Source organism: Chlamydotis macqueenii, chromosome 8 (genome assembly GCF_036417535.1).
Source record: "Chlamydotis macqueenii isolate bChlMac1 chromosome 8, bChlMac1.mat, whole genome shotgun sequence".
NCBI lineage: Eukaryota > Metazoa > Chordata > Aves > Otidiformes > Otididae > Chlamydotis > Chlamydotis macqueenii.
Window position 1 is genome coordinate 9,803,495 of NC_141563.1, and position 143,091 is coordinate 9,946,585.

The following is a 143,091-nucleotide window of genomic DNA, read 5'->3' on the forward strand; positions in this document are numbered from 1 at the left end:
AAAATTCATCAGGCAGGCTTGGATCTGCATCACTTTATGACGTCCAGTATTATATCCGGACCTATGAATAACTGCCCACCTCCTCTGTGTGTCTGTCCCAGTCACTTCAGTTTTGGTTTTTTTCTTTTTTCGCCCCCTGGTTTTATAATAATTTACTGTCTTCCTGTTATAATCACAGCCCGTCTACACAGACCTCCCACCCAGACCCTGCACGCGGGGAACCAGCACAAGCAGTTCGACATTCCCGTGGTATATTCTCCGGACACGTGCCAAAAAGATGCCCTTGATAAACTGCAAAACCTCCACAACTTTATCACAGGCAATCAGGGTTTCACTGCTGCCCATGACACTCAATTTTAAACAAACTTTGGAGGAGCCGGCCATTGGAGAGAAATCTGAGAAGGAGCTTAAGGAGACCCGCAAGCACTGCGCTACTCTCACTGTTAGAAACAGCTTGTTTGGGTTTTCTTCAAAACAGGCTAATAGGAGAGCGCTGCAAAAGACCTTTTTTGGGGTTTCAGTGACATTGCTTAGCTGGTGACTTAGCATACAGCCCATGTGGCTGTCTACCATAATACCCATACATACTCCAGTTCTCAGAGACACTGTCCAAAGCAAAGGGAGCCAGGCAGCCCAGAGACAGCTGCTTCAGTTACAAACTCTTTGGACCAGGAACTGGGACATCCTGTATTCAGACGTCCACTGACTTACTGCCTGCAGCTAGCTGTCATCTTAACAATTGTCCATGTGGTAAATCAATTCCTACATGAGATTATCTGCATTGCCTGGACTCTGTTAGGGAAAAATTTTCTATCTGCTTTTACAGCCTTCACTGAACCACCCATGGAGCTCTGGTTAATCCCTGGGAAGGAAAACAAACACATGCAAGCTGTCTGCATTTGACTGCCGAAAGCTTTTGAGCAAAGGGGTGACTGACGGGTCAGTTTACTTGATTCAGTTTTGAACCTGACCCTTTTCTCCATCAAATTATTTAATCATGTCACACATTTTTGCAATATATTTCTGTAATGCATCCTTTACACCTAGTCCATGGCAAATGCAGTGGGACTCTCAAGTTTGTAACATCGTTGATGATATTGTTGATCAGGTTTGAAACCATCTAAGAAACCTGAACGTACACAAGTCTACGGGATCTGACAAGATGCATGCCAGGGTCCTGAGGGAACTGGCAGATGTAGTCGCTAAGCCACTCTCCATCATATTCAAAAATGATGTCACGGTAACTGCTTCTTAGTAACTTCCACCTAAGTATTTTCAGTGGATCAGTAAAACTTGTAATTTTGTTTCCTGAACAGGAGTCCTGGAAAACGTCCTCTGTGATTTGAAATAGCAGTCAGGGGAAGTCTCCAGTGACTGGAAAAAGAGAAACATCACGCCCATTTTAAAAAAGGGTAAGAAAGAGGACTCTGGGAACTACAGAAGACTAAGCCTTACCTCTGTGCCTGGTAAGATCATGGAACAGATCCTCCCGGAAGCTATGTCAAGGCATAAGGAAAGCAGGGAGATGGTTAGAGACAGCAAGTATGGCTTCATCAAGGGCATATTGTGCCTGACTAATCTGGTGGCCTTTTACAGTGACTCCATTGCGGGATAAGGGAAGAACTACTCATCTATCTTGACTTCTCTAAGGCCTTTGACACAGGCCCACACAACATCTTGGCCTCTAAATTGTAGAGATATGGATTTGATGGATGGACTATTTGATGGATTAGGAAGTGGTTGGATGACTGCATCCAAAGAGTTGCGGCCAATGGCTCAATATCCAAGTAGAAACCAGTAACAAGTGGTGTCACTCAAGGGCCCATACTGGGACAACTACTATTTAATATTTTCATCAACAACATAGACAGTGAGATTGAGCGCACCCTTAGCAAGTTTGCGGATGACGTGAAGATACTTTCAATACTTAAAGGGGGTTGATAAGAAAGATGGAGATATTTGGACCTGTTGTGACAGGACAAGGAGTAATGTCTTTAAACTGGAAGAAGGCAGTTTTAGACTAGACATAAGGAAGAAATTCACTGTTATGAGCATGGTCAGACATTTGAACGGGCTGCCCAGAGAAGTTGTGGATATCCCATTTCCAGAAGTGTTCAAGGTCAGGTTGTACAGGGCTTTGAGCAGCCTAATCTAGTGAAAGATGTCCCTGTCCGTGGCAGGAAGGGTGGAACTACATGATCTTTAAGGTCCTTTCCAAATCAAACCGCTCTATGATCATATTGAGGAGTGGCAATATGAGGGACCTACCTTACTATTTTGGAAAAAAAAAAAAAATATATGGGAAATCCCTATGAGAAGACAATAGCAGAATTGCTTCACCTTACTCTGAGTTGCCTTTCAATTTTAGCAAGTAAAGGCCACCAGTAATGAGAAAGTCACAAAGGTTTTATTACGCGGCAACAAATTAGTATAGAGACTGCAAATGCGTAGTTGAACAGTTCCCAGCCTCACCCTTTACCCATTGTTCTGGTGAAAGAATTTCCTGCCTACATATACACCAAGCCAGCAGAAACTAAGGGGTGAGGGGAGCATTACTGTGCCTTGTGTAAGAGTGCTCCCTTCTGGCTACAGGCCTGCAAGAAGAACATCTGAAAAGAAGTGATCTCCATTTGCCAAACCGGTCTCTGTTTGCCTAGGTGTAAATTGAGAAAGTCATGCATCATATTGCCCTATGCACTTAACTGGAAAGAGAAAAAAAAAGTTATGACATACACACCTGGGTGCAAACAGTATTTCAACACCATCCAAGCCCCTCACCCCACTGCCAAGACACTTAAGGAGGGAAATCACTTTCATTAATCAATTTCATTAATAACCTATCATTCACAAGGAATGGAATACTAAGTACTATCAAATTAAATGAATTTTTTGTAGAAAAATGGTCACTTTTCAAAGAGGGCTTTGTCCAACTTAGAGGAACACACAGAACTAGCAATGGAAGCCTTTTATCAACAGGTGTGAAACGCAAGAATTCAGACTATTTTGCAGCCGGTCATACTGCTCAGGATCATTTCCAATCGGCACACCCAATGAAGCTAAGGAATGCTTAATTTAGTAAACAAAGTTTCCGTGTCTTGATATGATAACCTAAGATTTTTAGGCAACCAGTAAATTAAACATTTCTACCTAAAAAGCATTTAGACAGTTAAATAAACTGCAATGCACACAACCTAGGGGTAGTTTACAAATACAGCTGAGGAGATAACTAAGCATGATTCTTACCTCCCTTTCCATGTGAAACCATACAGAACCTAATTCAAAGTAATATGTTTCAAAGATGTTTAGGTAACACTAGCTACAGTTCCGTTAAAGAACATCTGAGAAGACAGTCCTTACAAAGTACAATCTACAGTCATGTTTTTTTTTTTTTTTGAGTGACTGCTTTTGTACCTTCCTCATCCAGCACTCACTCAAAAATACTCTACAGACTTTATTTCCCAAAGTATCTTCCATAATCTCAGGTAACTAGTTCATGGAGTTACTCTCAGACAGCCCCAACTGTTCGTACCATTGACAAATAATGGTATAGAGGTCTCAGGATAAAGACGGAGGGTTTGGTTCTACAAGCCAGCAAAGGACTGCATAAAATATATATAAGATGATAACTACAGATACGGTTCTCACTCTGAATTGTCCTCTATTCTTTTTTTAGATACATAAATAGTTTATGAAAAGTCAAGAGTTAGGGTTTTTTAAATATAATGTTTGATCTTTTAAAATATGTTAAAGGTAGGAAAACCTAACGATGCACCAAAATACACAGTAACATTGTCCTCCTCAGTCGCATGTTTATAACCTCAGAAGAGATCAACATAACATTACTAACCCCGGGAAATTGGTAGAAACGGGTATGAAAGCCAGCTGCGTGTAACGTAATGTAGATTCCAGTGCTTCAGGCACACGGCGCTCTTTTTTGAAGGTAAACACCGACCTCTATGGGCAACTTGTAATGGTGCAAAACAGAGTAAGAAAGAAAGGCCAAACGTGCTTGCAAAAAAACCAAACAAACAAAACAAAAAAAAAAACCCCACACATCTAAAAGCTTTGTGTACCTCTCTGTAAGGCAAAGCCATTACAGTGAAGTAGGATATGGATAAGGAACCTTTCTCTGGATGCAATGATGAACTTTAGAAGTAGTTACATCTCCCGTCAAAACGGCTTTCATCAGTTCTTTGCAGTCCTTCAGCTGAATAGATTTTTTTTTCTGTAATCAGACTTAATTCAACATACAAAGCACTACTAATATCGAGGGAACGACTCACAAAAACACTCCCCCAATGCTTGAACCACTCCAGATCACAACCTTGCGCACTGCAGATGGTCTTGAGCCCCCGGGACAATGAGGAAACACAGGCGTCTCCACTGTATGCCAACATGTGAGATCCTCCTCGTCGAGGCTGTGACAGCGGTCCAACCCTGGCCCCGGGGTCACACGGAGGATGTCATCATGGGGATTAAGGACCAGATGTCAGGGTGCTAGAGGACAGCTAGTTGGGAATATGACTTCTGCTCGTTCCTCTTCAAAGACAAGGTGCTGCCAACAGGTGCAGAACTGGCTTTCTCCATGTGACGCCAACTTGGGCCGTACAACGGGAGAAAAACCAAGACACAACATGGGACATGGGACACAACATGCAAAAATATGAAATGGTGGTCTATGGCTGAGCAGTGGGAAGATGGGACAAGTCTCAGTCCAACAGCGTGAGGACAGACAGATTTGGGCTATCGCCCAGCACTTGCAGTACTACCATCCAGTTATAGGAGGCTGTTCTAACCTCCTCAGTAAAAAAAAAAAAAAAAAAAAAAAAAATACATAAAGAGACCAAAATGTTCAGGTTTGGTATGCCTCAGAGCTGCAACAGGGCAAGACACTGCAGCTCCGTGATGAACAGGACAGAGGAAACACATTGCTCCTCTTCCTGCTCTTTATTTTAATCTTCCTTAAGTTAATGACAAGGATGCAGAGTTTTCCTAATTGGTTTAGGATCAGTTTCCATGTCAAGATTTAATCCACATTTTTTGCAACAAACAGCTTTTTAAGCCAATGATGAATGGCTATAATTTTGTAAATAGACATGCAAGTACAAATTCTTCATCATTAGATGTAAAACTATCAAGAAATAACACTAGTAATCAATTTCTTAAATAGATATTTTTCTGAAATTGTGGCTCATCCAGCTTTCTAGCAGAGAAAATGTAATTTTAATTTAAAGACATTAAGGGCATGTTTTAACTTAAAACTGTAGAACTTATATCTCATCAAAATTAGGGGGGGGAAGAAGAGAAAACCTAAAAATTTAAGGAAACTTACCAATTGCAGAAGACTGTAAATCATTTCAAAATGGCATTTTTAGGCCTCAAAAAGCTTTTTGGCCATGCTAATTTAAAAGGCTACCTCCAACAAGGCATACTGGGATTTTAAAATTATTTTTTTACATTCCTATGACTTGCAGTAGGGAAAAGCTAGAGCGTGATGCAGTTAAGGCATATCCAGGCCTTGCACTAAAATAATGCTGTCACAGGCAAGGAAATCAAGGCTAACAGTCTGAAGTTGTAAAAGTGGATGAAAAAGATAACAGTAGGTTAAACATTTAGTAACAACGATATTTCAATATCATACTCAAAGACAAAGTAGTCTCCGATCTAATGCAACCCTCTGTCTTCATAGAGCTGGAAGCTGACAAGTTTATATTTAGAAATCCCCTGCTTGCCCTCTTTCCTATACACGTCCTGCTCCTGCTGGGCCCTGGAAAAGCTCCATCAGCTACTTCATCGCTAAATTGAGTTCTGCCCACATGATGCTGCCTGAAAACAGCGAGATGATATGTTTTAATAGGGTATGAAATGTCTTGTTTTGCCCTTTGGAACAAAGCTAAGTGAGCTTCCCAATTTAATGGGATCTTCCATTAAAAATTAACAACTGTCTCATAAAAGACATTTAAATATTGCATAAGGAAGTGAAAGAAATGAAGCACCTGAAGTCTCTGACAGCTAGTGCGTGTCAGGTAGGAAACAGCTCGGGGCAGGCTTAGCAAATAGAGACATAACCAAGCAGGAAACAAAAGCAGGCAAACAGACACATGTATGTAAACCCGTACATAAATGCTAGAAGTTGGCAGAAAAATGTCACTGAACTGGAATGTCTAATTTTAAAAGGAAATATTGTCATTTCAGCTACTCAGAGTTGTGATTTATTTTTTTTTTTAATTGAGGCACAATGCTTGAGAGCTGTGCCCCTTACTCCCAGTACTGCTGTTACCAGGATAATATTCCACCAAACCTAGGTCAGGGGTCCCAGCACGAGGACACTTCTTCCTGGGCAACGTTCCTGCATTCTCCACCTGGCAGCTACATCAGCTACAGAGCCACTGTGTTAGCTATCTGCAACTTAAACTTTGAGACACAGAAAAACCTACAATAATGCATAGCTTTGTCTTTCGTGGCAGTAGCGAAGATTTTTGGCGTGTCCCCAACACATTTACAACGTTATTCCTAAGGATGAACCAGCCTTTAATAAGAAATTGAGTTTACTGACACAGAGGAAAACTAATTGATGTTGCTCTTCTCCACAATTTTATTTCTAAGGAAACAGTGACCCCTTTTTTCAATAATTTGCAACAGATTCTTAAACAACTGTTACACTGTTAACAATGTAAATAATTAATCACAGAATAGCTGAGTTTGGAAGCACATCTGGAGATAGTCCAAGTCCAATCCCCTTGCTTAAGTAGGGTCATCTAGAGCAGGGTGCCCAGGACTGACCAGTTGGATCTGAGTATCTCCAAGGATGGAGGCTCCATAATTTCTCCTTTGCCAGTGTTTAATTACCGTCAGTAAAAAAGCATTTTCTTATGTTCATAGGAATTTCCTGTCTTACAGTTTGTGTCCATTGCCTCTTGTCCTGTCACTGGGCACCACTACCCACAGTCTGTCTCTCTCTTCTTTATACTCACCCATCAGATATTCATAAACATTGACAAGATCCCCCTTGACCCTTCTCCTCTCCAAGCTGAGCACGCCCAGCCTTTTTGGCCTCTATTCACACAACAGATGCTCCAATCCTTTAATCGCCTTTGTGGTCCTTCACTGGACTTGCCTCAGTGAGCCTACATCTCTCCTGTACTGAGGAACCCATGACTGGACACAGCACTCCAGATATGCCTCACCAGGGCTGAGACAAGTGACAGTGGCCTCACAATGACACTGACCAGCTCCCTCAGCATTCATGGGTGCACCCATGTCCCATGGACTTGATTACAAGCTCCTGGCATCCTGCAAGTCTGTCACTACATACGCATGGGGTAGTAACCCTCACGTTGCACCTACGTAGCATGTTCTCCCTCTATATATGTTTTTTTAACCGGGTAAATTTTGCTGATTTTGGTCCAACAATAAACCATCTCCATTACTGCTGCATATGCACTTTGAATGAGCTGAAAGCTAACTGCACAGACCATAAAGAATACAGTTGACACTAATTTTTCGGATTAGTTTTATCCCAGCAGACATGAAACTTATAGTGGGATAAACCCACCAGCTAATTCAGGGTCTGAGTAGAGAGGAAGAACCCCAAAACAAACATGCCGTGAGGAAGAGAGAGCAAACAGCTCCAAGCACAGCAGTTCCCACCACGCTGCAAGGCGTCAGCGGCAGCATTTCCCAGTTCTCCTTACTGCACAGCCAGAGACACAAGCTCAAGGCGAGAAGGACTCTCAGTTAAGGTATCGCACTGCATTCTGGCCGTTTCCACACTGCCTCACCAGGAGACACGCAGGCTGGGACACACGGTCCCCATCCTTCCCCACCTCTGTTGGCATTCATTACGCGCTGGTATTTCCAGAGAGCCATCCTTCCGCAAGGTCATCTGAGCAGCACTGTGGGTGAGATGGGACCTTCTTGGTTGCAAAGCAGCCAACTACACATAAGAGCCACAGATGCAGATGTTTAAATACAAGTCTTCCATTTAAAGCTGCTCTAAATTTCACTATTTCTTAAGATCACATAAAACATAATTCAGTTTTCCATAGAATAAAATCCCCTCTCCTCCTTTTTTTCATTTGCACTCTGTAAGTACCTAATTTTTTTAATTAATGAGCAGCTAGGTATGACTGAGTGACTTATTTAAATATTAGCATCATATCTGTGAATAGTTTTATCCTTTTTATAAACAGGAGTCCTAGCACAACTCAGAAATATCTAAAAGGCCATCAGGGTTGCAAGCGTAGCTTTCCTGCATGCAGTAACAGGTTCTTATACTGTGCTTATAAACCACCTGCATATCTTCAGCATTTTAATACACCTTGCTTTGCAATACCAAGGTGCCATCTGTATCTCTTCTGTAGGCTCAGTTGTTTTTCTCCCTTCCCAATTATATCTATGCACCAAATCCTTTAAACCTCTATCCAGTCTGCAACTTCATTGGCTCAAACTAATGAACAGAATTTTCTAATTCCCTTATGATAATCCTATTACCTGTCCAAACCTATTTCTGCAAGGGTCATCACTACAGAGATGTAAATCTGAGACCAGGTCTATCTGTGGTCAGTTGTAATCCAGCTCCTCTCCTGGAAACCACCAAGGACACTTGTCAGCGCTTGGAAAAAGCGGAGCTGAGCGACCGAGCCTCTCAGGTAGAGTGACTGGTATGCCAGTTGTCTTTCAAGTTTTACTTTAGTAGGGGAATAAAATACGGTGTTTCGAAGATGGTCACAGCTGCTAAAATTTATTATCAGTGTATTAAACGTTGTAATAGATAAACTTAACTGATACGGTCTCTCAGTAGAACCTCACCTTTGGCATCAGGCTAAAAAGTAGCTGTTGAGATAAAAACTAATGCTAGATTTCCAGTTATGAATTTGGCAGGTTGTTTTGATTAAGCTGAGAATAACAAGCTACAAGAGCTGTCATATTCGTGCCTTAAATAAGTACAGATTTTGCTTTAGCATGCACAGTAAGTGGTGCTTCACTCCAGATGGAGTCTTTTTGGGGAAGAGGAAGATTAGAAATCTGACCACTGAGCTGCTGGCGGTGTGTGCCCAAGCTATCAGAAGTGACATATATGTCTAATTTAACAGACCTTTTATACTCCTCCCATGGAATCCTATCTCTCTGTATTTGATTTTGTCACTGATTTAATTCAAAATGGGATTTCTGCTCTTTAAATGCTACTCTGTATATAAGAACAGGCAAGAGAATGTAAACGCACCATTTCTTCTGCCTGTACTGGGATGGTCTTCTGTGCTTTGGTGAAGGGTGAGTGAAGGGCTCAAATGCCTGGGATAATCCTCAGAAAATTTTCCTCCAAGAAACTAAATCCTAACGTCAGAATAAATCCTTCTTACTTGGGTATCTGATTTCAGGCTCAGAATTGTTTTCTTGCAAAATAATGTTCTTCTATGTATAAATATTGGTGTGACAGAATAATAAACCAAATGTACTGGACAAGAAATTTCACTCTAGCTGGTGTGACAGGTTGCAAGTATATAACCAAAGGTATAAATAATGTGTTGCATGAAAAGATGAATAAAATGTCCCTATCTTGCTGGTGAGCCCACCTATTTTGTGGTCAGGTCCACAGTTCAGTGGAGATGCAGAAATTGTTTTACTTACTTACCAGTATTTTGCTGTTCTCAATGGCAGGTCTTCATCATTTGTACTCAGATTTGGATTTGGCAGTGGGCACAAGAGCAGCCATATTTTATATATATGTGTCAATCCTTAGAAAATAACCATAACAAAGAAAACATAGTACATGTAACAGTCCACTAAACCCCTATTTTTCAATACTGAGAGATTGCTTTCTACAGCTGAGATCCCCAGAAGTTGAGCATGCTGTGAATTGTGCAGGTCTAAGTGGTCAAGAAACCTCAGGGCAAAAATTGCATTTTGGATTCTTGCATCCAGCTTGCTTACACAAAAATATAATCTTCACAAGCAACAGCTTTACAAGTTTTCTCCTAGTACTTGATTTTTTTTTTTTTTGACAAGAGGGAATAGTTGGAACATAAAGTCACTCTTCTGCAGCTGATACATAACAGATTGCTAGAATTATATGTGAATACTTCATCCTATTTCAGAATGGGATGTTAAGCTGATCTCTGTTATAAATATTAATGTCTAATCCTAGCAATTCTAATTACAGCACAGCTCAAGTCATGGGCAAATGCATTAAGGAATTAAAGATAATAATCAAAATAATGCAAGTTGAGAGCAAATCGCACAGCTAAAGATGATTGCTACACACCAGCATATGCAACTACTGGCTTTCAGTGACAGAGGGAATTTATCACTAGCAGCAATGGATGTTGAAGCCATCACAGGGTTCCCTTATTCCTAACACACAAAGTGCAAAAATCCTACAGGTATTTTACATCTTCAAAATACTCACGATGCCATCTGTTCATATCTTCATCTTAACTGCAAAGTTTTTTCCTGGGTGGGTTAGATTAGGAAAGGACATCCCTGTCCCTTTCTAGCCCTCAAAAAAAAAAACCAAACCACCAACCAAAAAAAAACCCAAACCAACCCAAAAAACCAGCAAAGAGAGCATCAATTCAGAAAAAAAGGGCCTGACTGATACAATCAGTAGCTCCATACCTCAGTGGGGAAATAATTTTCCATAGATACTGCACTAGACTGGATTACAGGGATTAGTCAGCTCAGTTGTGCAACTAACTGCAGTTATAGCAGCCTGTGATTCTCACTATAAGCAAAAGTGGTGCAACTTCACAATAGTCTTAAACACAGAAGATGCAAGAACTTATGAAAAATCTATATCACCTTTACATTTCCACCCTATCTTGTAGACTTGTTGTCTTCTTAGACCACTTTTAGATAGTCAGTGGTATAAAAACAGACCAACCAACCCATCTTCCAAAAGCCACCCATGGACAGAAAACCCTCCAGAGACTGTACAGCACTCTGGTTAGACACGGGCAAGCAAGGAGAAGAAAGAAACATCAGGTTGCCTCCACGGTTTGGCATGTTTAATGCAGCTGCGGGGAACTCAGCTGGAGAGTCTGGCAACTAGCTTTCAGTGCTATTCCACCTTAAACTACATAACAGGCTCCATTTTAAGGCATATGGCTAACCACAGTTAGACTGAATTATAACCTTAATTCTCAGTTCCTTGAATGATTTAGCCTGAGTCCCAACAAAGTGAAATGTTTTAAAATTATTTAAATGTAAGCTGGAACGTGCTATAAATCAACACAGAGAACTCCATCACATTGTCACGAGCATATGCCAACCACCGTTTTTGCCTTTAACGTTCAGTGCCTACGGAGTTCAAGCGAAAGCTGTAGAGCAATTTTCACAATCGGTATCCAAGTACAGAGCCGTTCCTGTTCTGCTGGTTACCGGAAGGAAGATATCAAAGAACTATGAGTAAAAAAACAAAATGAAAGAGAAAAATGAGGTCTACACAACACCAGGTACAAGCAGAGTTGGCCAATACTAGGGGAATGACACTTTCTCGGTAAAAGAATAAAAATTGAAACAAAACAAAAAAAATCACATCCAACTATTTTTAAGTGTCACCTCTTGTATTAACTCTTTTTTTTTAAGCTGAAATGCAACATTACAATTTTTGATTGGCATTGTCATTTCGGGCAGGCATGCAAGATGAGGGCAACAAGCAGAGGCAGTATGACAAGCCTGAAAAATAGCTCCATATATTTGCTTGCCAAAAAAAAAAAAAAAACAACAAAAAAACCAAACTGTTTTTGATCACCCAGAACCCTTTCCACTCTAACAGCCACAGGTAACAGAAGCGAAAGAAGGAAAATGCAAGAAGTCACCATGAGCAAATGCCAGACAGTTTTTCCTCGCTGCATTCAACCAGCGCGAGGGACGGCAACGTTGTGGGAATGGTGATTCCCGCAGAGAGAGCTAAGCTGGGCTTTAATAAGGAATCTCAGCTGCTCCGAGCAAAGTACCTGCTGCGTTATGAAACTCCACACAGTCAAAGCCCCTCCAATAAACTTCCAAATTACCACTCTCGTTACCTAAGCCAGCCATCCAAATTCAGCCCTCCAGACTCTAGTCTAAACTCATCCATGCTGAGTGGCAGATTCAGTTCCTGGTCTTTCTCAGCCTCATGGAAAACTGCTGGCTAACAGGTCTTGCACAGAGCCAGGTGAAAATGCTTCATCAAATTCGTTCTTAACAAAAACTATTTCATTGATTTTTTTTTTTTTTAATAGTTTCAGAGTTGATGAGAACTTCCGCAAAAGCAGTATCTTTGCTTTGAAAACATTACAGTAATAAATTCAAATGGCATCTTGAAATCAAATTTGTTTCTGTTTGCATATCCTTGCCATTTCAGTAGTGTAACGGTCATTCATGATATGACATCATAATTGAAATATGCTGAAATTATTCAATTTATGCAATATCTTAAGGAGAGTTGCTTGGCATGGAATTAAATATTTTATCTTAATTTGAGGTGAAAGCATGTTATAATAAAGTCTTGTCGTTTTGACACAAAGTCTCAAATAAAATAATTGTGATGCTGAATCTTGTCCTTCATAATTGCTGGAATCCTATTAAAATAGCTGCCTCCAGCAGTATCCAAAGACAACCACACATTCCCAGTACTTCTAGCAGGGATGTTGTCTAGGCTTAAAGCAGTAAAGATACTAGCTATTCCTTTTCTCAGAGATCCCTTAAGGAAGGCCTTTGAAATTTTTAAATAGAGTAAACTGAGACTGTTTTGAAAGAAATTATGAGATAAAGCCTTGGATCTTGCCTCTCTGAAAGCACACAATGATGACATGCCTTCACTGACAATTTCAGGTTAAATCCAAGTATAGCAACGCTGCTGACCATTAAGTTCAGTGGTGGTGTCCTTTGAACTCTCTGACATGAAAACTGGTCATGGGGAGACCTCAATTCTGTCTTGAGAAGAGATCCCAGAAGGCAGCATTTGGCAACTGCTCACCTTGTTCGCTTACATGTCGGCTGCTGTCCGGGTTTATTTTGTTACACGCTGCATTTGGTCGCAGGCAAGAGGCACACTGGAAGATACAGCCTGGCTAAAAATAATCTTCCTAAGCCTTAAGCCTAGCAGGATGAAGCAAACCCTCAGAAAGAGTCAGAAGTCAGGCTCTATTAGATGAGGAAACACACCAGCCATTGACCATCCGAGGTCTAAATATAGCACCTTTAGACCTTCGGGACTTCCTCAATGCCCACGCTACAGCCACCTCGAGGCGCTCCTTGCTTTTCAGGAGACCATATCTCCCAATGACAGCAATTTTTTTTTTCCCCCCTTATCCATGCTTCCATCTTCTCAAGACTAGTTAAGTTAAGCAGTTTGTCCAAAAAGGGCTTCAGGCCACTGAACCAAATTGTCTTGGAGGTGTCAGTTACACACAACCTATGGTAAACACCAAACTAGAATGCATTTATTCAGATCTTACTTAGATTACTTAATCAATCATACTAGAAAGTGACTATTTAAAATACAACATCAATCATTTTAGGTCTTCAGAATTTTACTATACTCTTCTGTTTAGTATGATGTAACATCCAAGACTCTCCCACAATATTTAAAGTAGAGATTAATACAGACTTGCTGTCATAATGACCAGCCTAGTGTTTATCGACTGTTAAATAGTTAAATGAATTATAATTTGATTTTTTTTTTTGAAGAGAGTTTGTTGGAACACATCAATAAATGAGGCTCTTAGAAACTGATCCACTTTTGAACTGTTCTATTGGGACAGTTAATGCTGCAACAGCCATTTATCATGTAAATCCAAACAACTGACATCACGGTAATCTGAAATAGCATGTTTTTTCTCTGACTTATGATACTCTCTGGTTTTGTATCTGAGTCCAATTCTCCCTAAGGGAGAACGAGTGCTCTCGCATGCACTCACATCTTCTTTAACACTGCAAAATCCACAAACAGAGCACCTTTAAGTGCTGAAGCCACAGCAAAAAGCTTTTAGACACCAAAATCATTAGAAAAAGAATCATAGAAAAATCAGATTTCATTACTTCTAATGCTCACAGAATTCCTTTCCTTTCCTAAATCCAGCTCACTGTATATGGCTGCTACTCCATCCACATCCCATGTCTGCTGCAGCTAATTCCACAGCTGCAGTCAGGTTCCTACAGAGCTCAGGTTTTATCCAAACGTTACACTCTGCTGCATAAACACCATCGGAACACCTTCAGTATCTCTTGATCATCTGGCCAGCTGCTGCAAACAGAAGAGGTCAGGACCCGGCTTATCTTATCACGTCAGCCTCAGCCACGGTAGCAATGAGACGGGGCTGCTCTGACATTTTGCAGAAGGTACCTAAATCCTGCAGCAACTTCCTACAACACAAGGAACATTGTGTTCAGACACTCACCACTCATTCCCCTATTTTAGTCACTAGAAACTCACACTGTTGAGTGTGTTTTCCACTGACGCTTAAGATTAGCACAGAGGAACCAAAGGAATTCAGGCATCTTTGCCCGTACCTAGGGCCGCCCTATCTGTGATACTGCTATTTCCTGGGTTTTACACAAGCATTTTCACATCAGGCAGGTGATGGTAATGCTTCACCAGGGCTTCACTCCAAATTTTGTCCCTAGGAGGTAAATTGGCATTTGACCGCTGTAGTGGTGCGCACAGCGTGCTGGTGTGTGCATACAAAGTGGATGAAATGAATCAGAAGCATTCACAGTAAGAACTTTTCCAATAAGATCATCTTGTTCCCTTCATTTTCCTTCTCCCCATTCCCTTCTTTTCCCCCCACCCTCCCCTAAACAAGCAAGCTTCCTGGTGCCTCCTGCTGCTTGTTACAAGAAGCCCCTTTTCTGCTGATGCTCTTTTCTTGTGCTCAGACAAATGTTAGAAGCCTTCAAGAAAGGATCACTTATAGATGGCTGCAGCTGGGCTGGCTTCTCATGGGATGAACAACTGTCGCCTGACCATGGGGAATTTGGAATGAATTTCAGGATAGAGCCATGGCAGTCCCTGTGAAGCAATCTTAGAAACAACTAACTACAGAGAAAAATTGGCCCAGAATCTGCACTGCAGTTTGTAGATAAACAAAAGCAAAGGAAAGGATTTATGATGCCGTTTCTCTGAACTATGTTTTGGAGCAGGACAGGAAAAGCATGTGTTTTAAGCCATCAGCCTTTTCTCCAAATTGTGACATGTATCTACACATTCAGAGAAACTTGTGTAAATGCCTTAGTTGCTGCTTAACCATACCTCCATTTTGCTTAGTTCTGGTCTGCAAAGAAGTGAAAATATTAATTCTAATTTTATGCAGTTTTCCAAGCCACACATAAAGCTGTTTATAATTTAGCTGGTGAAACTTCACCATTTATAATCAAGACTCAATCACAGGAACTAAAGAAAAACATAAAGCCTCTGGAATGATACCAATGGTATAAAAGATCTGTGCAGGAAAGGGATAAATCAGGAAGCCACGGACCTGACGTACCCACTGCAGGAGTTACAGCTCTGCAGGGCTCTCTGTGGTCACACGATACTGTCTGCTTTGGCCTTCATCTTCCGATTAATAAAGGCAACATGAGGAACACATTCCTACTATTGGTTTTACTTCACGAATTGTAGTTGCCACAGGGATGTCAGGGTCATGCAGCGACTATTTCTGACATTGCACGGACGAGGGCCAGGCAACCCCGCAGCACGCACTGTGAAGTTGCAGCTGGTTGGAACAGGACCTGGATGTCCGTCATTTGATCAATTACTTTATAAACAGCTACTGCATTTTTTGGTAAATGGTCATGTAAAACCAAACCAACAACATTCTGTTGGAACACATCCAGCTGGCAACAGCTTTACAGTGCAACAGAGGACATTTTTTCCTTCTCATGTGGATATACTGACCTGAGTCAAGATTGCCTGCACGCTCCTCAGTGTCTTTGCTGCCTTTTCACAAATACAGATATACCACTTGGACATGTGGATCTTCCCATTTAAGATAAATGCAGAACTTAATCCCTCAAACCAGCAAGTTTCACCTTCTGCTCTATAAAGGGAAAACAATTTTGCATCCAATAGCTGCACATACAGCTATTGTGTTAGTGTGTCAGGAGAGAAGAAAAACATTTAAAAATTCATATTTCTGCAGGTTAGTGGATGGTTGAGAGGAGAGATCACAGAACTGTAGAACCATTCCACCTTTAGGTAGTGGCTCTTTCCATATTAACAGAGTGGCTGAAAGCTACTAATACAAACACCTACCTACTTGATAACGTAACAGTTGGGAGGATGGGAGATTCACACCAGCCTAACCCAATCACCCACCTTACACAGCTTGTCTCTCCAGCTGAAAAAGGCAATGCAGACTCATTTTTTGCAAAGCCACCTGGAGGGCTTACCCCTACACATTCAGTAGATACAGTCAAGAAAAATCAGCTTCCCGTTTTGGGTGCCTTAAGTTAACGCCTCTAACAAGATGATGTGAACAACTGAATCTTAACTCTTCTAAAACACGGCGATGTGCTTGGTGGAGTCTCAGGACACTTTACCAAAAGGGTAAGAAAGTGAAGGGAAGAACAGCAAGCCCTTAGCAGTCACAAGCAAGACTAATATGCTTGGCTCTGCCAGTCCTACAAGAACAGTTCAGGCTGAAGACACCTCCTTCATCCATGTCCCTGTCCTTACCACAGCACAGTCTTACTTGGTCTGCTCTGACTTACTTTACTCTTGAATCGTCACCACAAGACGTATGTAAATCTAATTAAATTGCCAAGAAGTTAATAAGTACTCCCTGTCACGAGCTGCTGTCCTAGCTTGCCCACAGCATTCGATGCTGCACTCTGTCCAGCTGGGGTGAGTAGGTCCAGCTGCAGAGACAGGTACTAACTCGGTGTCAGTGTCAGAATTGTATGATAAAGTAACTTTTCAATTGATGGGAAAGCAGCAAACAAAATCTTCAGACATCTCAGAGGATGCACGGTAATGCTCACAGAAAGCTAGGAAGGAAGAACACGTGAGTTTGAAAGCTGCCATAAACAACTGTTTTTCAAAATTACTTAACTCTCAAATTTGAGAGAAAGACTGTGTAGGTAGACCCTGCATTTATAGGGAGCCTGTTGGCTAGGTCCAGCCTGCCTTTTGCAGATAATAACAAAGCGTAAATATGAGGAAAGCAAAAGCAGTTTACAGTTACAAATACACATTTGAAAAAAGAACTTCAACTAAGCAAAAAAAAAAAAAAACCCACAACAAACCAGCCGACACCAGAATTAAATACTATCATTTCTGACCCAAACCTATTTTGCTAACTGTTTTCTGTGGGCAATTTTTTTGCAATTTTTTTTTTGCATATCCAGAGTCTTAGGAGGTATTCTTGGTCAAGCCATACCCCAAACCAGACAGTGGATGTTCTCCCAACTTCACAAGTTTTGATTCCTCTCAGCCCTCACCTGCAGGCAGTTTTGGTTTTTTTTTTTGATGGCAAGGAGCAGTAAGAGTCTGTTCAAAGTCCCTACAGGGTACTACTACTTCTAGATCTTTAATTTCCCTCACAACAAATTTAAGTTTCTTCCCTTTTCGATAAAATGCTGGCCATCAACCGCTCTAAACACCTGCTTCCAGTCATTGCTAGAGCTACAGCTCTGACATAAGTGATTTTTGAAAAATTATAGGGATTATAGGCACTGCCAAACATCTGTTGAGCCTGGAAAAAAACACATATATAAAATCTCTCCCCTGGGCTTCTGCCATTCATCATGCCCTTGCTAATTACAGCATAAACTCCAACCAAATCTCTGAAGGACATGTCAATTCTAGCAGGCATACAGATGTCTACTTAGAGTTCAGAAACTAAATATGTACTTAAAATCAAGTGAAAATTCTGTCCTGACTTTCAGAGTACCGTGATGAAATGCTCAATTCATCTGACAAATCAGGCCAGGCATTGAGGTTAAACATGGATTTTGGTTCATGCCCTTAAATATCCGCATTTGAAAATGTTGGCTGTTCTGCTTTCACTTCAAATAGCCATTTTTTTAGCATCCAACTATCCTCCTCCTCAACCCTACTTGATATATCCAAGTTATTTTACAAAGAAGATACATGAATAATAGATTTCTTAACAGAATAATAAATAAAAGGATGAATTTATCAAAATAGTAACAACTATATAACTGCTCCAACAAATATGTAACATGGTCCAAACATTCCAATCCTGAATTTCAAAAGACATTCACCATTTAATACACAAAATAAGGCTTTTTCAAGTAAAAAAATCTGGTTAATGATAATTAAAATTTGACATTAGTAATGTAATCTAATATTATTTTTCTGAAATAACAGAAATAGTCTTGTTTTAAAAATCTGCATTCTGCCTTTCCATACAAAACACAGTGGTTCTGTGGCAGAAGTGAAGCTGATTGGTGTTAAAGATGTTTAGCTAATTCTCCATTTCAGAGTGAAATCCAGAAATAAATGTGCAATCCACAAAAGATGAATAATTTCTGGTGCATAACTATAGGCCAAATTTTGAAAGACAGAAAAAAAAAAAAAAGATGAGAAAGAGATCCTATGATTTTTAACGTAACACAATGCTGAAGCCAGGGGTAGTCATGTCGGGAATTTCCTAACTGGCAAAGCCTCCAGGATAAAGGAAACATTGGACTGCATCTATTTAAAATGTTTCCATCTCACAAATAAAGAACAGCGTAACTCTCCTAAAGCGGATAGAGCAAATAATCCAATCCCATAACCCTCTCATCAGTCGCAGTGACCTGCGGCAAAGCTGACAGCTTTCTACGTCAACCCATCCCGGTTTACATTTTCTTCTTATCATACGACCTCTTCTTTATGCAAATAATTTCCTGTTTTAAATTAAGTTTTTTTCCCCAAACACACTGATTTAATCACTACATGATACCCCATGTTTTTCCTTTAGGTAAGCCCAGGAAATTTCTATTTATCCATACAGTAAGTTTGTCTTTGCACATCTGGGTAACACAACAGCAGCGCAAGCAGTCAAAGCAGGCGCCTGTGGCTCTGGAATCCATATTTAGCCACCATAACGCAAGGGATCTGATGGTCTCCGAAGGCAGAGGGAGCTGCAAGTACCCCGTGTTTTCGACTAGCAGCTATCTGGCTTGGTGCCTGACTCTTCTCATCGGGAGCAGATCACTAAAGGTGCTTACGGCTTTCGGCTCCCTCCACAACGCTCTGGCAACTGGTCTGAAATTCTGACCTCCGACCTCAACATCGATCTCGCTTATGTAATGGTGCTAATGCCACTTACAAATCTAAATGCATGATGACCAAGGATGGATCCCTCTCTCTTCCCCACTCCCCTCCTTTTTTGTTTTTAAATATTGATGTGCTCCAACCCCTTGCCCAGAGTCTTATTCAGAAAACACACATTCTGACTAACAGCAAGAACTAAACAACATACAGAAAATGGCATGAAAAATGAACTGTCTGTTGGACGTGTAGCACTTTGTATAGTAGCTACAAAACAGATTACGGCTGGGGCTGAAGCACGCGCATCCCAACCATACAAATCACGGAAATACATGTTCAATCATTTCTGCTCAGGGCTGCAGATCACACCCTGCAGTGCACTGAAGTTACTGAGAAGGTTTTAGTGACATTGATGAGCTCTGGATTAGGCTCCTTGGAAATCTGTCACTTGTTAGCACAGGAGGATTCCCACCCTCCCATAAGTAGATGCACAGCCTCACACACAGAGAGCTCAGGAGCAATGCATCCCAAAAAGAGGAAGTCAGGCAAAAACATCAGACAGCCTGCATAGGTGAAAAGGAGATCCTGGACCAACCAAAAATCCAAAAGGAAGCCTACAGAGGGTGGAAACAAGGACAGGTAGCCTGGGAGGAATACAGAGAGATTATCTGACTGGCCAGGGATAAGGTAAGGAAAGCCCTGATAGAATTGAATCTGGCCAGGGACGTCAAGGGCAACAAGAAAAGCTTCTACAAGTATGTCAGGGATAAAAGGAAAACCAAGGAGAACATGGGCCCTCTCCAAAAGGACATAGGAGACCTGGTTACCCAAGACACGGAAAAGGCTGAGGTTCTCAACAACTTTTTTGCCAGCAAGGGCTCTAGCCACATCGCCCAAGAATGCAAAAGCAGGGAGAATGAAGAAGTGCCCACTATAGGAGAAGAACAGGTTCAAGACCATTAACAATCCCAAGCACAAATACAGGCCGTGTAGAGAATGGATCAAGAGCTGCCCTGAGGAGAAGGACTGGTGGGGGCAGTGGAAATGTCCCAGCATAGCAGAATCAAGCAAGTCACAGAATCATAGAAGGGTTTGGGTTGGAAGCTACCTTTAAAGGTCATCAAGTCCAACCCCCCTGCAAGGAGCAGGGACTTTTTCCACTAGATCAGGTTGCTCAAAGCCTCATCCAATGCTGCCCTGAACACTTCCAGGGATGAGGCGTCCACAACTTCTCTGGGCAACCTGTGCCAGTGCCTCATCAACCTCACAGTAAAGAATTTCTTCCTTATATCCAGTCTAAATCTACCCTCTCTCAGTATAAAGCCATTACCCCTTCTCCTATCACTATAGGCCCTTTTCAAAAGTCCCTCTCCAGTTTTTCTTGTAGGCCCTCTTTAGGTACTGGAAGGCTGCAATAAGGTCTCCCTGGAGCCTACTCTTCTCTCCAGGATGAACAACCCCAACTCTTTCAGCCTGTCTTCAGAGAAGAGGTGCTCCAGCCCTCTTATCTTTGTGACCTCCTCTGTTCTTGCTCCAACAGGTCCATGTCCTTCTTATGTTGGGGGCTCCAGAGCTGGACGCAGTACTGCAGGTGGGGTCTCACCAAAGCAGAGGAGAGGGGGAGAATCACCTCGATCAACCTGCTGGCCACACTTCTTGTGATGCAGCCCAGGATGCGGTTGGCTTTCTGGGCTGCAAGTGCACACTGCCAGCTCACGTTGAGTTTCTTGTCCACCAGCACCCCCAAGTCCTTCTCCTCAGGGCTGCTATAGATCCATTCTCAGCCCAGCCTGTATTTGTGCCTGGGATTGCCCATTTGTGCGACTTGCTCCAGGCTCACAGTCTAACTCAGTCATAGGGCCAGGATTAACTTTTAGGAGTTCCTCACTCACAGGTCCACGGTCAGCTACTCAGCCTGTGTATCGTCACGATTATTGCCTCATGCCATGCTGCAGAATAATGGTGAAATGCAGCCTTCTGTGCTGTTATGATTTACCTAATCTTTTCAGATTTATCAAGTACAATAGATCAGTAACATAAACTTCACAGAGAGCTTTCATTTGTTAAGCAATCAGTACCCATCTCTGATGTTCCAGTAAAAGCATGGTCAGTTTTCTGGTTCAAGCCTGCAACAGACTGCTTGATTCATATCCTGTATTTTTAGTGTCTTTTCAGCCCTAAAAGCTATGAAACAGCAAAGCATATAGAGAACCAAATCCTCTTTCCTCATGGAACCAAGAAAACCCTCAACATCAGCAGATGAGCTTTTTGTAGATGTCCATGTAAGACATGGGAATGACTTGCAAGGCTCTGACCTAGCATATCCACATAGTTGTCCATCCCTGACATGGCAAAGATTTTAGTTTTGCCTATGTGAGAAGAGATTAGCTTCATGTTTCTATTTCAGAATTGATTGAATAGCAATTGATCCAGTAATCTGGCTGTATGTGCTGACAACAATCTGTCTACAGAAAGAATTTAGACTAATAAAGTGTAATTCGTTACCTGCTTTTCTTCCAAACTTATTTGCAATACTTCCCACTCCCTGCTGCCATAAGTACAGGTATGGAATAATTTATTCTCACATTTACTCGTTAGCTTTACTCCCAATACACACAAGAATCTGATTCTTTGTGTCTTGCTCAGTCATTATTCCACTTTATTCCTTGATTCTGTTATGTAAAACTGAAGTTGCATTTCTTCTTGTGCACACATGCTACAACACTGGCATCGCTCTAGTCTAACACATCAGCAGCTTTTAAAGACAGCATTCATCTTACGATAACATCTTCCATTTGCTTCAAGATGGGATTTACTGTGAAGTCAAGTAAAGGTTACTTTAACATCTGAACAACTAAAACTAGTCTAGACTAAATGAGAACACTCAAATTGTCTGCCTTAACACTCCTGTGGACAGTGACACTTCATCACATTAGAATTACAGTTTTCAACTAAAAAGGAAACTTGTGGCTGATGTGCAACATTAGAAAAGACTCAGTACTACGTGGTGGCAGAGCTCATGCAGAGGGCTATGTAGATGTCGATCAGCAGCGTAGTACAAATGTATGCGAAGAACTGGTACTTTTCTCCCCCAGCACATCCTCCTGAAACAGATAATTGGTCGTCTTAAGAAAGCTGCAGGACCTCAAGAACATTTACTGTGACTTTCGGAACCAGCAGAACATCAGCCTGACCTCAAGAGCTCAATGCTCTGGCCAAAACTTGCTGCTCTGTAATGCTCTGGCACCACCCAGCTAGCCTCATCTTGTCCATGGGAATACATGAAGGGAAACCGCTCATCTTCCTTAAAGAATGGTGGTTCCACTTCACTCCTCAAAACCTCTGCCATAAAAGATAAAGAGAGTACTGCTTGAGTACTGGTGTATCGCAGTGCCCTGTGATTGCGGCTTGGCTCACCTTATTTATAGAACGGGTGGGACAAGAAAGTGATTTTGATTATAACCCTTGTAATTTTTTTGTTTTGTAACAAACATGGCCTAACCAGTACAAGCACACGACCTCCAGGATGTTCAAAGGTTTCTTGCCCAACAGGTTCAAATACTTGGCTCTGTCTTCAGTATGAAAAATCAGGCAACTCTTAAATCTAGGTACTTACCCGACTTGGGAAATTAATAGGTTCATTACTCCAAGTGGGATTAAAGAAATTAAATAAAGAAAATACTCACTACACATTCTCATTACAGACATCTTTACAGCCGCTAGTTCACACCATGTTCCCAACATTCTGTGATGAGCGAGAAGGAACAGTATAATGGAGAAATCCTTGCCCAGGCACTTCCAGCAAGAATCTGGCAAGACATCTTTTCAAAGAGAGCGACGTATATTGCGATTGCTTTTTATGAGATGATGAGAAGCTCTAGTTATCATGTGTATTTTGATCTTGACTGATACCTACCAGCTGCAGGAAATTACACACTGCGCTGTACCTGCTGTAAGCTTCTCTCTCTTCTATCCTGTTATTAACCACTCTCCTTTCTGAACTTGCAGCATCTCCTACTTTACTCACTAAAATGGAAGAAAATGTCAACACCAGCTTTGAAGAAGATTTTGAAGGACAGGCGACACACACAGGCAAGGAAACTAACTGTATTTTTTTTTTCCTAAAAATAAACTAAACTGTCCCTGCTCCTTTCAGCAGAGCATAGCATTTAAAAGCTTTGAAAGCATCCTTGCTCAGAACCATGATCCTTTTAATCCAGCACTCAATCACTATGATTTTTTTTGAGTATCAACATTGTGTTCAGCTCTATGGACAGGTATCACTCCATCCCACCCCACCAACAGATAATTATTGCCAACCATTCCCTCCCAAGGGCTTATTTTCCTTTGTGCCATAATAAATTTAGTTCTTGTAATAACTCTTTTTGAGCTTCTTTCCCAATCAGCCTTGCTGCTGTTGGCTAAGATAATTGTTTTATGTATTTATTTATTTTTATTTTATATATATATATATATATTTAGGGATCCAAATGTAGGGCACTACATCGACACCTAGGCTGCAAAACAGTTTTGGAAGTCAAGCTACTGTACTGTTATTGCTATGTCAAGAGCTTCAGGCTAATTCCTGTTTTGGAATCTTGTTTGCAAAAGATCAGGTCACCTTCCCTTTCCACAGAGGGATGTACAGTGCCTTTAGCCACCACTTCAAGATGTTGAAATTTAACCCAAAATAGACTCTTGGCAACTAGCAACACCACATCTCTCACAGAGATGAGAGTTGCTTACCTAGCCTTTTCTGAATTTTCCATAGAAATAAACTTCACCTCTGAAAACACTAAAATATTCATTGTTTTTACTTTATAATCTAAGATGCAAATTAAAATGGTCCACTTTGAAAAACACCACTGGAATTCCAAATTTTTTTTTTTTTTCCCATTTCAAGTTTAACTGCTTTAATCAACCAGCTCCAAAGACTAAGACCTGCATTACAATCAGAATTATCACAGCATTTGCCTTACAGGTTACTCTTTCAGTAGATCAGGTATGGGTTTGTTTCTTTTTTTTTTTAAAAAAAAAAGCCTCACGTGTCCTGTATTCTTAGTTTCACTGTAAGTCCTCACGCATGCTATGTAGTCAAATACATTGTCTACAGAGAAATGCAAATGCACCTCTACAAAACACTAGCTTTGGCCAACACGCCACTTAACAGGTTTCAACATCCTCATCCTTGTTAACTACTCATGCAGTTCACCAAAATCCTTTTACAGGATCCTGATAGGAACTAGATCACCAAAGTGATCCAGTTTAGAAAAAAACCTTGCTTTCTTTCGAAGACTGATGTAACACATCAGTCCCGAAGCTCTCGTTTTCAGCACTCCAGGAGAGCACTCTGGAAGGAAGAGAGGTGGATGAATCAAACTGTGGCACAGAGACAAACCAGCAAAGAGCAGAAATTTCTTAAGATAGCTTCTTGTTACAGCCAGTTTCTCACCTAATGTTATTTCTCTCAGGGCCCAAAGGCGTGATCAATGACTGGAGGAAGTTTAAATTAGAAAGTGAAGACAGAGACTCCTTGTCCCTGAGCAAGAAAGAAATTCTTCGACAAATGTCTTCACCACACAGGTCTTTCAGTAAAGATGATAAAGACACCAGAGAGAGATTCTGCCGTAAGGTAAGAGAAGAAAAGCAAAATAAATTCATTTGTATTCTATACAAAACAGTTATAAGCTAGAAAATCCTGAATTTGCCAGACTCAATTCCTTTGCAATTTAGCAGCGCTCACGCAATATAGATGCGTGTCCAACCATCCATCTAGCTCTCTCTCAAGAAAAGTAACTTCAGTAAAATAAACAGTATACTTCACAACAACATATCACCCAGCACAGAGTTTGAATTTCTTCCTCCTTTCCCTGCCTCAATGACCTATCCTTGGTTAAGGCAATGGAAAATTTTTAACATGTTTAAAAACCTATTAGTCAGGATAGAGCTCTGAGCTTGAACATTACTCATCACCATTTACCAGTTCCGAAATGTAAATTGACCCAAACCCCCCAAAAACACAGGAATGAAACTCTGACCCCACTACAGTCACTGGCAAAATTCCCACCAACTCTGGAAGATCCGGAAGTTTTTGCTAAATATGGCAACTGTCTTTGATATCATCAAGTTGACATGTGAGTGTTGAGACAGGATCTTCACTCGTCTCTTGAAGAGACATTCAAGAGTCACTGTAGGAAGTGACTGCTCTTCCGGCTAAGATTTCAATGCAATGTTCTTTAGAAAACAACTTCGCCTCTTCCTGTTACACTTATAACATTCTCTCAATATTCACAGATGAGCATGCAGGAGTATGAATTAATTCATGATGAGCAAGAAGATGAAAGTTGCCTACAACAATACCGTAAACGCTGCATGCAGGATATGCACCAGAGGCTGAGTTTTGGGCCAAAATACGGTTACGTGTGTGAGCTCCAGAATGGGGAACAGTTTCTGGAAGCCATCGAGAAAGAACGTAAAACCACTACTGTCATCGTCCACATCTACGAAGATGGCATCAAGGGCTGTGATGCTCTCAACAACAGCTTGACCTGCTTGGCAGCTGAGTACGCCACCGTGAAGTTCTGCAAGATCAAGGCCTCTGACACGGGGGCTGGAGATCGCTTCTCAAATGAAGTGCTTCCCACTCTACTTGTCTATAAGGGTGGGGAGCTCCTCAGCAATTTCATTAGCATTTCTGAACAATTCAATGAGGAGTTTTTTGCTGTGGATGTGGAGTCTTTCCTAAATGAGTATGGGCTGCTGCCTGAAAGGGAGCTTCCAGTACTTGGAAATGGCAACACGGATGAGCAAGATATTGAATAATTAGAGAGCCATAGTCCTCCCTGTCTCCCTTTCCTCCTCACTACGTTGTAAATCAATTGCAGTAACACCCATCTCATTTAGAGAAGGCTGTCTTTGCTAACTTGTTTCTAAGATACACATGCATAAACGTCGCTTAACTGTTAGTATGTGAATTTTACTTAACATACATACAACTGGCAGTCCTGTAAATAATTATTTCTACGCTAGCCACAAGTAACAGGTAGAACACGAAACAACACTGGTGATCTCCAAGAAATTAAGAAAAAATAAAGACTGAGGGCCCACGCACGTCTTTACAAAACACAGGAACTTCATTTCAACAGGAACAGGACTGATCCATCCCTCGGCATACACAAAAAGCCATCTCTGTGCTCTGGAATTACGGCGAGTCCTGGCTCCTCAGACTCACTTCTACTGACTTCAGTAGGAAGATCATCTCATCCAGCAGTTCTAACGACAAATAGCCCAAAGTCCTTGCATTCCTAAATGACTTAGGCATCTAGGACATTATTTTATGCTTCTGCATTTAACTTCCAACATTCATGAAAATACAGAAGTTAGCTCAGCGCTTCTATAAGTTTGTCATCCAAACAGCTAACACAGACACATTATCAGCTAATTTCAGTTCATTGTTGCTCCATATTTTGAACAGCAATATTTAAAATGTCTGCAAGTTACTGAAAAAGTATATTGTGCTTATGTAATAACTCTGAATAAAGCTTAACAGCTCTCAAAACCTGCCATCGGAAGTGTGAAATATGTTGGTAGCATATAACCTTAAAAACATGTTAAGTATTAGTAAGTGCTCATTAGACATTTACTAAACTCTAAGTTTTAAATTTTGCTAAAGGGATGCTGCCGAGAACTACAGCAATCATTTTGAGAGGAAGATACAGGGTAAACTCACTAGAAACCTTCCTCTCCCTCTCTCCGTAGGTCTGAAAAGTCCACCTCCTCCAGTTCTGATACAAGACAACAAAACAGTAGGAACATTCAATGACGACTTTTGCACACTGGCAAAGCTGAGGGCTGAATTTTACTCCGAGGCCAGAAATACCTGTACCTCATTCCGAGGACAGAAACATCTATATCTTAGCCACACACAATTTTGCTGTTAACATCTGAGATTATCAAAATGTTAAGGATTATTTTCAGTACTCGTATGACTCACCAGTTTTTATTTCATTTGATAGTTTCACATTTCGATCTCTCTGGAGTGGGAGCTTTCAGTTCTGCTTCGGGTTAGGATTCCACCATGGAAATGTCAACCTGTGAAATTCTGCACACGGATCAGTAAAAATTCAGATCTGAGCAGCCATGACCAAGGAATCATTGTGGCACTGATACAGTGATATAATCCACACATTAAAAACAAGTTCTTACCACTCTTTTAAATACATTTTTTTCTCCACTTTTAATTCACATGGAAAATTCACAGAAGTAGCTGAAAGATACATAATCTGTTTCCAACAGATCTGCACAACAAAATAATCCTACTCAAAAAGACTTGGGAAATACAAACCTGCAAAACTTTACTGAAGAACTCACAACATACCCTTTCAAACAAAATGATTTGAACACAACTTACACCTTGTTTTAAATAATGGCCCAAAAAAAGAAGAGAATCTGTCATTTTCATTTGTCTAATTTTAAGGACTATTAAAATGCTACAGAAATTCTACCTTTAACACTGTTTTGCCATGGATTAATATTTTAACAGAGCACTAGAAACCTCACCTCGTGTACACACTAAGCAATAACATGAAATTCCTTATAATCTTTCAACAATGCGGAATCTTCCTTTAGCCTGTAAAACAATTAATGATTTTATTCCACCAAGAATTCCCAAAATGTTACAATTACTGTGTTGTAAATTTCTGAATGCAAGACACTCATAAGTTTTTCTGATGGAACTCCAGGTGGAATAAAGCTCTTCCCTTAGAGCAGTCCCTTTTAACATTAGTCAAACATAATTTTATCCCTCAGCTAAAATTGCCTTCATCTTAACATTTCATTTGCAGCAGGAGGTTGACTCTTCAGAAAGCTACCATTTGCAGAGAGAAATAACCCGCTACTCAGGTAGCGGAACAATATCTCTCTTGTGTTTTTGATTACATGTTTCAGAGGTGATACGTAAGATTTCTGTCTTCTACACACCAGAAAATCTCCACATAACTGCTGGAAACTTAACATTCTTGAGAACTTTCCCTCTTTGTCAAACTTGGTTCAAAAGTTACTAGGCTGCACATCAGCAGTCTGATCATGTAAGCTTCATTTCTTTGAGAAACCAGGCTAAAAGCAAAAAAAACCCTAACGAACAATAACCACCACAGAAACGACATTTAGAGCTAGTTGTAAGAAATAAGCTGACACTCCAATTTAAGAGACAGATTAAGCATGCTTAAGCAGGATTTCCTTCAACCTGTAATTTAAAAAAAAAACTAAGAAAAAGGACACACACACATGTGACGCCAAGCCTCAAGAGAAGCTCATGACTAATGAAGTTGCAAATAAAGCGCTGATCACAGTAGTCATTCATATTTCTGCTGAAAAAAAAAACCCTTAAAAACAAAAAGTAAGACTTGACTCAAACATTGTACTACTGTACGAAGACTTCTGACTAACGAAAAGTAAATGCTTCAATAAGCACATGGGAGAAGCCTTCCTGCCACCCTCAACTACTCTTTCTTGTGACTCAAAGTCGCAGAGACCCTGAGTGTCCCCAAATGTTCTGATGCAGACAAAAACGGAGGAGAGAGGGGAACTGATCATCAGTGGTGCCGGTGCTGATTGAACTGAGAACAGAAGCTCTAGTAGATGCACGTCTGATATTGGCATGCCACACGCTACCCGTCAGATGCGAGGAATTATAAACGTCATAGTACAAGACCACTGAAGCTTTTTAAAACTACATGGCACAGAAAATAAGGTTTCCGTAAAATGATTCCATAACATCAATTGTAGAACTACACTCAAAAAAGTCAGATTTTCAGCTGTGGAAGTCCCAACCGTTCCTCTAGAATGTACATAAAAAAAAAAAATATATATGGACTCAAGTTAACGAAGTTCAATTTCAGTCACAATGGAGTTTTTGCAAACAAAGCTTCAGAAGGTTATGTAGGTAGCAGGAAAAGGATAAACGTATAGGAAACCTGAGCAAAAATTAAGGAGTAGTTAAGTAAGACTTTTTAAAAGTTGTTTTCCTTTTTTCTTACACACATATTTTTGTTTTTCTTAAAGAACTCATTTTCTTACATTATCAATGGCTAACAGTACAAAAAGGATGGGAAGCATGACAACAATGAAATCCCCTCGTGGTTACTGAAATTCTCAGACAAGCAAGAACCTGCTTTCTTCTACATTCACTATTTCCTCATAGCAGGATGACTGGAAGCCTCAATCTGCAGATACAAGTCAAATTACTCATTTTTTCTTTGACAGGGTTAAACTACGTTCTTATTGCACAGATAGTAGTTAAATGCAATCTCCTGCATTAAAGCAGAAATCTCATCCAAAGCAACTTATTTCTTTGCTTTCTTCCAATCACAAATTGGAAAACTAGACTTCCACAGATCCTTGATACCTAGTGAGTTATAAGCTGCAGGATTAATTTGATGGTCTGTAGTAACACCACAAATAAAACTATCATTTACCAAGCATTGAATAAGCTTGTTGTGGGGGAAGAAAACCAGAGTTTTTTCTCCTTCTTTCTTCTCATTACTCACCTGCTCCTCCTCCTAATAGATTTTAGCAGGCCCATTTTTAAACCAAACATATTTTGGAGTGCGTTACAAAATGCATCTCATTTCTGGATAGCGCTCAGCCTCCCCTGGAATCAACTGCTTCTGCATAACGCCATTTTGCCTACCGAATCCACCTGTTTGCACAGAATAACACGCCATCTATAAAACATGCAGCAGCTGAAGTACTTACCTGAAAACAGTGCCTCCATTACAACATTCACTTTCCTCTGAGAGGCTCTACTCGAGCAACACTGAGCACAAAAGATCAACACTGTGTTCCAAAATACAGTTACAATACTAAAAGCAGATCTTTTTGCAAACATGTGAAAACAGAATACACAGACGAGGCAATAGTATTTAAGATATCTTGCTCATAGTTGCCTTTTATTAACAGCATCCCAGTACATTCTCGATTATGTTTATATTTTTTCTTAGCGTTCTGGTGCCTTTACACAAAGAAGAAATTTGCAGTGGCATTAAAATGCCCTGAAATCTGGAATTATTTTCTATTGTAGTTCAGATCCAAGTGAACGTCACATTTCAAATATGAGTTATCTTTATCAACATTACTAGAATTCTTCTCTCCTTCCACTCTCCTCACAGCAAGCAAACAGTAATGTTACTGCCTAACATGCCCAGAAGAGTATCTCATAATGGAAAGCTATCTGTTTATAATCTAAAAATCCTGATTAGCAACCAGCGCTGACAACTTGCATGTATCTACAAGATAATCCACAATGGCTGGTCTAGATATAAGCTGTGGCTGAAATAGTTAATATTCCAAGAGAACGATGACTAAGTCAGAGCTGGAGAGAGAAATTCTCATCCAGAGTCACTGGGTAAAAGGTGGCATATACACATCTTGATTTCTATGCATTTTATTGCTTTCTGAGTTCTCCAGGTCTTGAGCTAAGGTATTTACATGCTGAACTGGTCTAGTCTTGAAACTACTAGAAACTATTTGTATACTTATGCTAGTTAACTAATATTACCTAAAACAATGCATATGGTGAAATGTTGGCTTCATTAAATCAACTTTTTACCGAATTAACTTCAATGAGATGAGATTTCTCTTAGCAAAGGAACTCTCAAAGTAAGAACTGTTACCTGGTGGTAACTATGCCAGTCTTACCAACAGTCTGAAAAACACCAGTAGTAGCATTTTACATTAAAAGAGCAACTAGGAAGAAAATGAAGGTTCCACATTTGTTTCTTGTAACAAGGTAACCAAACCTATCACTACAATCTATACTGCACATCTAACCGGTGATATCTAGGCAACAATTCTTCATTACTAATATATAAAACCCAGATGTTCCCATCTTGTAACTGGCCAGTACTTCCATGAAGCTCTGGATGCTTGAGTTTAATCACTGAAGTAATTGAAAGAGAAGATCGATGCAAAGACTGCAACAGCAGTTGCTATTACCACACCTACAACAACAAAGGAAATGCATTCAGTGAGTGGCAAGGGCAGCACAGTCATCAGCAGCTAGGGTGTGGAGGGCAGGGTCAAGGTGAATGACAAGCAGGACGAGAAGCAATAAGAGCCACCCCAAAAACTGTCTACCACTGCTAAGCCTAAATCCAAAGCTACGATGTTAGATAATTAAATTATAAGAGCTCCACATGACATTTCTAATCAGAGCAGGATCCTTCCCAAAATCCAGCTGACTACATATTTCTGTAATACCTTAGCCACATCCTGGCCTATAAAATAATGCACTGACTCTGCCCTACTGCTGAATTCTAGGAATCAGACCAGGAAAAATAACTAAAATCATAAGAAACAAAACCTATTGAGCTTTTCTGTGTGGCACTACATCTACTCTGCAAGGCTCTTTGTAGTACAACAGTCATTTTCTGATTAACATGCTCGTTACTGATGCCGTGAAGAAGACAACACACAAACAAAGCAAAACACCTGAGTAATGATTCAAGGGAAAACATTTTTACATCCACAGCAAACACTTATTTACTGCTAGTAATATTGAATCTTTCAGTTATTATGTTCTACTTCTAAGAATGAAAAGAAAACAGAAGTTACTGTTTTGTTGACTAAAATGCAACTATAATTTAATACAAAAAGACAGTCAAAGCTCACAGCAAAGAGAATTGTACTAAGTGCAGACAGGTATGTGAAAGCTGGACGAAGGAGTATCATGGACAAGTTGTATTTGAAAGAAGAGTTCTGTGGCTGGTGTTCGCTGAGTTATTGAGCCTGACAATTAGCACCCAAGCCCATGTGTATTTGTCAGCTTCCGAAGATCAGTGAGTCACTAGCCGACTTATGGATGCCTACTTGACACAGCCATTCAACTGTGGGGTTTGTTTTTGGTTTTTTTTTAAGTACAGAATTATAGAAGTGGTGGCTCTCCAAAAGAGAAATAAAGCTACACGAGCCTTTTGTATTGACTTGTCAGCTGAATGAATGCAAATACTGGTTTTGTTCCAACAGTGGGTTATAGTTCTTTCCTCCCCAGAAACACCCTGCACCTAAACCACTGAAATGGGAACTCAATTTAGAAAAGTACTGCATTAATCTCACCAGCTTATTAACGATGCTGTGGAATCTAGCAGTATTGAAAGGGCCCATTATAGTTTCTGGATTGCCATAGCAAAATCAGAGAAGTAACATACCCATATTTTGTTGAAGTTTCAACAGCAACGTTGCTTTTGTTACTTGTTTCTGTTGTGTGTCATCCATGTTGTCAGTAATTGGACAAATGTCAACTGCATGGAAACCAAGTGAAGAAGTAAATACTAGACAAAAAGCCAACAGTTCTGTTTTACAGTTGAACTAATGCAAATGGCCAAGAACTTGATATGAACTTTATAAAAAGTACATTTATGGCAGAAAAACACCAGAGTATCACAGTAGAAATGGTACAGTAGCAATAGTGTACTATTTAACTATTCTATATGGCTGGAAGAGTAAAAACAAAGAGAAAAATACATTTGGGAAGGAGTTCCAAAACTCATTTTCTACACCCTGCTTTCAGAATAACATATCCAACCCCCTTTACATAATCCGGGGAGAATTTGACTGCTCTGAGAGGGAACCATCAAAAAGAACCATTAAGCACCTTCCAGGATCAAAGTTTTCTCTTTAAAGCCATTTGTCCAGAGTTCAAGTTAGATGCAAAACCCATTGCCACTAACACAGTGAGCCCAGCATTATTCCTCCACCCAACAGACATACATTTTTTTTTTTTTTTTTCAAAGCATGGAAATTCCTCTTTGAAGATCCCTTAAAAACACACTTCCAGAGTAGGCATAGAAGACATGTTCCCCTTCAGAACAATTATTAACCCTTAGACTGCTCAGCCAGGATGTGAGAGAGCCTGACTATTTCCAGACTGGGGGGATTCAAACCCATATCCATTTCCTTTCCAAAGATTTTCCTAAACACTTGGCTTCATGCAGCTTGTCAGAGAGGGGGAAGAGAGAAAGAATGGGATTAATCTTGAGTCCTCTAGCTGAACTTGTTAGCTTCTCCCACACAGAGCAAGCATGCTTTGGAGTACGCAGTTCGCTGATAAGGCCACTTGATGGTGGTGGGCCAAAGGTCTTTGATTTGCTTTCCCATTCCCAGGATAGTTTGCTAAGGCATCACTTGTCAGAAGTTCTGATTACAATTCAGCAGCTACTATTGCAGATATCTTGTGGACAAGTCAACAGTAAGAGAAAGCGTTTGTGCTATTGCAGTGAGATCTGGACATCTTCGGACAGAACATAATGGGCATGCTGAGATAAGAAAAAAGGACTAACAGATTGTTCTTGTTCAGAAGATGAAGAAAACAACCTCACAGCAGTACCAGATATCAAGTTTTAGCACTCTGGAATATTAAACAAATAAAAACAGATCTCCCATTTCCAGAGTGAAGTTGTCAATCACTTACAAATTACAAGTTACATAGTTGAGTAATAAGGCACAACCCTTGTATGATTCACATGAAAATGATTCATGGAAAAGTACTTTCTCTATCATATCATTAGCTATGGGGGAAATGTATAATCTAGATGTGTGATCAGAAAGGTTGTTCCTGTCTTCTAAGATGAGTCATGTGCATGATTGTCTTTAAAGTCTTCTTAAGTCAAGCTTGCACAAGATCTACTGCCACACAAAAGCACCCAAACTAGACATTTAGGATCTGTCTTTAGCCATTTTTAGCCCTGAACTAACTGACCTTGCGTAGGATGTACTACAGCAGAGTAATTAATAACTGTCCGATATGAAACCTAACAGGATAGCAAGATATATAGATATAGACACAACTACATATGCATATATTAAGCATAAACATTGCTTTGAGACCTCTCTGCAAGCTCTACACGCAGGAAAAATAAAGGACAAAAAAATTTCAATGCAAGGGGTGCTTTTTTGAAGGGAAATCATCGCGTATCTCCAAAGTCCACTGCTCCATAATGAGGCCGTAGTTTCATCATTACTTTCTTCTCCACAAAGGAAAACACATCCTTATCTGCCTAAAAATACTCAACTAGAATAAACAAAATAATTGTTGCAAGATAGCTTTTTAAGAAAGTACCTTAACTAGCACAGTAAGAGCACCACATTTTCTCCAAACTACTTAACAGTTTTCAATTCCCTGAAATAACGTATCACTTTTAGAGAAGCTGACCACATTTCTTGAGTGACCTTTGAGGTCTAGATCCTACTAGCTTTAGTTCTACTGCTTTAGTTCTGACGAGCAAGTAGCATAGTTTGTGCCCTCTAACTTTGTTTCTTTGCATCTTTCTAAGAACTGTTGCACTTTTCTGAAGGTAACTTTTGAAGCTGTACATCAAGGCAGCAACGCTTGCTTGCGCAGGGGGGAAAAATTAAAATAAATAAATAAAAAAAGAGGAAAGAAAGAAAAAAAAAAAGAAACACCCTCGAGTTATTTAGTTACCAAAGGCATTTATGCCATTAAGGTACGAAAACTTGCATTTGAAGCAGCTGTAGTATAAAACATACAAAGAGTTTTCAAAAGCAGATGCTTTCTAGTACCAATTACATGAATGCTTCATTCTTTGTTAATTCTTCAACATGCTAACAAAGACGGGGAAGTGATTACCACTGCTGAAGTCTTATTTACATTTACCCACTCAGGGTATTTAACGCACCACTCCCAGCCCCTGCACCAAGCAGAGATTTAGTAAATCAAACCATAAATGCAGAGCTTTCGATTCCTTGTATTAAGGCACTAAATACCTTGAAACAACAGCGTTAGAGCTGTCTCTCAATTACCAACAGGTCAGTTTTTACTTTCTCTTTTCCATGTGACAATTTTAAAGCATGACCTCCCTGGAGAGCTGTACAAGGAATCAAGAGAACAAACCATAGGAGACAGCAGCAGAGGCCATACTAAGTAAGCACATAAAACTGACCTTCTCAAGATATCTTTATTTCATATGTTTTGACTAAAAGCTGCTTTAAAAAAAAAATATATCTTTTGGCTATACTGATTAGATCCTCTTAAGTGCTTATTTTAAAGAGTAACAAAAAAAAATTATTTGTAAAGCCTGTTCATGTTCTTGAATTTTAAAGAACTCTTTTTATCAGCAAACTTTCCCCAGAACTTCACTATGGACAGCATTTCTAGTTAATTCAAGGTTGGTGCCTAAGATGACAAGAATTTTGATACAGACAGAAAGGCCGATGTCAAAATTCACTACAAACCAGTTTTTACACCATTACTGAATACTGATTATTATTAATAAAGAGAGTGCTAAGCTTTGAGAAACACAAACGCTACCCAAATTGAAATGATGCACTGAAAAAGCCTTTACACAGGGGAAACCCCAAACTCTCACTATGTCTCAAAAACATGTTTACAGCAATACTTAGACACTTTATACCCAAGTACTAATAAAAATCAAATTGCATAAATAATGCTTTTTCTTACAACACAGAACACTTGTTCCACAATTAACAGGTCTAATTTCTAAAATGGCCTTCTGGGTGTTAATAAAAGTCTATAAATAGCTTGTGATTTTAATAAACAACAAGTTGATAATGCCGTAACAATAATAACAAGAATTGAACAGCACGGTGCTGATAGCATTATTACTACCATGGCAACTAACAGAACTCGTTCTACAGACAAACTTTATGGTTTTTCACTCAAACAAGGTCACCCTCATTTTTTTTTTCCAATATACTCTTTGTTTTTCCCCTTTCCTCTACTACGCACTTGATTTAATTTATGTTAAAAAAAAAAAAAAAGAAAATACATTGCACACACCTAACTGTATAACTAGCAAGCTGCAAGAACACAGAAATTCATTTTGTGAGCTACCTGGACATCATTTTACACGTAGTAATGGCATCAAATCCATACTAATGGTGCCAAATATTTGGGATGCACTGCTGTTAGTCTAATTGTGCTTTCTTCCGACCTCCAGATCATACCTCCTTACATAAGCAGTAAAGCTAAACTGAATCACCTTGTCTGCCCCACGCCTATCTCCACCACTACAACAACATTAATTTGCTTCCCTAAGATGTATTAATTCCTTAAAGCTCAGTAATAACTAGCTTTAAGATTATTAAAATTACCCTTATAATGCAAGACAGATTTTTATTGGCTTTCCTGTTTTTCTTGATGTTCTTCAGCTGTGTATGTCTTTTATTTCTTGGGATAGTAAGTCAGATTCACTGCTAACAGGGTTAGTTAAAACCTGGGAAAACTGATTAACTTTGAACAACTTAGGAATTTATGGATAGGTCTGAAATTAACAAACCAAAAAAACCCTCCAAGCAAACAAGTAGGTCAAGGAGAAGAACAGTAATCACAGTTCACCATACACAACAACCTCATGGATACATTTTCCATTTTTTGTCCCTGAATACCAATATTAAAAAGTGCCCAAAAGTTCTTATCTGAGAATCAGTGTTTTGTTTTGTTTTTAATTTAAGTTATAAAGCTGTAATCTGTAGCTAATATTCACATTGATGGGGGAAAAAAAGGGAAGAAATTAAATGTTTCTTCCAGTACGTCAAGGGGGCTTACAAGAAAGATGGGGAGAGGCTGTTCAGTAGGGCCTGTTGTGATAGGACGAGGGGTAATGGTTTCAAAATAGAGGGAGGTAGATTTAGATTGGATATTAGGAGAAAATTTTTTACAATGAGAGTTGTAGAACACTGGAACAGGTTGCCCAGAGAGGTGGTGGGTGCCCCATCCCTGGAAGCGTTCAAGGCCAGGCTGGATGAGGCTCTGAGCAACCTGATCTGGTTGGAGATGTCCCTGCTCCTTGCAGGGGGGTTGGACTAGATGACCTTTGAAGGTCCCTTCCAACCCTAACCATTTTATGATTCTATGATTAAATGTATTCCATAAGATCTAACGAAGTATTATTAGATGCATTTCAACTACAGACTTAACTCCTACATTGAAATCAAAGCTGTATGGGAAAAAACAACAAGACACTATATAAGCCAGAAATATTCAGAAAAACAAAGTGAGCAATTAGATTACAGCAAAATTCCTGCAATATTAAGGAATACAACAGTCTCATAATCAGATTATAAACTTAGAAGCATTCAGCAGAAAATGAAAAAGCATGCTCTCTTTCTATTTCAGGTGAATCACAAAAATTCAAAACATTTGATACGTAAATTAAAACACACAAAACAAAGAAAGGTACTTTGTATTTTTGAGAGAGTTGGGTTCTAACACGAGAACTTCCTGAAAGACAAAGTAGACTATATATGTATTTTTTAATATTTAGTGAAAAAACAGTAGATTTGACTAAATCTCTCAACATCTCATTGTACCTTATTCTACGTAGTATCAGAACTACGCACCACTTAAACTAGCAGAGTTGAACTACTAAAATAGTAACCAGAATATAAAGCTTTACACATTTTTCTTACAGTTTATTTGCCAATATAGAATCATCCTTAATTAATGTGCAGAGTAATGTGCGCAAGCCTTGTTCAATCATGTGTTTGTGTATCTACTGTAGATCATGAGCCATGTGTGCCAAGATAATGCAGTGAAAAAGCAAAATATTTGAGAGAAGAGAGTGAGGTCTGTTACAAGTCAAATACAAAAACTGCAAGAACCTTCACCACTTTTCACAAAAGTATTTAAACTATAATTAGATTGATACAAACCCTTACAGCTTGATACGAAGCCAACATATCCATATCTGGATAAAACTGGTCTGTACCATTAGCCAACATTTTCGTAACCTATGATGCAGTCTATCCTGGTTCTCAGATATGGTATTTACCTGTGTTAATGTCCTCTGCTATATGGATATCTTCAGCTTGCACAGATTGATCCAACATTTCAACAAAACGTTCCTGAATTTCTCCAGCGGCCTCATCACCAAACTTATAATCACTGAGCATCACACTGGATCCAGCAAGAGGAACAAACAGCCTTTGAGGTAAGACATGATATTCTCTCTCAAAATCTAAAAGAAGAGGGGGAAAAAAAATGCCATCCAAATAAAAGCCTTGCCAGTTACGATAAGATTACTCATTAATCTCTGACCATAAGATAATGCTATTGCAAAAGAAATGCTCAAGGTTTCTGTACAAAAAACATGTTTTTAGGCACGCCTTACTTAGTTGGTACCATTTCATGAAAGTTTTAGTTGCTACTATACTGATTTATGTTCTTACATTAGTCTCTCCAGAAATACCCGAGAGATCTCCAGAATAGATCATAAAATCTTCAACGGCCTTTTTTTAATGTTTAGAATGACTAGCAAAAGAACTCTGAGAAAGACTGCAGATAAGAGTGTACACAGAACAGCACGTAATTTCAACACCACAAAGGACTGCAAACATTCGGCTGCTTCACGCCACAAAGTACGGCTGCCACCTAAAGAAGAAACCGAAAACTGCACACAATCGAAAATCACGCAGGTTGGATAAATTTGGCTAACATAAAACCAAACCACATTATCCTGAAGCAAACGGTAATTCTGAACATTAATCGTTTTTCCTTACACAGTCAACCTCTTTCAATTTTTCTTTCTTCCAAAATCACTACCAACTATCCTATCTTTTAAAAGGCTTTTCTTTACATAAGATCTTCAATTGGTATATTTCAATTAACTAGTAATATCTGGTTTAAAAAAGACCTAAAGAAAATAACACAACAACATGAAGGTAACTTGATAGCGTTGCACTGACTCAAATAAATTTAAAGAATCACCCAGCATAAGCTAGGAGATGTAGGCTCAGCATATACCCCCTTAGTTTTTAATATAAACACGATAAGAAGTTTTATTTTCATTAGATCAATTTGCTTTGTGTTCTGTCCACTGCACGGTGCTCTGTTAAATCCAAGCTAATGCAATTCAGCAATTATTCAAGGTGCTGAAACAAGAACTACTGCTTTAAAAGACACTAAAGCCTGTCAAATAGTATTTGATGAAGAGAAATAAGTCTGAGAGCAGAGACTACACAAATGATGTATTTGTATAGTTAGTTAAAAGAATAATTAGGATACTTATTTACATTATAATCACCACATACAATGGCGCATTTAATTTAATGCAGATGAACCACTGAACTTTAGAGCTCGTGTCCACTAGCATTCATAACATAGGTGATATAAGAACATGGAAGGCCATGTCCAGCTGGTTCTTTTAATCCTCCCAAGTTTTAGCAACTTCAATATTAATAGGAATATCATACAGTAACTTAAAAATATAATAAGAATTCAAAAATGTGCGCGTTACAGTTAGAACTTCAGTGACAGAAGTTTCAATTACAGAATTTTTTTAAATTACTAAACTTATGATCAGTGACAAAGAAGCGGAAATTGCTTTTTGTGGTCATGAGAACCGAACACAAATTTTGTGTGAAAACTGTGATGCCAGAGAACACATCTGAACTTGACAAAAATACTCACAATTTAAGGAAAAGTCTAGGCTGCCAAACAGAAATTATGCTATTTGCTTTTTATTCTGTTCTAACCAAACTGGAACTTCAGTATCCCAGCAGAATTTTCTATTAGAACTAAAATTCACTGCAAATGTAAGCAATTTTTTAATCTGAATTCTTACTTTTTTTGTGAGGTCCCTTATTTATAATGAGATCTTCAAATAGTATTTCACATCGATCATTCAATGTGTTTATTATGTCTCTTTTCAAAGCCTGCAAGGACAAAGTGAAAAGATCAGTAATGTAAAAGCGATTTGTAAAACTTTTGACTACTAAGAAACAACAAAATAAGTCCCTTATAGGGTTTAACCCATGATGAAAGAATAGTTTTTCCAGAACATAAAAACTCTAAAAGGAATTTTAAGAGCTCCAATAAAGACAAGCCAACATCAAAAGAATTAAATAAAAAAAAAAGAAAAAAAGAAAAAAAACCACAAACCAAAAACTCAAGAGCTGAGGAAAATGTTAGCATTGTTAGAATAAGAACTGACAACTTCTAAACAATGCTATTAAAAACAAACAAAAATAATCACAAGGTATTGAAAGGAGAAGAAAAAAAGATTTTAAAAAACACTGAACAAATACATTTGTATTTTCCCGCATATACAAAACTATATTCTGTAACCTTTTAATTTTAAGAAAATTTGTCACAGCCTAATCACTTGGACAATTTGTGTAAAGATTCATCAGAGAACAGCCTTAACAACAGGAGATACACCTGCTAAAAGTGCAAAAAGACCTGAATCCATCACACATGCAGATGGTTTCTAAAAAAATCTGTATGTTCAAGGGGATGAACATCTTGACACCAGTTTAGACTAGTCTTTTGACAAAGAAAAACCAGTATGACACATTTCATGTATTTCAGAAAAATGTTTCTAATGAATTAACAACCTTTTGAATACCTGAATAGCTTCTTTAACTTTTGGCTTGTTGTTATGTACGTAGGCTCTGCATTTCACAGCACCTTTGAGATTGATGGAACCGCTGCACACCTGGACTGTAGCAGTTGATCTATGACTTGAACCCTGGGACTGAAAAATAAACGTGTTTCAGTTTTATCTTGTTACCTAGGCACTTGCAGCATGAGTAACAAAAAAATAGAACTAGGATACTAACAGCATATCTTACGATATTTACATATAAATTGTTTTCTCTCCTAATTTATAACTCTCTATTGTTTTATTTTTTGCCCTTTTTTTTTAGTTTTGTTAGTTAAGACTGAAAATCTCTCTCCTTTTCCATTATGGAAAATGTATTTACTTTTCCAGATGTTCTATTTCTTGCAATTTAAATATTTGTGCCTATAAGACTTCTAAAACTTTCCAGGCAAGTGGTTTGTGGCCAATATTAGTTTTGTAATCTAAAAAATCTTTTTAAGATTTTTTTTTTGAATGATTAAGTTTATATGTTTACCATATAGTGCGCATAACCTATGGTATCCTGAGAGTCATCCCATCAGTCAGTACTAAATTATAGATGTGGTCACATTTAGAACTGTATCAAACTGTTGCCTGGAAATATTCACCTAATTACCAAAACAATGAGTGTGCTGCATGAAGCACAATAAGACAAAACATGGATGCGTAACTTCCACATGAACTGCATAACTACCTCTGCCAAAATAAAAACCTTTCCTTTCTCTGAGGCAATTAACCATTGGAACAATAAAATAACAAAAGAAGCCAAGATACTCACCAAGTCTTTAAAATGCCATTTTATACATTTCTAAAAGTTTTGCTAAACATAACTTCAGAGAATTCAGGAACTACCTGACAAAATGGGATGGCCTTTGCTGCGCAAGAATCCTACAAAACAATGCCTGGACACATTCGGATTTTAGGACCTAGACTGGGGCACCCAATTCATGGTTCACATCAGCATCAACTCTGGTGGAGAGGAAACTCCTGACACAGATCCAACAGCTCCAAATTATGATTCAGTTCACAGGATCTGCACCTTAATCCAGAACTAGTGACTGAGATTCTGACCAAAGCTTTCAAGTAAACGCCCATAGCTAACCGAGGCAAGTTGAAGCGTAGGGGTCATTCTGAACTCCAGAACAATGCCAAGTCACCTTTAAGTCAAAGTATGCAGGCATGTACAGGTGTCCTACTATCAAATGAATTCATTTGCAGGACTTCATTTCTGTAACTAGTTTTTCAAATTTTCCTTACAGCTATACCGAGCAGTTTTTAGACAATGCGGTTATCACACCACAAGAATTTCTGAAGACACAAAATACGCAGATCTGTCCACAATCAGTTCTACAGTCAACATCCATGAAGGGGAAAAGTAAGCTGGATTGGATTTCTAGACAACAAATCAGAATGTTATTTTATCTTTCATTCTATTTTATATGATAGCAGCAAGTTTATATTTTACAAACCACTAAACACTTACCAGTTGTGTCAGAACCTTGACATCAGAAAACTGAGTGCTGGACTGAGTATTTCCTCTTAACTTTTTCTGAGGGGAAAAGAATTTTTTTTTTCATGAAACAGGAAAAAAAAGAAAAAAAATCTCCCTGACTCAAAGTCTCCTCACTATGGTATAAAATGTGCCCCAGCTTATAGCTTTTAAGAAAGAAAAATAGCACATAGAAAACAGCCATGAGAATATAATTACAAAACTAAAAGAGGAATGCATCAGTGAAACAAGGTGCTCCCACTCTTCGTTAAATATTTAGACATACATAGGTCTTCAAAATCTCATCACCTACATTCACACCTTACTCGTGTTCTTTAACGAGGAAACAGCACATAGAAAAATTTTCATCAGACTTCACATATAATTACTGCATTTACACTGCCAGCGGAAGAAGAGGCAATCTGCAGCAATGAAGTTGGGCACTCAAGCAGTTCAAGGCCACTAGATCAACAAGTATCGTGCAGAAGACTCAGTCAATGCTTTATCACACTGGAGGTTCTAATTACACATCTACTAGAGTTCAGTTCCTCATTTCAGTACTCACCTGTCCTTCCAGTAGTTCTGTGTCATCATCTTTAACTTGCCCATTGATCAGAAAAACACTATCTTCTATCTGTTTTGACCATCGATTTAACCCATTCTTTAAAAAAAGTTAAAACACAAAAATCCCATAAGATGAAAGAGAACTTCACTGCAAGAGTCAGACAGTATCATGCTGAAAATTACAGAAATGCAAATTTTTCATGTTTCAACAGTTACTCAGAGAGTTTCAAAGTCTGTGAAAAATCTGTCTATGTTTTTTCGAAGTTAAACCTTAAAACCAACTTGTTCAGAACATATCCATTAAGAAATAAGCATTTCAAAATACTGAAGTGTTACCCCAGGATTTTGATTTTCATAGAGAGGGATGCAGCCTATTGAAAGTCAATTCATATTAAAAGCATCCCAGACCTCTGTTCTAATTAGATGTAAACTTTCACTAGGTGAAGCAGAAGAGATTTTAGTTGGAATATTCATGACAATTGCTAAATAATTTTCAGCAAAGGAAACTACCAACACTAAGTACAGCAGAAGAAAAGCTATCTACATTTTTTATACTATGAATGCCTCATAGTAACTTCATACTACATTTTAAAGATGATTAACTGCCAAAGATTCTCTGCTCATTAGTCCTACTCCTCTAAAATGTTTCTCTCTAATTCTCAACAGAAAAAGTAGAGAGAAAAAAAAAGTAGCGTAGAGACCAACTACAAACCAACTACAGACCAACTGCAGCCAGTTAGTTACCTTGGTATTCTTCTCCAAGTCATGGTTTGGTGAAGTAGCAAGAAGTGGAATGTGAATATTAACATTTACGGTGCAGTCCAAAGCTAACCAGGAAGCAGAAAGAGCATTCTGATATTTCCAGTCAGCTGGTTTAGCTGAACTCTGAGAAAAGAAAAGAGCAATAAAGCATCTTTATAAAACACAGTATAACTCAAAGAGAGATTTTTTTTTTTTTTCAACATTACTTGTCATGCATTAAAAGCTGTATAGGACACACAGGATGGTTAGCTTACCTTTGGATCTTGTACATCATAGGTTCGGCAAACTACTCTTTGCTACTTAAAGAAAAAGATCTAGTGAAAAGCAAAAAAATGAGTACGAACAATTCACAATTAGCTTTGTCCTTTACTTAATTTATTTGCTGAGCTAACCTATGCTCTGAAGATACTTCTCACCTTTAATTAGTGTAAAAAACTAGAAAAACATTTGACTGTAAACTCAACTACCACACTGATGCTGTCCCACCTCTTATAAATATATTAAGATCAATAGATATTCACAGGGAGAATCATCAATGCACCGATTTGCAATTTGTCCTCATCTCTTTCACCTCCCTGAGGAAAAACCTTCCTTTCTCTCCTTGTATTATCTCACTATCAACAGACTCAGCATTCTTCTGCAGCACTAGTACAGATCCCACAGGCCTGCTAGGTCCCCACTCCCATATAAGTAACACTGGTAACACCAAGCTCAAGCAGCTCTACAGTATTTTAGATGTTTTCTTCAATTCATGCAAATCAAACTGACAGGGTAAGGCATAAGTTGATGCCACCACATAGGCAAACCTAACAATAAGAAAAAAAAAAAAATTAAGTTTTGCAAGGGTAAAAGGGTCAATAGTCTTACTCATGGCTAACCAGACAACTTCATTATTTCAGCTGACTGGTCTACGCATATTTGAACTCAAACAACTTCCTCCTCCCAACATATAATTTACTCAGAAATAACTACAGAAGAGAGGTTGGGGGTAACAGTCTCAATCAATAAAGCCTGCAGCGGAAAATAACAGAAGACTGGTGAGGAGGATTGTTCAAGTCACTTGCAGCTGGGGTCTCAAAAAACCCATACACCATACTAATTGTTGTTTAGTTTTGCATGCTTGACAAGTAGCACCTCTCTGTTTCGATAATAAAGGTCTGTGATAGATTCAGAGGCGCCCTATCGAACACGCTCGAGATTCTTGCCCTGCTTTGAGAAAGATCTAAGCGCAGTGGCAAACTACACCTGCATGAATCCCTGGTACACAGGCAAAACCAGCAGCTTCGGTAACTCTCTCTTGCTCTCAAACTCTCTAGCAAGGACTGAGCTCCACGGTGCCTGCGTGCCCCTGCCCAGGTGTTGCTTCAGAGATCCCCCAGCTCACAAGCTAATGAAAATAAATTTACTCTTTCCATTTCATTCGTGGTTTTGTGTTTGCTCCTGCATCCTGCCTGTGTCAGCTCACAGGCCTTGCTAATAAAGGATACTTTTTTGTAGCAGAACAAATTTGAAGAGCTGCTCTGTCTGAGACCTCCTCCTCAGCAGGTTTCCAGAGCCTTCTTTTAGTCAAGGACTTTTCCACTGAGAAGATTAGCTAAAGATGAAAAAAGTATTACTGATTTTCCCACAAAACTAATGCATTATAATTTCCAGAAAATAGTCTTGTACTAAAGTTCTAAGCCCAAGTGATATCATAATTATGTATAAATGGGAAATACAGCTTACGTGTTATCAAAACACCATGTCAAAAGAAGATTCAACAAAGACTCATAGGCAACTACTCCAAAGAGAAAGTTGCTCATCAAATCTTAATTCAGCTCCTTTACAAATCAAATCAAGCAACAACCACATATTCATCTTGTAGGCTTTTCTCCTTACAAAAATATTACAGCTTTATGTCTATCAGTTGAGGCTCACGAAAGACAGCTGTGCAAAATAACTACTGATTAAAAAAAAAAAAAAAAAAAAACAGATTTTAGTTCAGCAATCACTGATCACCTGGACACAGCTCATCTTTTTTTCTTGGCTACTAGTTTCAGTAGTCACAACTGAGACACAATTGCATTGCACTGCCAAAACTGATCTTGGACCTTAGGCTTCAAAACGTACTCAAGTTTAAATCACTTACCACACTTAACTTACGAAAACAAAAAAAAAAAAATGCATTTTAAGTCTATCAGACAGTAGCACATTCTAAGCAGTTTTTAAATATAACCCCCCCAGCCAAGTCAAATACCACTAGCTCTATACAAGATATTCCTTTCAAAGGAATCAGAGCTATAGATCTTTCACTGCTGTAAACACCTCTAATCTGAACAATTAATTCAGACAAAAATGCTAACATGCTACCATTACTAACAACTGCACCATAAGGACTTAGCCAAAATGTCCGCTTTCAGTAAATACAGTAAGGTTTGCTACTGCAGTAACAGTTATCACAAGAAATAGAAAGTTAGCAAATACAAGCTGTGGCACAGTCCCATAGGACAGCAATTTCTGAGGTTTCAGTCTCAAAACCATCTTTCAAACCAGATTTGTGCGCTTAGATATAAAGCAACAAGCCAACCCGTATCTACCCCAGTCAATGACAGAAAATTACTCAGCTACACACCTAAAGATATTCCTGTCTTTCTACCAGGAAGTCTACTTACCTTGCGCAAAGCATTTTGACTCTCTTTTGACAGTTCTGGTGTTGCAATAATAAATACACCAAGAACTAACAAGCCTCCAGGAAGCATTCTAGAAACCTTAGAAATAAAAATGGACATTTATTAATAGGAATCAGAGATCTATCAACCACGTAACTAAATTTCTAATGAGACAAGCATGCATCAAGAGCAGGAATTAAATAATCAAGACTGTTTTTCACTTACAGGGTCCTCTGAAATATAGGAACACATTCGCAGATTTTCTGACCTCAGTTCTACCAAGTCTCTGTTTCATCATAAACTTAGAAAACACCACAGATATTTTGGTTTAAAATATCTGTGCCTAGTATGGTTAGGAAGGTTCTTCTACCTTGAGAAAAGCACTTGAGATTACAGAAGGGATGAGACTGACAAAAACTATCTTATTTCTTTTCTGTTCTTCCCATCCCCTTTATTAACTCATACTGTGCTACCTGAGTGGCGTGTGTAGTTATCCATTCTTCATCAATGGATGCCAGTTTTGAAGGACTGATGTTGTCTTCCTTCTGCTCTTCCTTTGGCGGCGTTCTAACAGCTCGAATTACGTAGTCTCTTTGGGAAGAACACTTTCAAAAGCATCAATATAAGCAAATATACCATGAAGCTGATATCAAGTCTGAGAATATACTGTGTAACATAGTAACTGTAAGGTCTGCTTTACAGTAGGTATCATCACACTCTGTAGTAATCTGTTACTAAAAATAGTTCCTTCATTAATTTGCCCCTGCCCTAAAGCCTTGTTTATTTTCTGGGGGTCCTACCTCTCACAGAATGATCTGAAAAGACTCGAGTAGCTGGTGGACACTGCGAACCCTTTACAGGAGACCCTTCTAGTCATATTACCGCCCTCCTGCACTATACAAACTCAATGTGACATTAACGGACTTATCCCAGACAATTAAGGCCAAGGGGGTTTTCCCCTGTTAACATGAATGAATGGAACAGGCTTCAGATATTTCACACTTACCTGCCCTATTAACAGGCCAGTGACATACGGCTTTAATTTTGTGCTGAGCTCTGAAAGATACTGCCCGATCGCTTCCTCGACAAAATAAGTTCTCCCCATTGCTGCAGGTTTAAGACTAAGTATTGTAGGTTCAACCTAGAAAATAAGTGATGTATAAAGTCAAAGCACATACATATACTATGCCGGTTACATGAAAATTAGGGTCTCAAAGATCCTGAATACATTATCTGTCAACAAAGGTTAGTTACATAGCTCTACAATCTGCAAGCTTGTTTTTGTAAATGAAAAACATAACTCTCTCATACTAGAGGAAAAAGTATGTGACCGTTACTTGAAAGAAAATTATTTTAAATATCTGCCACTGAAATTCTATGGCAAGCTATGCAAGTAAATGCAATTAAAAACATGTCTTCAAGCAACAATTTCTTGCTGCATCATGTTTCATCAGCGGCCAGAACGTAAAGCATGCATTTCTGCATTCACATTCCTCTTCGAGGGACTTGATGAATTCCACACTTGTACTTAAAACTTGATAAATTCCACACTTAAACGTGCCATGCACAGTTTTCATTCCAATCCCTAAGGCATTAAAGCACAGCGTCTGTGGACTACCCATAAGGGCATCTTTACAGCTCGAGGACTTTCCCAAAAAAAAAAAAAAAAAAAACTATGAAAAAGCTGAAGCCAAAGAGCACACGGTGAGGAAGTACAGCGCATTCTGAGTCCCCGCAGAGGCCTCTGCAGGAGAAAGCCGCACAGGGGCGGCGGCGGAGCTGAACGGGGGCGAAGGGGAAGGCTGTCACCCACTGCACCTCAGCCCGCACACCTCTGCGCCCGCCTGTACCTGCACCGCGGCCCGGCGGCGGCTCCCGCACAGCTCCCCCACCGCCTCGGGGCGCGGGTCACCCCCGCACCAGCCCGACGGGTTCCGCCGCCGCCACCGCCGCCACCAGGCCCCCCGGCTCGGCCGCCGCCGCCACCAGGCCCCCCGGCTCGGCCGCCGCCTCAGCCGAGCCCGCAGGTGACCGGCGCCCACGTCAGCGGCAGGCGCCGCTCACGCCACGGCACGCGGGGATGACGCACGCCGCCGCCGGCTCGCGCGCGGGAAAAGGGCGCGCAGAAGGAGAGCCCCCGCGCCAGCGCCGCCACGCTTTGAGTGGCGGGAGCGGTAACGCCTCTTCCGGCAGCTCCAGGGAGCAAAGATCGCCGTGGAAGAGCGAGCGCTCTCATTGCGAGCTGCGGGACGAAGCCTTCGGGCCCCCTGTCTCGATTTTAGCTGCTTTCACGCATTAACCAGCAACTCTCGCCTCGCTCAACGTGGCGGAAAGAGTCGCCCTACCGGAAACGGAAGTACTCACAGTGGGGACTGGCGTTCCCTGGAAAACTACACTTCCCGTGATCCCGCGGGGCCCGGTCCGCCTGCTCGCACATGCGGTGTTGTCGCATCTGCGCGGTTGGGCGCGTCGCGGCCGGTGGCGGCGAGGCCGGAAAGCGCAACGGCTGCTTCCAAGATGGCGGCCGTGTTGCAGCAGGTCCTAGAGCGGGCTGAGCTCTCCAAGCTGCCCAGGCCGGTGCAGGGGAAGCTGGAGCGCTTCCTGGCCGATCAGCAGAGCGAAATCGACGGGCTCCGAGCCAGGCATGAGCGCTTCAAGGTGGACAGCGGTGAGTGCCGAGAGGGAGAGGGGAAGCTGGGAGGGTGGGAACGGAGGTGAGAGGGCAGCGGGAACGGGGCAGGCCCCGCGGTGCTGCTGCGGAGGGGGCTGCGCTGCCCAGGGACTGAGCCGTATCCACTCCTCCCGGTGCCTGGGCAGGGGCAGCGGGCTAGCAGCTCGGCTGGGGACGGGCTGAGGACGGGCTAGGTGTTGTCTTCGAAACGCTTTCGGGGGTGATCTGGGGCCGGTGAGGGGGGGTGTGCCTTCTCTGGCTCGGAAGGGGCCCCGTCAGTTGAAACATGGTGGGGTTTTATCTCTCACTTTTGCTTGGCAAGAGGAGTCTGATTTTTTTTTTTCTTTTTTTACAAAGGACTACTCAGAGCTAAAACTGCATGCAAAATGGGCTTAAAAAACAGCTTTTCACCAGATTTTGAACAAGCATGGATATGCTACAGGCTGTTTTGATCCTTGTAGCACAAGCGAAGTAATGATTTGTTTACGCAACTGTCAAATAGTCTTAAGCTTATACTTTTTCTGTTAGATTCCATGTTGAAGACCACAACCATAAAAGGCTACTGATAGAATCAACGTTTCTGTATTGATTTAAGGGTTACTTGATCACAGAAAAACAATATCAGTAGAGAACTGGAGTAGAAATCAGAGCAGTGTAGATGATTCTATGAGTGCAAGCACTGGTCAGGGTTGTGAGCATGAGTCGGTTTATTGGGTAGGTGGTATATTTCTGATGTAAACTTTATTTCTACCTTTCTTTCAACCTTTCTGTCTCTTTCACAATAGAAATCTTAGAATCAGTGAATAGTTTGGCTTGGAAGGGACCTTTAAAGCCCATCCAGTCCAACCCCCCTGCCAGGAGCAGGGACATCTCCAACCAGATCAGGTTGCTCAGAGCCCCATCCAACCTGGCCTTGAATATTTCCAGGGATGGGGCTTCCACCACCTCTCTGGGCAACCTGTGCCGGTGTTCTACCACCCTCAGCATAAAAAATTTCTTCCTTATGTCCAGTCTGAATCTACCTCCTTCTATTTTAAAACCATTATTCCTTGTCCGATTGCAACAGGTCCTGCTAAAAATTTTCTCCCGATCTTTCTTATAAGCCCCTTTTAGGTATTGGAAGGCCTCACTAAGTTCTCCCTGGAGCCTTCTCCTCTCCAGGCTGAACAGCCCCAACTCTCTCAGCCTGTCCTCACAGAACAGGTGCTCCAGCCCTCTTACCATCTTCATGGCCCTTCTCTGTTCTCACTCCGACTGGTTCACATCCTTCTTGTGTTGGGGGCTCCAGAGTTGGACGCAGTGCTGCAGGTGGGGTCTCACCAGAGCAGAAAGGGGCAGAATCACCTTGATCAACCTGCTGGCCACGCTTCTTTTGATGCAGCCCAGGATGCGGTTGGCTTTCTGGGCTGCAAGCACACGTTGCCAGCTCGTACTGAGCTTTATATCTACCAACACCTCAAAGTCCTTCTCCTCGGGACTGCTTTTGATCTGTTCTCCGCCCAGCCTGTACTTGTGCTTGGGATTGCCCTGACCCATGTGCAGGACCTCGCACTTGGCCTGGTTGAAGTGCATGAGATTCTCACAGGCCCACCTCTCCAGCCTGTCAAGGTCCCTCTGGATGGCATCCCTTTCCTCCAGTGTGTTGACCACACCACACAGCTTGATAAATTCATAAAGCATCATGAATTCATAGATCTTGCTAACTTAAATTCATGAAGTGTGGTGTAAATTAAGGTAGCACATTTTAGCAGATTAGTCTCTTTCAGGTCCGTTCTTCTTATATAATGCTGTCCCTCCAGCCACATTTGAAATTGTGAGATGGTAGGAACCATGAGATAAATAAAAAATCCCTCAGTACTTCTATTTTACAGTTAAGTTCTATGACACAGTTACTGTTTCAGATAACCAAAATTTAGACCTAGTTGTTTTCCAGTGCTATGGGATATGCAGAATAGAGCACAAGAGTTCATTTTAAGAACTGCTCATTACAGATTTTCTCAATTAAATCTCCTAATACCTAGGGTTATGTGAATTTGATTATATGTGTATAGAAATATACCACAGGTAAAATAAGTTTTAAGTTGATCTGACTGAGTCCACACTGCATAATTGTGCTGATAAAATGTTCTCTAGGTATGTAAAAAATGTTGAAGAGCTATTAATTAAGTTGTTATTTTATGGATAATTTCTGGAAACGTATCGCTTTCTATGCTAACAAAGTATTTTAAACAATGTTAATTCAATGTGGAAGTGCATCTTTTTGCCTTCAGAAAGAATTTTTGCTTCAAATTCTACTGTAGTAGTATTATTTTTAGATAGTTTCTTTGTAAATACCATTACTTAAGATGTCCATTAATAAAAATCCTTGATAAAAATGAGAAAGAAAAAGTAATGCTTATTAAGTGAAGTTAAGATAACGTTATTTTGCAGAACAACAGTACTTTGAAGTAGAAAAGCGTCTGGCTCAAAGTCAGGAGAGACTTGTAAATGAGACTCAAGAATGTCAAAGTCTCCGTGAGGAGCTTAAAAAACTTCGTAAGTATAACTGCACATTCTTAAGATCGCGCAGGATATTCATTCTTCAGTCCAATGCTATGCTGAAATGCTTTAAGTTTTGAGTAGGAGTTGAAAATCCATCCATCAACTACATTTGTTATTTTTGCAAGTAGAGGGATGTTTTGCTTTTGTCTTCAAGTCTGCTTTTTTAAATGGAATTTTTGTTCTAATGGAAAAAAAAAAAACACCTTGCTTTCTGATTTGGTAGTAATAGTAATACAGTGGGTTATGTATTAATCTTCACAATAAATGCCTATGCTTTAAGGGTTGTATTAGTTTGCCACAGTACTGCCTAGTCCATCTATAGTGGAGTCTAGAATTCTTCTCTTTCTCCTTCTTTTTTTAATCTTTTTTTTTTTTCCTTCATGTTGTTAAGGGAAATTTTGGCTTAAGTGCATTTGGAGAGTGAATTCTGTCATTATGTTACAGTGGAGAAACCTCACTACTATTTCTTCTTATCCAACAGATGAACAGTTGAAGTCACTGAATGAGAAAAATAAAGAACTTGAAGCTGCTCAGGAGCGTAATGCAGCCATTCAGGTACTGGAAGAACTTGACGATAAGTTGAAAGACTGTGGTTCACCTGTTCCGTTGCAGCAAAGAATGCAATCAATTTCCAAACTGGGCTGTATCAATATCAGTACAGATATGTTCTGGTGTATATATTTACATGTCCATATGGCCACGTGTACAGGACAATTGTGTGGGTTTTTTAAGGAAAAGATGGTGTTTCAGCAAACTGAATTACAGGTGAACATGTATCAGAGCAGATCCTTTATTTCAGTCTGTTTCAGCTTGTTTCATTCTAGCTGAAACCTGTTCTGAAGTGACTTTAAGCTGAACCTCAAAAATCGAACAAAGGTGTAAAGAGGAGTTCTGGTTTTCCCCCATCCATTACCATACTCTGGCACAGTTTTTCTTGCATTGTGCTCAAAAGTCAGGGGGTTGTGGGATGAGTTACTTGAGCTGACTGATCCAGCGGAACGCTAACTTTGGAACAGGAAGTGAAAACATTATTATTATTATTATTATTATTTATTTATTATTTATTATTATTACTAGGTTGATTTGTCCAGAATGGGAAGACAGGTCTGATTGTTTTCCCAGAGGGGCTTACCTGGGCCTAAGTGTAGTGGTTTGTACTGGCACCTTAGAAGGCAAAGGCAATACTATCACCTATAAATGATCCAAGCTTATTGACTTTTACTTTATTTTGATTTTTTGCATGTGTTCGTTCCTTGGTTACTATGTTATCTCTTTTATTTAACCAAATAAAACTGTTTCATTGAAGTCTTATCTGTCAAAGCTGTCTTTCAAATAATGTTAAAATTGGATGCAGTTTTGAACAGTTACTGTTGCTTGTTTTGGATTACTGTTTGTTAGGCCTTCAGTTTGTTTCACCTATTCTAAGTTCAACAACTTGCATTCTGAACTTCATTTAAATATAGCTAGAACCAGAGGGAGTCCTGTGGCAGTCTGGCCCTTTCTATGCCACTTGAAAAGCAAAGACATGAAAGCTACCTATTCCGTATGCTGTTCTTGAAAGCTGCGTGATACTTCTCTCCTCTTTGCTGTCGAATCTTATAGTGGCATTTTGCATTTAAGCACAAAGGGCCAGCTGGACATTAGTATCAGAGGGATTTGTGGGAAAAAGACCACCACATTAGTTGAAACGTGTTGGCCATTAGGCACTAGAAGAAAGAGATATGTTAACCTGCATTTGTTTCAATTGTATATCCCAATGTGACAGAAAAAATGGAAGCAGCCATGTTTTCATACTATGTAGTTCAAACTGGTTCAGCTGCCCACTGTGAAAGTCTCTTACCCCAGTTTTCAGTCACTGTAGTTGGCTGGAGTAACTCACTGTTGTTTAGCGTGCTTCTCTATGATGTAAAGTGTGAATAGTGACTATAAGCTGTTGCAGAAAGCTGATCACATTTCTTTACTGCTCTTCTACATTTTTTTTCAGAGCCATTTAAGTAGAGAAAAAGAAGAACTGGAGGCCGAAAAGAGAGATTTGGTTCGGACAAGTGAAAGACAATCTCAGGAAGTTGAACATTTGAATGGTATAGCCGAGAACATTAACAAATTAGTTCACATGATTTTGCTAAGTAAAACAATTGAACTGGTATGGAGTATCCAGTTTGTATAGGCAGCACCAAATAATGGATTAGCAGTATACAATTACAACCATTATATCTTGTCTGTTCTCATTCTTTACAGTTTAGTTAAGCTGAGTAATTAAAACTGACGACTGTTCTACAATTAGGTCTTTTTAACACTGGTTTCCCTCCTCCAGAGGATGTTAAACGCTTAAATGAAAAGCTTACAGAAGCAAACACAGAAAAGGTGAAACTTCAGTTAAAGTTGGATGAGCTTCAAACATCAGATGTTTCCTTGAAGGTGGGTAGTACTTCTTATGTATAGCACAAGTTAATGTCCTAATAAGTAGATGTTTACATGTGATGTAATCATAATTCTGTAATTATTGACTTTGAAAGTAGGTCGAGTGTACTGCTGTTATTTATAACATTATTTTATTATAAAATTGGTGGCTGTGACTACAAATGAGACATTTACTTATAGTAGGCAAGGGGGCGTCATGTTGGGCAAGCATATCCAAGCCTTATTGGTGGCAATGGTGGCTGCTACTACCTACTAGGGGAAAGGCTCCAGATCTATGAAGGCAGATAAAAAGGAGAAAAATAATTATTTGTGAACCTGCACCATTTCTCTGTGAGCAGAATAAACTCCAGAAAGAGTCGAAAGAGAGGAGGAAAGGAGAAAAGAGGATGAAAACTTTCAAACCTTTATTTATTTCCTTTAACTAGATGCTAATCTAGTTATAATGTTCCCAGATAACATAAACTTTGAGGAAACTAACTCAAGCTTGAAGAGCTTCTTTGTAGTTTGAGACTGGTAAGTTAGTATCACCGATGTAATAGAGAACACTGCTGTCGTTTGGTGCCATTTACCAAATTACAGTACATTTTTGCTACTCCTACTCTAATAATGTACTATGATTAACTTCTTTATTTTCTGTGGAGCCAGTACAATTACAGTATGCAATTTTCTTTTTAGTACCGTGAGAAAAGGTTGGAGCAAGAAAAAGAACTACTACAGAATCAAAACACGTGGCTGAACACTGAGTTGAAAGCCAAAACAGATGAACTTCTACATGCTGCCAGGGAAAAAGGCAATGAAATCTTGGAGCTTAAGTGTAATCTGGAGAACAAGAAGGAGGAGGTAGCGTAATTACTGAGTGTTTTTCCTGTTTTCTATTGGGTTTGCATGGCAAAGTTTTGTTAGCGGGGAGGCTACAGGGGTAGCTTCTGTGAGAAGCTGCTAGAAACTTCCTGTATGTCCAATAAAGCCAATGCCAGCTGGCTTTAAGACAGACACACTACTGACCAAGGCTGAGCCCATCAGTGACAGTGGTAGCACCTCTGTGATAACATATTTAAGAAGGGGGGGAGAAAAACAGCAGCAAGGAAAGGGGGGCACAGGCCTCGCCCCTGGCCTCCCACATGGGCAGCAGTCTGAGTTGGGCCCAGCGCAGCAGTGGGGAGAGAGGAGTGATGATATGTGAGAAGAACAGCCCTGCAGACACCAAAGTCACTGAAGAAGGAGGAGGAGGAGGAGGTGATCCAGGTGCCGGAGCAGAGATTCCCATGAAGACTGTGGTGAGATAGGCTGTCCCTTGCAGCCCATGGAGGTCCGTAGTGGAGCAGGTGGATGCCTGAAGGAGGCCTTGGCCCCATGGGAAGCCCACACTGGAGCGAGCTCCTGGAGGGACCTGTGGACACATGGAGGACCCACGCTGGAGCAGTCTGTTCCTGAAGGACTGCACCCTATGGAAGAGACACACGCAGGAGCACTTCATAAAGAACTGTAGCCTGTGGGAATGTCTTGTGCTGGAGAGGCGTGTGAGGACTGTCTCCTGTGGGAGGGACCCCATGCTGGAGCAGGGGAAGAGTGTGAGGAGTCCTCCCTCTGAGAAGGAAAGAGCAGTGGAGATCATGTGTGATGAGCTCACCACAACCCCTATTGACCGTCCTCCTGCACTGCTCAGCAGGGAGGAGGTAGAGAATTTGGGAGTAAAGTTAAGCCCAGGAAGAAGGGAGGGGTGAGAGAAGGTGTTCTTAAGAACACACTGAGGCTTGTGGGTTTATTTGGTTATACGTAATTGGACGTATTTTCATTTAGCTGAATTCATGGAAGCAAAGACTGTTAGCAAATGTAACCATTTATGCTCTTTCTGGAACTTTGGGGGTTTTTTTTAAAGTGAAAAACAGTGAGATAGGTATTTCCCAAAATAAAGTGAATTGGAAAGACAAATTTATACATGGTGTTCTCATGTATTCTTGAACAGGTTTCCAGAATGGAGGAACAGGTAAACAGCTTAAAACAGTCAAATGAAAATCTTCAGAAGCATGTGGAAGACCTTTTGAACAAACTGAAGGAGGTAAGACAACTTGAAGTATGTATGTAAAAGCTCTACAGTTGCTTCTACAAATTATAAACCAAAATGTGTGAAATAGGAATAGTGGAATGCTCCCTCACCCTGTCTCTTCTTTAATTTACAAGGCGAAAGAGCAGCAAGCTAGTATGGAGGAAAGATTCCACAATGAACTGAATGCCCACATAAAATTATCCAATTTGTATAAGGTGAGTTTATTGAATCTCTTACGAGTGTATATTAGTATTACTTGGGGCCCAATCTTAGACTTAAATGTGATGCAGGCTAGTTTTTTTTCTGTTTTTTTTTTTTTTTCCCCCACAAAGTGTGGATATGGAGAAGACTGCCTTCCATTGCAAAACATTGTGAAACATCCAAAGCGTTGTTTTGTTTGCTGTTGTCTTGGGCAGGATGTGTAATCTTAAATTGTTTGTATCATTTTGTAGCTTGAGCAAAACTTGGGTTAAAATTGTATTCTTTTGCTCACTGTCTTGGGGCTTCATATTGTATGAATGTGGTTATGTCTTATCTGTTGGGAGGTAAAGGTTTGTACGTGAAATATGAGTATGCAAGAGATTCTTCTGTGTTTGGTTAGCAGTTCATTTCAAATAACACTGCAAGTGTTTGTGATCTGATTAAGACAGCTGATTTAATCCAAATGGAAAAAGAATTGTCCAGTTTAGGTGAATCGTTTATCATTTTACTAAAAAACTACATGTTCATAATTTTGGTCGGTTTGAGCTTTCTTATAAAAATATAATTGCTATTACTGTGTAATAAAAGGTTACATAAAATGTTTTTATTTAGAGTGCTGCTGATGACTCGGAGGCAAAGAGCAACGAACTGACAGGAGCAGTAGAAGAGCTGCACAAGCTCCTGAAGGAAGCAGGTGAAGGTAAGCTGTGAGTGAGAAATGAGAGACGGAACAGAACAGATAGCTCTTTTGTAACTACCTTGATGCATTGCAGTATGAGTATTGAGCATTTATGAAAGGAACTTCCTTAGGCGTTTGGGATAGTCACTTTGTAACAAAAATTGTATGTGGCTAGTTGAATTTACTTGGGGGAGTGTGTGGGGAGGAACTATCTTCAAATATACCTAGAATTTTACTTCAGATTTTGGTAAGAGGATCTAATTTTGCAAGATGTGTATTCTTTTTAGTGTCTCAATTTAGATTCCTTTTCACTGATAAAAGGACACTTGATATTTTAGCCGTTTTCTAAGCAAAGGTCATAGGCAGCAGTTCATACTTTGGTCATTCTAATGAGTTTTCTTATCAGCGTGAGCTTGTGTATATCATATAAAGTAAAATTTTAAGGTACATATGCAATTTTTTTTTTCTTTTTAAAAGAAAAAAAAATAAAAAAAACCCACAACATAACAAACTGCTTGTCTGATTTAATTTTAGCTAATAAAGCAACCCAGGAGCATTTGGCTGAGGTGGAAGAGTCGAAAGCAGTAATGGAAAAAGAACTGAGAGAGAAGATCAGTAAACTGGAAAAGGAGCTGGAGAATGCTAATGATTTACTCTCCGCTACAAAGCGTAAAGGTAGGGGTAACATTGGGAACTAAAATAGATAAAGCTTCAGGCTTTCTATGCGGGTAGTCTTGCATAAAAATACAATGCTGAATTTCTACAGGAATTAAGTGCATTAATCTTAATTCATCTTTGGTCATTTCTAATAATGAATTTTGGAAGCTTTTGCAGTGTATGTATATGAAAATGGTTTTTGTGTATATAAAGTATGGGTTTTTTCCCCACCAGAAAATACATTTCTATCAAAATGTTTTTTGAAATTTTTTGTTAATCTGCCTTACCTTTTCAGAGAAGAGGGAGAGGAAACATTTCCTTAACACTGAATCATCATGCTTTTAATGGTTTTCTGGAGAGGGGAGTGGGGTTGATAAACTATTCTTATTTTTCTCTTTAAAAAGGCGATGGAAAACAAACCTCTGTCATTAAATTTCTATTTAACATTAAATCTTGTTCAATATTCACTGTTCTATCATTTTTTTGTTGAAAAGAAGAGTGTGTTTGCTACATATAGGTAAGTTCTAAAGGGAAGAGAGAGCAGAGCAGGAAAGAACAGAGACATATGAAGTATATTTAGTATCTCCCTGTGTTAATTTAATGAAAGTAAACAAGTGCTTTGCCACTGTAAATATCCTGCAGTTTACTAAGAAATCTGATGTTAACCTTTGCTCCAGCTATTTCAATTGCTTACGTTCAGAAATTATCTAAATTTTAAAGACTCTATTAGCATTTCAAATTAAATTAGTCAGAAACTTTGATAATGTATGACATAGAATAGTCATTCATACCAGTCACCGTCTATAGTATAGATTACAGAAAACTCTTAAGCCAGTAACTTTATGGGCATGAAATAATTATTTAAAATACAGTAGTTATAAAATACAAAGGTGTATGAAGACATTCTTTACATTAATAAAGAATATTTATGATGGGAATTGTTGCAGCTTTTTAATAGTAATTGGTGGGATTGTGTCTTCAGGAGCCATTTTGTCTGAGGAGGAACTGGCAGCTATGTCTCCCACTGCTGCAGCAGTAGCTAAAGTAGTCAAGCCTGGAATGAAGTTAACTGAGGTGAGTGAGAAGAAACTCTTCAGTTTCAAGGCCCTTGATATGCCAGTGGAAATGCATTAGTAACAAAAAGGTGCAGACTGCATTCACTGTTTTGAATTTGGTATAATGCCTGCCTGACATCAGCGAAATCTTTTCATGCACTTGAAGCAGACTTTACTAGCTAAATTGTTGGGATTTTTTTCAACATACCTTACAGTTTCTGTAGTAGATCAAAACATTTGTAGAGTCTTCTGGTTCTTTTTCTGAAATATAGGGAGTTTGTGCACATAAACTTATCTTATTTACATAATTTTTTCATCTGTACTGCTGCACATTCAGCTTTTACTTGCAGAAAAAAAAAATCAACATAATGGTAGGTTGTACATACGCGAGGCTTTTTTTACATTTCTATTCATGCAGTTATTATTTTCATTTTGTTTGCTATTGGTCATTCAGTCCAGCCATTAAATTACTTTCTTAATTTCTGTACGTACTGGTTTCTTTTGTGATACTAGTTTTGATATTTCTGTTGTCTTAAACTTGCTTAAGACATATCTATTTTACATCGTATTGTTTTATTACATACAGTTGCACTACGAAAGTTTGCAATTTTTAAATTAATAGGGATAACTGCTTTGCCATGGTATGAGTCCTAAACCCACGTTTTTTAAAAATCCAACTTGTTTCTCTGAATTAATTAGTTTAGAGTTGTATAAAATTATACTACCTTAAGGTGTGAGTTATGTAATTAGCAGTGGTTCTTTGACACATCTGGACAGCCTTCCAAAAAAAACCAAACCAAAAAATTTTCTTTTGCAGCTGTACAATGCATATGTAGAAACTCAGGATCAGTTGCTTTTGGAAAAGCTGGAGAATAAGAGAATCAATAAATATTTGGATGAAATAGTGCAGGAAGTAGAAGCCAAAGCACCAATTTTAAAACGTCAGCGTGAAGAATTTGAGCGTTCCCAAAAAGCTGTTGCTAGTCTGTCTGCAAAGCTTGAACAAGCTATGAAGGTCAGTATAAAATAAAAGAACATGTAAAATTATGGAAAATATAGATTTTTAGTTCCTTAATCCTGATTCCTGTTAGTAAATGTATAAAGATGGATCTTTTAGTCAACTTCTATTGTGGGAAAATATCTTTCTAGCTTGCCCTTTATTGGACTGTACAAAGTATTTTACAGAAACAACATTTTTCAGAGGTTTTATAGTGAGAGCTTGAATGTGGTCACTTACAACTTATGATTTTCTGAGTGAGTAGAATTGTTTATAAACAAAGATTAGTATTTGTCTGTCCAAAGAAATAAAATTGGACTTCAGTGCCCACTTCCCATTAATTTTAATACATACATTAATACAGCATGAAAGAGCATGGCTTTTGATTCCTGAATATGTGGAGCTTAACCTTTGCAGTGTAACTTTAAAGAAGTAAAGCACAGTTTGATATACAAGGCATGTCTCTCTAGATGACGTTATCTTTCTGGTAACAAGTATGTCTGAGTTTAATTGCTATGTGTTTCTTAATGTTTATATGCTCACAGGAAATCCAGCGATTGCAGGAGGATGCTGATAAGGCCAATAAGCATGCCTCTCTGCTTGAAAGAGAAAACCAGAGACTGGAAATACAAGTAAAAGACCTTTCACAGCAGGTAGAACAAGTGTTGCTATAGTTTAATGTACTATTTGCAATTTATTTATTAATATGGTCTGAAGGTTACTTGGAAGTTGTATTTAGCCATAATCATTTAGACTTTGGTTGTCTTAAGAGCCTTAGTGATGTTAAAATCTTCTCCTTACGCCAACATGATATTTACACTTGTGGTTACAAAATTGGGATAAGTTTAACTGGATAGAAGTCATGCTGCTTTAGGATAATATTGTTAAACTTCTGACATAGAAAACCTATATATATAGCTTCTTTGTTTGATCGGAATATCCTGTGATCTGTTCGCAGAAGTGAACACAGGCTGTCTACTTCTGATCTTGATGTGGTTTCCTCTTGTCACACTGTTTATAATATGATTCTCTGAGAAGGATTTTTTGATTGTAATAGTTTGTATATTGTAGGAAAAAAACAATTTATTTCCAAGTATTTTACTTCTAATACATTGTTTTTCAGAGTGAACTTTTGAATCTGTGGAAGTCTTACACTAGAATGTTCTCTTCCAGATTCGTGTGCTTTTAATGGAACTTGAAGAAGCTAGAGGCAATCATGTAATTCGTGATGAAGAAGTGAGTTCTGCTGACATCAGTAGCTCTTCTGAAGTGATATCTCAACATCTAGTCTCTTACAGAAATATTGAAGAACTCCAGCAGCAGAATCAGCGTCTCTTGGTGGCTCTTCGGGATCTGGGAGAGGCTAGAGAAAAGGAGGAGCAAGAAACAACATCATCCAAGTAAGTTATCTGTTCCTTCTAGTAAACTGTTTAAACTAACAGGGATTTATTCAAATGCTTCTCAGTTTTTGCTTCTGATTGTTACTCATTGTGTGCATATACATAAGTAAGTGTGTATATGCTCATGAGCAGCTACGTAATTCATAAAGGCAAATTGTTATTAAGCAGCATTGTCTTCAGGTTTAGATTAAAATGGCTTTATAGCTATATATCTTGTAAGAGGTCCTTTTATCAAAATCCAAGGGGAAAGTAATTGTTGGTCTTTTAGTGAAAGTGATTTCACGCAACAGAGCCGTCTTTTGGGGAAAAAAAAAAAAGGTAACTTTTCATTCCCATTTGCTGAACAAAAAATTGAATATGTGCATACCTAGTTCAGTAGATATAAAGCGCAGAGATGGTGTAATTCTGTGTTAGTAGTTTGTAACCTGATTCTCTGCTCATGCTGCTGACTGTTGTTTGAAGTTATTCACATTAATAGAATTGCCTCTGTTCTACTTTTCGTGGAAGAGGCCTACTTCCTTTGTCATCTATAAAATGGTAAGCCCAAAGGCCAATCTTTGTATAAGTTTACTCAAAAATCTCAGTTGTGCTCAACTTTCAACGGTGCAGTAAAAGTGCACTGAAGGACTTGTGACGAAATGTAAGGGTTGTGTCATCTTGTTATGCCTCGCTGTGTATGTCACTGAAAACAACTGTTGTTGGTTTCAGAATTTCTGAGCTTCAGAGTCAGCTTGAGGAAGCTCTCAGTGAGCTAGAAAAACTGCGTGAATCACGTCATCATCAGTTGCAGCTTGTTGAGTCTATAGTTCGTCAGCGTGATATGTTTCGCATATTGTTGGCACAGACCACAGGAGCTGTCATTCCTTTGCAAGGTAAGCTTCACATTTCTGCACCATTGAAAAAAAACCTGAAATTGTCATTTGTTGCGATTTTTTAGTAATGGTACTGTAATGGTGTGAGTAACTTCTGTTAATCCGATATTCAACTTTTACACTTATTCACTGGAAAAACCATGAATTTGGGTTTAGACACGCGATTTTCTTTTTACGGATTTTATTTTGCTTGCTATGTGGTGAGTATGTGTGCTCTGGTAGCATATCGTAGGTATAAAGAATGTGTTGCTCGGGAGACCCCAAGACTTACCTAGCAGTACAGTATTGTTTTCAGCCAATTTTAAGTGTGGTTATATGATCTTCTACTTTGGCAAGCATTCATTCAATTGTTGCCTTTTAAAATCCCTTTTGTCTTTTTTTAGCTTCAGGTATATTACCAGAGGAGATTTCTCTTACATCTACTCCAAAGCGCCCAAATTTACCACAAGCCATGTCAACTTCTGCTCCAGTGTCAATGACCGAGTCAGTGGAGACTGTGGAGGCTAAGGCTGCGCTTAAGCAGGTATATTTTTCAGTAAACTCTGTGGAATACTATCATTATTTCGTTTTACTTTTGCAAGCACTTGAATGTCTGTTCTTCGCCATAGTTGCAGGAAGTTTTTGAGAACTATAAAAAAGAAAAAGCAGAGAATGACAAGTTGCTGAATGAACAAAATGAAAAGCTTCAGGAGCAAGTCACAGACTTGAGGTCACAAAATGCAAAAATATCCACACAGCTGGAGTTTGCCTCCAAACGGTAAATCAGCTATTTAATTTCATTGCCTTACGTACGTGTTCTCTGTCAATAGAATCATGTTGACTGCTTGATATCAGTTGATCAGGAAGAGCTGCCACTTATACAATAATGTTGTCTATTCCGTTAAAGAACACAAAGGAAATAGTGATGGTGAGGTTATGAATATACATTCTAGTTGAGTGAGCCACGTATGTGAAAACTGATGCACAAGAACATGGAATATATAGCTGTGTACATAGAACTCTTGCAATTAAACTGAAACAATTTAATGTGGCAAACATATACTTTGTTTTGTTGTTCCATGTGAAGTTATGAAATGCTGCAGGATAATGTTGAAGGCTATCGTCGAGAAATAACATCTCTGCATGAAAGAAACCAGAAACTCACAGCAACAACTCAGAAGCAAGAGCAGATAATTAACACTATGACTCAAGACCTGAGGGGAGCTAATGAAAAACTGGCAGTGGCAGAGGTTAGTAATACAGTGTATAACACTGCTAGATATTCCAAGTTAGTACATTAATTTTTCTTGTGATTATCTTGAAAGCTGTCAGAACTTGAATGTGTGGCTTTTTGAGTGCATCAGCTATTAAATTTATGAAAGCTTGTGTGCGTATACATTTGGTGAGTACACTTGTAACATTCTGCAAAATATCTCAAGTACTGAGTGAAGATGGAACAACATTCTGAAGGTATTTCAGTTTACAGAGAAAACAGAATGTGATTAGTCAGAGACAGTTGTGCTCTCGCTGTTCTTGACTTAATTTGCATAAATTTTAATTCACGTTCTTCTGGTGACAATAAGGTTGGCTTGTCAATAGAATTCTGTGGAATCCTGTGCCAGCAGAGCGCACATCCTTTCCCAAGGCAAGAAGCTCCCTTCACACACAGATAGCAGAAAACGTGTTTACAAGGCAGATGTACTGGATGGACACATCTTTGCAGACAGCACATTCGGGGACTGTCAGGGAAGGTGCTGTGTTAGCACGTGACTCATTTGTCTTCCTATTTGTGGGAAGCATTAAAAGTTCTTTTTAAAGATTATTTTAATGTTATTAACTGATGATAAAAATAATAAAATGAATTGACAGATTTGGGATCAATAACGAAGTTCTTGTTTACTGTCTTAAAGGTGAGAGCAGAAAACTTAAAAAAAGAGAAAGATATCTTGAAGATGTCAGATGTACGTTTGACTCAACAACGTGAGTCTTTATTAGCTGAACAAAGAGGACAGAACCTGCTGCTTACTAATTTGCGAACTATTCAGGTACATAGCATTCTTATGTCCAAGTCTGGTCTGTATTTAAGAGTTTTCAATAGATACCCATCAAAATTGAACAAAATAGTAATGAGATCGGGTCTTCAAGTGGATTTCTTTTTTTTATTACAAATTAACACTGAACATAAAATACTTGAGCAACAAGTTTTTAAGCAAGTTTGTTATTCCTTTCCCAAATTATAATACTCTGTTATTTACCTGGTCAAAGTCCTGAGAATTTTGAGTTGATGAGAGGAATTTTCGCAATAAAATGGAAACAAAACACATAAAACAAAGTGAGAGGAAAAAATCTGTGTTAATTTTTGTGATAGCAAAATTTACCAATGCTGGACTTGGTAGTTTATTTTCTTATTGCTTTAGGATATATTTACTTTTTTACTTTTATATATTCTGTTATAAGGTATATTGACTGTTAGAGTGTAAGTGTTGAAGGTTGCACATTTTATAATGTGACTGAATTATGTTTCTGTGATAGATCTTTTGGGATTTTTTTAATCCCTAGAATTAGACTGCATAGATAATAGTATCGAAAGGGTTTTTTTTTAATAATATTGATATGATAAGTATTATTAGAAGCAAATCTAAGTCATACGTTTTAAGTGCTACTTTTCATAATTTTCTGTATCTACCTATTATTGCTTGCTCCTCGCAAGGAGCGGATGGGGGAAGTGTCGGAACAACTTTGTATGAAGTGCTGCAGTAATCCAGAAGGAAGTTATTAAAGTGTATTGTAAGCATAGTGCATTTTGCTCTTTTATCAGGGAATACTGGAGAGGTCTGAGACAGAAACAAAACAAAGACTCAATAATCAGATAGAAAAGCTAGAGCGTGAGATATCTCAGCTGAAGAAGAAATTAGAAAGTGAGGTGGAACAAAGACATTCCCTTACCAAAAATCAAGAGGTAAGTACAATTATAAATGTGCTGCACTTGTTTTCATGAAAATAACGCCACTGTTGCGTGGCTTCTGCTAGCTTGCAGTGTGTTGTTTTTCATATGTGAAATTTGTAAACATATTTGGTCTTTGTGCTGTTGGTGAATAATTACAAGTTTAAAAACTTTATGTTTTCAGGTTCATATCCTGGATCTTAAGAGGCAACTCGAGACCGAGACAAACCGTCACATGAATACAAAGGAACTTTTAAAGAATGCCCAGAAAGAAACTGTGATGTTGAAACAGCAGCTTAACAGTACAGAGGCTCAGCTAGCATCTCAGTCATCACAGAGGGCTCCAGGGAAAGGTGAGATGTTTTTCTGCATTTAGTTTCTCTTTATGTTAAACATGTCTGCAGAATGGTGACATTCCCAATCCATAATAATTTAGAATTAGGAGGACAGTACAATAAATAACAAATATCTTCATTATTACAATCACATATTCAAACAAATGATAACCAGGATGATTTGTTAAAGTAAAGTTAATGTCCAAACAGTCTTTGACAAAGGGGAAAAATAAACCAAAACTTACTAAAGAATCCCTTTTATTTTTCTTTGGAAGAACTTAAGTCTATGAGATTACTTATTTTTAAATAGCCATTTTTTTTTCTCTGAATCAACAGTGTTTATTGTAAGCCACTAATTTGGTTAGGGCTGCCAATTTTATTTAGCGAAGCTTTGTGAGGGTGATTATTTTTTGCATGTTATTATCCTAAAAATACTTCAGTTTTCAACAGAACAGTTAAAAAAACTGAATTAAACTTCATCAGTTAATGAATGTGTTCTAATATTACAGGTCAGCCTACTACAAATGAAGATGTGGATGACCTTGTAAGTCGACTAAGACAAGCTGACGAACAAGTTAATGACCTGAGAGAAAGACTCAAGACTAGTTCTAGTAATGTGGAACAGTACAGGGCCATGGTTCTTAGTCTAGAGGAATCCCTTAATAAGGAAAAACAAGTAAGTAGTTACCATTGTTTACTGGAGCAAAACTAGAAAGAAAATGAAATTTTTTTTTGTACTACAGTACAGTCTGTAGAATTATGGGAGAAATTACAAAAAAACCTACAGTTAGTTTAGAAAGTATTAGAATATAATGTAGTAAGACCATATTTTAGACAATTTTATTAAAACCACTTTTAATCGTGGAAATAGTAAACTTTTTTTTCAGCGTATTTTGAAAATATTGAATTGTAAATTTGACTCAAAGCTGTATCCTGCCAATGTCTTCCTTCAAAAAAGGGGAATTGACTGTTAAAAACTCTTCCTTATAACCCTGTGATCAATTATTAAAAATATTAATTAGCTCTCAATCAAAAGCGATTAAATTCACACCTTCTGCTTCAGTAAGGTCTTTAGTGATGCAAAAGAGCACTCTGTATGTGGTATTAATGGGAAAAGCTTAAGAACGACCTTCCCATCTGTCATACACTCCACCATGTTAACAGCGAATGAAGCCTGTTCTTCTAGGCTGTTCAGCGTATCAAAATAAGATAGATTGGGGGAAACAGAGTTCTTACTTTCTACTGAAGTTACAGCATCAGTAGGTAATGGAGTGCTGTTTGTCTAGTCTCCAGGTTCTCTGCCTCTCTGTGTTCTTTTACTGTACAGACTTCGTTGGGGCTTGATATGCTTTAACAAAGTTGCAGATTCTAGTGTGTAATAAAAAGACATGCCAGCTACTGTGCACTTGAGTTCAGTCACCTAAAACTTTTCTTACATGTACTTCATGAGGTATTGCAGCTTTGAAGGGAAAAAAAAACCAGAAAAAAAAAGTCAATGCTGTTTGTGATTCTCTGCATTTTTACTGTTGTTCTAAATGAGGTGCTGAGAATACCTATCCTGGTTTTAAATTGTTAATAAAATCCTGGTTTCACATCAGAATACAGTATTTAAAGTTAAAAAAAATTGATCTCTTGTGATGGGTTCTAATGAAGGTGACAGAGGAAGTTCGTGCAACAGTTGAAGCTCGTCTGAAGGAGTCTTCAGAGTATCAAGCACAGCTAGAAAAGAAGCTGATGGAGTCAGAGAAAGAAAAGCAAGAACTGCAAGAGGAGAAGCGTAAAGCTGTGGAGAATATGGAACAACAGGTATGCACTGAATGCCCCGTCCCTTACACTCCCTTGTTGAGAGTCCACAAAATTGTGCTTTTACATAATTCTGTAAACTTCAGCTTGTTTTCACAGTATAGTAGCCTCCAAAACTAAATCTTTTAGCATGTTAAATTTGTGAGAGGTTTCCAAACATGAGTAGTACATTAACCTTATCGCTTTGTTGGGGTGATTGTGTATTTGAAGCTGTCACTATCTTCCTGAACTTTGAGCACACTTTGCAGAAAAACATGAGTAAAAGTCTTTGAGCAAGGTTTCAGAAAACTGTTTTTGGAACATGAGCCAAAACCAAATCTGTAGCATGCACGCCTTTTAAAACCAGAGTGGGCTGTGCCCTTATTTGTCTGAGTTATATCTGAGCTCTTATTGGAGTATAAAGAAACAAGATGACTGCAACTAGAATTACTGCAGTCCCAACTCTGAAAGAGCAGTAATATGTTTTTCCCAGGAGAGAGCTCTGTATATTAATATGTCAAAATCTTGAAAGTATTTCTCTTTAGATTAAAACTATTTTTAAAAAAATTTAAATAACCGTTCTTCAATTCTACATTATTCATGGCTGTCTACATTCAAAGCCTTGTTGTGTTCAGTGCTCTGTAAAATACTTTGCCATTTAGTCTTTGTTTTGTTCTTGTTTTGTTATTTTGTTGTTCCCTCCTCCCCCATCACGGTAGCTATCGGAACTAAAGAAGAGTCTGTCAACCGTGCAATCAGAAGTTCAGGAAGCTCTTCAGAGAGCCAGCACAGCTCTAAGTAATGAACAACAAGCCAGACGTGACTGCCAGGAACAAGTATGTTTGTAGCATTTGCCTATTTTAGACAGCGGTAGTAAACTTACTGTTAATTTTTCATTGTTTTTCAGTTAAACTCTAAACTTTTTTTAAAGATAGTGCTGCTAGTCAGAGACTTGTGGAGGCAAGAAAAGTGCTTTAAGAGCACTTTCTTTGTTTTATGAACAGCTGTTTATTTAATGCGTCATTTTTCTACCTAATCAAACGTTGTGGTCGCATCAACTAAAGTGACTTTGAATATCAAGTTGTGCTGCATGCACAGTTTGTGTCACACTTAAGAAAACAGAAGATGCAATGGATTACTGTTTCTAAAGTCTGTTTCATTTGCTACCTCAATCTCCTGAGGGAGGAGCAAAAAAGAAAACTGAACTCTCAGAACAAGACAATGGGGAAAATATCTTTCTAACCCCAGACGTAATTGTCATCTTTTAAAACTGTGGGGCAATATGATATGTAGCAGCGCCTGCTAAGATTATCTTGTTACGAGCTGTTTTTGAAAGAGAATCTACTTTCCTGCAGGCATGAATTCCAGCAACACTGATCAGTGTAAAGGATGTAAAAAAACTTTCGGCTGTTGTTTAATCCAACCCAAAATTTAGTAGGCAGGCATTTCCTTTTTTTTTTTCAGCTAGTACTGTAACCATAGTCTGTCCTTAGCTTTTTAACCTCATGCATCTTTGCCCATTCACACGTAGAAGTAATTAGGGGATGTTCTTACACTAATATCTGCCTGTTATCCGTGCAGAATTTACAGCAAGAGGTTTGATTCTAGAGTAACCACAAGTTACTAGTGTATCCCCCTGCTAGCCACTTAAAGAAACTTATTTCAAATTCAAATTTTTCTTAATAATTTCTTTAAGGGAACCGTTCTAATCTTATCCTTTTTTTTTTTTTTTTTTTTGTACTTGAGAATGACAGGTTTTTGCCAGTGGTTTTCTTTTTAACTTGTGGTCACTGATTTTGTCTAGAATTTGAGAATCTCTTTGCACATATCAAACATGTAACATTAAAGGTAACAAAATCTATTTTTTATATTTTTCTGCAGGCAAAGATGGCTTCTGAAGCTCAAAATAAGTATGAGCGGGAATTAATGCTTCATGCTGCTGATGTTGAACAATTACAGGCTATTAAAGAGCAAGTTGTCAAGAATACAGCAGTAAGGCAGCAGCTAGAGGAAGCTGCACAGAAAGCTGAGTCTGAATTGTTAGAGTGCAAAGCTTCCTGGGAAGAAAGAGAGAGAATGATCAAGGTATGACTGTTTTTATGGTTTCAGTGGGTTTTTTCAGTTAACAGAAATTCAGCCACAGAATTCACAGCCATTGAACAATTTTATTGTAGGATGAAGCTTCAAAACTTGCATCCCGCTGTGAAGATTTAGAAAAACAAAATCGATTGTTACATGAACAGCTGGAAAGTCTGAGTGATAAGATGGTGACCTCTATGAAGGAAGCTGTGCCAACTGCAGTGAATGTTTCTCTTAATGAAGAAGGCAAATCCCAGGAACAAATCTTAGAAATTCTTAGGTAAGTGTAGCTGTCAGCTCCTTCTCTTGGTGGTTATAAATTCAGTTGCCAAATTACATAGTTCTCTATTACTTTTGTATTTGAAGGATAATGTATAAAATGTACGTGCTTTTTTTGCTAGGTAGGAGGTAGTTGTTCTACATCAGTAACTAATAGAGGAGGTTTTTGTCTGCTCCTAGGAAGAAAAACTGTGAGTCCGTTATGACAGGAAACTGAATCAGGTTTTAGCAAATGTGATTAGCGAGAAAGTTTCATGCAGGCGATTTTTTTCTCATTGTGGGTTTTAGGGGATTTATGTAGATTTTTTTTTTTCAAGGATTTTTATCTAGGATTTTCTTTTTGATCTTTCTGAACCCAGTAAAACTTCAGATACAAGAAGCTTGAACCTGAAATGCTTTGTCTTGCATTTTCATTGACATGTGTTATTCACGTTCGTATCGCAGATTTATACGTAGAGAAAAGGAGATCGCAGAAACTAGATTTGAGGTGGCTCAGGTGGAGAGTTTGCGTTACCGTCAGAGAGTGGAGCACCTGGAAAGGGAACTCCAGGAGCTGCAGGACAGTCTCAATGCTGAGAGAGAGAAGGTGCAGGTATGGTTGATATTACTGGTTATGATTTCAATAAGTTGAGAGGGCTTTTCTCTATGTTCTATTCTTTGTCTTTGCTGCTTGTGCCCCAAAATGAAGAATTTTTGAAGAATTGGGAGCTTTTAAACTGAAGTTGGTACACAGCCAAATGGAGAGTTTTGTTCTGAGTCTTGTGAAGCAGTGTGGCGATTCCAAAATCACGTAAATAGGGAAAAATTAAGAGAATTTCTCTCATATTTTTCCCATCCCTGTCCAGGAAGTACAAGAGCTGAAAGACACTCTTAAGCAATATTTACTTGTTTTGAATGTACATGTGAGATAATTAATGCTATAATAGCTTACCAAGATGGTGTTGTGCCAGATCCAGGTAAGTATATATATACGTGTGCAAGCAAAAGAAATGACTGAGTTAAATCTTTCCAAAGGTAACAGCAAAAACCATTGCACAGCATGAGGAATTAATGAAAAAAACTGAGACCATGAATGTACTGATAGAAACCAACAAGATGCTAAGAGAAGAAAAGGAGAGGCTAGAACAAGAGCTACAACAAATTCAAGCAAAGGTTAGTACTGAGGTTCATGTAAATTTTTCAGATAATCAAGTTGATGGGTTAACATCTGGTTCTACCATTGTGAGTTACAATAAATACATTATTGATTATCCCTTTACCTCATACACAAATGAGGAAATCTTACATTTAGAATTTTAGAAGACATTGATCCACCTAGAATACTGGAAAGTTTAAAGGTCCTTGGCTAGAGGTATGCTAGTAACAAGGATATTGGCAACAGATAAATTAAAAATGGCACAGGATTACATATAAAGCAGATCACAGCTTTATTAAGAGTTTAAAAGGGAGATACATGCCTCGTCCTGTTTCTTCATGCCAGTTATTTTAATGGGATTTGGTGCAGTGTTGCCTGACTTCTAATATGTAATTAATAATCTGTTCCCAGTACCAAAGTACAAAGAGTGAGAATCTAAGATTGTGAAGTCATGCCTATATTTTTTTCCTTCTCTGTAGGACCATCCCCTTCTCCTTGACCTTCTCCCTGCCCCCAGCTGCGCACTGAAAGGCAGAGAGTTGAAAAAGAAGCTATATCATGACTTCTTGAGGGTGTTGGTTTTGCTCTCTCTGTCCCTCTCACCATCAATATTGCATTTCCTTCAGTCTTGTAAGATCCGGAGAGTTTAATCCTCCATTGTGTTTTTCCAGGTACGCAAGCTTGAGGCGGACATTCTGCCTCTACAAGAGTCTAATGCTGAACTGAGTGAGAAAAGTGGAATGTTGCAGGCAGAGAAAAAGCTCTTGGAAGAAGATGTTAAGCGCTGGAAAGCCCGGACTCAGGTGAGGAATGCATGTTTTCAAAGAAGATATTGTGAGCCATAGGGGGAGAAACCTAAAAAAAAGTTTAAATTGTCTTACATTTCTTAGTTTGTTGTTGTTTTTATTTGAATTTTAAAGCATTTTTTATGCAGCTTCAAAATGAGCTATTCTAATTCATAGGCATTCCAAATCAAAATGCAAAAGCAGTATCTCTAAATCAAAGAGATTTTCTGGATAGAACTGTATAATCATCTTATGAAAATGCAAAGTATTTTCTCAACCTTTCAGCATTTATTGAGTCAACAGAAGGACACCGATCTCGAAGAGTATCGGAAGCTGCTTTCGGAGAAGGAGGCAAACACCAAGCGTATACAACAAATGAGTGAAGAAACAGGCAGACTTAAAGCAGAAATAGCCAGGTGAAGTATAAGTTAATTAATAAAAGTTTTGTGCAAAGCAAAATATTTTAAATAGAGCTGTATCTGGAAGTGTAATTTCTTACCTGTCTCTATGAAACTGAAACTTTCGGTATTCTTACTGTAGCTTGATAATACAAAGGTAAAATGAAGTGAGAACTGTTTTCAAAGCTGTCTTTTAGCTAAACTTACTCTAAATTAATGTATTGTAGAATAATTTATATTCTACAAATAACCATTTGTATTGCAAAATCTTAGAAAACATGATTCCCTACAGATAATGCCTGTGATATTACATAAGTGAGCAATATTGAAATGTAGTAATTATTTCAAACGTCTTATTTGCATCTTCTTCCAAACTCTTGCTATTTAGAACTAACGCATCCTTGACTACAAGTCAGAATCTTGTTCAGAGCCTGAAGGATGAAGTAACTAAAATAAGAACGGAAAAGGATACTTTGCAGAAAGAATTAGACGCAAAAGTGACTGACATACAAGAAAAAGTGAAAACTATAACACAGGTCAAGAAAATTGGACGCAGGTACAAGACTCAGTACGAGGAGCTGAAAGCACAGCATGATAAGGTAAGTATGCTTTTTCTTTATTTACAGACAAATTCTATTAAAAAATGTATGTTTTCATCTAGAGTCGTGTATAATCTAGCTAATGATCTTCATGTTCCCGTAATATAGTACTGTATGAATACTTACGTGTGAAGAGAAAAGCAGAAATTACATTTATTTTGCTGTTAGCTCTAACTGCCAGAAAGCATGAGCTGCCTATCAGTTGATACTTTACAGCATTCTTAACAGAACTTCAGAGTTCATTAGAATTCCTCTGTTTTACCTAGAAATTTTAAGCAATCGGTTTGCATTCAGAATCAACTTGTTGAAAGTAATGACATTCTAGTCAGAATTTATTCTGTTACTGCTTGACGTGTTTCAGATGGTTGCCGAAGCATCAACTCAGTCTTTTGTAGAACAACAAGAAGAACAAGTTTCTGTCCAGGAAGTACAAGAGCTGAAAGACACTCTTAGTCAAGCTGAAGTGAAGACAAAGACTTTGGAGACTCAAGTTGAAAGTTTACAAAAGGCAAGTGAACTGTGAACAGTTGGAGTACTGTACTCTACCGCAATCTTAACTGCGTAACTGTGATGAATGTGAGGGTGTTTATCTGTATGTGTGTGCACATGTATGCACAGAAATAGGTGAAGTGACCTGTTTGTGCCTCTGCCTCATTGGGAAAGAGGGACCTTAAACCTGGTTTTAATCCTGTGTCTGGTGTGTCTCATGCTGTTTCTTGGAATAATAGGTGGTAAAGAGAATGCTCTTCTCTCAACTATTGCATTCAGAGAGGACTGGACTCCTCTGTTGTTGATTAGAAGCTTTTTAACTTTAATACAGTGGCCAGCTAATACTAGGTCCTGTGAGCTTGCTAGTTTATATATTTGCCAAAGTTGCTGTTTATGGACAATAGTTGCAATCTCTCTCTCTCTCTAGACTATATCAGAAAAGGAAACTGAAGTTAGAAATCTTCAGGAGCAGATAACGCAGCTACAATCAGAACTTGCTCGTTTTCATCAAGATCTGCAAGAGAAGACTACACAGGAAGAACAACTCAGGCAACAGATTACTGAGAAGGAAGAGAAAACTAGGAAGACATTGCTTGCAGCCAAGCAGAAAATTGCACAGTTAGCTGGTATAATATTTTTTCTGTTTCTAAGGTGTCATCTTCTGTTTGGATTTTTGGTTCTTCGTATGGAAAAGCATTTAGACAGGATGCTTGGGAAAGCAGGGTGTGCATCATGTTTTACTTTAAGGTTTTTCTGGATTAAATGTTACAGGATTGTTCTGAAACTTTAAAAACATTCATTTCTTCAAGACGTGATACAAGTATATAATTGGCAGTACATTGACGGGAAACCAAGTTTTGCTTAGTTTTGGCCAGCCAAGGTGATAACCCCCATTTTTTGATCCTTTTGTTGATTAGAGCAGATTGACCCTAGTAACAACTCTGGTAATTCTTCCCTTTCTTCTTGCCTTCCCTAAATGTACAGGTGCAAAACATCCCGCTTCCTCTGTTTTTAATTGATGTGTTCAATTTCTTTGTTTTTAATTGATGTGTTCAATTAAAACAAAGTCTTGAAAGAACAAGAAAATATCTTGTTCTTTCATGACTACTTTTTAATTTGAGTTTTTATTTATATGTATTACATATTTTTATATTTTTAATTAGGAAAAGCATGGGAAAGTTAGAAATACCTCTGAGAGCTCTGACAATAGCTTAACATTTTTAAAATTTCAGAATACTTCAGTAACCTATTAAGACAGACAGGCATTCAGCAGGCAGACTTTATAGTGGCAGATCTTACACTGGCAAGACTGGATTCTTTCCTTTTCAATTAGGTACAAAAGAACAGCTAACAAAAGAAAATGAAGAGTGGAAGCAAAAGAGCAGTTCATTAGAAGAGCAGAAGACTGAACTGGAGGTGCGGATGAGTGCACTCAAATCACAGTATGAAGGTCGAATCTGCCGTCTGGAAAGAGAGCTTAGAGAGCAGCAAGAGCGACACCATGAGCAGCGAGACGAGCCACCAGAGTCTACAAATAAGGTACGTAATCATTTTAGCTAATTGCGGGAGAGAGAACAAACAGCTTGCATCTCATGACTGAACGAGAACAGCTCTCAGTACAAGCACCATTGTCCACCTTGGTTTATTTTTGTGTGTACAGTAGTTAGGACTACTTTACATGCACATGTTGTTTCTAAACATCCTAAATAGCAGATAGAAATTCTTGTGATAGGATTCCTACATGTAAAAAAAAAAAAAAAAAAGAGCCCAACAATTTGCGCTATTTAAGTTCCATTGTCCCCTGGTTTTGGAAATGTACAAGTTGGCTTTGGTAAGGATTCAGAATTTAATTTAAAACATTTCCTGCCATCATCAGGATTCCCAGTGCCAACAAACATACGGTTATATCATTCACTGTGAACTGGCCAATGAACTGTTTGCACTCTGCTCTCTTTTTTTTCTGTTTTTATCCATGCTTTCAGTGTAATGAGTTCTAGCAACTATTGTCTCTGTAGCTTCAGAACCTATCTGCAAAATTACTGAATTGGTCTACATACTTGGTATGACTGGTATGATTTGTTCTGTAGAACTTGCAGTAATCTTGGAGTCTGACTAGGTATACTAAACGATTGTTAGTGAAGAAATCTGTCTGCTGTGGTGTTTTACCAAATGGCTCACTCTGTTTTGTATGTACACGACGTGATACTTGTGTTTCTTACTTAATAGGTGCCAGAACAGCAGAGGCAAATCTCGCTCAAGTCTACTCCAGCTTCAGGTGAAAGAGGAATGTGAGTTGAAGGGTTTGGGGGTTTTGACGAGTTTCTGTGGTTGATGTTTCTTGATTTTGTCTTTGTCTAGTTGCTCTTCTTTTTAGTAAACCGCTGGCTTTTCACAATTTTTTGTAAGCAACTTTGAAGGTACTGATTGACATATGTTCCTCCTGTTTTCTCAGCTGCATTTAATCAATAAAACTTTTAAGCTGTTAAATTGTCATATTGACCACCAGAAACATGGTATCTGGGAAACATAAAAGATGATTTTTTTTAAAAAAAAGTTTTCAGACTTCGAGATTCTTGAACTTGTACAGTTTTGATTGTTACCTTTAACCTTTTTGGTTTTTGGGGAGGATCTTCTCTGTGCAAGAATCTCAAACATGAGAAATGGACTAAATAGATGGTAACTAACAACAGACAAAATAGTCAAGTGACTACACTCTAAAATGGGAAATTACTGTATTACTAAGTTTAGATAACAAACTCCTTTAATTTTTTTATGACTGCATCCTTTTGAAAGCAAGGCTTTCAAAAATGCCTCTTAAAATTTGGCTGATCCTTGTCTTGTCCAAGAGATGGTGTTGCTCTGTATTGAGTGAATCAGTTAGTTTTAATGTAAGATGTATTACCTGCTAATAAAGAGGCAGCACAGCTAATAATATGAGCTATGCACTGCTCCTTTTGATCTGCTTACCAATTTCTAGTTGATTACCTTTGAAGAAACCTGTCAAACCTCTAAGCTGGACAAAATGCTACTGATGACATAGTGGGTCCATTTTTATGGGGTTTTTTTAACTATAAACAAATTTTGGAAGACAATTTATTATGCCCCTGTCAGACTTTTAAAACTTAAACCTTTGAAAATTCATATTTCTGGCTATGATAATATATTGGTACTTTTAAAATCTGCCTTCTGCACTGCTGTGATGAAACCAATATCCTGTTTTTCAGTGCTAGCACTTCAGATCCACCAACAGCAAATATTAAACCAACTCCTGTTGTGTCAACTCCAAGTAAAGTGACTGCTGCTGCAATAGCAGGGAATAAGTCTACTCCAAGAGCCAGTATCCGTCCAATGGTTACTCCTGCTACAGTCACCAATCCTACCACTACTCCAACAGCCACAGTTATGCCTACAACACAGGTGGAGACTCAGGAAGGTAAGCATTTTAGTATAGTATAAAAATCTACAGTAATAATAAATACTGCCTTTGCCTTGAAATCCTGGTAATTACTGATTTGAAAATACCTCAGATAGTTTTATTGTCCCTGCATCTCTTTCAGTTTTGCACTTTTATGACCACTTCTGTTGCAACAAAGTTTGTGATTCCTCAACTGTAGACAAGTATAAGCAATGTTAACTCAATCTGAAAAACATTGGATCTGCTTATTTGGGGCATTCTGAAATGGAGAAAGTGAACTGTACTAGAAAATATGAAGACAGTTGAATGTGCTACTGTTTGCCTTTCAGCTATGCAATCAGAAGGACCTGTGGAGCATGTTCCAGTCTTTGGAAGCACCAGTGGGTCTGTGCGTTCCACCAGTCCTAATGTTCAGACATCTCTCTCTCAGCCCATCTTGACTGTTCAGCAGCAAACCCAAGCGACTGCTTTTGTCCAGCCCACTCAGCAAAGTCATCCTCAGATTGAGCCTGCTAATCAGGAGCCATCCCCTGCCATCGTAGAAGTTGTACAGAGCTCTCAAATAGAGAGACCCTCCACTTCTACGGCAGTGTTTGGCACAGGTTGGTTTTATTTTATAGGCCTGCCTTTTTGAATAATTCATTTTAAGTAGCTGCATTTGGATCTTTGTCAAATTGGGCCTAAGTTCAGCAAAATAATTTGCTCTTTGGTTGCTCCCTGCCCACCCACCCCTTAGGTTATTGCACGTTTTACAAACCTCTGAGGTTAGGCTCCTTTCTTGAAATAGTACCTCTGAAATGCTCTTGTCACTACATTTCTTAAAGTAAAAAATAAAAATCTCGTGTTTGTTTATTCAGAGCAGCATTGGGGTTTAATACATTAAACCTTGCTGCTTCTGTGTCTATGGTACTGTTGGAGCAAGGTTAATTTTAGGAGTCATGAGTAAGCTATTTAAGCTGGAATATAAAATATAGAGAAGAACTCTAAAGCTGCTAGTATGATTCACTGTTGCGCATGTTTGCCCTACACAGTGTAGATATTGGTGTAAAACATTGATTCCCCAAAATACGCTTTTGTAAACTGCTTTTTTTTGTTTCCCAGCTGATACTCTATTGAACTTCCAGGTGTACTTGTCAGAAGCAAAGATACTGGAAAAAATATTTTAGTTGTACCCTGAAGCTTATAATGGAGTTATAAGCTATGAGTTAGGTTGTGGATATGGGTCCAAGAGCATAAGACTTGTAACAAAAGGGGCTGATGTTTTCATGTCCTAGGAAAAGGCACAAGGTGATTGTATCTGATTCTATTTGTTATCATTCAATGCAGAAAAAGAGGCGATCTTCCAGAGTAAAATACCAGACCTCTTGATTTTCTCTTTTGTACATTTGTTAATCTGAAAATAACTGAGAGATTCTTTTTAAGTTTCAGCTACCCCAAGTTCTTCACTATCTAAACGTCCGCGAGAGGAAGAGGAGGATAACACTGTGGAAAACTCCGACCAAATTTCAGAGGAAACAGTGGATGTTCCGCTTCCGAAGAAACTGAGAAGCATACAGAGAGTTGGACCTGAGGTCTGCAAGAACGTAAAATGCTACTATTTAATCTGTCCCTTTAGAAGATTTTAATGAGAAGAACAAGTATATTATTTTGGTGCAAGTCAGTTAATTCTTAACATGACTTTTGAATCTGTCAGGGAGGAAGCAATTGTGTTTGAGTATTGTAAAAGGCGGAGGTTATACCGGTTGCAATGAATGATGCAGATCTTAGTGAACTGTGGGAGAGAGGGGGCCATATTCTAGCATTGAGGAGGAAGAAATTAAAACATCTTTCAATGTGGTCTGGAAGGTCATTATCAGCAGTTCATCTGGAATGAAATAGAGTGTACCTGAGGAGATGCCAGGGAAACAAAGATGAGTTACATGGAAAACCTTATAGGAGATGCGTATGAAATCTTGATGTGAGGAAATTGGAATGTCCTGCAAAAAAGGAATGAACTTGAGACAGAACCTCACAGCAGGCAACTCATGAACAATGTTAAGGAAGTCCAAGACATTTTATTAACTCCATACAATGAGGATGTTACATAACAGAAAAGGGCAAAATCCTGTAAGGACATTATCATTTAATTAGCTGAGAGGATGGAGGTGGAATAGGAAACCTTGAGGGTTCTTTTTTGGTCTGGAAAAAAATTTATAAACTGAGGTCCAGTGTACTGGAATGGGGAAATTGTATTTCTCCAGAGCAGAGAAATGGGGTGCTAGATAAAAGTAGAGCTGCAGAATAATAGTAAAAGGGGAACAAAATGCTGTGTGTGGTCTTTGTGGGAAAAGATAATTTTTTAAAAAAAGTTTTTAAAATCTCAAACATGTTAAAGAACCAAACTTTAGGGCTAATGATGTGTTTTAAACAAGAAAAATGTATGTTCTTTCAGGAGGAAGTGACAGCAGAAGAGAGCACTGATGGTGAGGTAGAAGCTCAAGCATACAATCAAGATTCGCAAGACTCGATTGGAGAAGTAAGTGTATTTGAAAAGAAAAAAAATATTCATTTCAGCAGAAATAGCTATGTTTTTTTTTCTTAAAACTCTCAATATTTTTCGAAGTGAAATCTTGGATCAGATCTTACAGGTTTCCAGTGGAAACTACTTATAACCTTTTAAAGTTTAGACTTGACGTGTTCAAGGACTCATTTTTTATTGCACTCTACACATACCTATGTAAGTAACATTGAGAATGTTAATGAAGCTTTGCAATTTTGAATTGTAATTTGCTGTGTTGTTTTATAAATCCTAGTATCCTTAACCCTATTTTTTGTAGTGAAACTGAGATGTAGAGGTTAAATGAGGCAATCTTAAAACAGAATTGGAGTTTTCAGTATTTCACTTACTCTTTCGGAGTACTTCTCTTTGCTTTCTGGCTTTTCTTTTACAGAAAGATTTGACAAGTCCTTGAGCAAGCTTACTGTTAGATGGGTCATGATGTGATAAGCAAAAGAAAAAAAATCTTGATTTTGTTCTAATTCTGTAAAATGCCAATTGTAGCTGTGCTAGGAAAGCCAAATATGAGTGAAAACTGTGAATTTAATCTCCTTTTACTTTGGAAATGAGCAGAAGTTATGGTAGTTCTCTAACTTGGCATGTTAAGTTGTGGAATCTATTTTCTTTAAGTGTTGGTAGGTACTGAGTCTTTAGTCAGTCATTTTCTCCCTCATAACCTACACATATTTAAAAGGTATGACAAACATTTATCTCCCCATTAAACCCCAGCTGTGTGCTTTCTATTCCATATCTATCTTTAAATGTTTAACAGTTCTAGTACTCAATGTGATTATTTGAAATCTGCTGCTAGACAAACATTTGCAACATTAAAGTCACATGTTGTTCAGAAAATAGCTGAACTTTTTTTTAGTAAGAGGTTGTGGAGGACTCTGCCTGATGCATTTTTTTTCTGAATACTTTTACTTGTCAGATTTGGTTCAAATGTTTTCAGTATACATATGTGCTGAATGGAAAGAGAACTATCTGCTAGCTCTGTGTCTGGCGGTCATGTGAACTGCATTACTGTTCCTCCAGACTAAAATAGCTCTAAAACAGCAGCTCAGAGTTCATGCTTGGAAGAGAGATGGTTGTTCCTTGTTCCTAGGGAGACTTTTAGTTGTCTGTAGTTGATTGGTGACCATCATCTGTAGCATTCCCTTTTGTCCTCTCCTATCGTGGTTAGTATTAATAAGCAGCGATAACTAGTGTTTCTCTTGTAAGCATCGGAGTCTGTTTCTCTTCTCAGTGTCCCATCACCAGACTCGAGCACTGACAATAACTGCAGTGTTGGTGGAGTGCTCTGGATGTGAAGTAAGGGCAGAGTGCTGCCTCACCTGTCAGCAGTGCTCCATGTATCTGTACTTGCTTATTGTGCAGGGGCTGGTGATGGCTCCTTGGTTATCTGAAATAGATGGGTAAACATTTAGGCAGCAGCTTTTTATGGATGTGCATTCAAATGCATCACAGATGAATATAGTATCCCTAATGATGGCACCCATCCCAAATCAGGTTTGGAAGTGAAGAACAAAATACTTGTGTTGTAGAGCAGGCCTCCATTTGGTCGAGATTGTGAGCTAGGAGTAGAAACAAGAAACTCTTAGAAATACAGTGGACGCTTTCTGAAGAGCATTTTGTTTTGTTTCTTCTTGTAATTTATCTTTCACAGGGTGTTACACAGGGAGAGTACACTCCCATGGAAGACAGTGAAGAAACTTCCCAGTCTATCCCAATAGATCTTGGACCTCTTCAGTCAGATCAACAAAATACTTCTTCATCTCAGGATGGTCAGTCGAAGAGAGATGATGTAATTGTAATTGATAGTGATGATGAAGATGATGATGATGAAGAAAATGAAGGCGAGCAGGAAGTATGTATATCATGGAATTACTGTATGATTTTGTGTTTGATCAGATGTAAAGCTCACCCTGAAGTCTGAACTTCTGGTGGTTAAAAGATACTTGCTAATTTGGCTTCATTTTTTTGAAGTCATAAAATTCCCCAGAGCCTCTGGGTTGTCTGTGACTGTTCAACATACAAGGGTGGCCTCTGTGAGGAGAGGCTGGGAGTTGCCAATTTCTTTGACAGAGTTGAGTCTGTTTTGCCTGCGATGGTAATTGGCAAGTGATCTATCTGCTTTTATCTTGACCCTCAAGCTTTTCCATCTTATTTTCTGTCCTTGTCTTGTTGAGGAGGGAGTGAGGGAATGACTGGGTGTCTGTCAGCCCGCCAAGGTAGCCTACCACAGCAATCAAAAAGGCGTACATCTACTCTGTGGATAGCAAATGCTGAACACCTTTAGAAAGAGATCCGCAGATGGAGGATTTGGAATTATTCCACTACCCTTTCTTCATTTCCTTGAGGCTTTTTTTATGGTCTTATAGGACTATGAGGATGAGGAAGAGGAAGATGAAGATGATGATGAAGACACAGGGATGGGAGATGAAGGTGATGACAGTAATGAAGGAACTGGTAGTGCTGATGGTAATGATGGATATGAAGCAGATGATGCTGAGGTGAGATTTGTACCTTTTTTATAGCCTGTTAAATTTATTGGAATAAATTGGTGCTGTAATGCACCTGCACAGATTTGAATACTTGAAAGAGAAAATCTCAGTATGAACTCCTCCCCAAACACTGAGGCTGCTAGTAGGTTGTAGTAATTTCAGTTGTACCTGGTGTTTTCACACAAAAAGTTAATTTTCCATTTTCATTCAGTCGTCTTAAACATTCAAAGTACAGGAGCAAGCAATAAAGACTGTAGTTGCAAAGACTGCTAAGACTATTTCTTGAAAAGCTGGATATTTCATTGTCTATTATTATTAAATGATGATGGCTATATTGTTCAGATTTGCAAAACTTGTGAAATTTCATAGTTGTATACATTTACCTGACTTTGTAGATACATACCGAAATATTGTAAAGTTTTAAAATATGTTACTTTGTTTACTTTCTGAATACTTCTTTTGTCCTGCTTTTCTGTTCTCTTTACAGCCTATAAGTTGTTTAGTGCTAAGTCGTATTATAGTTATGTGGTTTTTTAGGGTGCTGATGGTACAGATCCTGGAACAGAAACTGAGGAGAGCATGGGAGGAGGTGAAAGCAACCAGAGGGCAGCAGATTCTCAAAACAGTGGTATGGTTATTCTGTGTTTCTTCAAAGTCTATGTCTGTAAGGGAGCAGAAGCTGTTTCGGATATGTTAAAATATATGCTAAAGACCATTTTAACCTGAAATGTAGGTTCTTTTGAAATGTTCTTTTCTGGATGGACACTGCTTTTTGACACTGTGTCCCACAGTATTCTCCTAGAGAAGCTAGTGGCTCATGGCTTAGACAGATGTACTCTTCGTTGGGTAAAAAACTGGCTGGTTGGCCAAGCCCAGAGAGTTGTGATGAACAGAGTTAAATCCAGTTGGCAGCCAGTCACAAGCGGTGTTCCCCAGGGCTTAGTAGTGGGGCCAGTCTTGCTTGATATCTTTATCGATGATCTGGGTGAGGTGGGGTGAGTGCTCCCTCAGTAAGTTTGCAGATGACACCAAGTTGGGAGAGAGTGTCGATCTGCTCAAGGGTAGGAGGGCTCTGCAGGGGATCTGGACAGGCTGGATCGATGGGCAGAGGTCAGTTATATGAGGTTTAGCACGACCAAGTGCCGGGTCCTGCGCGTCGGTCACAACAACCCCATGCAATGCTACAGGCTTGGGGAAGAGTGGCTGGAAAGCTGCCCAGCCGAAAGGGACCTGGGGGTGTTGGTCAACAGCTGACTGAACATGAGCCAGCAGTGTGGCCAAGGTGGCCAACAGCATCGTGGCTTGTACCAGGAACAGTGTGGCCAGCAGGAGTAGGGAAGTGATCGTGCCCCTGTACTCGACACTGATGAGGCCACACCTCAAATACTGCATTCGGTTTTGGGCCTCTCAGTACAAGAAGGACGTTGAGTTGCTGGTGTTGATGTAGCTGGCACAAGATGTCTTTTAGGTGATTTTACATAACAGTACTGAGCTGTCCCCGCTCTTGCAAGGGTAAAAATGTCTCTGTTAACCTGGTAGCAGAATTTGAAGACTTGCCTTCATGTTTTGAACTCAGTTTGGAGGGCATGGGTTTACTCCTCTATACTTCTGTACGTTTTAGGAGAAGGGAGTACAAGTGCTGCAGAGTCCACTTTTCCTCATGAAAGTTCAAGAGAACAGCAGCCATCATCTGCCTCAGAGAGACAGACCCCTCGACCCCCACAGTCACCACGCAGACCGCCACATCCACTGCCCCCACGACTAACTATTCATGCTCCTCCTCAAGAACTGGGTCCCCCAGTACAGGTATAAACTGTTTCTAGTGGTTCAGAAGACTTTTAAAAAATTACTGTATGATTTCTTCAAAGTAAAACCTAAGTACTCTGCCTGTTGTAAAAATAGATGACATCTCTTCAGCATCCTGAAAATGGTACCTGAGCAAACTGACTTAACATGTCTCATCCTGCAAATTATGACTGGACAGGGACCATTAAAAGCAGTAAGACACTTAGAATGGATTTGTGTCTTGAAATTCTAATGCCAGTGTTGTTACAGTCAGTGACGGATGATATTTCCACTACAAAAGTTGTTCTTGAACAGATAGATTGGCAGGCGGCTTTATTAGTCCCTGCCCCAATGCAGGCTGGGCAAAGGAATGTTGCCATTCATTTTCTAAGCTAAACCTTTCGCAGTCGGTGCCTGACACATGATGATGCATTGATCTAGATCTATAGATTTTGTAAATTAATACATCACAACCTGAATTTTGCAAAAATACCCTGACTGAAATTGTCCTTTACCGTTAACTTGTTCTGAGGCTTGGGGCCACAATATTTCTGCGTTCAAGTTTTCTGTCCTCAGTAGAAAGTCGAGTAAAATAGTTGTGTCACTTACCCCAGAGTCTAAACCCACATGATTCTCTTTTGTGCTTAGACCAGGCAGCAGAGACGATGCATGGAGTAGCTGCTGCCATGGCCTATTCTTTAAGAAGATATGATGCTGTACTGAGCAGTGTTGTACACTGACATATAATTGTTACACTTACTCATTTAGCCACTATCCTTGGCTCTGATTGAACAATTGTATGTTAGTAGTGTTCCAGGAAAGTGTTCACACTACTTTCATTTTTCTTTACTATAAAGAGAATCCAGATGACACGAAGACAGTCGGTGGGGCGTGGACTTCAGCTAACTCCTGGTATAGGTGGGATGGTAAGTATATGAAAGTCTACTACTGAAAACCTGCGTTGAGGGAACATTCGTAACTCTTGGGTTTTATTTTGGTTTTTTTTTTTTTAAAAGTCAAGCTACTGACTTCAGGGGTGGGATGTTTTCTGTATCCTTGCAGATAATATCTTAGTCCTATTAATTTCTGTATTAATGGAAGGCAAATACTAGAAAAGTCCCAGGAAGCTAAAGCTCTTCAAAAGAGATTGGATTGGTTTTGCCCAAGGAGGTTTTAATTACTTTGTTTTGGAATCAGTCTTTTAAAGTGAGTATGTTACTAGAAAAAATAGTAAAATGTTTTCAGCCTCATTCTAAAGGAACAAGGCTAATTTATGCTTTCTGTCTGTCTCCTTCAGCTGATTTTGAGCCCTTTATTGAACTTCAGCTGCATTTGACAGAGTGAATGCAAGTCCAGTGAAGGAGGGGAGGGAGACTGGCTGACTAAAAAAAAAAGTATCTATTCTGAGATCAAAGGCATCAGCACAGATTTTTTTATTCTGCTTTGCTTGCATGTATGTGCCATTAAATTTCTCATTGGAACTGGCCTCAGTACCTACTGCTTTTTGCCTCGACAGTAACTGAGCTCATGGGAGGGACCTTAGCGGTACTTCAGAGAGAAAGGTTTGAAAGATACGGGAGAAAGACAGGGAGATTAAGAGAATGCCTCGTGGAGGGTGAGGGAAGAGGGAGCTGAGGTTTCTGGCTTTGCAGGCAGTGCAGGAACAAGGGATACCAATCTGTAGGGAATAGATGGTTTGAGTCACATTATGAAAAATCTTGTATGCTAGGTATATTACAGCAATCCAGATTAAGACAGATGGTTACTATCTGTTAATGAATGTGTCAGCATAAGATTCCTTTGTAGTCAACAGGGAGATATGACACTTTCATGGTAGGATGATCTCATGGAGTAGATATCTAAAAATCCTTTGAAAGATGGCTACCCTGTAAGTGTATGGTTTTTATTTTGGCTTGATTTGGGTTTTTTTTTTTATCATCTGTTAGGGTGATCTGTATAAGGAGCTCAGATTTAGATGTCTCAAATTAGACAATTCTGTTAAAGCTAAATCTACTTCTGTTTTGCTGGAAAACGTGGAAAAGGCAAACCATTCTTTATTTCAGTTTGGTAGAAACCAGAAATACATTGTAGACTCTCATATCTATGTCTTTTTTGCCAGCAGCAACACTTCTTTGATGATGAGGACAGAACAGTTCCAAGCACACCAACTCTTGTAGTTCCACATCGTACAGATGGGTTTGCAGAAGCTATTCAGTAAGTAGATGTAAAGGGGGGGGGCGGAAAGGCACCTATTTCCTTCTCTTTTTCATTGAAATGAAAAGAAATTCAAATGAAATTAACTTGTGATTCGAGGAATGTGCTAAGTAGTTTGATAGATGACTGCATCTATAAACAAGTAATAGTTGTTTGAACTGTGTATTATGAAACCTACCAGCAAACTAAGAGGCAGATCATCTCCAGTGTATTGTAACTTACTGACTTAAGAAGAAATTAAGCAAAAAATTTAGGTTGTTCTATTCCAATTCTCTCCCCACTCCCTCAACTAATATTACCAATGAAAGTAGGAAAAGTTATATCTCTTCTTGGTTGTGGGGTGGTTCTGGACATGTTCAGCAATCCACTTAAAATTGTGAGAATTCATGGGATGAATAAGTGAACAATTCTCTTCAGGATTGTTTCATTGATTTCAGGTGCAGTCCAAATAAGTTTGAGAAACTAATTCCTATTTAATTACCAGTAGTTTAGCTGGTTTTTATGGTCAGTATGAATTCATTTTGTCTCATGCATAATTTGTTCTCTTGTTTTGGTCAAAGTTGTCTTATTTTTTTTTTCCTTTCATTTTTTTTTTCATCCTGAGCATTGGAAAAATTGCAGAATTCCTTAAAACTTTATTTTGATAGTTCCCCCCAGGTAGCTGGAGTTCCTAGATTCAGATTTGGACCCCCTGAAGATATGCCGCAAACAAGCTCAAGTCACTCTGATCTTGGTCAGCTTGCATCACAAGGAGGTAAACCATTCCTATACTTTCTTTTCCATGGTTGTTCGAGTGAAAAAACAAATAATGCAGTCGACAAAATGCTATTGTACTTCAGGTACAGTGTGGAAATCTGCAACTCTTAAATTGTCAGCAGAGAGAGACTAAGGGAAAGTAGACAGGTATTTCCTTCAAACTACTGCATTTTTATTTGTAATATGATCTAAAAAGTAGAATGCTTCTGTGGGTGGGAACAACAGGCTTGAGAACCAGAGAAGCTGAAATTTTATGTAGGACAAATTGCCTGCTGGGCACAAGAAGCTTCATTTAAGGAGAAATGAAATATTGAAGGAATGGCTTTTAACTTTAGTTTTACTGTTGATTGTAGCTTTCCTGGAATAAAATAATATGGGAAAACAGCAAATGCAAAGAAATCTTTGGGATGTATCCTACCTGCTAACAGATGGCCAGGCAATTTGTCTAATGTCTTTGCTGTTGTCCTGAATCAATCCCTTTGTCCCTGCACCCCTGTCAGCATGAAACAGTATGCTGTTCTTTGAAGAAAGCTCACAGCAAAATAATGGCATGGAAGTAAAACAAGTAGTAATATTTTCATCAAGGTTTTACCTTTCAACAAACTGTACTTATCTCTGTAAGTCAAAACAACTTAAAACAAAAAAAAAATCTCCATCTCTAAGTACAAATCACTGGATTTCGTCAAGTGTACAGAGAGAAGACAGTTAATCTGTTTTTTGCTGGAAAGCTGAAACTTTCTGTGTTGCAGGTTTAGGAATGTATGAAACCCCACTATTCCTTGCTCACGAGGAAGAATCAGGTGGTCGTAGCGTTCCAACAACACCATTACAAGTAGCAGCACCAGGTAAGTGACAAGAAATTTGAAGGCTAAAGTAAAAGCTGGGAACCTTGACTTTCCAGAAAAGAATTAGATTATTGTTGTTACAGTGCTTGTTGCTACATCAGGAGTATTCCAGTAACCCTTTCCCCGACATGCCTAAGATTTCCATAGATTTTCTGTACAAAATTTAAACTGACTCAATGTTTATTAAACTACCTTTCCTGTATAGTGACAGTTTTTACTGAAAGTGCATCAGCGGACGCTTCAGAGCATGCTTCTCAGTCTGTGCCAATGGTTACAACATCTACTGGCAATTTGTCCACCACTACAGAGGCTGGAGCGGGTGATGATGGGGATGAAGTTTTTGCAGAGGCAGAATCTGAAGGGTAAACTATGACTTGTTTGGTTCACTAAGACCTGATGTCATGTTAGTTTTAATGATTTGTTTTCATCCAAGTGTGCCTATGATTCATTTTCAATTTAGCGTGTTCTGGTAGGAAGGACAACCAAAGGTTTTCTTGTGATTTTCTCCTTCTGATGTAACATAGCTAATACAAAAGTAAAAAAAAAAAACAAAACAGATGTCTGTATTTTTTAAGAATGCAAAGGGCTCTCCAGTAGCCAAATATTGATGGTAAAGGCCTCAGTTTGAAGGACATGAGTTTGTAGAATAAAAGCTAAAGCATTCTGTTTTGTTCATAGAGAAAATCACTTCTCATTACAAAGCAGGCATATATAATATAATAAAGTCACTCAGTTAAGGCAGGGCAAGTACAAAAGACATAGCATGAGGAAGGAGAATAAGCAGTTCTTAAGAATTTGATAGACAAATTATTTTATTTTCCACTTTGCAAATGCAAATATTTTTTATATTTAAAATATTTATAATAATTGTTATATTTTGTATTATGATGAAATATATTATAAATCTAAAAGGGGATATGCTATTTTTTGTACTATATTTTAGTATTTTTTTATTGGTTGCATAATAATGAAAGATGTGTAGTTCACAATTTACCTAAACTTTTATCTGCTGACTGCGGGAAGTAGGAGGTTTGATCATCAGAAAATGAAATGTTACTGCTGCAAGTTAAATATGTCACGGAGTTTTCTTGATGCAGCACCATCTTGGACTGCAAGTCTGCCTACAAGTAGATAGAGCACAAGATGGGTATTTATTGTTATATAGCTTCTGTGGCCTTTTTAGAAAGACAGTTAATATGTTGGATATGCATCTGGGGTTGGGCTGAATATCAAGGAAATTACATTGTTATTTTTCTAAAAGCCAGATAAATCTCTCATGATTGGGGCAGGAGGTACACAACAAAACAGAATAAAACCTGTGAAAATTTCTGAGGAAAGATCTTTGCATAGAAATCATTCTGCTCCAAGGTGGTGCTTTTTTTCCTGGGCTTTTTGACACTGCGTGAATACACTTACATGTTTTTCCTCCCCCTCCTTCTAGAATTACTTCAGAAGCAGGCCTAGAAATTGATAGCCAGCAAGAGGAAGAATCTGTTCAAGCATCTGATGAGTCAGATCTTCCTTCAACTAGTCAAGATCCTCCTTCTAGTTCATCTGCAGGTACAGGTTAATTGCTGAAAACAGTTGTTTCACACCATTTCATTAAGTGTGGGAACTTTTTGGACCAGCATCATGCACTGCTGATAGCCAAGATATACAAGATAGAACTCTTAGAGCAAGACCACATTTTGATGCGTGTAGTCATAGAATCATAGAATGGTTAGGGTTGGAAGGGACCTTCAAAGGTCACCTAGTCCAACCCCCCTGCAAGGAGCAGGGACATCTCCAACCAGATCAGGTTGCTCAGAGCCTCATCCAGCCTGGCCTTGAAAGTTTCCAGGGATGGGGCCTCCCCCACTTTTCTGGGCAACCTGTTCCAGTGTTCTATAACTCACATTGTAAAAAATTTTTTCCTAATTTCCAATCTAAATCTACCCCCCTCTATTTTAAAACCATTACCCCTCGTCCTATCACAACAGGCCCTACTGAACAGCCTCTCCCCATCTTTCTTGTAGGCCCCCTTGAGGTACTGGAAGACCACTATCAGGTCTCCCCAGAGCCTCCTCTTCTCCAGGCTGAACAGCCCCAACTCTCTCAGCCTGTCCTCATAAGAGAGGTGCTCCAGCCCTTTTATCATCTTCGTGGCCCTCCTCTGGACCTTCTCCAACTGGTCCATGTCCTTCTTGTGTTGGGGGCTCCAGAGCTGGACACAGTACTGCAGGTGGGGTCTCACCAGGGCGGAGTAGAGGGGCAGAATCACCTCCCTCGACCTGCTGGCCACGCTCCTCTTGATGCAGCGCAGGATGCGGTTGGCCTTCTGGGCCGCAAGGGCGCATTGCCGGCTCATGTTAAGCTTCTCATCCACCAGCACTCCCAAGTCCTTCTCCTCAGGGCTGCTCTCAATCCGTTCTCCGCCCAGCCTGGATTGTGCCTGGGATTGCCATGACCCAGGTGCAGTCTGAATGGCAAGCAATTTTTACCTGGACCACAGTAACTGGAGTAGGCCCGATTAAGAATAATGCTTCAAGGAGCAAAAGTTATTGATACTTTGGTGATTCTGTCCACTGTTACGTTTGATGTCAGGTTTAAAAAATACTTTTTCATTCAATTAAATCATCAAAGAACAATAGGTAAATCTCTGTTGAGTTAGCAATTTACCACCTAGCATAGGTGATGAAAGAAGTCCCAAACTTAACTTGTTTTGAGGCTTTTATTTATATCAGAGGTGATGCACTTTCCTAATTTTAAAGCAAATTCAAGAGCATAATGCATATCAAATCATGTAAACATTAACAGTCAGAAACTGTACTAGACACAGACATTCCTTCCTGCATTTCCACTTCTTCACAGACACAAGCAGTAACCAGCCTAAGCCCTTTCGACGTGTCAGACTTCAGCCGCCGACATTAAGAACTGGTGTTCGTGGTCGTCAGTTCAACAGACAGAGGGGTAAGTGTTCGTGGTTGCTCAAATTCTGACTCTTTAAAACATGTTTTTAGTACTTTCTTCCTCTGGGGACTGTATATGAAGTACTGCTTTGTAAGCCTGTGTTTGCTTGTAAGACATTAAATAATACAGCATCCCTGCTCTAGCTTTCCATATCTTGCCCTAAGAGCTCTGTAGTTTCATTCTAGTATGTTAGTCTGAGTGTTTTTTAGACAAGCAAACTTTATTCTCGTGTGGCGCTGGGTTCTTACCAATGGAGAGAAAGTAAAGTGCAGTTGATCTTAAACTTTGCAAATTTTTAAAAGAATATTTGGGACATAAATTTAGAAATCTTTGTTTTTAACATTACATATCAGTTTCCCATTTGGTATGTAGGGATTCCAGTTATTATCTCACTAGGTCTTATACTGATTTAGAAAAACAACAAAAAAGGTTTATGGAAGGATTACAGACTTTTGTAATGCAATATGGAGTTAAACCCTTACAATAAATTATTATTTGCAACTTCTGTATTAAGAAAAATCCTGAGATGAATTGTATTCAGTTTGTCATTGTTTTAACATTGTAGAAGACTTGATGCTAGGATTAAAATACCATATACTTGTATTTCAAAGAGAAGAAAAACAAGTGAAGAGGTAGACCTAGGATAGATGTTCTTTCTAGTTTATCACCATTTCCTCAATAACAAAAGGGAGGGACTAACTGATTTAAAATATGGTAAGACTGCTAAACTTTTTATTTTGGCAGAGGGCCTGAGATAGGATCGTAAGTCAACAACATTCTTTTAAGTGTCAGAAGTATAATGTATCTCTATCACCAGGCTCTAGGGGAGGGAGAGGGAGCTTGAATTTTATCAGAAAGGAAGTGCTCCACTGCCGTAGCAGTTCCTTACAGAAGGATGAAGTACCACACGTACCAATGATTGATTAAAACCGTGGAAAAAAATTTCTATTAATGCATTTGTGTTCTTTCCCAACACAGGTGTAACACACGCAATGGGAGGCAGAGGAGGCCTGAACAGAGGAAATATTAGTTAAATGATCTGTAAAGTAATTACAGCTGTGTATACAAAAGTGCCAGTTTGCCTGTGGTTGCTTTAGTGTAATGAAGCCAGAGCTTAAAGCAGCATTTTATACTTAGGTTTGTGTGCACATGTTTCAATGTCTTTATTAATAAAATCAGACAAAATGTCAACATTCAAATGGCATCTTTTTTAAAAATCCTCTGCTGTGCATCACTTGCTAGGACAGTTGTACCAGTCTTTGGATACAGTCTTCCCTGTGAGAGCAGTAACAGGTCTTGCTATTCTTTTGTCAAGATCCAAACTGTAGTACCGGTCTGAAATGAAGAGATGTCAGAATTAAATTCCAGAAACTACATTTAGTACAAGGAAAGAATCTTGAAGTTAAAGCCTTCATTTTCATTTAGGCATGAATAACAAGTTTTTCTTTCCACATACATATGTGGAGTTGAGAGGCTGTAACAATGATTTTTTGTTCTCAAATTTATTGTTTACATGTCCTCCTTTGTATTTAGCTAAGTTTTACAGTGCTGCTAATAATTAAATCTGTTCCAAGAACAGAGAGTAGGGAAGAATACTCTTATACTGCTACAACACAGAAATAGGCTTAAGAATTTGGAATCAAACAAACTAGAAAGAAAACAATACTGCACTGACTACAAAAGTGGGAACTCTGTGGTCCCTGCATGTGAATTCACCTATGTTAAGGTTAGGAATTAGTTCAGACTGTTGGAGACTTTAGTGTGCTGTATTTGGATACGGCTAGTTCTTAGAGCTTTTTCTTTTTCTGAATAATCCAGAAAATTCTGAGGAATGCTTTTACATGATCCTGGCTAGAAGGAAAGGATCTACCTAATCTAGGATCATAAATATTTTTTTCCTGTGATGCAGAATGGTTCATGTCCTTCCCTTTTTTGTTTTGTCAGAAACATAGTTCCATGAAAGCCAGTGAAAAAAAACTATCAGTGTGTAGTGGGCTGAGGATTTCACTCAATCGTTAGTATAGTATGACAATTTTTTTGTCACTTTATAAGCCTGAACTCTTACAGCAATGCATTCCACAGCTGGCTAGTTTGAATCATTGTACCTCGTTGCTGCTAGTTGTCCTGTAACTATTGATTTTCAATAGAAGCATCTCTCCATTACAGGCAGCATTTTAATTCTCAGGACTTTTTAGTAGTGCTTAGAACTAGTCTTGCAGAATCACAAGCAGTAACCTCACGCTTCCAAAAGCTCAGAGATACATGGGCTTCTTTCTTCCCTGTCCCTTAGTCTTTTGAAATGTATAGTAACTTGCATTAGCTTTAACTTACTGTAAGAGAAGGCGTAGTAATCGTAACCATCTGGCTTATTGTTGTTGGGTAGTGATATAGTTGAATGAATTACTTTTGGGAGCCCTCTCCAGTAGGCAGTCATTTTGATTTCCTTACGCAAAACTCCTACAAGCAAAAGAAAACGTTAGTTAGGAGCTGTCGCACTGTGTCTGCTGTAAGCTGTCATTTGCTTGTATCATCTACAGCAAGTGAGACCTATTGGATTAAAAAAATCTTAAAGGTACTATATTTAAAAAAAAAACGGAACAGAATGTTGTGTTTCAAAAACTACTAAGATTAAAATGGTTGTATAAAAAAAACTTAATAAACATAAGTTACCAGATGGATATGGGTTGATTTTGACAGTCTGAATAATGTTTGGCATTCTTACTGCACGTTGAAAGCGTCTTCTTATTACAAGTCTTGGGACATAAGCTGGGTATCTTACGGTAATCTGGGTTCTTCTTTGACACTTCGTGGCTGGTTCTTGTCTGTACACATACTGTTGCATGTTGCCATCTAAAACAGACATGTTTAATGTCATTTATATCCATTTTAATACATCTGCAATGGTTGCAGCCCTGAGCTTTTTATATCCATTCCTACTTTTTGAGATAAAAGCCTTGCTCTCTAAAATCCAGCGTGTGCTTCTTGATGTAGCAATACCTCCTGCGGGCTCAGTGCAGTCACTGCAGCAAGTACAGTTCCAGGGGAACTGCTTTTGCTGCCACATTGGTTTTCCTGCCATGTTTTTATCAAGGAGAGAGTAAGGCCACTATTTTAGACTGCATGAGAGAGCACGGGTCCAGAAAAGGGCTTGCATTTTGTTAGCCTCTGCTTTTTAAATTGAGATAACAATTCTTACGTTGGCAATAGATCATTCATACAAGATAAGGAAATTACATTAATTTAAAATGTGGAATAAGAAATAGGAAGGGAAATTTCCATACATAGTTATGAACTAGTAGGATTAAAGCCTTCCCTTCTCTAATAAACTTGAGACTTAAAATAGTTCTGCCACCAGATAAAACTTACTGTAATGTTTGTCCACTAAGTTGCTGGATTCTGTCCCTTACGGTGCTGTCCATTTTAAAATGCACTTAAAAGATCTGTAAGAACTAATACACATTTTTAAAGCTTCAGGCTATTTTTTGACCACCTAGCACACTCTGACATCGCTTGTTTCTGGTTTTGAAAGCAAGATGTCTTGCAGTCAAGAGAAATGGTGCTTTTATTCCTGACTAAGGCAATTCAAGCATCTTTCCGTCATCTCTGAACTTCTGAAATACGAGACATACCTTTTTTGATAAAATAAACAGATTCTGGTCTGGTGGTGTATCTTGCCACAGGGAGGGTTGCTACTATTTTCCCACTTAGCCCTGCAAATCCATTCGCAAGAGGTTTGGGATAGCCTTTATCCATTACACCGTTAGTGAAACGCCAGTATAGGGGACCCTAATGATTTAAGGAAGAGATGAGCTTTAGAAGAAATTACTTGGTAGCTGAGCTTCAACACAGACATGAAAAAGAACTGTAACGCTAGCATTTTGATAACCACATGGTAAAAGTGACTGGAACCACTCCTCCTACATCCATTAAAAACAGGAAAAAATATTACAACTTTAAAAAACCCCTTCAGTTTTTTAACACTGCTTTTAAGTAGTGACACAGTTATCTTAGAAATGAACTGTTAACAGTGGCTACTGAACAAAGCGGTTTGCTTTCTGAATTTAAAATTTCACAGATATAAAAAGCTCCTTGAATTCCTGGACTGAATGATTAATTTGGCAAGAACTGTGATGTCTTTAATGAGGTATGTGCATTTCATTATCATCTTCTTTCAAGAAGGGAAATGTATTAGTAACTAATTTAGGCCATCTTGGGGCATATTTTAAAGAGCTGGATTTTTATGAAGTGTGGCTTCTATATAAATATTACTCAGTTATCAGCTACTGTGTCAATGCTTTGTCTCCTAGCTAATTAGACGGGAAAAATCCACCGAATTGAGGTTTTTCCCGAGAAGCACCATCTCGAGGTAGGCCAGGAGGGGCTGGGGCTGAGACCCTTAACTTCACCCACAGACTTCCAAACCCCCCGCGCTGTTTGAAAACGCTGTTTGTTCTACAGAATGAGCAACACAGCCCCTGAGCAACGCCATGGGGCCGCATTTCAAAACCCACGCTTTTTTTTTTTTTTTCGTTTTTTAATCTGCCCCGGCCTGCAGGGCTCCCCACCTTGATGAAGAAGATCTTGCCGTCGCAGTTGCACCTGGAGAAGACGGAATCGATGGGGGACGGGATGCCCCAGCCCTCGCTGATTCGGCGGGGGTTGGTGGTCGGCGGGCTCCTGCCGTTCAGCAGCCAGTAGTAGTGACCTGGGCGGTGAGGGGACAGACAGGTGTGGGGAAAGGCACTGGAAATTGGGATCCCTCCCCGTCCCGCCTTTCCTCGCCCCTGCCCTCGGATGCTGAGGGGGCGAGGCGGGCTCTGCCGGGGCAGGGGCGGGAAAGGGCGGGGCCGGCCTACCTCGGAAGACGGCCAGGGTGCCGTTGGGCAGGGCCACCATGCTGTCTGCTGGCTTCCCGCTGCACAGGTCCTTCTCTGCTGCAAAACACAGGTTTGTTTAACATCTAACAAAAACGGTGACACCCCCCCCAGCCCCGCTGCCAGTAGCACTGGGGCTGTTCAACATGATGGCTCCTGTCGGGGGAGGCTCGGGCCCTCTGTCCTTCAGGCCTCTGCCAGGCTCTGGTCATGCAAAGGGTTTAATTACTCTTTTGAGATATGTTCCTGGAAAGTTTGGCTCTTGGTTTTTGGTCCCAGGAGTACAAAAACAGCTGTTTTCCTGACTAGGCATTGATATCTTTGCTTATTGTGTACTTAAGTACCTGTAATTCAGAAAAAAAAAAAGACCTATAAATTCATGGTATGCCACACCCCTCCTTTAACTTTTTCATTTTCTGGCATGTTTACTTGATGTTTCTCCAAGCTGCTCTAGTCTGTTCCCTTCCCCCCCTTATTTCTTAAAAAAGCATTTACATTTACTTCCAGTTAAGTATAAAGGAAGGATGAATCTGTTTGGGACAAAGATCCAAGTATTTTCCACCAAAAAAACATTTTTTTTCCCCCTCCAAAATATCTGTCAATATATGATTGAAAAAAATGCCCAGGAACCTGCGGGCTCTATCTGATTAAAATAAATAGCGAGGACATTAAAAATGCTGTGGCAAAAACCATAGAGGAAAGAGAATACAAGGAAAAAATACTTCTTGTCTCTCTTATGTGCCATTTTTTGTATATAACTACAAAATGCCAGGCTGGGTACCATGAGTAATGGTGGATATTCAGTCTGACTCCCTATCAATGTTTTCACAGGACTTAGAAAAAAAAGTAAAGGAAAAAGAAGATAAATTTCTCTTTGCATCTTCTACAGTACTTACAGCAAACGTTTTTCAGCAGGACCAACTACTGAAACCAATTACTGAAACGGGATCATGCTCTAAAGTACTTTACATGGAGAATTTCATTAAGAACACAGTTGAGAACTGAGGTACCAGTGTTCAGGATGCTGGCAGCTGTAACACCATGGTTGTGGTTGACCACCAGAACAGGAAAGCCATGTTCTTGTGGCACCAGATATCTTGCATGACCTTTACTCACGTGTTTTGTTGTGCTCTCTGGTGGAGTTATTGGTGCTTTTGTGCCTACTTGAATGCAATTACCTGGTGTTTCTCCAGTTAAAATTGGCAAGTCCGCAGTTTGTATTAAAGGCTTGTTGTTTATCTCAGGCTCTTCTTTTACTGGCAGAGTTTCAGGGTCGGCTGGATAGGGCTCATCTCTCGTGTCACTAATCTCCTGGAAACGTATAGTTGGCTTGGATGTCCCTTTAGAAACAATAAACATTTCTTCTATCGTGTCTTTTTTATCTCTTGTAGTGGTCTCTTTGGTAACTGTAGAGTCCTCTCCTTTTTCAACACTAGAGGCCTTTTCAGTGGCCTCTTCTGTTTCTTTTTCAGGTGTGATGCTAGTTTCCTTGATGGTCATTACTTCTTTTTTACCAGCTGTTGTTGTCTCTACAACAACACAAGTAGCTGCTGCTGTTACAGTCTGTTTAGTTTCCACAGTTGGAACTCTTTTAGTTGTTGTCACAATCTCCGTGGGTTTAGGAGTTAAATCTGGTTTGACAGTGGGCCTGGGCATGGGAGTTGTAGGTGCTGCAGCTGCTGTGGTTACAGTCGCTGTTCTCACAGGGCTTTCTTCTTTTTTAGCCGTTAGAGTCTCTTTCGGTATGGGAGTCTCGTCTTGTTTGGCTGGGGTCACTTCTTTTCCTGTAGCCGTTGTTACGGTCTTTTTGTCCGTGGTAGTTGCTTCTGATTCACCTGCTGTAGTGACTGCTTGCTTGGCTGTTGGAGTTGTGTTTGGAATATCGTCCTTACCTTCTGCAGAGCCATCTGGTTTAGCTGTTATCACTGTAGTTACGGTAGTTGTGTCTTTCCTACTTGTTGTTAAAATGTCTTTAAGCACAGTAGTTTTGTCTTTCTTGGGTGTTGTTATTTCTTTGTCCACCGTGGTTGTTTCTATTTTAGTTGTCCTCTCTTCGGTTATAGGAGTAGTAACAGGTTTAGCTGTTGCTTTATCAGTTACTCTTACAGTCTCAGTAGTCCTACCAGCAGTCACCACTGTACTTTGTGCTGCTGTAGTCGTGTCTCCTGCAGTGGTGGGAGAGTCTGCCTTGGTGGTTGGTGCCTCTGTAGCCTCTGGGGTTGTGTCTTCAGCTTTGGGAGTGGCGGGAGAGTCAGCCTTGGTCGTTGGTGCTGCTGGGGTTGTTTCTTCAGCTTTGGGGGTGGTGGGAGAGTCTCCTTTGGTCGTAGGGGCCTCTGTGGCCTCAGGGGTTGGCTCTTCTGCTTTGGGGGTGGTGGGAGAATCAGCCTTGGTTGTTGGTGCCTCAGGGGTTGTGTCTTCAGCTTTGGGAGTGGTGGGAGAGTCTGCCTTGGTTGTTGGTGCCTCTGGGGTTGTGTCTTCAGCTTTGGGAGTGGTGGGAGAGTCAGCCTTGGTCGTTGGTGCTGCTGGGGTTGTTTCTTCAGCTTTGGGGGTGGTGGGAGAGTCTCCTTTGGTCGTAGGGGCCTCTGTGGCCTCAGGGGTTGGCTCTTCTGCTTTGGGGGTGGTGGGAGAGTCTCCCTTGGTTGCTGGGGCCTCTGTGGCCTCAGGGGTTGTGTCTTCAGCTTTGGGAGTGGTGGGAGAATCAGCCTTGGTTGTTGGTGCCTCAGGGGTTGTGTCTTCAGCTTTGGGAGTGGTGGGAGAGTCTGCTTTGGTTGTTGGTGCCTCTGTGGCCTCAGGGGTTGTGTCTTCAGCTTTTGGGGTGGTGGGAGAGTCTCCCTTGGTTGTTGGGGCCTGTGTGGCCTCAGGGGTTGTGTCTTCAGCTTTTGGGGTGGTAGGAGAGTCAGCCTTGGTCGTGGCTGCCTCTGGGGTTGTGTCTTCAGCTTTTGGGGTGGTGGGAGAGTCTCCTTTGGTCGTAGGGGCCTCTGTGGCCTCAGGGGTTGGCTCTTCTGCTTTGGGGGTGGTGGGAGAATCAGCCTTGGTTGTTGGTGCCTCAGGGGTTGTGTCTTCAGCTTTGGGAGTGGTGGGAGAGTCTGCCTTGGTTGTTGGTGCCTCTGGGGTTGTGTCTTCAGCTTTGGGAGTGGTGGGAGAGTCAGCCTTGGTCGTTGGTGCCTCTGTGGCCTCTGGGGTTGTGTCTTCAGCTTTGGGAGTGGTGGGAGAGTCAGCCTTGGTCGTTGGTGCCTCTGTGGCCTCTGGGGTTGTGTCTTCAGCTTTTGGGGTGGTGGGAGAGTCAGCCTTGGTCGTTGGTGCCTCTGTAGCCTCTGGGGTTGTGTCTTCAGTTTTTGGGGTGGTGGGAGAGTCAGCCTTGGTCGTTGGTGCCTCTGTAGCCTCTGGGGTTGTGTCTTCAGTTTTTGGGGTGGTGGGAGAGTCTGCCTTGGTCGTTGGTGCCTCTGTAGCCTCTGGGGTTGTGTCTTCAGCTTTGGGGGTGGTGGGAGACTCTGCCTCAATCATTGGTTCCTCTGAGGCCTCAGGGGTCATATTTTCAAGCTTAGGAGAGGTGGCAGACTCTGCCTCGGTCACTGATGCGTCTGTGGCTGCAGGGGTTGTATCCTCAGGTTTGGGAGTGGAGTCTGCCTTGGTCGTTGGTGCCTCTGTGGCCTCTGGGGTTGTGTCTTCAGCTTTTGGGGTGGTGGGAGAGTCAGCCTTGGTCGTTGGTGCCTCTGTGGCCTCTGGGGTTGTCTCTTCGGCTTTGAGGGTCGTGAGAGACTCTGCCTCGGTCACTGGTGCATCTGTGGCTGCAGGGGTTGTATCTTCAGGTTTGGGAGTGGTGGGAGAGTCTGCCTTGGTCGTTGGTGCCTCTGTAGCCTCTGGGGTTGTTTCTTCAGCTTTGGGGGTGGTGGGAGAGTCTGCCTCAGTCATTGGTTCCTCTGAGGCCTCAGGGGTCATATCTTCAAACTTAGGAGTGGTGGGAGAGTCTGCCTCGGTCACTGGTGCGTCTGTGGCTGCGGGAGTTGTGTCTTCACCTTTGGGGGTGGTGGCAGAGTCTGGCTCCGTTGCTGGTGCTGCTGTTGTCGCAGGGGTATCTTTCTGAGCCGTAGTGGTCTCTTTGGTAGTTTTTGCTTCTGTGGTGGTACTTGTAGTAGGTGGTAAACTGGGTTTTGGAGTAGATGTAGTTGCTTTGATTGGTGTGGTTGTATCAGGATGTTTTGTAGTTGGAGGAGGACTGGTCACTTTGTTTTCTGGTCCGCTGCCAGTATCTATGAGAGCAAAGATATTTAGGGTTAAGGTACTGGAATTGCAGTGCACATGCCTATCGCCCACTCATTTATTATACTGATGAGACATAGTTGCTTGTCTTTTGAATAGCAATAGCTGTGTCGTGGTTTTGTTTAGTGGGGGGGGGGGGGGGGCTAAGGTGGCAGCTTCTGTAGGAAACTGCTAGAAATTGCTCCCCTTTATTCAGTGGACTCGAACAGCCCTAGGGCGGACCCGCTGCTGGCCAAGGCCGAGCCGATTGGTAGCAGAATGTCCCATGATAACGCCTCTGCGATAACGTATTTAAGAAAGGGAAAACAGAAAAAAAAGAGAGAAGATGTGAAGAAGCTGAGCGGGGACAGAGGCGCAGAGGGGGAGGCGCAGGCCTCGTGGGCCTTGCAGGCATCACCCTCTGGCCTCTCGCCAGGCGGCCAGAGGCCCGGCTGCAAGAAGTGGAGAGGAGATGAGAAGTGAATAAGATGTAAAAAAAGATCCTGAGAGACATCTACCAGCCTGTTGTGAGGAACGGCTGCAGATGCCAAGGTCAGTTCAGAAGGAGGGGGAGGAGTAATGTGGCTCCTGGCCAAGATTCCCCTGCAGCCTGTGGTGATGACCATGGTGGAGCCTGAACTACGACAAGCTGGTTCTATGGTCTGTGCTCTAAAAGCTTTCTGTGTAAAGCTGCGCTTCATGAGTTTTAAAGTGGTTGAAACATTTTATTTCACTTTTGTCTGCATGGGATTTTGCAGCAGCTTATCTAGGTTTTAAGCAATCCTTTTGGCTAACCTGTCGCAGACTTTAGTTTGGTGTTTGTAGGTTGAGGCCACCTGGAGTTGACATTCTTTTTTTTTGTGGAAGGGGAACCACGCTATAAAATATAATCCTTCCCATGGGATACTTCCCTTCTCAGTCTCTTTTTTAATTTGTTCCTCTGGCCTAAAGTATAACATGCCCTGTGCCGATCACTTGGACTTGGAGGAGAGAGTTAGGGAGGCAACAGGAGGAAAACAAACTTTCTGAGTACGGACACCTGACTGCATCTCTTACTGTATCTCTGTATTTTGGGTGTAGCTTCTTTAAGATTCTCTTTACTTGTATATGTTGTTCCACTGACGTAAGTACAATTGTTAGTACAGCTATATTCATCAAAAACCTAACAGTAAATACTTCTGCATTTTAATCTCTCACTAAGTGTTATCGCTGTGACGTTTTGCTGTTTGGTTCTGTTTTCACGCAGAGAGTTTTCCCCTATGACTCATTGCTATCTCGCTGTCTACCATCACAACCGAATTGGCATTTGTTTCTTGAAAACCTGAAAAACAACAAGCGCAGCATCATGTGGTTTGGGGCCATGCCGTTTGGCTTTGGAACAAACCTGAACATCTAAAAAGACCCGAGCTGTTGCTGATGGTCACAACCTGATGACCGTTAGCAGCACTGATGCAGTGTCTCTCCCAGCAGACTGGAAGAACGTAAAATACTGCGGTGTGAGAAATAATCCCTGTGTAAATGTATTGTAGAAACAGTGCAGTATGAGCAGAGGGTTACAGAATAGGTTTTCCCACTCAGTGTGTCTGAAATACCATAAACCAAGGGGGATCCTGTTAAAGGTTATTTGAATTTCCTTAATTTTGTTTCATTTGACCTGCTATATTGATTTTTGTAATAGGAAATTGCCACAGCAGAAAGGTAAGTACTCAAAATTAAAAAAAAAAAAAAAAAAAAGTAAAGATTAAAATATTGGCCAAAATTTACTTCTATTTTAATTTCATACCTGTTACTTCAAGTTTCAAGTTCAAACTGATCTCCCAAGTTATCAATTAAAATGCTGGAACAGAATATCAAAGAACACAGGAAAGCAACATGTTTTCCATTCGGAAAAAAAAATAATCTAAATGTGTTTTCTGAAGCTACATGAGACCTGGCTTGATTAAAGCTATTGAAACCTGCTAGGAGACTTGCCTATTCTGGTCCTGCCAATTCACCACTGTCCCAAAATACAACACCCTTCCTGTTCCAGCCATGGACTTGGTCCAAAACTGACAACGGCGTGTAACATATTTTTGGAAGATGTGTGTGAAAATCCAGTGGAGACGCAGGAGACATCACCACAGTCCAACATCTGTGTGAAGTGAACTGTCTAAAGTCAGTATCCTGAGGTCTAGGTGAGGTAATCAGTTTACAAACCAAGCGGTTCCAAGCTTGGTAACTGTCTGGTAATGTCTCGCATCGGCTTTCAATTTCCAGAGCAGGAAAATGGTCTTTAATGTTCCTTCAGGTAACACCCATCCTGTTTCACCATTTGCTTTCCTACCTTCCATAACTTCATGGGGCTGCGTTACTTCCTCTGGCTTCTTTTCCTCATTTGTTGATGATCTTTTAGATGTTGGTTTGTTTGTTGGAGGAGTCTTAGGTGATGACTTTTCTGCATGTACTGGAAGAAATAAAATAATCTGTTAATGGAAGCATTTTTCTTTATAGGTGCTTGGTGTCACCTGTATGAGAAGAAAGTGATTACAAAATTTCAGTGACCATCTTCCATATGAATCTAAGTTTATTCCTATCTACAGGATTCTTTAAAACTTTATTCAGGGGAAAAAGAGGAAAAATACACTTTGGATCCCTAAGCTTTTCATCACAGATGGGAGAAATGTTTTGCCTGGAAGTTCGAGGTGAGGCATTCTTTGCTAATGTGAATTTTGCAGTGGGAAAAATATTAATTCTGAGCAAAGTTCTACATTCTGAAAATTTATTTAATATTTTTGTCAGCTTATTTTTTTGACTACAGATATCTTGGGGCTAACTCACTATCGTGCATCTCTAAGAGCTACTGTCTTAGCCAGGCATTTATTCTGATAATCCCCTGAAGATTTAGTTACATTGCAGTTCTTGAGATATGTGAGAGACATCTTAAAAGGTGTTGTTTCCTTGAAAGAGGCAGAAGCTACAAAGTAGACATGGACCAAAGAAACAATGCTAATTCTAAGTATTAAGCTAACTACTAGTAGGCTGAGTTTTAGGAAAAACTGGAAGTTTATGCTCAGATTTTCCAACTCTGAATATTGCATGGAGTTTCACTTGCATCCAGTCAGAGCCAGAAAATATTTAATTCATTGTTCGATCAAATTGTACGACTGGAAGTGAGACCTTCTCTTCCCACTAAGGTAACATTGGAGAAGGATCTTTTGTTGTAAAAAAAGCCCGATGGAGCTCAGGGTACCTGCAGGAACTGGTAACTGCCATAGGTATGTGTTATCAGCCCTTCACAAAAAGAGCGGTATTTTTGTGTAAGGTGATGACCATGGTATCAAAGGATTTACTTTCATAGCAAGCTAGTCCTCAAACCAAATAAGGTTGAGTAGTGGACTATACTCTGATGCTTTTCTTGAGAAAGCGAGAGAAGTTGTAATTGTTGAATAAAAAACACTTTGGGAACCGAACCAGCTTTTGGAGGAGTCAGTAGTGGGGGGGGCGGGGGGGGGAAATGTTTAACCAGTCCTTAACTCTGTGTGTCTGTGTATTCTGGGAATACAGGGCTTGTGGAGGATAGGAAAGCCCCAGATACACATTGTAAACTTAGCTCCCCTGTACAGAGCAAAGTGTTCAGAAGATGCAGAAACGGCAAAACAAAAATTCACTGCATGGCCTTAACTTATTGCATTATTCCAGAAGGTTTAACAGGCTTCTCAGTTATACATAACATGAATACTCAAATACTGAGCACAGTGGTAGGCTGGAGTTTGAGGATTTTGTTTTGTTTTATTTTATTCATTCTTTTTGGCAAAAATTAATAGCAAAGCTAAGTAACTAAAATACTAGAAGAAGCTTTATGAGCAGCTGGTTAACTTTTCATTATATTTGAATCTTTTGTGAGCGTTCATGTGTGTTAAACTCAGCATAAAGTGGGTGGTGTTAAGGAACCCAAAGTAAATTCACCTCAAGCCATTTCTAAGACATTTATCCTCTTCCAGATATCTAGTTAAGAAATGCTCAACACAGATGCTACTTCAGTATAAAGTACTGCGCAACCAAGTAGCAAAACCAAGCCGCTATACCAGCCCTTGGGGACTGGGAGTGGCTGGTAATGTGAACCAAATGATAATCCATAGCTCATCTTGCTTGTTAAACTGCACACATTGAAAATTGGCTGCCTTGGAGATTGTCTGGTCTGTGAACGCAGCAAGCTGGTGCCAAGCCATATTTGCCAAGTGCGCTCACAGAAATGAAATTAGGTCCATGAGTAGCAGAAAGTTTAAGGACATGATGAAATTAAACATTCTGTTGGTGTTTTCTAGACTAGAATTCAATTGCTAGTGTCATTAAAGATACAAAGACCTGAAACCGCTCCTCCAGATCTGTGCATTAGTGCTCAACTAACAAAAACCCATCAGGTTCTGCAGTGAGGGACAGAATTTTAAAAAGTGGGTCAGAGTAATCCTTCCCTGAGCTGAACTTGCAGCCTAAAGGTTAAATGTGCATTATCTTAAAATTCCTCTTGCTATGTGAATGTGCAACTGCTTCAGACCAGGTAGGTCCTGCAGGTCCTTCCTCTTGCCCCAGAGGATGGGTTTCTGTGTGGAATGGGCTGTTCTTCCCAGTTGGGATTTGAGGTGGGGAGGATCTAGGAGATCTCTCTGTATGCTGCCAGTGATTGCAGTAACCCAAAAGCAAGCGGTCTAGAGGTTCAGGGAGTGCTACCCCAATGCTAGGAGTAGGTATTCTCCACTTCTGAATGGGCTGCAGGGGAATTTAAGGGAGTTGAACCTTCCTCCATGACTACTTTTACTGTAGATGGACAGGACTTTTTACCGCAATGTGTCATTCATTCCCCCCAGCTTCTGTCCTTGAATTCTATTATTGTTGTACTTAAGTACCATGAGTGGCAGTGCACATGCAAAACCTGGCCTTACATGTATCATTCTGGGTGACGGTTCTGATAGTAAATTAGAGTCTGGCTACTGCCAAAAGAGGCTAACACAAAATAAAAGCTTACCCCCAGAATTCGTATCTTGGTGATGGCTTCCAGTATATCTACCTTCATGCATCTGTAATGTGTTCATGCTTGAGCAAATGGCCAATTTATTTTTGAAATTAGTGTTTGTTAGTTTTGTTTTGTATTTTGTTCAGTAGCTAAGTTCTGGTGTCCTAAGGAGCCTGCACAGTTAACATTTTATGATAATGCAAAACAGCTCTATTTAAATACTTATAGGAAAAATATAGTGATAAAGAAATTTCTTACCCTCTTTACAGTGTTTCGTGTAGTCTGGGCAACACTTGCCATATCTTTCACAGTCTATGTCACAGTCACATTCTCTTCCTCTTTCAAAGACTTCAAAGCAACGTCCTCTGCAGGAGGCTGCTGCATAAGGCAGAACAAGAGAGTTAGTGTTTTTGGCTAGTCACATTTAACACTGGGACCTTTCTACAGTGAAGTCACTTGCTTAAGCTGTTGTAAAGAACAGCTTCGTAAAATCAGGTGGTTGGTCTGGTCTGATCTGGTCTAGGGCTTGTTTGTGTTATTGTGAGTTTTGGATCAGGCCGTACAACCAGAACTGCACTTTGCCACTGCAGTACATTGAGACCATTTAGAATTCATAGTTGGATAAAATGTGACCTCAGAGTTCACTTTAGCTAGGTCCCATCATAGAAGGCTTCCATTTCCCCAATCAAATAGGAAATGCTATCTCAACTATAGTATTTAAATTCTGGGCTGGGTTTATGTTCATCACTATATGACTTTTCATCAACTGTAGTGTATCTCCTGAAGCATTTCTGGAAAATAATTTGCCTAAATAGGTCATGACCAAGGGTTCCTGCTATCCCTGGGTGAATACTGCAACTTAATTGTGTGAATGAGTTAATGAAGTCATGCAAAGTTACTATTTTTTAAGTTTTATCCCAGTCTATTTGATGCAGCTCTTAAATTATTAATACTAGAGGAGCATCTGCCATGTTTCAACATGATTAATAACACGTGCTTTTAATATTTCATTAGTGGTTAACTTCTGATAACTTCAGTCACTATAGCACTTCTGTTTCATGCTAAATAATGACCAAATTGCTTGGGAAACTGTGTGTACGGCTATTACAGCCTTCAGCAAAACATGCTTGCTGTATTTTTCAAGGACAAAATTTGACACTAAACATTTACATTACATTACAATCTAATATTTATTAACATTCAGTAGTACCTTTAGTAGACACTTAGTGAACTGTTACATATAAGTGACGGCATTAAACCTGCAGTGGGCATTTCTTGAGGATGTTTAGCATCTCACAGAGCCGACAACTAGCTGTCACTTGGTATTTCCAGAATTTACCATATGGTCTGTTATTCTTGTCCCATATCTTTTCTATACATAAGACTGTATTGAAGTAATAGTCTTTGTGGCATGCAGGGCATAAAATCATATTTTACAATTAAATCACTGTCTAGCAAAATTAGGACTACTGTATAGGCACGTTCTGAATGCCTTTTGATGAGTATAGATGTGGAGTGAGTCTGTTGATGCCAGTGGATTCATCCCACATGCACAGGTGAGAATTGGTTTTATGTGTTTATATTAGGGAAGTTTTTATTGATAAACAGTGTCTGACATTTCTCTAATTTAGTCAGCATCGATCACACACTAACTGGGCAACAATCCTTAGTCAGACCGCCTGCATCCTTTAAGGATAGTGTCTGCTGTGCTTCATTCAGTGATTTAAGGTGGAACAAGGAAGAGTTCCTCTAGCCTTAAATGTTTTATTAAAGGTTACGTAGATGCCACAATAGAATTTAGAATCTGGCCACAATAAATAAAGAGCCTACGTAACTCAAATGCCTCAGTATGTATTTTCAGTTATGAAGAGTGCTGATATTCCCTCACAAATCAAGGTCAGGATAGGGAAGACTGAAGTGCAAGTGTTTCCAGTGTGCTTGTCAGAGCAGCAGAATTAGCATTTGAGGGAGTGGTGTATCTGTGTTCGAACACCACTCAGCCTGTGTTGCTGGATCTAAGGAGGCTTATCTTACACCTGTAATCTTACTGGAACTACGGTGTAGTGTAACAATCTTGCAGTTCTCTAAATCACTGATATTTTTGACATCAGTGATTGAAAGAAAATATTTTTTTAACTCTCAGTAAAACAGTTTGAAATACTTGTATTTATTTGCAGTATACAGTTCTGCATATAAATAAAGCACATAAAATAATACTCATCCAACCATCTTTTCTATCAAACTCTGGACATGGTTCATGTCCATGGAAGGACACTCTCTGACTTTGGATTAGACCCTACAGCCTCCACACTTCTTAAATTTGAGTTGGAATGTCCCAGAATTTCTTCCTGGAAAACCCAGAATTTGCTTTTACTGAGTTTTTGTATAAGAGACAAAACAGATGTAGTACAAATGCACTAAGGAGAAGAAAACAAGCACTAGGTAAACTGTTTCCCCTCCTCTTGCCTAGCTCTGCTCTTCTGAAAAGCAAAATCCTTTTCTCGGTGATAACCTGTGGATACACAATTTTCTTCAAGTGCGTTGTGAGAGGTTATCACTGAGTTTTTGAGGGGGAGAACAATACATGTATGAGAGGAGAACAAGGACACAGCAAACTAAAAGAGACATTTAAGCATTCAGAGGAGAGACACTGGTGTGGTAGGGAGTTGGAGCAAATGGGAGGGGAAGTCTTGCGAATAGGGACTGGCTGTGTTTGGGGAACTTACCCACTGTGCAGACTTTCTTGAAGTCAGGGCAGCACTCCATGTAGTGTTGACAGTTAAAATCACAGTGGCAGTCATGCTCTCTAGAATACCCTTCCCCACATCTCCCTGTACAGCTTGATACATCTAAAATCACACAGCACTGGTGTAAACATTGCCAAACTAAAATGGTACGTAAGGAAACAACGAATGGCAAACCAGTAAAATTTATCTTTTTTTTTTTCCTACGGAATGCCATTTCTTCACTCAGTGTCGCAGAAACTGTGGGCTTGGTGTAACCCCTCCTGAAGGCACGCAGCTCAGAGGTTTGCTCTGGGCCAGCCTGAGGACTGGCAGCAGCGCACTCAGGTTAGAGGCTAACTTATCCTGTTTCTCCTGAAGATTAATGAATCCCTGAGGACTGGTTCAGTAATAAGGTCACACCAGTTCTGGCAGCCAGGGTAGCCCATGCAGATTTCTCTCAAGCAGTATATCAGCCAGGCACTATAGTGTTTTGCAGACTTATTCTCCATCTTAATTCACCCTACGCATAGTTACAGATGTGCGCCTGCATCGCCGTACCTGACAGGCTTATTTTACTTTTTGTAATGTTCTACATAAGAACAAAGTAAAATCAGTTTAACTTGTAAACTGGTGAGCACTGTCGTAATAAACACAAGTCCTCGAAGCCATTTTTATTGGCAGTTTATTGGCCTGCCCTCTATTATTTTTTTTGCAAAGGTCCAAGAGGAACTTGGTAAACTGAGGTTAGGAACAGTTGGGATCTAGTCCTGCAATCTTCTGCAAAGTACTTTCTGTTTGGTAATTAGGAGGTGACTTATTAGCAGAGTAACATAAAAGCTCATCCCGCAATGGCTTTACTGCTAGACTGCTGTAGTGTTGGAAAATGCTAGATAACAACAAATGGGGCAGGTTACAGGTGGTAAGCAAGACGTCGGGAGGTCTGCTTTCAAACTGCACGTGTTCAAGGTCTGCGTGCAAGTTGTTTGTTCCCTTCTACTGCCAGATCAGATATTCACCCTGGAACAACTCCTTTTCCTACGTGAAACCTCTACTAACATAACATGCTAACAGCTTCTTCTGGAAATGAAACATGCAGGACCACAAGGGAAGCGCCCCTAAATACAAACAAAGAAGCTGAACAATCAGCAAGCTAAAACAGAGTTAAGATAATCAGCTGAAACATTGAGGAACAGCAAGAAAATAACAAGAAATAACATATAACACAACACAACACCAAAGACAATTTCTAACAGCACACACTCCACGTGTGTGTGTATAAAGGAAGACTGTGGGACAACAAATAATTATGTATATTGTGATTTTCAGCAGTTAGGTATAACGTTTGTTACCACTTCTTTACAAATAATGAAACAAGACTAGGGAATAAAAGGAGAAGTTAATGGATTTGACTCTATAGGCTTTTAATGCAAGAGCTGAAAGGAGAAGCTAGACATCTTCCTTTGCAGTTGTACACCCGATATATTGCACCCTTCTTCCCTTATAGGAAAAAATATATATGAGTCCCAAAAGTAACACCTTTTCTTTCATTTATTTGTTTTAAGTTTATGGCTTACAGTTATGAAGTTACTTCTAAGGAAAATGGCTAAATGGTTCTAGCTGCTGTTGGCAAGAGTCTTGATTTATGCTGAAAATAACGGGAAGGGTCACAACAACTACAGAGGGTGCAGTGTCAGACTGCTCTGCCCTGCAGATCAAATCTGGCATCTGCTGTGCCCTGGTGAGCTGCTCAGATATACAAACATTATCTTTTCTACTGTCAAGTAGTAATAAATTGTTTTTTACCAACAAGTAATACATAATGATAATCACTATAACAACTCAGTAGCTATTTGAGGACTGTGACAGCACGGGATTTTCCAAGCTGCAAGTTCTTCTGTTTCTTCATAACAGCGCTACTTTAGTTAGAAATTAATTACAGAGCTTTGAGAGTAAATAAAAATCTGTAGTAATAGACAAATAATTACCAAAACTGGCCTTGGTTGTGGTAATAGCAGTGCATTTAATGGCAAAGCACTTAGCACGGTATAGACATTCCTTTCCCTGAGCCTGTTGTATTTAAATATTTCTAACCAAATAATGTGGATATTGTAATTTTAGATTCTTCCTTGAATCATACTGCAAATCACTTGGGCTAAATATGTCAGTCTGAGCACAAAAGGATCTGTAGAATATGTCTACAGAAAAAGAAGTAGGTTCATATGCATTTTGCATTATATTCATAGTTTTATGTTTCCCCTCAAAAAAAAAAGCCCGTGCTGTACCAGAATATATTTATGAAAATATTCAGTGCTGATAAAACTGAATCGTAATGCCTGTCGGAATAAATACAAAGTTCTAGAACTTAGTATTTTTATGAAGATGCATTTGAGGCATTCTTAATATCTGTCAGATGTCCTAGACACTCTCCCTTCAACTTTGTATGTTACAGTACCTTCAGAAGACACTTCTTGAATCAAGGACAGTGAAAGGATCACCAGGGATATGCAAAGTATGTTCCATATGATCATTACTTTCAGGTACGACATCATCCCTAAAAAGAAATAAACTCACATCACTACATGTAATTCAATTAATCAGTTCATAATTAAAAAAAAAATTGCAGTGCATATCTTTATACATAGTTTAATATCAACATGAAATTAACTAAAATTATTCAAGGACAAATTGCTAATTTAGAATTACTCCATAAATTCTCCCTAGGTTATTAGTTGATTAGCTGTTACATTTTGTAGTAAAACTAGGAAAATTCATTATGAACAAATAATGGAAGTAATTTTTTGCAGTATTCTATTACGTGAAAACTCAGACACAGTCTTCTCCTTTTAACATGGATGTGTTTCAGGTCAACATTTTCTAAGGTTATAATACTGATAAGTATAAATGTGAAGTAAAAAAAAATACTGTCAAGACATTAGTTGTTAAGCAACATAATTTTATAAACTATAATATATTATTGAAATATTCCTGTTTAAATGCATCAAATGGAATTGTAGGATAAAAGTAAATCTTGTTTCAAAAGGAAAACTTGTCTGATTTTCCAGTTCATTTTCCTTTTGAAGAAGAGCACTGTGATCAAAACGCTCTGGGTAGAGATAGGTATTACACTTACCTAACAAAGAATATGCCTGCTCTCTGTGGCATTCCAGATGCCTTATATATTGCTTTGTAACTGTGCTGGGGTTAACTAATTAGACAGTTACACCAAACCACCAATGACAGCTCATGACAGCAAACTTTCCACATGAGTTGGAAGAGGTCCCAGATGACTTGACTAACATAACATCTGGAAAATACTCCCATTAAGAAAAATGATTGCAGAAAAACCTAAATAGGGACTTACTAGTCAAAACACATTTTGATTACTGAGTGAAATGAACAAATTGTCCTGAATGCAGCTGGAAGGCATTAGATATTATTGCATAGCAATAAAAAATCATTATAGGCAAATGCTGAGTATATTTTCTTTCCTGTCAAATGTAGCTTAGGTGACACCAGCCTAAAATTATGCAGTATTATCTGCTACTGATAGTGTATCTTCTCCAAAAAGCTTTGAGATCTAATTTGTGCAGTCATAAGTAATTTGCCAGTTCTGCACTGAATATATAGTACGTTCCCCTGAACTGAGTGGAAGTTTTGCCAAGGTATTGGCTAGAAATCAAACAATTTAGTTGAATCTCAAATTTATTAAATATATGTAAATCATCGAAAAATAATGAAAGTGACTTAAACTGTTTCAGTGGTCTTTGTGTTTATTGGTTCCAGAATCAGGGCACTGGAAACGGTTGGTTGTAACTCTCAGAGCTAAAGGAGGTTTCCGTTGAAACTTTTAATGGTCCTGACTCTCAGGGTTTGGATGGGATTCTTTATTCAGAAACTAATCTAAAGGCCAGAGAATTTTGATAGTTCTGTCTTACGATGTTACTTGAATCCCAAAGTAATTCTGTTGTCCCAAAATAATGAATATGGTACAATACATATTGATCCCAGTTGAGGAAAGGACTTAAGTGTGAGCTTGAGTCTCTTAAGGAAAATAGTGTAGGCATCTCTGAAAAGCAGTGGGTTTAGACATGTGCTTGAATGTTTTCCTTACTTGGTCCAACGACTGAGCAGCTTTAGTATTTTTGTGCTAGAATTTCTTTCTAATTTCTAGATTATCACAACAAAGGCAGTTTGATTCAGTCTTTCTGCATTGTGGACGCATCTAATTGCTTGCATACCACAGCCACACACCAATTTATTGATTCCAGTCAATAAAAGAGTGCTTTTTCACTGCTCTGAAAACACATAATCTATGTAAAAGTTTCTAGATTTATTTATACAAGTGTTAAGTAGGAGCACGTAGATAGTGTTGATTTGCTATTTAAGGTCCTCTGCCCACTGCCAACCTGTTTATGAGGTAACTATTACTGTACTTTGCGGGAAAGGAAACCTGAAGCTCTGAGATTTTATTGAGTTTACTCAATGTAATACACAGAAGGAAATATGTATTACCTGTCCTGTCCTACCTAGAACAAGAACTTCAATTCAGTCTGTAGCGGAGCTGACTAAGCCTGATAAAGAAACTCCGTGGTTTGAGAAGAAATATCTGTGGATATTTAAAGCCCAGGGAAGAAGTTGTATGGGTGGCTAAACAGGATCAAGCTGATGAGATAGGTTTTCTAGAAAAGTGCTAAAATCCTCATAACTTAAATAATTTATAATTAGATCAAGCAAAACATTCAAGACTACGTTATTAAGTCCTTACTTGGATATCCATGATATGGACAACATTTGTTGACTCTTTGATCATTTCACAGTCGGTATAGCTGTGAGTGCCAGTTAATACTGACTAGTTACCTGAGGCAAAAAAAAATATGTATCGAATAGTAAATAAAAATAACAGAAGCTCAAGATTACTATCATGCTTCTGTTAACTTGCCAGAATTCAGTTAAGTCATATGAAGACAATTAGGTATATGCACAACTTGAAAATATGAGTAGTCATGATTGACTTTGACATTTGTTATGCCTTATGGATGCGTTCATCTTGGTAGGGCTGTATTGTTTCATTTCTTTTACAAAATATGTTTTTTGGACTGTCGGAGGTGATATGGGGTTGCAAAGTTTGAGTGATGAGAAGCGTTCCCAAGCTGCAGTTACCAGATTTCAATTGCAGTTATCTTCACTTGGAGTGTGTGTTTGTTCTAGTTGAATGACTGTTAGGTGGTCAGTAAAGTTTCTTTAGCATTAGTTATACAAGCTTTGAATAGAAACTGATACTGCACAGTGTTTCCTTTCCTTCAGGTCAATATGATTTTAGATGGCAGCATCTGACAGTATGCTGAATTTTTAGCCATCTATGTGGGTGTCACTTGTCTTTGTGATCCGTGAAAACTGAGGTTGTCATAAATTTGCTGCTACCTCTGTAGAAAAAAATACTGAATTTTAAAAGCTCTCTATAACTCTTTGGTATAGTATTTTTTTCTGCATCATTAAATATTAATGTAGAAGACCATACTTTTTGAAAGACTGGTTGAAGATGAAATCGGAAGGCTTTTTTTTTTTTTTTTGGAGAGTGAGGTGCTCAGGTAGGAAGGGCGTTCAGACTGGTTTCCAGTTCTGCAACAGGCTTGGTGGCTGAGTTGTAGTCAAGCCGTTTATGCTGAAGGGTAACACAGGATTTTCAGAAGTGCCAGTCTGCATCTTCAGGCCTCTTAAATACTTCCATAAAAATATCTTATTTCATACATTATTAAGCTCCTTTTGCAGGTAGTCTAGCATCTGTGTATGATGTATGGGATAGTTCCGTAAGTGGATTAACACGGTGTGGAAAGCACTTAAAACACCGTATTTTGATTTCTGCTGCATTTAGGGAAATGGGATTCATTAAATTCCTGATGAGTAAATAAAGATACATGGCTTCACCGCCGTTTTTCTTCATCTTGGAGCAACATACAGGACCTAATATTGTGGTTAGCTATTCCGGTTGGAGAGAGATAACATTATTTTTTGTTTTGGTTGCTTCCGTTAGGTATCAAGTGACCAGTCATTTAATTTGGCAAGAGTTTCAGGCAACATAAACCCTTCACTAAATCTTGTCAGGTGTATCCAAAAGTCTTATCAGTATTTCCCCAACATCATTCGTTAACTGTATTTCTTTTAAGAAGAATTCTTTCACTTGCTTCGCTTATATATTGAGATCATCATAGTTACAGTACTATTATTATTATATTTAATTTCTGGACTGATTAGTTCCTTATGTTGATGCCTGTGACTCAGCTGTATTCTTACGCCTTTTCAGGCCTTAGCTTTTTCGGAAGCTCCTCAGTCAGTCAGATTTATGATAGTGGTTTTGGGATGTGTTCATATCCACTGGGTGGGGGTCGCATGGAAAATGTAAGGCAGTGAGATCTCAGAAAATGGTCACCATGTTAATCGTGGTCTGGTCTGACAGATGCCGCATTGCTTTTCAGTCCTGTCTTTGATCACAATTGGTAACCCATCAGTATGGTCAAAATAGGGTGCTATTTTAATATAAAAATTAAGTTATACTTGGAGTGATCTGGATCCCTGTGAGTACTCAGTTGGCTGTAAGAGCAGCTGGAGTGTCCCAGCAAAAGATATATAGAGAAACTGAGCTGAGCAAGAGTGAAGAAAGTCAAAAGAGAACAAAAAACTGTGTGTTTCAAGTAGTGTTGGTCTGATATTCACTGATTAGTTTACCTCTTTTTAACCTAGAAAGAATAATAGAAATAATTTAATTAAAAGTTAAGTGAGAGTGCTGGGAGTGTCATTAAATGAGTTACTAAGAAAAAAAAAATATGAGGAATTGCTGAATACTTTTGCTTTTACAGGAGGCACTAATGCACTTCTAGGCTTATGGCTTTGGAGGGGTGGGGAACGACAATGATGTAGCAGAAACAGAAGCTCTAATGTGGGGATTACAATTAATTCTTCTGGGACGTCTGATGATTGATCAAGGGACACTTCCCTGTATTGCCTTGTACAAGCAGTCACTTCGTTCCATGTGAGAACTGACTACATTTTATTGGTATACTTTATTTGATTATAGCAAAAAAAAAAAAAAAAAAGGTAATCTTGAAGAGCACTTAAAAATAAGCTGACTTTTAAGACAGAGGAAAATTAATAGCCTTTCTTTTCTGTGATTTTATGAGTAGCGGTAGTATTGAAATCAATTCCGCTGTAGCAAGCTGCTGTAATAAGGTCAGAAGACCTTCTTCAGGAAGAAAAAATTTTCATGCAGGGTTTGATTAATATGAAGGATGGCACATGACAAGAATAAGGAAAATTAACATGAGAAAGATAAGGTGCTTCAAAAGTTATACATGTCTGTTTATAACATAAGAAATTATGTTGAAGAGTTAAACAGGGAATCGCAGTTAAACAGTAGGAGGTGAATTAGCGGGGACTCCTGGTTAATTTGTGAATGAATGATGCAGAAAATTATTTCAGACAGCAGTTATTTCATTACTGCCTACAGGACTGGTAATAAAGATTCCCAGAAACAGTCACCACTTTTTATATGACTGAAGAGTAACAGCCTTGCTTTGGCAAAATAGCAGAGAAAAGGTGTCAGACAGCATTGAGAGATGGGTTTGTCTTTTTCAGACTTGGTATGAAGCAATTTTCTTGTAACATGAAGAAACGTCTTTCTTAGACATCACACTTGGGCTACTATAAATAATCCTTTTAACACATTCTCAAGTTTTCACCTCTTAAGATTTCAAGCAAAAATACTCTGTTTAAATGTGTATATTCAAGGGGGGAAGACTTGCTGGATCAGCCTGATTGTATGTAAGAGTGACAAGTAGTTGTTAATTTATGCTTCCCTGAGAAGATTTTTTTCTTTTTTGGAGCTTTTCTGCTGTTGCTTGTCTTGAGAGTGAGAAATGAACAGTAACCCTTCTGATGTGTATTCAACAGGAAGGGCTTAAATAAGTTCATGGACAAAAAAAAAAAACTCTCTTGGCAGTACTGAATACTGTATGTTAATACTAGTAGAGGAATCTTGAGTTAAAGCTGCCAGGGGCTTGTGGAAGCTGCCCTTTTTCTTATTATTGTAAACACCTGGTTTTGATTATTCATAGTTTTACAAGAATCTGAATTTTTAATCAGAACTGTTCAGTACTTAGATTTTGCTGTGTAAGACACCTATAGCAAACAAGAGTTGACAGGCTATTTGGCAAAACAGACTGTCTCAGCATGATAAATCCCTTTTTCTTTGTCAAAGGTAAAGATACTTTAAAAATGGAAAAATACTTGTCATCCCTTCAGTTTCAATGACCTTTGAAATAACTGTATTCTCTTTTAAATCCTTTCAAAATGAACTCTGCCTCTGAGAAGCCAGTTTGCTTCTCAATCCTCCTGCAAGAGTTGCACACACACAGCACGACTGCAGCAGCTCAAAACAGGGCCCCAAGAACACAGCAGCTCGTTTGTACTCTAAATATGACAGGAAGATTATTCCAACAAATAAAAAGATTGCAAAAATGTAGATTATTCACCAAAGGTGTGGTATATCACAGGTCGTGCAGTGCAGATCTAAGTCTGGAAAAGGAATAATCTGCAGCAAAGGCCAGGATTTTTAACCCGATCTGTTGAGGTAACAACGAGGCAAAATGAAGAAAATAACCAGCTTTAGTTGTTTGTCATCCGAATATCTTGCTGCTCTATCAGGAAATTTCTAGGCGTTAGTCTCTGCCTATAATTAAGTCTGAGGTTAGACCTAAAATAAGTATTAAGTTTTAGAAATCCAAAACTGAAAGTCTACTTAATTCCCTGTTTCTCAAGGGCACAGATAGCTGGGAGCATGAACGGTAGGAGCTCCCTTCTGGCAGGGAGTTAAGTTCTCTACCTCCCCTAAAAAATCCTCTCTCACAGCCTGGGCTACCATAAATAGAAACTACTGCTAGTGTTGGGGATCTGAATTAGTCCCCATATCCTTCCTCAGGTGTGACTATGCTTGAGTTTGGGGCCAAGGTCAAGCTTTGTAAAGCTAAGTCTTTAAGAACTCTATGGATTTTAAAAGACCCAAGAGTTAGAGTGCTGGCGGTAGTAGGGATTGGGGATGTTTAAATGATTCGTCACCCTTCTAGACGTCAGATTAAGCTTATGGTTTGAATTAAAGTTGGATTATAAGGCTAGTGATTCAACTTTTTGGCTTTCAGATTTAGGAAGGTGTCTGGCAGGACCCGTTTACTCCCATGTACTGTGAGGATTGATCAATACATTGATACTACTAAGCACACATTTGGGCTCAGAATTAGAGCTTCTGGTTTTGAAGCTCTGGTACTAAAAGGTGGGCTGAGGATTGATGGAGATTTTATCTTCTGTGTTATTGTAGTTGATCTCCAAAGTAAAATTCAGTTTTTGGGATTCAGGCTATTAAGATCCTAATTTATGGCCACGTTCTGTGTTTGCTTAGTAATAACATTTCACTGCATTTCATTAATGTTGCTTTTATATGTTTCAATTTCAGTCTATGTTTTCAGATATTTGTGTGTTTCAGTTGCTTCCCACGCAAGTTACTGTAAAGACTGGCCTCATTCTTAGAATTGAGGTTAGCGTAAGGTTGGGGGCTGCGGCTAACATTTAGGCATCTACAGCTTTAAGAACCAATAAGTGTGGGCTGATATGAACCACAGCTGTGTATTTTACTTTTATGAAGGGATTAATCTCTGGCTACAAAGAAGATTTGGTTTAGGTTTCGAGTATTTAACAATTCAACACATCAATATTATATGTTACCTGGGGAATTCAGGGATGCAGTTAGGGTTAGGAGAAATCTGAGAAGTAAAAATCTGATGTCCTTCTGGAATCTGTGGGTGTTGGGAGCTGAAAAAAGGTTTCAGAAAACTTCCAGAATCCAAATCTTCAAGAGCACGTACTATTACAAGGTTCTCTAAAAGTTGTCTGGTACCAGTAAGCGCCTAGCATTTTATATTTGCTTCCAAGGTTCGAATGAGTCCCATAGCTGAGTTACAGCAGGCTAGGGTTGGAGTATGATATATGTCAAGGCCTGTTAAAAATGAAGAGGGGTAAAACTATACTTGGATTAGGAATGGTTTCATTTTTTAGTGATTTTTGTGCAATATTGTATTCCACAGACACGGTATGGTTAAGTGGTGGTTTGATGTTAGCAGGAGATAATGTCTCACATTTTGGGGGTGCTTTTGTATATGTGAATCTCATACTTAGGGATCAGAGTTGGGAACCCGAAGGCCAGAAATCTGTGGCCCTCATATAGTCTGAAGACATAAAGAAGATTATTTAGCATTGGAAGGACTAATGCTTTATATGCTGGTTTATTACGCAAGTAGTAATTTAAGAGGGTTTTTTAGTTACCTTAGGCATAGGGTTACACTGGGGTTTGGGAAACCAGCATCCCAGGAGCCTTATTCATTGAGTTGAACAGAGTCATAAGATTTTGTATTGGTAGGAGTTTTAAAGACTCCAGTAGTTTTCAACTGAGTAGATGAACCTGGTACTTAAACTCAGTGTTAGAGGCTGTAAATTAAGATTATGAAATTTGGAGCAGGTATTCCCTCTGTGGTGTAGATTCTGGGGAGGAAGTTTTCAAATTTTGACTGTCGGCATGACTGTCCTTTAGTTTTAGTCCGGTGTTGCCTTGGTGTTTGGAGTCTGAAGTCCCAGAACCTTGCTTTTTTTGCTGGTAGTTTACAGTGCTATAATTTGTGCTGATGGGATTCATTGGCTGTAAATGCTTATTAGTAATTTTTTACTATATACATGGGTAAATTGCATACATTTTGGTGTACCGCTTAGGAAACTGCAGTGTCAGAATCCCATTTCGTTGACTGCTATTATTGGTATTATTTATCCTACTCAGTGCTTAGACTGAACTCATCACAAAGTGTAGCCTTAATAACAGCCGGGGAGCAGATCCCTGCCAAGATCCCAGGAAGAAAACAGAAGCATTTTTCCATCCCATTTGACTGGCACTCTTGTGGACTGTATGAACATAGTGCATTTCTAGGCAGTAGAAGAATAAGGGCTATCAGTTCCTGTGCTCTGGGATGTTATTAATCTCTGGTTAGCGATAGGAAAAGATGCCTTTCTCTTCCCTGAGGCACAGCATTGAAGTGTTGGTGCATCTGATTGATAAGTTTATACCCCTCAATTGGCATCACTGTGAAAGGAAGGGACAGGACACTGAATTCTGGCATCAGATTCCTACGATTTCTGTTACTAACATGTGAGAATGAATCAGTACCTTTGTGTCACCAAACACACTCTGCTCTGTTTCTGTCACTGTATTATCTTTTCTGATGGCTCTTTAGCTCAAATTTTTGAGGGGCTCTGGGTTGTAATGAGGACTGCAAGTACAAGAAAAGCTCTCCAGCAGGTAGGGAATTCAGGAGTTTGCATCCCTCTGAATGGAGTGGCAGGTTTATAGGCAATACCTATAAACTGCAATAAAAGCTAAATTTGAAAAATTATTTTATTTGGCTAGACTGTGGAGATTCCCTTTCTAGTTTAGGCTATGGGAAGGAGTCTCCTTTTTACCCCTCAAAATATTAGAACAAGTTTTGGATTCTGAAGTGAGGAAGGAGGTGCATTTGTAACTGGGATGCTGTGAAAAGGTGTTTAAGGGAGGTAGCAGGGCGTTCTTAGAAGCTTTGCTTCTGTTCTTCTGAATAAAATCTTGTCCTTGGCCTCTATATATACGCTAGTGTATTCCCTTGCAGGCTGTTGTCTGCTGGGCACTCTTAAGATGGCAACCAATATCTTCCCTTTGTATGTAGCTGTGTCAGCAAGTGTTCTCAAATACGCCAGGTTTTCTTAACCACTATTGTCTCATAGTAATATTTTCATAGTTTTCAGAATCTATTAGGCGCGTTTCAGAACAAACAAGAAAAAGTCCTCACCCTGTGCGTCTAACAATCTAATTTTAGGATGCGTCGGAGGTAGGACTTCTTACAGGCATTCTCTTTTATACTTTTCAGAATGAGTCATATATTTTTCTGAGCAAAGCAGTTGGTTTAAAGATTAAAATTATAAATAATGCACCACCCTTAAGACAGTTCTATTCCAGAAAGATTAGGCTCAGTGAATTGTCAACATCCTTTGCTCAAAGTTAGTTTTCAGAAAATAAAAGAAAATTCTGGGGTTGCTGATAAAGAATGCGTAGAGATAAGAATACTCCTGTAAGAAAACATCATTTGTCCTTTCTCTATGGATACTATGCCTAAGAAACAAATCTATAAAGACTTAATCAGACTGCAAATCAAAGAATCTGCATAACCAAAATAATTTACAACAACTGTGGTGCTTAAAAGCATGACCTTCTAGAAATAGTGACATTAATAAAATTACACGGTTAACTCTTTCCTTTTCTGCTGAGGAGTGAAAATCTTGAGCATGAGGTGTTGGTGTATGTCCTAAAATATTGACAGCAGGCATTGCAGTCACTGCTCTGCCTGTACTTCAGTAAATGATTCAAACCAATTATTGCTGCTGTTAAGTCCAGAACATGAGAAATGAACAGGTTGGACAGACAAATTTTACGGGAAAGCTCAATCTAACAGCATGCCAAAAACAACAACTGTGTGAGCTTAGTGAGACTATAATGATGTGAAATAACAGTGAAAACTAACTCTGAGATGAATGTGGGCGCCATGTGAGGAAGAACAGCCCAAAGAAAGACGCTACAATGGTTAACGACATGATCACCAGTTCTTGGTTGTCCTGAATCCACTGAAAGGAAAATTAGTTGAAAAGGGGAGCAGCTTGCTTAGCCTTTCATGCCAAGCTCAACAGAACTTCAGATCTCTTGGTATTTTAATTATTCTTTTTTTTCCTTGATTCTTTTTTAAATATGTTAAGAGTATGCATATCAATTGTCTAAGCATATAGCACATACTTCAATAAAGGATATGGCCCAAATTCGCCAGTCTTTTCAGGAGAACAGCGATTCCTTCTGAATGTTTAGCTTAACTTCTAGATTAAAGTAATTTTATGCAAAATTACCTTTAGAATCCTTAAAGTTGACATCTAATAGGAAGAGTTATTAGAAAGGATGGAGGAGATAAAGCAAGTGGACTACAGTCAGTTTGTCAAATTCTAGAAGATTAATTTCAGAATGCCCAATGATACGCAACTTGTATTTCTAGATAAAGAAAGGGCTCCTCTGAAGATAGTGTATTTAAAATAAATAAGCCTGTTCTCATGTGTAATTGAGATGAGTTTAAACCAGCAAGATCTAAACGACAAAGAGATAACGTACTGCTCCTAGCTTTTTAGGCATGTTTGTGATGTTTTCAGTTGCGTGTATGTGCTATTACCTGTTTCTCTGAGGTTTTTTAGCTCCGTTAAGCCTAGAGAAGGGTAAATTTGTGACTTTGGTTAAAGTAAAAATTATTTTATAAAAGCAAAGTGTTTCAAGTGTAGGTATTTAAATTGCAAATCCACTCGATGCTTACTTTTAATGTATTAAAGTGATTTTTCTATCCAAATACTAGAGTTGTGAGAATAGGATAGGTTAAAGGGTTGTGTTTCTGAAAAAAAATCCTATTAAATAGGATATTTTTTTAAGCCTTATGTCATCAGCAGTGCAGATCACAAATTGCAAGTGTGAGACTATTCCAAAACAGTAACGCTTGAACTGTCTCTATCATCCGCAGTAGGCTAGTGGGGAAATGGACAGATGGGCTGATGCGGCATGGCTGGGGCACAAGCAACCTAGAATATAGGCATCGCTCTGCAAGAGAGCTTCTGGTGCGTTGTCCTTTGTACCTGACCTAAGACTTTCTGATCATGAAACACTCTCAGACCCTTTAGTAAGGAGTTGAGACTGATGTCTTCAGTATAGCTAGCAAAGTAAATAGTTCTGCAACTTGGTAAGGAACCAGCCTAAATTCAAACCTGTAGGTATCAATATAGTGTGAACTTAAGCTTTGTTCAGTTTGCTTTCTATAAGGAAGACAGAACAAATTTGCACTTTATTCAACCTCTGATGAAGCCTAAACAATTATTCCTAAAAGTACATTGAAAAAGAGTGAGTAAATGTTGTGCCTAATTTGCAGAGAGTGAAGAGCAAACAGGAAAACTGAGTTATTTGCAGTACTTTATAAATGTGATGATAAATATTTCAGTTAGGACTTTGGTACAAGTGATCCTAGGAAGGCATCAAGTAGGAAAATTCCCTGTGTTAGTTATTTACGTCTGTAAAAGATAAGCCTAAAATAATAGATGATAGTAGAACATATTCCAGCCTATTACCTCTCAGTGAAAAACCACAAAAGATCCAAGCCTTTTTCCTTTGTGAGTAATACATTTTAAACCTTACCATGCTTTTAAATTCCCAGGGGTCATGCAGAAGACAAGTAGTTTCCATTCTAAAAGTTTCAGAACGTGTACAAATCCTGAATATTATCTTGAGGCTTTATTGAGGTTGTTTTGATGTTTCCTTCTGGTATTTTTGATGAGGAGAACATGAAGGACAGACTGAGACTGTTATCTGACTGTCCTGTTTTGTAAGTGGTGTAGATGTGGGATGAGCCCTTTTTGTCTCACCTCAAATTTACTAAAATATCTGGTGGCTAGAGGGTATATGTTGTTGGTAGTTGCTTTCTGTTTTGACCAGCTGCATTATTAGATCCAGTGACAAATTGGGCCAATTGAGGTAAATTTTAAATATCATATGTTAATGAGAAGCTCAGCAGCAGTGTTACAGGCAAGTTTGAACCTGGAGCAGTGAAGTTCAAGGACATCTTGGAGGACGTAATGAAGCCTGAGAGGCACTGGAAGTATAAATGAATCCCTCAGTGTTGGTGGAGATGATGTATTGGTTTGTTTAGCCAGCGGGGCGTTGATGGTAATAGGCTGGGCTGCAGACACAGGACGTTGTGAGGAGAAGTAGGATTTGGCATCAGTGACCAGCTACCAAATTATAGGCAGTGGGGGCTAACTGGAATATACTGTCACGGAGGAAACGGGAACGGCCCTCGTTGCCCGCCGATGGGTTGATGTGTTTTTGTCTTTGGGAATCCTGTGGGGGTTGGGCAAGATAGCTGTGGAATTTGCAAAGGTTGCGGAAGTTTGGCACCGTTTTAGGGCTGATGTTGTATCCATAACATTCTGTTCCAGGGCTCCGGCTGGGGCCGATGACTCTGCGTTACTTAATGGTAACGCCCTAGTGTTCTCCTGAGGGCTTGGGTTACTCAGCGAAGTTAAATATGTGGCCAGATAAAACTTTGCCGTTATTGTGACTTATTGTTGAGATTTTTCTGGTGCCATTTAGGCCAGCACATTTCAGAAAAAAAAAATCAGTGAAAGTAGAGAAAATAGTTTAAAAATATTAGCCAAACTCCATGTTCTGACATGGAATACTGTGAGTGTTTTGACTGCAGATATACAAGTTACTGAAACTAAGAGAGGTGAAAAGATAATAAATGAAGTAACGGAAAGATGTGAGAGGAAACAATAGATGAGTTCTGTTTGTTAGCTCTAGCAAAGAAGGGCTTTGATTTCTGCACGCAAATACCTCCAAGCAGTAATGATCTGGGAGGCTGAGTGGAAGAGTTAGTTAAACTAAAGAGCAATACAGCCAAAAGTCAAGTAGTTCTAAGCAGTTTGTAAATAAGATTATGCAGGAAATTAGAATAAGGTTCTTAAGCATTGTGTCACCAAGGTGTGGAAACAGCCTTCCGATCAAATAAATTTTAAGCGGGAGCTGGATGCATTTTGGAATGAGGTGAAATGCTGTGGGAGAAGGATCTCAGCGAAGCAGGAGTTCCCTCCTGGTGTCCCTGCCTTGCTGTCCTCACAGCCTGCATCACTAAAAGACAGTACTGAAATTCAGGTTGTATTGTTTACCTGTTGTGATTTGTGAGCCTGTTACTGCGAGATGGTGGAGCGGGGACAGTTATTTTAGAGACATTACTTCACTGTGCATGGATCTGATAAATTTCCATTTACTAAGTAAGTCATGTATCACAGCCATCTGTTTAAGTCTTATTTGGGCAGCAAGAGAAACTTTGCCATTACGCAATTAAATGGAGAGACAACAACATCTTCGTGATGATGGAGCACGAACGCCGATGGCCCTCGTGTTTTACTTGGGCCCCTTTCCTGCTGGCGGTAGTTGTAGCTTTCTTAGCGGCTCAGAGTACGTGGGATGAGGAGTGGAGAACTCAGTTGTTCCTTGGAACTTTGTCCTTCTGCCTCTGTGAACTCTCTGCTTCACTTACTGGTTTTCTCTTCCTAACCATGAAATTTAAGAATATTTTTTTTACGAGATCAAGAGTAAGAAAAACCACGAGTGCCACAGTAGTTGTAAAAGATAAGGCAGGTAGCATGTGCAGCTTTATGTGCGATATAAAATTGGAAGGAATGTTTAAGTTGATTGTATTATCATTGAAGGTGATGTAGTTAGAGCACCTTCATCACCCTACACGGCTGTCTTTTAACCCAGTTTTGGAAACAAACCTAAATTTAAACTTGTATCGTCTTCGTGACAAAGATGATGAACGCCAATGTTACACATTAATGTATCTCTGAAATACCAGTTTAGTATAACATAAGATAATATAAATGCAGCTTTTCCAGTTCATACACTTTGTAGCAAAATCATATCAATAAAGAGTGAGAAAGTGTTTGTTTGCTGTTAGTCCCTTCGTGAAACTGCGGAATGCAAGGGAATGGTCCTGTTGGCCTAACTGAAAAATAAGGTGATGTTCTTTTGAAGTCGCTTCCAGCCTTACATTTGCTCATGAAAGCAGTTTAGTTCATGAGTCCCTTAGCTGTCTCAGTTGATCTATGAATAATCACCTGGAGAATGAAGATGTCTGTAGAGCATGATAAACATCTGTAGTTCTCACTCCCTCTTTCTTCCTTTTTTAATTTTTTTTTTTTTTTTTTAAATTTGATCATCATGCATGTTCACCCTCTGGGACCTTTGACTCCTGCCAGGATGGTAGTTTGCCCATGATTCATATGTGAACTTCAGAAAATATGGACAGTTAGTGATGATGTTGAGGATATGATGTTACTTCCATCCTTTAAAAGTTTGATATTTGTATAATCACTGTCTGGAGTAATATTAAAAAGCACTGCAAATACCACTTAGTTAAAGCGATTGCTCGTTCCCAAGACATTCTGGCAGATTGCAAGGTTTTACCAGATCGTCTGATTTACAAGTACTGTTGTTCATCTTACAAACTAAACTCATTTTACATAGGACCAAAAGAACATAAAAGAAATATCCACTGCATAATAATTCAATAAAATAAAATGTTTTCTTTACTTGAAAAAGGGAGGAGTGGGAGGCAAAAGAGGGGATGGGAGGCTGAGGAGGGGGTGGGAGGCCGAGGGCCTAGTGGGAGGCCGAGGGGGTAGTAGGAGCCCGAGGGGTAGGGGGAGGCTGAGGGGTAGTGGGAGGCAGAGGGGGTAGTGGGAGGCCGAGGAAGGGTTGGGAGGTGGAAAAGTGATTGGGAGGGTTGATGCAGCTGTCATTTGGCTGTACGTAGACTGTCATCTGAATCAGTGTTTGTGTGCAATGGTGAAGAATAACTCGCTGTCCATATTCCTTTATCTTTACGCACGTGCTCTTTGTTTCCCTTTATAACACCAATTTCGTCAAACCATAAAATCGACAGCGTGCTGTCTGGCAACCGTTGTACCCTGAAGATGCTGAACAGCTGAACTTGGTGATCTGAAAAGTAATGGGAGTTATGTGAAGTGTGTGCAGACATGCAATAGTGTTTATAAAAATCTGCCTGCCAGGCAGGGACTACATTTAACCTTGTTCTCGGGGCAGTGCTCGGTAAGCTGTGCTTGGTGTTGCATTGATCAGGGCAGTGCTGCTGGGTGCGTGACACGTAACACCCTGTTTACCTCTGGCCATTGGTTGGCCATCTCCTGTGTTTGCTTTCTGTATCGGCTCACACTGAGCTACCAGCCTCCTCAAAAAGTTGGTCCAGGGAAAGGAAGGACAAAGGCAGTCATTTACTGAGGATGCCGCGTAGCTGACGGGGAGCAGCAGCAAGGTGAGGGCTGCTCTGTGTGTGGGAGGTGATTCCGTCTCTGACTCCCCAGCGAGAGATACAGCTGTGCTCAAGCAAGTCATTGCCTGTTTGGGCTTTTTGACGTTAATGAATGTTGATGTAGAAGGTGCTCCAGATTGCCAGGCGTCGGTGTTTGGCTCCTCAGTACAGTGTGGAGTCTTTGCTGATGGTATCCATTTGCTGATGGTATCCATTTGCTGATGGTATCCATTTGCTGACTCTGTGGACTCTCTCTGGAGGTTGAAGCCCAGGAGGCTGGAGGAGCCTTCATCTGCCCACAGGCTTTCCACAGAAACAAAGTGTGTGGGACTTGCCCGTCCATACATTTGTAAGTCACGGCATCTGGGCAGGGATGAGTTTCAATGGAAATATGCCAGGTAGCTTGCTTGTGCATCTCCTTGCCTGGTGATTGACCACAGCCGGGGTGGGCGTGGTGCTGCGTACTTCTTCTCACAGTGCTGCATGTCCTGTTCTCCGCCTGTGTGCAACTGGGGGCTGGTGGTTGGATTCCAGCCTCATAAGCTAATCTGTGGATTTCAAAGGTGGTAACGTGCCAAGTTTTTATTGGCAGCAGTCTTTGATTTGAGCTGCCAGAACTAGAAATGCCTCTGAAGTCCAAGGGTACCAGTGGGAGCAGTGGCAGAGTCCTGCCTGTAATTCCCGCGTCGACGTGTGAGCAGTGACGACTGCTTTACTCATGATCCTTCTGCTGTGTTTAGCCCTGACTGTCTGGATCTTGCCTGGCAAGCGGATGCTCCTCTGTCAAGCGCTGCTACTCCTGCCTTTGCTGAGCATTGTTCTCGTAGGAGAATTTGTTTTCCCTTCAACCCACAGTGCCATCTGTGTTCCGCACAGATTCATTGCTGTACCCATTCCAAAGCTTTTGGATGTAGCCAGTGCACGAAGACAGACAAAAAAAAAAAAAAAACCTCAGTGGAATTTCTCTCTCGAGGGATTAGCAAGCTGGCTCTCTGCAGAGGCGTGACGGAGATACCTTGCTCATCTTCAGTTCCTGAATGTCTGCCATGTCACCAGGTGGTGGTTGATGGTGGTTGTGGACTTATTATTCTTTCTCTGGTAACTGGCCCGGGTTTCAACCCTGAACTCCTTTTCAAGCAGTATTCCTCTGGTAGAATTTATATTCCAAAGGAATATGTTGGTGGTTTTTTGTTAGTTTGTTTTTGGTTTTGGTGGGTTTTTTTTGTTGTTTTTTTTTTTGTGTGTGTGTGAAATGCTGCATCTTAGCACGTAGTTTCCTTTAGACTCTAATAAGCCAGGATTGTTTGCTGAAGAAAAATGGGTCCGGTGGTGCTTAACGAAGGCTCTACTGTAGCAGGATGTGCTTACCTGGAGGTGAGCTTCGGGGGGGGTTTGGGTGCCCAGCTGCGTGCTGCTGGGACGCCACAAGATGTCCCACTTAAAGTACCAGTATGGATAAATTAATCTCTGTAAAGTATAAACCACACTTGCTGTCTTTCACAGATTACATTTAACCTCAGCAGTATAGTTAATTAAATGTTGTGCTTGTGCCCAGGTAAGGCCCAGGAACAGAGGAGGCAGTCAGCGTCACGGGGCTGTGTTTGAAGAACAGGGTCAGGAGAAAATGCTGCGTTACCTCCCCGGGGAATCCAGTGAGGGTTGTACAAAACCACGGGAGCACAGGCACCAGGTACCACTGAAGCATTAACTGTTTATTCAGCATGTCTCTGAACTGCCAATTGCTCTGAGAGACCTGTTTTTTTAAAAAACAAAAACAAAACCCCTGTTATTTGTTGCAGTGGTGTGTTTCAGTTTTGCTTTTTTGGTTGTTAGTTTTTTTTTTTTTTTTTTTTTTTTTAAGGTTCTTATACACTGCTCTTAGCATATGAGGAAGTGTTTGCTCTGCAATTAAGCAGACAGGTATTTACAGGTGCTCTCACCCTTTCTTTCTGGGAAAGAGATCATGTCTATAGCTTAACTGGTCAACAGAGTTCCTGGTTCTTTGCCTGGTGCCTCTCATGATGCCCTGTGAATCTCTGGTCCTGCTTCCATAGCAGCTTCCCTGTCAGGTCTTTGCCCCTGTGGTGCATCTGTGGCTGTACGGTTCTGGCCATAAAGAGCAAGTTACGGGGCCCTGCCTATTCCTCAAGCCGAATGATGAGCAGACTTTTAATGAGGAAGTAATTAGTTTTCAAAGTCCTTTAATGCAGTCTTTAATTAAAATATATCATGGTGACTGAGATGAGGCTAGCAGTTCCCTTTCAGCACTGATGCAAACGTAAGTGGACTTCTAGAAAAGCCAGAATTGCTTCCTGGCCCAGCCCTGGTTACCCAATCAGCCAGTGTGAGTAGGACAAAGAAACCTGATGGTGTATCTGGGGTGGCAAGAAAACACCGGCCAGCATTTAAAATCCCCCTCAACAAGCTCACTCTCCTACTGACAAAACCCTCGCAAAAGCAGGTGTATTCTCAGCCTCTGTGCTGGACGGGCGGTGCTGCCGAGCTGGGGGTAACAACCCAGTTGCAGCCTGGGCTGTACCTGCAGGTGCAGTCGCTCAGGATCAGCCATTTGCACGCTGTCTGGCCCAGTTTTCACCTGTATTTCCTTTTGCAGTGACAGTCTGCTGGATTATAATTTTGTATAGGCTTGCTTGTGACGGGGGGGACATTTGCAAAATGTCTTGTGACACATGTGGAGACCGTATAATCGTTTCACAAGGTTGAAGTGAACCTTCAACTTTGCAAATATTTCTGCAGTGATGGAGGGGATTAAACGAAGTGACGGCAGGCTCAGCCACATGACCCTTAGGCACTGAAACCCTGTCGAATGCATTTTTTTTTCTATATGGAAAAAAAAAAAATTCAAATTGCATCCAGGGTTTTGCTAACCTTACCTTACAGTAGAATAGCTGTTGTGTTTATAAAATCTAATATTTGGGTTTAAAAGTTAATTAATAATTTAACTATATGTAATTTTATGTGGGCATGTAGACACATACAAACCTGCCTCTTACCTCTCAAGTTAGAAGATAAAATTATTTAATAATAAGCAACAGACTTGTCAACCTGCTAGGAATAGAGCCAGAAGATAGCTCGCAAAGGCAGATCTGCAGCAAGTGTACTTGTGCTGAGATTTAATTTAACAACTTTGCCCTTCTCTGAAAGCAGAAGAGATTGGAAGTTTGTAACCGAGAACAAGATGTCCAAGGAAGAGAAGGGCATGGCACAAATTCGCCTTTATTCATAACTTCCCTGCAAAACCAGTCAATGAGTGGAAACCATAAAGCTGACAACAGCCCAAATCTTGCTGGTCCCTCAATGCTGTGGCATCAGCTCAGCGTAACCCCTAGCTTCCATCAGGGCAAGCAGCTCCTCCCTCCCAAGCTGCTGTTGGGATGAGAAAGCAAATAGCAGAAATAAAGCTGTGGCTGTGTCTGGGAGTGTTTCAGTGACTTCTGTTTTCAAATCAGGCTTCCAAGAAACAAACTGGGTTTGGCTGAAGTCTGTCACTTGTATGAATTTGTATAGAGAGCAAAATGATTTTCAGTCATCCTTGGTTTTGCAGGACTATCATACTTGGTGAAATGGAAATTGAAGAAAAAGGAAGGTTAGGGGAAAACTGGTGGGGTTTTCACTAGGGATGGTGCATAAATAAGGAAGTACAGAGTCAAAATTCCATTGCGGAGCAATTAGACCCTGTTGCTAAAAATGCACTTTAATTGAAATGACTGAAATGTGTTATTCTTGGTCCATTCCTTGCACCCTAAGCGTGCAGCACAGAAACCTGAGTCTCCAGCTCAGCCCCTGTCGAGCTCTCAGCTTGACGGGCTCTGATAATCTCCTGGTTTTGACCGAAAGCAGCAAATCTTTCGCAGTGGAACCATTTCCAGTGGGCTCCAATGTTCATGTCCTTCAGTGATTTTTTCTTTTTTTTTTTTTTATATGCATTGGAATGACAGTGATTTACTTCACGTTTGGCAGTGAGCTCAGTGTATTTGAATAAACACTGCCTTTATGTGCAATAAAAATTTAACTCTTAGCAACATCCATTTCCTCTGAGGAACTAAGATGTCTCCTAGTGAGTAGACTCTGGATAAAATAAAGAGGTCTTATGATAAAAGTATAACTTCACCTGACTTTGAGGATTTGGGGAAGCGCAAAAACCAGGAGACTGCTGCATTTGTGCATGCAGCGCCCCGATGTGCTGGGCATGCTACCCTCTGCGTTCTCCGCTGGCACCAAAGGCAAGTGCTTTAAAAGAATTTCTTCAGTGATGAAACTCACAGGCAATCGGAACCTTTATTTTGATTATTTTCCATGTATTGACGTTGCTCTTTTATGCAAACTTAACTGTAAAACACTCTTGAGATACTGCATAGAAAATACACATAGGAAAAAACATATATACACTTTCATAAAAATAGAATACATCTTGGCAAAAATTACTTGTGTACAGTGTATTGACATTTTTGAACCAAACTTACATCATCTTTGGAGAAAAATGTTCCATTTGCGAAAAAACCCAAAACATTTTAACTGAGTTAGGAATACTGAAATGGATATGGTTTTGAGCTAAATAAATGGCTATACCAAAATGTCAGAGTAAAAAAAAAAAAGTTATAATACCTGCTGTATAAAGTAGAAGAAGCCATTTTTTTTTTCTTACAAAAAAAAAAAAATATAGTGACATCTCTAAACTTGCATGGAAATCAAATGTACCAATTCCAAATTCTGTAGATACTTTAGCTGATACTTTACATTAATATCATTTGTTTCAGCATTTGCAACCATTAGGTGCAGTGGTATTTGCTTTTTTGAGCACATAACATCGTATACTGCAGCCCTAATTCTATCAGGTATTTGATAAGAAAAAAAAAAAACAAACTAATAGATATACAATTGTAAATCACTTAGCAACCTTTAAGATATGTAGACAACTTGAAATTACATTTGTGGGGTTTTTTTTTTTTCTTCTGGTTAGGCTTTTCTTTAGTTGCTTTCAAGAGAGGCTGCTCCCTGCTTACTGCTTTGACCACATACTTCAGCTCATAGTTTTGATTTTTCTGCTGGTTTTCAGACCAAGCTGTGGAAAATGACTACTCCAGTGTAATAAATAAAGCAAGTGGTAACAGGTCCTCAAAGCCATGGATGTTCCTCTTGAATTGGAATAACGTGACTGGACAGGCAGCCTCGGGGAAGGAGGGGAAAAAGAAAAGAGCAGAGCACCACTTTCAAGGGACATGGTTCACGACTGTGTGGCAGGCAGCGGAGTCAGTCTGGAAGTGGTAATACCCACCGGCGTTTACAAATGTGGTTAAAATACTGTGATTACTGTCAAGTAGTTTGGGTGTTTAGTAGGGATAGGCTGACACAGCTATATAAACAATGAAGGTTGTCCGATACTCGATGTTTCCATCGATGCTGTAGGATAAGGCTCTGACCCCCATGCGGTAAGTCTTTGGCTCTCGCAGCGGTCGGGTGGTGAACACGACTCCTTTCAGGTTCTCATCCCTCAGGGCAAACGGGATTGCTGGGTCCTCGTCTGCCATTAAGAAAGTTGTCCTTGGGTGCATGACTTGATCGTGAGTATAGGCAACCAGCCGGATTAAATCCTGCCCGGCAGCTATGCCGAAGGGGAGGGAAAGGAGTTTGTATTCCAAGGTGTAGGTACTGGGATCACATTCCAGATCGTTGGCTGGGCAGTTTTTGAGGCAGAACCTAGGAATAAGCAGAGCACTTTAGCCCAGGGAGGAGGCATCGTAGCGTAAGTACTGCAACAGGTCTTAAAGGAGAAATTCTTCCCATTTACCCCGTTTCATAATTTAAACTTCTATATAAAGATAATATGCTTATGCACTATTTTGCCATTGTTCCTTTCGAGCTGCAGCCCAGTTTAATGTTCTGTTTTCTTTCAACAGCTACATCTCAGAAATTGCCAAGAGGTAACATGAAGATATTGAATACAATGTTTGCCATGGTAGTCAGTGGTGCATGTTTTAGTGACCCTGCTCTTCAACATGAGAGCTGGAAATGTTGGTTTAAAATGCAGTGAGGAACCCCATTTGAGGTATCTGTGTGTTATATCATAAAATAAAGAATTTGAGATTAAGAAGGGCAAAGTAAACTTTACTTCTATGAATCAAAAATCAAAATATGAGATGTTAGCTCTGCTTGTCAGTACTAACAGAGGTCAAAGAACGTTACACTTTTCGACTTAAGTGTCATTACTGTTCAGTTACATCACAAAAGATGGTTTCTGACTATGAAGCAAGCTATTTACTTGCACACATTAAGAGATTAAAATAATGTTTTTATACCAGAGCAGGGGAAAGAACAAACAAAACAAAACCTGGTGTCAGTCAAACTTCAAGTTTCTTCTGTAAGGAATACAGGTTACAGACCTGAGCTTAGGGTGCAGGGAGGTACTACTGCAGGGAGGCCGAGGCCGAGGAGGGGGTAGTGGTTGAGGCCTCCTCAACCTCCCACTACCTCCTCTGGCCCCCGGAGCTGAAAGTAAAACATACCCTGAAAAAGGCTCTCGCTGATAGTTCGGTGGACAAGGCGTGTCTATGCACTGGTAGCTTCCTCTCATGTTGAAACACATGTGATTTGATCCACAATTAATGTTCTGTTCGAGGCACTCATCAATATCTGAACATAAAAAACATGCAAATGATCAATTGCTGGTAGAAGAAATTAAGGGTTAAAATCTGGCTGGGTCAGTGAAGACTGAGCAGATGGCAGAGTTTACCCCTGCACACAGGGGAATCTTTCAGAGTCCACTCTTGCTGTTTGAGAGACTGGAGCCAGGAGTTCCAATCGTGTGCATTCATTATTGTTGCCATTTTATTACTGTGCAGGGCGGTACATTGTGCAAGAGCTGCCTTACTGCCACTATCCAACAGAAACTGTAGTTGTCCTGTCAAACGAGACTAATTAGTTGTTTGGGGGTTTTTTTGTTTTGGTTTTTTTGGGGGGGTTTTTTGGGGGTTTTTTTTGTGGACTAGAAAGTCTGACAGTACTCTTTTTTTTTTTTTTTTTTTTTTGTCAGAGGCAAGTTAAAGATTAAAATTGAGTTTGACCGCAGAGCTGCTGTCTACTTGCCTGGAGTTAAATCTGTAATGTAAGGTCACATGAAGAAACTTCAGAGAATAAGAAGTGGCAATTGTCTAATTTGCTGAAATTTTTAATGCTGAATCTCATAGCAAACTCAAAGTGGTGACTTATACATAAATGGAATATGATTTGTATTGTGTTTATTTACAAATGCATTTCTGAACCCCCAAGGGGATCCCCATACCTTGACAGGTTTTGCCGTTGGGTGTAAGGCGGTAACCGGATGGACACGCACACTGGTAACTCCCCAGGGTGTTTCTGCACTCGTGCTGACACGTATCTCTGGTTTCACATTCGTCGATGTCTGCGGAAAAGCAACATGAACACGTACACGTCAGGACTACTGGAACCTGGTTTTGAATGGAGGTATTTCTTTGTTGTATTTATATACAAGCATATGGACAGAGCTGGTGGAAGTTGTCTAGATCTTGTTTTCTGAGGGGGTTGAATGTGTAAGACTAGCAAATCCTTTCATGCTTTACCTTTATAACTTGTGAATAACTAAAGTCAGCTTTGAAAGGATCCTCATCTCTTTTGACAGCAGCCATATCTGTTCTAGCTTAAGAGACCAGGCCTGACAGAGAGTTTTGGGAAGAAAGGGGCTGCATGCAATCCCTGTGCGCTGACAAGTTATACAAATACAGTCTTGCCCCAAAAAGCAAGCTGAGCTGCCTGATAATAAGGTTTTAGGCAACAGGGTTAAGAAATGCCCCTATTAGTTACCTCACCAGAAGCAGCCTTGTGACAGTGAGTGAGTTGTTCTTAAAGTTAATCCCTCCTCTGGCAAAGCTGTTTCCCTTCAAAACTGATCTTCCCTGTGCCATGGGGATGAATTAAGTTCCCAGTTTAGTAGCCGGGAAGACTATCAATAAATGCCCTTAACTTTCTTCTAAATCTCCCCCTCAAATATAGATGTTCCAGACCACTTTACGTAAAATGTTCAAAGCAGACTAGTGTGATACAGATACAGATCATACGTAATTATAACTTATTTTGAACCATCCATCTGCTTGATTCAGGAGAGCACTACAGACCCTACTCAAGTTAGACTCGTGCAAGAGTTAAGACTTGCATGAGTAAAACAGTGGAAGGAAAGACTTTGCTTCTCCTCTCTGACTTACAGGGGTTGCATTAGATAAAAATGCACACACAGAAGGGGAACAGATGTGATTAGAGATTTATAGTATGTTCTTATCAAATCCTGATGGTTGTCTATTGAAAGAACTTTCTTTAAAAAAAAAACCCAACAATTTAGGTGTATTTTTCATATTAAACAGTAATTTTTAAATGTAGATATTTGTTCCCATGAAACAGAAGTACAAAAATATTAACAAATTCAAACTGAAAGCTGGGGTGAAGATCACAGATTTTAGCTTACCCCTTTCATCAGCAGTGGCTACATGCCTTGGTCTTTTAATTAAACTGCTGTACGCATAACGCATAACAAACTCCATGTCTACCACTACTGAAACATCTTTAAAATGTAAATACAAGGTTTGATGTCTGCCTATTTTTTTTAAGGAGATATCTCTGATTTTTATTAATAAAAATTTATTCATATTTTTCACCATTCCATATTGCTATGTAATTCTAGCAATAATTCTGGTTGCCAGAACCTAGCTGTAGATTACTGTGCTTATCCTGGAAGGATATTGTGCCCCCTGTGAAGGGTCAATGGCCCATGCACATCGCTAACCCACCGCACGCTGTTGTGCACTGGGACAAGCTCTAGCAAGGCCTAGACTGCAGAACCCTTAGTCCTGAACTCAGCAGTATTATCACAAAATAACTTAATTGAATAGTTTCTCTTAAGATACTCAAAATATGAGCTAGGTTGGCAAAAATCTGGCTTAAGAGAAGCACATTTCTAAAGATGACCTCATTTTTTTATACCCCCATCTGTCCTTTCTGAGAAGCATCAGGTGTGGTGATCCCTCCTGAGGGACAGCTTGCACGTGTCCCTGCTCCTTGCAGGGGGGTTGGACTGGATGGCCTTTAACGGTCCCTCCCAACCCTAACGCTTTATGATTCTACGAAATGCTTGCCAGCTAGAGGTGTCAAAAACCTTTGTTTCCTGTTGGTCTTAGAGCGTGCTCTGAGGCTTTGCACCTCTTCAAACAAAACCGAGGCAGAGCTTGCCACTTACTATAGCTACCGTGCTCTCCTCATCACAGAAAAAGAAATGGCAGTGTTGTCATTGTCACAGCTTGTGACAAACCTCCTACTTGTTTACTTTCAGTCAGACTCTCCATGCTCAGTGAATTACATTGCAACCCACCATGTATCATAGGCACAGATAATTTAAAAGTTTCTGCTTACATTGCCTGTGAGGCAGTGACTAACGGTCCTGTAGCAGTGCTGGCATTGGCCCTAGTGTGCTCAACTCTAAAATCTTTATTCCAAACTGTTTTGAACCAGATTTTTGCTACTATGAGTGGGAGTCTGGTATAAGCAGCATCCCCAGGATTAGATTGGGTCTACCGGTGCTTTTTGAAGTGTGAGAAAATTCACAAAAGGTGAGCTACTGCAATCAGAAGAAGGAGAATAACATAGGGAAATAATTTGCAAACACACAACAAGCAGCACAACTAAAACATGAGGTTACAAGGAAGAGGTTTGAAAGTATTTTGGCTACAGTGTGCTCAGGAGACAAGAACATGCAGAACACTGAATACTTATCAGGGCAATACCAAAAAAAACCACAGCAGCACAAACCATCAGCCTCTGGTTTATATGAAACAGTGACCTAAGAATAAGGACCAAAACAAGAGAATTGCATAGATATGACTGACATTTACCTACACATCTGTCATCTCTTGCCTCATAGCCTTCAGGACAAGTTTCTCTAATGTTCCTTCTAGTCCTGGAGAAAGGTATTCTGCTGTTTCTATACTCTGAGAAGGAGCTGTAGAGATTTGAGGAGTGCCTGTAATATTGTTGCGGTTGATAGTTGTCTCTCACAGGGGAGAATTGAGCATAGCTATAGCTATTGTAATAGGCACCATAATTTGGCAATCTCTCCAATCCAGCGCAAGATTTCCCATCACCCAATAAATGTTGTCCAGGTGGACAGATACACTTGAAGCTGCCGGGGGTGTTGGTGCATTGAAAAGCACAGGGTTTAGGCACTTGTTCACATTCATTAATGTCTGCTCATGTGACATGATCCAGAGCAACAAACCATGTGGAAAGGAGAAAAAACAAACAAACAACAACAGGTAACTATATGTATAGATATACATATACACTTAGCTCAGGCTGTGGAACAAACTGAAGACATAAAAGAAGTGAGATCGTGAATGCAGTAAAATACGGGAACACGTTGCCAAGCAGGCAGGTTTTTCTATCCTGTACAGTAATACATCTTTGTTCTTCCTGCAGGGCCGCTTGTGACATAAGATGGTGCTCACATAAGAACTCTGCTGAAAATCTTGCCTCGAGTGTTACTGAAGGTAAGGTGTGGCTGTAAAACAGGGGTCCAAGTCTGTTCCCCGGCTTTTGCAGAAGCAAGGCTGTGTGATGGCCTGGAAGCTGCCGGCTGCTGTTCCTGCTGGTTACCAGAAAAGACTGAGAAGAAATGGCCCTCGGGACTCACGCTGTTCATCGTTTCAGCCTAAGCTGCTCACTACTTTTCTCTTTCTTAAGTGCCACAGAGATGAGTGGGAGCAGCTCTCGGAGCCTTCTTTAAAGGAGATACTTAACATGGAGCATTCGTGAGAAGGACAGCATTAGAAATTTATTGCACTGAGGGAAGCTCAAACGCTCTGCTATGGTTATTGTACTCTGTGTCAGGGGAAAAATCAGCTCTCGAGGACGTGTCACAGGGCTGCAGGGGAAGGAAGTGGGGTATGTTCCAGCCTTTCATGTTACTGGTCATTCCAGCTATGAAAGGTTGGAGACTTAACAGTAAATAATAATTAACTGTCATACAGTTAAAAAATAGATAATTTTTTTTCCCCCCTAAGGAATGCTTTTCTTTTTTTTTTTTTTTAAAAAAAAAGACATTCCCTTTTAGTTGTAATCAAAAGTAATTTGACCAACTCTAGCAGTAAATATCTATTCTTAAATCAAAACAGAGTAGTGAGCATACAAAGAACGGTAAAGGTTTAAGGACATAATACGATGAGTGTTTTGCACGTACAATGAAGTAAACTTGAGTGCTCTTGGCTACTGTAGGACCAGGCCTTCTCCCACAGTCTCTCTGGCACTACCACTAAGAAACAGTCTAAAATTTTCATCTTGTTACTTCAGGCCCTGCTGGGAGTTCGACATCTACGGTATTCCTTCTCAAACTTACAGTCATTCTTTACTAGCAAAAGACTACAATCAGCAAATTCCAAACAGGAATGTGCAACTCTGCAATGACCAGAAATAAATAACCGGATATTAACATACATAACAACACATCTATAACTGACATATATTAAGAACCTTTTTTTTTAAACTAGAATTTAAATATTATCTTAATGATGACTCAATAAGAGTTTAATTATTTTGTATTAGCGGAAAGTGTTTATTCTTTAAATTATTATTGTAAAAAATCCCGTTAAGCTAGGATTATTACAGTTTCATTTTAATTCCCTCTAAACATAGGATTTTGAGCACAGTTTGTAACCCTCCAAGATACAAATGCATGAGAATGGTATTTAAAAAGTAATACTATTAAAAAATGTGGTAGAACATGAGACAGCATTTTTATTAAGTGTTTCATACTGGTTATATTTTAAAGTTTTAAAGAATTTTTGAGAGTATTAATAATTAACTGTTTTGAGAGTTGGAATTCCAGGGATAATTATTGCAGAGCATTGCAGTATTTTCCAATTGTTATTTCACAAACACATAACAAACTTGATAAGTTATCTGAAATATCACTAGGGTAATATTGTCAGAAGTTATAAACAAGATAATTTAATTTTTAATATCACAACAACTAATAGAAATTTTAAGTTTATATTCCTTCATTGTATGCCTAAGATGAAAAACGTATTGCTGCTATACCTGTAAAAGAATACTGAAACTCCTCATTTCCTTAGCGCTCAACAGTTTTCTAATTGTGGAGACTAACATCTTTACAACAACCAACATCCGTGGACGAGTATAAGCAATATAAGACTATCACAGAAATAATGAAACAAAACAGGTGAAATTCATGCAATTTCTTTTACAGGATCACCCTGTGCAGTACAAGCAAAACAGAAGGCAGCAAGGCACTGGCATTTATATCACAGCCATTCCTGTGAGAAGTGATCGCTGACTGACTGCTGAGCTTAAATCCCCACCGGGCAGCATCCCTGTGATTATGCAATGTGAATATTAAATATTTACAAGAACAAGGTGAAATTACTTTGAAACTAAAATAGATAAATTCTCATGCATTCTTTAACTTGAATAATAATATTTGGTTTTAAAATAGAGGGAGGTAGATTTAGATTAGATATTAGGAAAAAATTTTTTACACTGAGGGTTGTAGAACACTGGCCCAGGTTGCCCAGAGAGGTGGTGGAAGCCCCATCCCTGGAAACGTTCAAGGCCAGGCTGGATGAGGCTCTGAGCAACCTGATCTGGTTGGAGATGTCCCTGCTCCTTGCAGGGGGGTTGGACTGGATGACCTTTGAAGGTCCCCTCCAACACAAACCATTCTATGATTCTGTTATGCAAAAATGCCTTTTAACAGCTTTTGATAGTGCCCTTCCATGTACAATACAGCATGCTAAGATCCAACACAAGTCTCAGAAATATTGTGATTTAGTTAAATGGGCATATATATATATGGGTGTTGTGATGGCAAACGAGCAGCTTATTCCCATTTAACAAACAGGGAACTGTGGCACAAAGGACTTTACCCCAAAATAAAATGGGAAGAGGAAGGCAGGCAGGGGAGAAGGGAGGGGAGACAGAGGGGGTGGAAGGGGTGGGAAGTTCAATTGTTCTGTTTCAGTATACTTACTTTTCAAGTCTTCCCTGTACTCACTGGAAAGGTTAATAAAATCCAGTTTTTATTGTTAACACATGTGAACTTTTATTGTTAACACATGTGTAGCATTTGATGCATCTGTATTGTAAATATTTTTTTAAGTACATAAAAATTCAAAAGTGCATAAAGGTCATACTTCAGTTTCAGCGGGAGCTTTCAGTGGTCCTTGGTCAGAAAACAGCTTTAGGGGCAGCTGCTAGTATTTTGGGAACAGCTGTAGTCCTAGACTTTATCTAGCTTATTATTGTCAGAAATGTAAATGGTTTTAATATATGTTAAGGAAGCTGGGATTGATTTTTATTTCAGTAGAGAGGCAGCTGGTGGAAGTTATGTCTTGATCTACAGCCAAACAGCTTCTTACTGCAGTTTAATCTCTTAACATTCCTGGCTTTTGATAGGTTGTTTAAAAAGAAGGAAAAAAAATAAATCTGTTCTCCAAAACAGCCATTTATCACTTATGAAAGCTAATCTTGAAGTTATCGTGGAGGAATGTTTCTCTGATATGTTACATGAGAGAAACTGAAACCAACTTCACTTAGTATCACATACCAACATTCATATATCACTATTATCAGGGTGGATCAGCTACTATATTTTAAATATTCTACATAAATACAGAAAGGGTGAATCTAAATGATCCTAGTGCCATCCTGAGGTCTATGAAATGCCAGAGGAAGTTTTTTTATGCACTTAAAGTGACACCATACATTAAACTCTCTTGCTATCCACATTAGAGCTAGGAGAGCGTCCTTCAAATGCTACAAGTGTGTGGGAGAAATCTCTGTACATCCTTTTTAATGCCAAAAGGTTCCATGTAGATAGCGCAGGGGAGTAACTACATGGTCAGCATTCCTGTGACTGACAGAAACGCACCTTCCCTGCAGTGATCCACCTAAACCAGAGATAAATACACAGCAGCTGCCTCTGCTCTACCTGTATGCGGAACATCCTGACAATTCTAGGGGGTGCGTAAGTGTGTTTGTGCTGTTCACTCGCAGAGGTGAATTCTGGGTTTATCACGCCTCTTGCAACACACTTCCTTTGGGTGTTCTCCAGTAGTCTCCTGCGTGACTGCCTTCAGGTGTGAATCAATGCAGTCCAGCGTACAGCCAGGCACATTTCACTGTCCAATCAAACAAATCTGACCTGATTTTTATAAAGGAAGCCTCTTGTGGAGTAGTAGCTTGCCACATCCAGCCCTCTGAGACCCTTGTACACTTTGTTTTCAAAGGATGGCCCTATAACAATCTCTGTTTGGAATAATTTCATTTTGACTATTTGTTTTGAATGGGACGCTTGGTTTTAGATGGGTAATATTGAACTTTAGAACAAATGTGTCTATATAGCACCGTCTTCAAATGGGGTGGCCTTGTTGGTTAAGGTACAGCCAGAAGCAGACGCAGATAAATATGTGATGCTAATGCGATTGGACAACTTACCCACACAAGGTCTTCCAACTCCCTGAGAGCGATATCCTCTTGGACACACACAACGGTAACTTCCTCGTGTGTTCTCACAAATCTGGTTATAGCGGCACTGGTGGGTTCCATCCCGGCATTCATCAATGTCTGCAAGCAACAAGACAAAGGGAAGGAGTCAGGTTTTTTTTGAAAGCCAAAGTGAACTTGGCCCTCTAGATAGATTTGGCCCCTAAACACACACTTTTCTTACCTGGTGCCATGATTAGGCATTGCTCTGTAACAGTTTGTGTTACAAATCACAATCTGTGTTTCACAATCCTAAAGCAGATTTTAGGCAGATACACAGATGATACATTTTTCAACTGTATTCCACTTACACACACTTCCATTAATTTTTCAAGACTTTTCACTGAAGTTTCCAATTTGATCAGCTGCTCTCCAAAGAGACATAATCCATCGTCCAGTCATATCTCATTGGAAAAAAAAAAATCTGGTAGTATGTGTGACATCAGTCATGCTTAAGAGCAGCTGTGATAAGCGCAAGGACCTATGATCTCTCTTCAGAGCTCCTGAGACAAACTCTTTAAGAAAGCATTTGTACATAGGGCAAAAACATTTAAGTCAATTAACAGTTTCTAGATTTCAAGGTGACAACACAGAAGAGGTGCTCAGGAAAACTTTACTGTTCTCTGTTAAAAACAATGGAAAACTAGAAGTAGCAAGGATAAATTTATTCTTTTAATATCAATTACAAACAAGTTAAATAGGTATGTTCCCATAAGTGAAGAAAAGTTGGTGCCTTAATATCTGCAAATCTTTACTGGAGATGGACTCCCTCAAAGATTTTGGTTTAGTGTTTGTCTGTTCTAAATTCATTGTTGTTCCTGTGCTTACAATCATCATACAGTACATTAACACTTCTACTCACCAATACAAGTTCCATTTTCTGCTTTGGTCATTCCGCTGGGACACAGATCAATGCACTTATAGCCACCACGGGTGTTTTTGCAAAGTTGATCAGGCCTGCATACATTCTGCCTGCACTCATTTACATCTTATTAAAAAAAAACAAAACAAAAACAAACACAAAAAGAGCAAGAATAGAAAAGAACTCACTTCCTTATGCTCAGTTCCTAAAGAGCAGAATAATCCCGATGTAATTATACTGTGTATGTGCATTTGAATGCATTTCCTGCACATTTCTCAGTCAGCCCAGTTCCCACTTCTCTGGCTTTTAGTACTGCTTTACAAATTCAGAAAAACATAGGAAGTATATCATCCATAGTAGGATCTTTCATTCATAAGTGTTTCTGATAGCAAATATAGCAACAAATAAACGTTGAACTACATCCACTGGAAAAAAAAAAAGGAATGAACATTCAAAAATGCTTTCATACCCATGCATTTTCTGCCCTTTAGCTGGTATCCTGGATCACAACCACAGTGGAAACTTCCTATGGTATTGAAGCAACGCTGATGACAGGAGTTGGACTCTTGACACTCATTAACATCTGTTGAACAATATAAATCATTGATGGCATAGCTGTGAATTGCCTTGTTGTCATTTACCTGAACAGTGTTTCAGTTAAATCAAAATTCTGGACTCTACTTCGAGCCTTCGTTATTACACTGTTGAGGTACGTTCAGATGTGTTTACTTCTCTCGCTTCTTTGCAAAAGAAAATGCACATGGGACATAAATGCAAGGATCATAGAATGGTTTGGGTTGGATGAGACCTTTAAAGGTCATCTAGTCCAAGCCCCCTGCAAGGAGCAGGGACATCTCCAACAAGATCAGGAATGTTTGGTTATTCCCTGATAGGATTTTAAATTTATTTCTAAAGATGGAAAAAGCAAAAGGTTTTGAAAAAAAAAAACCCACAACAAAACCAACAAAATCCCTCCAAAAACACAATCTTAATAATGAAAATTTATAGACACTATATTTGGAGATGCATCTTTTAAAAAGTTACTTTCAATTGTGTCAAAGACAGCGTTTTCTGTTTATGAAAGCTAACACCAAAAACTGGAGACTTCTCCATACCTTGGCAGCTAAATCCATCAGGTGTCCTCCTGAAGCCGTTCCCACATCGAACCACGCAGCGGTATGAGCCAATGATGTTTTCACAGTCCTGGCCAGCATGGCAGGTATGTCCACCTAACGCGCACTCATCAATATCTATAATTAAAAACAAGCTGTAAACCTCACTATGTCAAAACGAAACACAGATTAAGCAGTGTCTTGAGCACGATCAGCTATGAAATACTTCACTGCAAATATATTCAGATAAATAATTAGAATATCAGTAATAAATGATATTCTTATAACGAGAAAATGGCACAGCCCAAAAAGAACATTTCCCTAGTGACGTGAGTGCCACGTATCTTTTTGTATCCAACCTGTCTGAACCAACACTCGTCTTACCCTGACACGTTCTACCATCCACAGAGATGGTGAGGCCTGTTGGACAGGAGCAGTAGTAAGATCCCACAGCGTTATGACAGGTATGGGAACAAGGATTTCGCACAGCACACTCATCTTCATCTGGAACAAGAAAACATTTGAAAAAAAAAATCAGTGAGACTTCACAAAGCTTTACAAGCAACAAACACACCTTTCAGAAGAGGTATATGCCTGGTAGAGCCCCACAGGGCAAAACTAGATCTAGCGGTGGAGCAGCTTCACCAAAATGGTTCAGCAGCACATTCTGCACTATTATTTTTATGGACACTAAACCTACGCTAGCACGGCTCACTGGAATCCTGCTTCCATTAGCTCTGCAGCACTGGGTCACCACCATGGTCGTGAATGTTTGATACAATCTTTTCCAGAGAATCTCTTTACAACAAAACAGATGGGTTTCAGTGTTAGACTTCACACTTCCTAGATACACTTGCAAAGATTATTACATTTTCCATATTCAAGCTTTAGAACTCAGAGTTCTAAACAGACACTACTGCATGTGAAGAACTGGTTAACAATCTTATTTTCAGCTTTCCTGGTTTTTGAGCCTGGAGAAGAAAAGGCTCCCGGGAAACCTTATAGCAGCCTTCCAGTACCTGAAAGGGGCTGACAAAGAGATGGAGAGACTTTTTACCAGGGCCTCTAGGGACCCTGGTAAAGGACCAGGACAAGGGGTGGTGGTTTTAAACTAAAAGGGGGCAGACTGGAAATAAGGAATCATTTTTTTTTTACAATGAGGGTGGCAAGACACTGGCACAGGTTGCCCAGGGAAGCTGTGAATGTCCCATCCCTGGAAGTGTTCAAGGCCTGCTTGGATGTGGCTTTGAGCGACTTAGTCTAGTGGAAGGTGTCTCTGCCCAGGGCAGGGGGGTTGGAACTGGATGCTCTTTAAATGTCCCTTCCAACCCAAACCATTCTATGAGCCTATGGTTACACACTGCCCGTGTCACACCATTACCTGAACAGTAAGGCCCAGCTGAGTCCAAACCAAATCCGGCAGGGCACTGATTGCTATGATCTCCTGTATGATAAAGGAGACACATGTTGTTTGTGGATTAAAGTATGGCCATTTTTTACTTTTAAACAAATCCTTCAACATTACAAATTGCATCTCAGCTATTTATAAAAGATTCATTGTACTTGAAAACTAAACCAGAAACTTTTAAAATCCATACCTTAGTGGTTTTTCTACTTGGGCACTAAAAATCAGTTGTAGATGGTTTTTGCCGATTTGAAAAAACTTTAAACAGTTGGGAGGTTTCCCTCAGAGGGACTGCAAGTTGCAGCCCAGCCTCATATATCCTGCAAAATTCCTTCATAAAGTTTTTATTATTAGAAGAATAAAGACTATTCAGTTTCCTTCATGTAAAGGAAGGAAATAAACCCAAACTAAACAAATCACCATGTCATAGATGGTGGGAAGTCACTGCAGAACACAAGTGCCTACTATGAGCTATAATGGAAAACTCTGGTAGAGACTGCTCAATGACCACATGTATTTTGCTGCTTGAAAATTGATTCAATAAATACAAAAATTTTTAAAAAGCAGTATATTAATTGTTGGAGGAAATAAATGCAAGTTCAGTAACAGCTTGGCCAGACATGCATAGGCATAACTTGATCTAGAGACCACCTTTTATCAGACCTCATTTTAGAATGGGAAAATAAAACCCCTTCTTTGGCTTTCAAATTGTACAATGAGTTCATAGTCTGGCAGTCATTATTTTACTTCATTTAGAAAGGTGTTGAAAAGAAAGACTGAGATATGCAATCCCACAGTTTCATTTACTTTAAAACCTGATTTATTTAGTTTGTAAGATGATGTTAACCCTTACTATGTTTAAAAATTAA

At 39.6% G+C, this 143,091-nt stretch overlaps 5 protein-coding genes across 7 annotated transcripts in view; 2 read left to right on the plus strand and 3 right to left on the minus strand.

Moving 5' to 3' along the window:
- Positions 1 to 8,572: 8,572 nt before the first annotated feature.
- PDC (phosducin) lies at positions 8,573 to 26,767 on the plus strand. Its single transcript, XM_086753559.1, has 4 exons — positions 8,573 to 8,651; positions 23,213 to 23,296; positions 24,676 to 24,836; positions 25,499 to 26,767. Exons 2-4 carry the CDS (start codon positions 23,236 to 23,238, stop codon positions 26,024 to 26,026), a joined length of 750 nt encoding a protein of 249 aa, XP_086609685.1. The 5' UTR covers positions 8,573 to 8,651; positions 23,213 to 23,235; the 3' UTR covers positions 26,027 to 26,767.
- Positions 26,768 to 30,122: 3,355 nt separating this feature from the next.
- Positions 30,123 to 47,169, minus strand: ODR4 (odr-4 GPCR localization factor homolog). The gene is made up of 13 exons (XM_086754002.1): positions 47,069 to 47,169; positions 46,536 to 46,667; positions 46,066 to 46,161; positions 44,902 to 45,008; positions 43,669 to 43,705; positions 43,397 to 43,537; positions 42,654 to 42,749; positions 42,083 to 42,148; positions 40,585 to 40,713; positions 39,802 to 39,892; positions 38,011 to 38,196; positions 32,410 to 32,502; positions 30,123 to 31,203 (listed from the first exon to the last, which is right to left on the minus strand). The coding sequence occupies exons 1-13, from the start codon at positions 47,165 to 47,167 to the stop codon at positions 31,136 to 31,138; spliced, it is 1,341 nt and encodes a 446-aa protein (XP_086610128.1). The 5' UTR covers positions 47,168 to 47,169; the 3' UTR covers positions 30,123 to 31,135.
- A 1,379-nt stretch (positions 47,170 to 48,548) lies between these two features.
- On the plus strand, positions 48,549 to 90,610 carry TPR (translocated promoter region, nuclear basket protein). Of its 2 annotated transcripts, none has more exons than XM_086752869.1 (51): positions 48,549 to 48,730; positions 51,164 to 51,268; positions 51,756 to 51,829; positions 53,259 to 53,355; positions 53,589 to 53,692; positions 54,371 to 54,535; positions 55,662 to 55,754; positions 55,877 to 55,957; positions 56,556 to 56,643; positions 57,157 to 57,297; positions 58,262 to 58,353; positions 59,152 to 59,349; positions 59,877 to 59,984; positions 60,505 to 60,731; positions 61,440 to 61,603; positions 61,987 to 62,126; positions 62,212 to 62,360; positions 62,670 to 62,832; positions 63,493 to 63,627; positions 64,401 to 64,541; positions 64,711 to 64,879; positions 65,371 to 65,537; positions 66,515 to 66,667; positions 67,363 to 67,479; positions 68,525 to 68,728; positions 68,818 to 69,002; positions 69,446 to 69,593; positions 70,016 to 70,153; positions 70,808 to 70,939; positions 71,207 to 71,337; positions 71,708 to 71,918; positions 72,280 to 72,426; positions 72,835 to 73,033; positions 73,741 to 73,946; positions 74,634 to 74,695; positions 75,632 to 75,840; positions 76,152 to 76,424; positions 77,245 to 77,393; positions 78,254 to 78,337; positions 80,025 to 80,225; positions 80,740 to 80,871; positions 81,400 to 81,490; positions 82,484 to 82,668; positions 83,505 to 83,573; positions 84,767 to 84,861; positions 85,509 to 85,615; positions 86,367 to 86,462; positions 86,668 to 86,824; positions 87,904 to 88,022; positions 89,313 to 89,411; positions 90,390 to 90,610. In XM_086752869.1, the coding sequence occupies exons 1-51, from the start codon at positions 48,580 to 48,582 to the stop codon at positions 90,443 to 90,445; spliced, it is 7,107 nt and encodes a 2,368-aa protein (XP_086608995.1). In that variant the 5' UTR covers positions 48,549 to 48,579; the 3' UTR covers positions 90,446 to 90,610. The 2 variants fall into 2 exon arrangements, with proteins under 2 accessions (XP_086608995.1, XP_086608996.1); XM_086752870.1 differs by having other exon boundaries at positions 84,770 to 84,861.
- Positions 90,611 to 90,617: 7 nt separating this feature from the next.
- On the minus strand, positions 90,618 to 108,792 carry PRG4 (proteoglycan 4). Of its 2 annotated transcripts, none has more exons than XM_086752872.1 (10): positions 108,693 to 108,792; positions 103,773 to 103,892; positions 100,848 to 100,967; positions 95,464 to 98,535; positions 94,268 to 94,342; positions 93,977 to 94,116; positions 93,041 to 93,197; positions 92,082 to 92,261; positions 91,743 to 91,868; positions 90,618 to 90,746 (listed from the first exon to the last, which is right to left on the minus strand). In XM_086752872.1, exons 1-10 carry the CDS (start codon positions 108,787 to 108,789, stop codon positions 90,643 to 90,645), a joined length of 4,191 nt encoding a protein of 1,396 aa, XP_086608998.1. In that variant the 5' UTR covers positions 108,790 to 108,792; the 3' UTR covers positions 90,618 to 90,642. The 2 variants fall into 2 exon arrangements, with proteins under 2 accessions (XP_086608998.1, XP_086608997.1); XM_086752871.1 differs by having other exon boundaries at positions 94,268 to 94,345.
- A 19,748-nt stretch (positions 108,793 to 128,540) lies between these two features.
- HMCN1 (hemicentin 1) overlaps positions 128,541 to 143,091 on the minus strand; it is a 201,103-nt gene continuing 186,552 nt past the window's right edge. Inside the window, exons 98-107 of the mRNA XM_086753035.1 lie at positions 142,199 to 142,261; positions 141,202 to 141,321; positions 140,821 to 140,955; positions 140,175 to 140,288; positions 139,706 to 139,831; positions 138,796 to 138,924; positions 134,181 to 134,531; positions 131,567 to 131,686; positions 130,791 to 130,917; positions 128,541 to 129,984 (exon numbers count right to left, since the gene is read on the minus strand). Coding sequence (XP_086609161.1) covers positions 129,618 to 129,984; positions 130,791 to 130,917; positions 131,567 to 131,686; positions 134,181 to 134,531; positions 138,796 to 138,924; positions 139,706 to 139,831; positions 140,175 to 140,288; positions 140,821 to 140,955; positions 141,202 to 141,321; positions 142,199 to 142,261 — 1,652 coding nt within the window. The 3' untranslated portion in view covers positions 128,541 to 129,617. The remainder of the gene's footprint in view (positions 129,985 to 130,790; positions 130,918 to 131,566; positions 131,687 to 134,180; positions 134,532 to 138,795; positions 138,925 to 139,705; positions 139,832 to 140,174; positions 140,289 to 140,820; positions 140,956 to 141,201; positions 141,322 to 142,198; positions 142,262 to 143,091) is intronic.

Bases quoted from the DNA above. Each gene is read 5' to 3' on its own strand.
- PDC (XM_086753559.1), top strand. From the start codon at position 23,236: ATGGAAGAAAATGTCAACACCAGCTTTGAAGAAGATTTTGAAGGACAG. The intron at 23,297-24,675 runs GCAAGGAAACTA...TATTTCTCTCAG, and splicing joins AGGACAGGCGACACACACAG to GGCCCAAAGGCGTGATCAAT. The intron at 24,837-25,498 runs GTAAGAGAAGAA...CAATATTCACAG, and splicing joins GAGAGAGATTCTGCCGTAAG to ATGAGCATGCAGGAGTATGA.
- ODR4 (XM_086754002.1), bottom strand. From the start codon at position 47,167: ATGGGGAGAACTTATTTTGTCGAGGAAGCGATCGGGCAGTATCTTTCA. The intron at 46,162-46,535 runs GTAGCACAGTAT...TTTATTTCTAAG, and splicing joins TAACTACACACGCCACTCAG to GTTTCTAGAATGCTTCCTGG. The intron at 31,204-32,409 runs GTATGTTACTTC...TTGTTGTTGTAG, and splicing joins GAAACTTCAACAAAATATGG to GTGTGGTAATAGCAACTGCT.
- PRG4 (XM_086752871.1), bottom strand. From the start codon at position 108,789: ATGATGTCGTACCTGAAAGTAATGATCATATGGAACATACTTTGCATA. The intron at 100,968-103,772 runs GTAAGAAATTTC...TATTTCTTCCAG, and splicing joins CACGAAACACTGTAAAGAGG to TACATGCAGAAAAGTCATCA. The intron at 90,747-91,742 runs GTAAGTTAAAGC...TCTTCATTTCAG, and splicing joins TTACTACGCCTTCTCTTACA to ACCGGTACTACAGTTTGGAT.
- TPR (XM_086752869.1), top strand. From the start codon at position 48,580: ATGGCGGCCGTGTTGCAGCAGGTCCTAGAGCGGGCTGAGCTCTCCAAG. The intron at 69,594-70,015 runs GTATGGTTGATA...ATCTTTCCAAAG, and splicing joins CTGAGAGAGAGAAGGTGCAG to GTAACAGCAAAAACCATTGC. The intron at 73,034-73,740 runs GTATAATATTTT...CTTTTCAATTAG, and splicing joins GAAAATTGCACAGTTAGCTG to GTACAAAAGAACAGCTAACA.